The following is a 131,444-nucleotide window of genomic DNA, read 5'->3' on the forward strand; positions in this document are numbered from 1 at the left end:
ACTGTTTCCTAGGATAGAGTCCCCCATCCTGCAAGTATGGCTTACATTCTTTGTTCCTAGAGGTATACATTTACACTCAGTAAACTGAGTGCAAGCAAACAGTATGTATTTTAATGTAACTAAATGATCCAGATCACTCCGTATTAGTGACCAGTCCTCTTCATTATTTACCACTTCCCCCAATTTTTGTGTAATCTGCAAACTTGCTTAGTGATGATTTTGTTTTCTTCCAAGCCACTGAATGAAATGTTAAACAGCATAGGTGGGATCCTGCTAGAACTACACTGGCTTAATGGTGATTCCCTGTTTACAATTATATTTTCAGACATCGATGGGTGTTTTCTGCATCATAGCTATTTGTGCCCTCAGTAGAATTGAGGGCCTTGTTGGGAGGCGATTGGCTACAAACAGCTTGAGGGCAGGTGTCCTCAGTAGGCAGAGGATGTACAGTAAACTTGTAATATGAATATGCTAGCAGATCTTTAAAATGTCACATTTTTCAGAGACAGTAAAAGCTAGCAAAGAATTGAGGTCTAAATCTTTGGCTAGTGTATTTTTAATAATACAAACGTGAATTAATCTTCCAAATATGATTTCTGTACAACTTTTATGTGATAGGAAATGTCTTCTCATTCTAAATCTCAAAGCTAAGAAAATAGGACCTACTCAGCCATTCAACAATGTGGACTTAAAAAAAAAAAAAAAAAAAAAAAAAAAAGTGTCAATTTCCAGACTTTGGAATGGCCGCAGTAACAGAAATTCATCTGTTAGTGCTGTTACTGTCTTACAGCAAGTTTCCCTTCTGTCAGCTAGCTCTTCCTGTCAAGCATAATTGGCTTTGTTCTACAGCAATTGGCTGGGTAACCCTATTAAAACACCTAACTCAGATTAGACTATACAGAGGCAAGGAGATTAAAATTTAATGTGAAAAAATGGCTTTGTTTAGCTTGAGGGTTACGGTATTGTTTAATATTGGGTTCTATATTCTACTCAGCCTGTGACCACTTCCACAGCAGCTAGTTTTGCAACGAAGTCAAGCCCTCCTCCTCTTCAGAACAGAGTGGTCCTTTTGCCCACAGGTAATTTTCTCATGCCAGCCATTCTTCCACTGGAGGACTCAATACTATTGTATTATACAAAGAGGATACGGGGTAGCTGTACTGCGATCCAAACACCAATTTGCTTATGAAGCAGCAGTATTGCCAATCTCAACCATTCAAAGGTTATGAGTTAGATGTAATTTAAAAAAAAAAAAATCATAATTTTAAAAATAGGGGGGGGGTTACTTGCCTTCTGGTTCTGAGCCTGCAGCATACATTCCAGTTCACGTTTTCATGCTGTTCTCTGCAACCAAGAGGTCTAAAAACTTACTTAAAAATAAAAAGCTGATCCATATCACTTCTCTCCAGGAGATTGGGGGCAGGGGGAGGCAACACATAAGGAGGAAGGGTAGTGTAGATACCAGTCTAATAGGTGATACTGGCGGTAGAATGTCTGGGCCTAATCGGGTAAAGGATGTGAGTGAAGCCAAACAGCAAAAATTAAGATGTTTGTACACTAATGCAAGGAGCCTAGGTAACAAAATGGAGGAACTAGAGTTACTGATGCAGGAAGTGAAACCAGATATTAAAGGGATAACAGAAACATGGTGGAATAGTAGTCATGACTGGAGTACAGGTATTGAAGGGTATGTGTTGTTTAGGAAAGACAGATAAAGGCAAAGATGGTGGAGTAGCATTGTATATCAACGATGAGGTAGATTGTAAAGAAATAAGAAGTGATGGAATGGATAAGACCGAGTCTGTCTGGGCAAAAATCACATTGGGGAAGAAAGCTACTACAGCCTCCCCTGGGATAGTGCTTGGGGTGTGCTACAGACCACTGGGATCTGATTTGGATATGGATAGAGACCTCTTTAATGTTTTTAATGAAGTAAATACTAAGGGGAATTGTGTGATCATGGCAGACTTTAACTTCCCAGATATAGACTGGAGGACAAGTGCTAGTAATACTAATAGGGCTCAGATTTTCCTGGATGCGATAACTGATGGATTCCTTCACCAAGCAGTTGCTGAACCAACAAGAGGGGATGCCATTTTAGATTTGGTTTTGGTGAGTAGTGAAGACCTCATAGAAGAAATGGTTGTAGGGGACAACCTTGGTTTGCGTGATCATGAGCTAATTCAGTTCAAACTAAATGGAAAGCTAAACAAAAATACATCTGTGACTAGGGTTTTTGATTTCAAAAGGGCTAACTTTAAAAAACAATAAGAAAATTAGTCAAAGTTGCAGAAACTATCAGAAGCTTGCATCCCAAGAAAGGGGGGAAAAAATTCATAGGCAAGAGTTGTAGACCAAACTGGATGAGCAAGCACTTTAGCGAGGTGATTAAGAAAAAACAGAAAGCCTACAAGAAGTGGAAGATGGGAAGGATCAGCAAAGAAAGCTACCTTTTTGAGGTCAGAACATGTAGGGATAAAGTGAGAAAGGCCAAAAGCCATGTAGAGTTGGACCTTGCAAAGGGAATCAAAACCAATATTAAAAGGTTCTATAGCCATATAAATAAGAAGAAAACAAAGAAAGAAGTGGGACCGCTAAACACTGAGGATGGAGGGAGGTTAAGGATAATCTAGGCATGGCCAAATATCTAAACAAATACTTAGCCTCATTAAAGACTGAGGCAAATGAGGAGCTTCGGGATAATGGCAGAATGACAAATGGGAATGAGGATATGGAGGTAGATATTACCACAGCCACGGTAGAAGCCAAACTCGAACAGCTTAATGGGACTAAAGCGGGGAGCCCAGATAATTTTCATCCAAGAATATTAAAGGAACTGGCACATGAAATTGCAAGCCCATTATTAGCAAGAATTTTTAATGAATCTGTAAACTCGGGGGTTGTACTGTATGACTGGAGCATTGTTAACATAGTTCCTATTTTTAAGAAAGGGGGGGAAAAAAAAGTGATCCGGGTGATCCAGGCCTGTTAGTTTGACATCTGTAGTATGCAAGGTCTTGGAAAAAAAATTTGGAGAAAGTAGTTAAGGACAGTGAGGTCAATGGCAATTGGGACAAAATAAAACATGGTTTTACAAAAGGTAGATCATGCCAAACCAACCTGATCTCCTTCTTTGAGAAGGTAACAGATTTTTTTTAGACAAAGGAAATGCAGTGAATCTAATTTATCTTGATTTCAGTAAGGCATTTGATAGGGTTCCACATGGGGAATTATTAGTTACATTAGAAAAGATGGGGATCAATATGAAAACTGAAAGGTGGATAAGGAACTGGTTAAGGTGAGACTACAATGGGTCATACTGAAAGGTGAACTGTCAGGCTGGAATGAGGTTACTAGTGGAGTTCCTCGGGGATTGGTTTTGGGACCAATCTTATTTAATCTTTTTATTACTGACCTTGGCACAAAAAATGGGAGTGTGCTAATAGTTTGCGGATGAAACAAAGCTCGGAGGTATTGCCAATACAGAGAAGGACCGGGATATCATACAGGAAGATCTGGATGATCTTGTAAACTGGAGTAATAGTAATAGGATGAAATTTAATAGTGAAAAGTGCAAGGTCATGCATTTAGGGATTAATAAGAATTTTTGTTATAAGCCGGGGACTCATCAGTTGGAAGTAACAGAGGAGGAGAAGGACCTCGGAGTATTGGTTGATCACAGGATGTCTGAGCTGCCAATGTGATATGGCTGTGAAAAAAGCTAATGCGGTCTTGGGGTGCATCAGGCGAGATATTTCCAGTAGAGATAAGAAGGTGTTAGTACCGTTATACAAGGCACTGGTGAGACCTCATCTGGAATACTGTGTGCAGTTCTGGTCTCCCATATTTAAGGATGAATTCAAACTGGAACAGGTACAGAGAAGGGCTACTAGGATGATCTTAGGAATGGAAAACCTGTCTTATGAAAGGAGACTCAAGAGCTTGGCTTCTTTAGCCTAACCAAAAGAAGGCTGAGGGGAGATATGATTGCTCTCTATAAATATATCAGAGGGATAAACACCAGGGAGGGAGAGGAATTATTTAAGCTCTGTACCAATGTGGACACAAGAACAAATGGATATAAACTGGCCATCAGGAAGTTTAGACTTGAAATTAGACAAAGGTTTCTAACCATCAGAGGAGTGAAGTTCTGGAACAGTCTTTCAAGGGGAACAGTGGGGGCAAAAGACATATCTGGCTTCAAGACTAAGCTTGATAAATTTATGGAGGGAATGGTATGATGGGATAGCCTAGTTTTAGCAATTAATTGATCTTTGACTATTAGAGGTAAATATGCCCAATGGCCTGTGATGGGATGTTAGATGGGGTGGGATCTAAGTTACTACAGAGAATTCTTTCCTGGGTGTCTGGTTGGTTGGTGAATCTTGCCCACATGCTCAGGGTTTAGCTGATCGCCATATTTGGGAACCAGGAAGGAATTTTTCGCCTTCCTCTGCAGGCGTGGGGCACAGGTCACTTGCTGGAAGATTCTCTGCACCTTGAAGTCTTTAAACCATGATTTGAGGACTTCAATAGCTCAGACATAGGTTAGGGGTTTATTACAGGAGTGGGTGGGTAATATTCTGTGCCCTGCATTGTGCAGGAGATCAGACCAGACTATCATAATGGTCCCTTCTGACCTTAAAATGTGTGACCTTATAATACTGCAGTAGTAAATGGTATGCCTGCATGACCACCATCTTTTTAAGAAGGGTTTTAATAAAAAATGGGTTTATAGCTATTTACATTTTACCATGGAAACTCTGAGGATGCAGATTCTAGTTGGCTTCAGGTAGGAAAGGAGATGATCTAAAGCGGGGGTTCTCAAATAGGGGGTTGCAAGGTTATTAATGGGAGGTTGCGAGCCGTCTGCCTCCACTCCAAACACTGCTTTGCATCCAGCATTTCTAATGGTGTTAAATATATTAAAAAGTGTTTTTAATTTATAAGCACTCAGAGGCTTGCTATGTGAAAGGGGTCACAAGTAGAAAAGTTTGAAAACTACTGATCTAAAGTAATAAGTTTAGGCTATTCTTTGTGTGAACTGAAGGGCTGAATACTTAAAAGCCTTGGTTGTTCACCACAGGCAGGAATGGATTAAGACTATCAAATGCCATTGGCATGCCACAGCTTGCCCCCACCCTGTCCAGCATCTGAAGTGGCTGTGGGCCTACCTTCCTTCCCAGAGAGGTGGCAGCAGGTACCCTGATCTACTCCATGAGCAACAAAAGTCAGGGTCTACCATTTCTGGGTCCCATCTCCCTTGCAGGGATGACAGTATCTTCTTGGTTAAGTACTAGGGCCTTACTCCTATTTATCTTAAGAACTGATGCAGGGGAGCCTCTTTCACTCACCTCCTGCCACACAGTGAGGGCCATGTGAGGATGCTGGGGGTAGGGCCTGTTATCTGCTTTATAGCCAAGGCACCTCATATCTCAGCACTGCTGTTTCAGACTCTACAAACTCAGGCAGACTATACTATGCTCAGTTTACATTTTTTTTTTTTTTTTAAATGAAAGCTGAGATTGTGACCTCATCACAACTCCCAGAGTTGGTGCTTAGGCATGTGTCTACAGTACCTGTACCCAATTACAGGGAGTCAATAGCAAACCAAGCTGCAAGATTAAGTTTTAGACTAGTATGTGCTAGTCTATCAAAGATTTATTGGGCAGATATCTTCTGAGGGAAGTAGGGACAGCTGTAAAATCCACGGTTTGTTTTCCTGTAACTTTCTCTGTTCTCTCAAGCCCAGATCAAGTCTTATGTACAGCCCATTAAAGAGTTTTAAATCTTTCTTTGGTGTTCCTTATAGGGTGGGGGAGTATTTTTAAATAAAGTAATAAGATGGGGAATGGAATTTACCCACCTCTGATACAGGACTCACCTTAGCTAGGTTACAATCCTTAACTCACAGTAAATTTTATATATAGGTTGACTGGATAGCAGCGATGGATTTACTAAATCACATTTATATGACTGCAACTGCTTCTGCTTTATCCAAGCAGCGAAAGTGTCTTTCCCTACTGAAAGATAATTGACAGAGTTTGCGTTGCTTGGCCATACCAAATACAGAGGGACCACTGCCTCAAGTTGTGGTGCCTAATTTTAGGGTGGTGATAAATGCTTGGGAAATGCCAAAACAAATACATTTGACAATTTTTATGTATGTCAAATACTACTTCAGTAGTAGTATTAATAGTTTTGTGAACATAGGTATGGTGTAACAGAGTGTTTAGGACATACATGATTATTCCAGTGTATATTGGAAACAGCACTTGAATATTATCATGGAAATTAATGGTTTAAAATCCCCACTGTATTCATACTAAGGGCCACAAGAGTAGTTTTCTGAGCCACTAAGCAAGAAGCTGTAGATGTGTATTCAGCATGACAAAGCTACATTACAGTTCAATTACTATATAGAAATCATTCAGGTTTATATTTTAACATTTGAATTGAGATTACAATATTGCAAACAAATGATGGTAACAATTTTTAGCATCAAATTGAAATACATACTGGGTTCAAACTTTTTTTTTTATGGCAAACTGTCTTCATATACAATAGATATGTCTGAACTGACCACCATAACATTTACAAAGGAATTTGCAACTGAGCTGTAAGTTTAACATAAAACAATTCTCCTTAAGGCTCCACAGCAGAATTTTGCAACATGATCTCAGATAACCCTAGCTGATGTATTATATTTGTTTAGGGTTTCAGCCAAACCTGGCATTGGAGGACTAGAGTACATGGACTCTTTCAAACCTAGAGAAATTTGGTCTGATGGTTAGATTTTCCATAAGAAACTAACTCCCAATGTATTAACCCCCATAAATAATTCTTATAACATGACCATCTTCAGACTATCCCTTCAAAAGACAAGAACAATTCATTAACTCAAAAAGCACAAGACAGTTAAGCCCAGAGGTACAAAGGTATTTAAGCACCTAACAGCCATTGATTTCTATGGTACTTAGGGCCAAATCCTGAGAAGTATTTAGGTATCTTAGTGCTTCCCTTAGGGCTGGCCTACACTATTCTAACAATTGAGAAACAGCATGGTACAATTCCCTACGGTGAATGTAGTTATAGATCTAGAACTGTGTGTAGGCAAGCCGTTGGTGCTGGAAGTCCAAGGTGAAAGAATCATTCCATGATAAACTCACTTTCTTTCCACCTTTAAAGGTATAAAATATTATGTATTCTTAGCCTTTCTAAACTGCAAACTTGGATTTCCTGCCTGTTGGCACTAATGTTAAATGCATTTGTACGTGTCAGGTGGAAATTTCACAACTCTGGGTAAGGAGCTAAAAAAATAATCTCCATTTTCTAATTAATCCTTTTGATTCAGGGATCCAGGATTTAACAATAGCCATGAATATTTCACAATCCTGACTCTTAGCAGTTTCAGATTAGGAAGAAAAATATTTTAAAATGAAAAAGGGGAGGACTGGAGAAAAGAATCAAGATGCTTTAATAACAGAAAAAGTAATTCCACTGAACAGCTTCAGTTAAGATTAGTTGGCATATATAGTTGGTGTGCTTTGCTGTTACTTAAAATACACAAAGTACAGTGCAAAAGAGCATCAAGGTTTCTGAAGACATGTAGCCCTTCTATTACAAAAGACTTAATGCTGTACAGGACTAGTTGGAAGGTTTTCTATAAAGCTGGTTCAAAAAAAGGGACCTGACATTTCTATTTAACATTCAGTACAGCTGTAATCTACATGGGTTCTACATGCATTCTAGCTATAGCTACCTCTCCTAGGTACTGCTGTTCACTACTGTTGTCTTGAAGGTTTAATATTTTTGGTGTTAGAAATGTTAATATAATTTAGTTTATGTTGAAGCAACATCACAAACTGCATTTCAGCTTTCCAGGAACTTATCTGAACTTCCCTTCACACTAGTTCAAACTTAAATTAATTATTCATTAATGTTCTGCCAACCTAAACCTGAAATAGGCTGGAAGAAAAAAAAAAATCCTTTCAAAACAATCTACATATCCATTTCACTGCTATCTAGTCCCTCTCACAAAGAGAGCCTGAAAAAAAAAATCTACACAAAGTTTTATTGCAATCATACACGGGTTACGTCAAGGGTCAAATACAACAAATACTATGATGCAATTTTACATTTATTGAACTACAGTTCAAAGCACAAATTTACACACTAAATACACTGAACATCTCTAATGAAGTCACACTAGTCTCCCACTGACATTTGATATATCTGGGTGAAAGACAATAACTTTACAAGACTTTCTAACAGGAATCCTTAGTATAAAAACTGTGTACTTGTATGTAAACTGTTTAACTGAGAACCCAAGTGATGGGTTTCCATCTCGACTAAGTCATCCATTTTGTTGCATATTTTATTTAAACGCTCAGGGGTTGAACGAACTGGCAAGTTTAAATCTGGACATTATTATCTAACCCTCCCACCCCCAGTGAATTGTAGTTGTAGCTGGTTTTGCCTGGTCCCAATTGGCTATTACTAATTTTCAAGTTTTGAAGAGAACGAGTTGAATTCAAGATTGTTCCATTTTAATTCCACAGTGGAATGTTGACCAGACAAACTACAGGCTTGCAACTGCAAGTCTACATGAAGCGTTACTGCCTGTTTAAGCTGCAGTGGAAAAGCTGTCTTCTGGGCTCAGCTGAATGCAAGAAGGCACAAAGAAGAAGTTCTTCATCAATGTGTCTGAAGTAATTCCAGCATCTTGCATCTCATACCTATAGCAGAAAGTATAACAGAGGTATGTTCAGGAAGCATAGACCTGAGAGTTTAAAGTCCTCATGGCGGTTTAACATTGGAAACCAGCATTAAATTCAGTATTCAGTCTAACAAAAAAATTATTTGGCAGACTTAAGATTAAGTTCACCTTTTCCACTTTAGTAATACTCGCATTGAAGTATTTACTGGTGAATATATGTTACATAGGCTGTGCTTATCACAACACTTCCTTTTAACACACTGGACAGTTGGACAGACTCAGCCAGCAAAGCAATACCTACAACTGTATGCATTCTACTATTGTCGTAAATGAAAGACTCGTCTCCATCGCACCACAGGGTAGACTATGGGGCTGTGGACTGTAGAGCACTCCAAACCATTGTGCTCTAACTGCCCTGCCTGGACGCTGCTGGTGAGAATACCTAGTCCATGTTAATGTAGTCCAGTTTGAAAGGTGAAACAGTGTGATAGCATTTTAAAAAAGAAAAATGAAGTAAGTTGATTTTTGAAATAAATCTTCCTATATCAATACCATGCATCCAACTGTAGGATTATGTTTAAATGTTTTCGGGGGGGGGGGGGGGGGGGGGGGGGGGGGGGGGGGGGGGCTGAGTGCAACTACCACTGCAAATATTGAGAACATCATCTTACCAGTCATTGAAAGACATCATGTAGTAAACTGGTGGCCTCTGAAAATCATTAAAGGCAGACTGTTGACCCAAGGTACCAGAACCCATATTATCAAAGATCAGCCAGTCTCCGACACTCAACTCAGGAAGAAGACAGTTTTCCACAATTTGATCAAGCTCATCACAGGATGGACCCCAAAGGCTGCTGGCAAACAGAGGCTCATCTTCCTTGTATTTCTACAAAAACAATCCAGTCAAGTCAGGCTTTAGTTTAAGGCAAAAGAAAGTTTTACAGACACATTAAAAAAGTAATATAAATGTTCTTCTATCTGAAAAATTCCTCTCTTCTAGGGGAAAAGTCCACAGATCCATTACAATAGGTCTCATGCCTGCTTGCAGTTTCTTGGGGCAGAAAAGCCTTGTCAATCAGGCAGTCTGGGAGTGTCCATACCCCTAAAGACCTATCCAGTTCAAGAAACTTCCAAAGATGTTTTGTAGTGCAAAGTCCTCTAAAGCTTAATTCACAGGTTAACAAATAAGAATTCATAAACATTTTCTGCTGCAGAGCAACTTAAAATTCCACCCCAAATATATTATGCCCCCAACTTCAAATTCCACCCCCAGGAAATCTAGTGTCCCCCCCAAAAAATGGAGGCAAGTGTGATGGTTTAAGTATTCCTCAGACCACAATCCTTGTGCTGGGTTGGATCTGTGGACTTTTACTACTGGAAGAAAGGAAACTTTTGAAAAAAGATAAGGTAAGTTTTCGTATTTTTCACAGGGAAAGTCCACAGAGCCATTACAACAGGGTGTCTAAAAGGAGTGCATTTCCATGAAGGGAAAACAGAAACAATGAGAAGACAGGGAGATGAGTGACTCTGAATGAATGAGCACTAGTTATTGTTGGTTGGAGGCATGCTTTGCCTGTTCCATGCAGGCCAATAACGTAGCACGACACACAGACGAGGCCCTTGAAGATGCCCTGTTTGTAAAAATACTTTTTCAGGGCTAAAGAGGTAGTGTTAACACAGCTGCATATCCTATTTTAATTGATACCTCTCACATAATGTAGTTAAGATTTGATTTTCTGGGCTTGGGTACAGAATTTTGTCCTTGGGAGCAGATTCTTTTTGTAGAGGAGACATAGCTGAGTAGTGGTTGCCACCTGAATTATACATGAGACCCAGGATTTCCCATGACAGCATGGGGGTCACCATGGCTCACTTCTGCCTTGTTTGTTTGTCCTGGAGAATGTTGTGATCAGAAACAGAAAGTCAGGCTTTTGGCCTGGGAAGAAAGGGGCATAATCATGGCTGCAGTCTATTAATTTATTCATCAGAAAGGAGACTCATCTTTGCTAGGTTCTGGCTGCAGATATGTCCATTAACACACTGGTGACTCAGGGCTGACTCACTCAAAGACCTTAGGCTTTAGCCTCCACTCTGCTGGATTTTTCCTTTGCTTTAACCAGGTGCTTTATTTATTTATTCATTCTATATGTAGTGCTTGAATATACAGAAGATTTTTTTTTGCTTTTTTCAAAATATGCAGCCAGGAACAGCAAAGATTAGATGCTCATCCAGGCTGAGGATCTGGTACCTTTGTCCTTGTTTAAAGCTATTGCTGAAGTGTTGTAAGGGATCACCGCTACACCTTGGCTGATCAGGACCACTCTTAAGGCCCAATTATTTTGATCCACTTGATACTGTGTTGGAAGTCTGTTCTTGCATTAACTTTGGATGAAATTTGTTCCCTGAATGAGGTTTCCTGCTCTTAAAACTGATATAGGCTTCTCCACCAATCCCCTCATTGCAACATACCCTTTCTTCCAAGTACCCCGGCAATGGCACAAAAAGGACAGTCCTACATGCTCAAGAAATTTCTGGAGAAAAACCATGTGGAGTCTCTCAACAGTATGTTGTTCCTAGAGAGACCTCTGTTCTTATCCAAGACATCAGAGCCCTGATAGATGTGACTGGAGAATGAAGGACTCTGTGCTTTCTGACCACTGGCTTGGAATGGAGGTTGATAGCTATAACTATTCCGAGAAGTAATAGCACCATCATTTAGATGTTTGTAATATTGACAGGAAAGAATCTGGACTGTATGGTGACTCTTTTGTTTGGGCATTTTCCAGGAACAGTGCTCTGATGAACAGGTCATCTGAGCACGTGTATACAAGAACCTTTTTCTGCTTGAGCAGAAACAAATGTTAACTAGCACTTTGGAGGACAGCCTCAGAAAGGCAGGTAGGCCAAAGAATAAAGGGGTATATGGGTAATGTAGTCTGTTGCACATGATGCTAATCTCCTCCAGGAGGGTTGCATAATAATGTGTAGATAGGTGTTCTTCAGATCAATTAATGATGAAAAGCTGGTGCACTGGTAGAACTTAGGGTCTCCATCCTGACCTGTGACTTTGGAGAAAATCCATTCAAGAATTTCCACTCTCTTTGGAACTTGGTCCTAGAAGCAGATGTAGTAGAAGTCTAAGCCTTGTTGTTCTCTGGGAGCCCAATTACCCCATTCTGAAGCAGACAATATACTGCAGTCTTTATATTCTGGTGTTTGTCAGCTTAAAAAAAAAAAGGGGGTGGGGGGGTAGGAAGTTGGTAAGCTGGACTGGATCTATCTGCCTAAAGATTCATTCTTCTGATGTAGCATTGATCCACCACTTCAAATTTCTTTCTATATGCCCTCTATTTGGGAAACTACCTCATATATTATCACCTTGTAGTCATGTTTACTTGAAAAAGGCAGAGCGTTTTCTTGCTGTATCACCTCTGTCTCTTGTGCCACTCTGTGTATCAATCAGCTAGCTAGGCATCCCTCCTATAAGTCTTAGCTGGATCAAAGAGTGCCAAGATCTAAAGAAGAGTCTGTTTCTCCTGTTGAGTTATCATGGCTCCTTACATGATTAGTACGTTTTAAAAATTATTTTATGTAAGCAGGTTTCCATGGCAGCTTTGTTTATAGTCACAAAAAGTGTGTGCTCTCTGTGCTACTCAGCAGTAACCAGTACCTGACTGGACTTCCATAGCCTCAGGCAGAGCTGGTGGCGTGACTAAGTTTAGCTCATTGCTCTTACTGTAAATCTCAAGCTGTTTTGATGTGAGAGGGTTAAGGAAATCTCTCAACCAGGCTGCTGGTCTGAAGGATCTTCTGTTCTTAATGACACAATGGGCAATAGGTAGTCTGGCCATGTATGCTTGGTTCTAGTCCAAGATGTGGAGGCACAAAAGGGGTGGGGGTTGTTTTGTTTTTTAAATTATAGTGTTTATATAAACACTATCAATTTCTTTAACATGAGGACTGCATCAACATTGGGAGTACAAATTATCACAAATTTGCTTGTGGATGAACTAATTCCCCTTCCCTCACACTCCCCATGTTTCCTTTTGTAGGGACTTATCTGGAGGCATACAGAGTCCCCACCAAATACTCCTGAGAATGGTTTCTGATTACTCCTCAAAAGAAAAAAAAACTGAGTTCTTCCTGTATTGTGGTGACCTACAAATAGAAGGAAGTCCCTGCACCTTTTTCTCCTCCTTTTTACTAGGAAAAATCAAGCCTTAGAAATTTCCTCTGTGGAGGAGTGACACCTGTGGCCAGAGTCCATAGTGTGCCTTTTATGTTCTTCTCAGATTTATAGGGAAGAAAAAGCAAAAGAAATTAACTCTAAGGGGGGGCCAGCTGCTGCGTATTGCCTATCCCCTGCTCTATAGGACAAAAGACGAGTGGCCTCAACAGCCTATGGTTAAGATTTTGTCACGGTTACTCAGACTGCTCACAGGCAATCAACAGAAATTCACAGAAGCTCATGACCTGTCGCTGACTTTTACGAAAAGTAACTGACAAAATTGGGAGGGATGGGTCCAGCACTGAGAGCAGGTCCGTGGCCCCCAAGGTGCTCAGAGATGCGGGGGTCTGACCCCACCCCACAGCGGTTGGGAGCTGTGGGGGCCCTTGCCAGCTCCAGCCCCTGGCTGAAGCAGAAAATGTCACAGAGGTCTCTGGAAGTCACAGATTCCATGATCTCTGTGACGTAATCTTATTCTGTTACCATAGGTAAGGCTATCAACAAAGAGAGGATCAGGGGAAAGAACCGCACCTGCTGTGCTACAGAAATAACATTTTGAGATGAGCCCTTGAATGTTATAGAAGCTCCTTAAATCCCTGCCTGTGGAAGGAGCAAGGAAAATAATCACATGGCACAGCCCTTTGTCTCACTAAATCCCCTAGTGGGCCCTGTAGTGCTACACAACAGTTAACACCGATGTTGTCTCACTGAATCCTAGGATGGGCAAGGCAGGCTTCCATAAGGGATGACTCCCACCTTGTTAAAGAGGGTGAAGTAAATTAGAAACAAGTAAAAGGCCCTTTACTGCTGCTTGTTCCTCCACGTCTGGGCTGTTCTCTACCTAGCCCTCCAGGACTGGCAGTATGGGGCATAGCTGACCTGCAATGAGCAGGGTCCCATTAGTCAGGCAAGTAGTGCATGGCTGAGTGGCAAAACAAGCTGAGTTGAGCTGGCCAGGCAGTTCTGGCATAGCTGACCATGCTAAGGGGGGGGGGGGGGGGGGGGGGGGGGGGGTCCAGTTAGCCCAGACATTTTTGTGCCCTTTTCCTCCAACTTCTCTATTCCTCAAATTGCCTTGAAGCTGTTCCACCAGAGCGGCATGTCCAGAAAGGTTACAATGGAAACTTCTGCAGCCAGCAACCCTGGTATCAAAATGGGGCAGGGGAGAAAAGGTGTTTCAGCAAGCCTGCTGCAGAGCACAACTCCTCCCCCCACCTACACCCTTTCCAAGGCCAAATAAAAGCCCAGTAATGCTTAGAATCCTTTTTGTTTGGTTGGTTGTTGCTCTGAGCATGTCATCTGGTAAAGCCCTCCTGCAGCTGCTGGAGGCAGTTCAAACTGGCTAGAAGTGGCTGGGTCTTCAGGGTTGTGGCCACTTGCGCCTGTCTGATTGGGGCAGTAGTGCGCCAAAGAAGCTGCAAACAGAAGTAAGATCCATTGTAATGGATCTGCAGAATTTCCCTGCAAAAGAATAATGCTTTGTAAATTCTGTAAGAATATGATATAGACTCACCTTGTGAACCTCTGGGATGGTATTAAATTTCTCAGACAATTTACTTGCAAAAGAACCATAAACACCATCATTCATGTAGTACATAAAGATTGGCTCATCATCACTCCTGGTTTGCTCCACTGGAAGAAAAATGGTTACATATTTTTATAATAAACATTCAATTTGCAATCCTCTAACAGTTAATTCCCCCCCGGTCCCCAAGAGTATGTAAAACATGCATTGGGATAAGAAGTGTAATTAGAAGACTACAATATCAATTCAAGCCTACCCCTAAAGGCTATGCTTAAGGACACATTTTGCATACTTAATATTCTAGTCATTACTGAAAACATCCAAAAATTCCATTTTGGTAGAAGAGGGACAATAGCAGCTCCAATTCATGTTCTTCCATCTTCCCCTAATTCAGCTTTAATTATATGCTGATAGGATGCCTGGAGATCATAAATGAGTCACATCTATTTACTAGTGAGGAAACCAGCAATGCCAAACAAACCCAGAAAACAGAAAATGAACAGAGGTGCAGATTAACCAGGCTTGGAAGGGTTAGATTTTTATCAGTAAATGTCTTTTACTGTACACACACCAACTGATGAAAAAATATTTCCACCAATGATAAAGTGTACAGATAGGCAAAGAAAGAAAAGCGCTGCTTGAGAATTTATTAGAGTTTGATTAACGATATTCATTTCATATATTTTGACATGTGATGTTGATAATTTGTTTTAACAGTTATAAAAAATTTGGACTTTTTGAAACTCAACATCTAATATAACAAAGTAAGTATTGTCTGACCACGCCGCATAATATCCTACAAATGTGAAAATTTAAATATATAAATAAAAAAATATGCTTCAAAACAAACATCAGTATTATCAGTCAAAATTATTTTTAAAAAAATCAACACTTAATTCTGCCAAGCCTAAGATTAACATAGGGACAGAACCTTAAAAAACAGACTGAGACTCAAGTATGAGCCAGTTACTGAATAGAAAAAATATTAAAGCATATAATTCATGATCTACACATAAAATTGAGCTATGCTGACAAAAATGGAGACTTATTTGTACTGATTCACACATGTACAAAACAAATATATTGCTTACTTCCAGAGGGAAGAAATTTATCATATTCAACAGCTTTCTTTGCAATGATGTTAACTGCTAGAGTAAATGCAGATGAAACATAATAACATCCAGGCTCTGCAATCACATTAACACCGGATTCTTCAGGAAAGTAGACATCCAACAACGGACTGATGACATGATTAACCTAGGAAATTGAAGTCACAGCTAATGTTTAGATTGCTCATCTGATTTATTTTGAAGTTTATTTACAGTTCTTGTGAAAGGGGCTCGATTGATAAATCAGACACAGAAGTCCTCTGTCACAAATTCCCAACCAACAATTTACAGTGCTGGTGAGTTGACCACAAGCTGATTTTTACTATCCATATTGGGCCTTTGCTGAATCAAGTCTCAGACACCACAGTTAAGTTTTACAAAAATAAAATGGGTGTTACTTTTGGGATACTGATGCCATACCTAGGCACCTAATAATAATTGCTAGCTCTTAAATAGTGCTTTTCATCAGTAGATCTCAAAGCACTTTACAAAGGAGTTAAGTATCATTATTTTCAGTCTTCAGTTAAGTCCAAGTCATCCAAATGACCGAATCACCCATTTAAGTAATTTCAAAGTGGTTGTAGTACAACAGATGTAAAATTATTTATGAATCCATGAAGTGCATCAGGGTTGCATTTAACAAAAAAAAAAACAGAGCAATTTGGTCAACTACAGTTTTGCATCTTGACAAATAAAGAAACAGATGGTATTCACTGAATTTATCCAACATTAATCTGATTTTTAACTTCAATATTAATGCCATAGTCTTGCATGACTTGTCCACAACTACTTGATAAGGCAAACATGGACTAAGTAGGCAATTTTCAAAGTTCTATTAATGATTTTAGCTGTTTGAACCTATTCATTTCAGCAACCTAGGCTTTGGGAGTCTATCTTTAAGAGTACACAAAATACAGTGATCAGTCTAAATCGCCATTATTCACTAGTGACCAGGTCATGACACCAAACCAGAGATCAAATGAGGCTCTGTCTACACTTAAAATGCTTCAATGTAGACACTTACTACAGCAACAGGAGGGGTTCTGCCATAGCTGTAGGTAACCCACCTCCCTGAGAGGTGGAGCTAGGTCAATGGAAGAATTTCTCTGTTGATCTAGCACTGTCCTCACTAGGCTTTAGGCTGGCTTAACTGCGTCTCTCAGGGGCGTGGATTTTTAACATCCCTAAAAAAAAAAAAAAAAATGTAGCTATGCCACTGTAACTTTTCAGTGTAGATCTGCTCTAAGAGTAAAATCTTAAGGCTCATTAAAGCAAATGTCCAGCTGATGCATTATGTCTTCAGTTCTAAACCAAAATACTGAAAATTCCAGCTGCAGCAGCAGGTCAGTATTCATCCACTATGAACACAGTAAAAAGAACTGCCTCCAGAAGAAAGGGCTAAAATCTTCATGGTAAGACGCATGCAAATTTTAAAAATTACAAGGATAACTGAGGCTTTGGTTTGCTGTCAATTTAGAATGGTTACTGTTTCTCTCATCTGTAAATCCTTGGCACCTGAGGGACAATTTTGTGACTAATTTATGTAACATTAGTTGAATCAGAATTGAGAGACTAGCAGGACTTCATTGATCTGTACCAATTCTCTGCTAATGACTCCACAGTACAATTGTGGCATATAATCCAGTCCATCCCCATGGTTTTAAATCTACTGTCAATCCAGGTTTTAACTATCAATATTAGCTGGAAACTGACATGTCAAAAACTCCAAACTGACAAATGAAAGGCAAACTAGTTCTAACTTCCACTGAGTTGCATACCTCTTCCAGCTGAAGTTCTGAACCTGTGAAGCCCCCACCAATGTCCAACATGTTCATCTTAAAGCCAAATTCTTCCTAAAAGGAAGTATAGACAGGCCTTTAAGTATGCAGACAATAGAAATTAAAGTTTTTATTGATGAGCTCTCCAATCTCATTCAATATTGTATGCTCATGCTTTAAACGTGAAATACAGTAAATACAGTAAAGAGTATTCCAGTGAACAATTCACTCTGGTAATACCTAGTATTATTCTACATTAAACATTACTGCAATATTAGTAAAGAGAATAAATAAATCAAGCAATTCTAAAGTAAAGCAACTTTAATTTGGCCTCTGAGTATGCAGTAGAAGAGTCTTTTCTCACAAAACTTGACAGCGCAATACACAGTTCAGCAAATACTTTACTACAATCTAGTGGAAAAGAATTACACGTTTTTAACCTTAGAAGCACGTAATAGTATGTATAATATAAATGGCTGCATGGTGTGATAATGTAATGAAAGCCCCTCTTGTAATGCATATGCACAAGAAGGCAGAGTTAAAACTGCTGTGGGAACTTCAACTGTCTTCCTTGTGTAATTAATCACATCAATAATTTTGCAATAATCACAGTAAGGTCGTGATCTTGGATTTTTCTGAAGTCGAGCTCAAACTTTTCTTTCTCACTTAAAGTGAAGAGAAATATTTTCAATACAAAAACCTGTTTCCTTAACACAAGTAGTATACATTTATAGCCTAAAACAACAAATTAATTTACCAGTGTCAACAAGTCAGTTCCTTTTTGCCAAGAGGATAATTCAGAGTTCTGTTCCTCCCCAACGCAAAACCCAATGACAATTATATAAGGCAACATAAGGAAGGCAGCCACATGCACTGTTCAGTCGGTAGTGATTACATCTCATGCAGAGAAAACAAAACCTGTTCACTGGTCTTGGTAGATAAACATTTTAGTTTACTTTTAGGATGTATTCTTAACTTAGAAAGCTACAAATATATTCTGCTCGAGTTGAGATCTTGGACTTTAAAAAAAAAACCGACACCCATTGGCCCTTAATTAAAATTGTAAAATACAATCAAAGGATGTTTTAGTGGAAGATTTTATTTGTCTCACATTAAATATTCAGTAAGGTCTATAATTTACTATTCAGTTGTGTGTAATCATTCTGTTATTTGAAGGGTCCTCATCAGACTAGCAATACACATTTTAGGAAAGAATTTTTCTTATCTCCATTAGCGAGAATATAGTAGGATGACTCCTCTATTAAATCGTATGTTAGCATATTTACTTACAGCCATGTCAAACACACACCGAGCATCAGATATAGCATGAATGTACACTTGAGGTTCCTTGCAAGAGCTTGAAATGTGAAATCTAAAAGAAATGAAATATAATAAATACACAAACCTACAAACTGCATTAACAGAACATTGATATATCTAGACCAATAGGGACGTATAGCAGATCACTCAAGGGAATTTGACAAAGTAATGTTTTGACAGTACACACATTTATAGTAGTAGAAATGCATGTATATTCCATGCATAGGTGATTAAGGTTTTATTTGTTTACGAGAAATTTATGAAATAGGAAGAGACCTCAAAACAGCTTTGCTTTCCTTTTAGCCCATTTGCACACACAAGACAAATTTGTATAGCACAATTTAAGAATGTCTAACAATGGCTTTATTCTAATCTTTTAAAAAAAGGAAATTTGATTGTCAGTGTTTTCAAGATATGACAGTTAAAGTTGCTGAAGGGCAAGTCCATAGAAATAGTTTATTGAAATAGGTTTATAAAGAAAAACTGGCTCAGTAGTGAGATAGCATCTGAGAACCAGTTACAGAAAATACTCCAAAAACAGTCCTAGCACCTCCCTACTCACAATGTCCATATCAGTTTTGATTTTTTTAAAAACAGAATTTTAGGCTTTGGAGAATTAAAACTTTTGTAATGCATGTTTATAGAACTATTCAAATGACCAGAGGGACACAGTAAAACAATAGATATAACAATTGGGAACCGTTATTCCCAATTATCCTCTTTATGATTATTTTCGTTGTAGACCAGATTGTGGACTAGACTCTAGACAGACTGATGGCACAGATGAGATGGGGTAATTCAAAACAGGTGAACAGAAAACATTAGCTAGGAAACAAGAGTCTAAGAATAGATCAGACAAACCAGTCATTTTCTCATATCTAAAACTACAGACATAAAAGGAATAGAGCACAGTTTAAGCCAGAAGTCTGGTCTCGAAATCTAAGATCACTATCTTGTGATAACACGAGAAGACACAAGAAAATAAACATTTTCATCCTGGAAATTTAAAATATTGTGACACCATGTTTATTCAGAAAAATTGTTCCTTGTGCCCACTCACTAGCACAGGGCTTTTTAAAAGTGACCTAGTGCTTATGAACTTTGTTGTTCTGACACCCCAGAAGAATGATGATGTCTTATTTACGTACAAAACACAAAAATATAAATACAACTGTGAAGGTATACATTTCCTTTATAAAAATATATCCATATGGACACGAGATGAGAAGGTAATTCAGTTTCCATGGTTATACAGTCTAGACCACTCTGCTTAGGCTGCCTACAAAGTGCCAATTAAGAGGGTGACTCTTGTCCAAGGGAACTAGATGAAGACTACAATTCATTTTACATCTTGGATGTTTCACGCCCCTACAATATAAAGCTTCGGTGCTTGTGAAAAACACTAACTCTGCATCAGATAAAGGTCAGAAAAGCCATTGGTCGCTTCTGATCACTACTAACTTGGGTAAGAGCCAAAGCAGCAATCTAGAGGTGAAAGGCTCTGTATCCCATTATCAATCCACTTGAGTCATTCAACCTCTAACATGTGCATACTTCTTTGATATGCAACATGTATTCACTCAGTATTCTATAAGCTGTTTTGCATTTTGTACCATTTTTTATTTATAAAACAGATGACCCGTAGCTAGAAGAAAAAGCTCACCACAACCAAATGATGGGAAGGAGAAAGAGTAGAATGTAAGTTTGAACTAAAATGGATAGAGTATTTTAACATATTTTAGAGCCAAATCTTACACTGCCACAAGGATGGACTAAGCGTTCTTTTCCAGATTATTTGGACAAACATCTGAAAGAGGGAAGGAGATAATGAAGGCACAAACTCAGAGCCAGCTATATTTTCTGCCTCTTTTTGGACCCTTGTGAGCCATGTGGCCCCACTGATTTTCATTTCTAAAATTAAGTTAGAACAGTTTTAGACAAACTGATTTAACCCTGTGTGCTGACAATTTGTAGTCTCTTCTCATCCTTAGTGCTAAGTAAGCTCAGCCACAATATGCCTGTTACTGAAGTGACAAAAATTAGACAGATTAAGCTACTGATACCTCATCCAGAGTCTAAGTCTTCATTGTGACAGATATGACGGATCAATTTAAAACCATTTTCATCCTGTTTTGCATTTGTACATTTTAGTTACTTTTCTAAAGAAAGGGTGATTCTCATTGGTTGGTTAAATTTGGTACTTCTTTTTGCTAAACAGGATGATACATTATCTATAAACATTATTTCAAAGCAATTATATAGCTTACATATATTTATTCAGATTTTTGCATTTTATTATGTTAGAAAATGGTGAATGATGCAGTTCTAGATGATTTACTAGATTAATATTTTAACTTCTGATGTTTGTCAAACTACGTTTCAATGGAAATTGGAATTAAATTAAAAATGCACAAAACTTTTTAAAATTAGTTAATACCTTAAGTGTACTGTATACATAAAGTTTATCAAAACATATTTTGCATTTAAAACAGATTTATAAACAAAGGAAGTATCTGCAGTTAGTGAACTGAATTGTTTCTGGACATGTCCTTCAAGATTTAGAAGTAGTTCATCTCATCCTCAGACACCTAATTTTTGTATATTGGAAGAGCAGAAGCAGCTTCTCTACTTTTTCAGCTCCCAATTGGTTTCTCAAATTTGAATGAATTAGTCATTAAACTGAACTGAATAAATTGAAATGAAGAAAATATCTCTGTATTTGTAGAAGCAGCTAATGCTGTCAAAAGCTGGTTTCGCATTTCAACACACTGGTTCCAGGTGCTTAGCCAATGTCTCCATCAGTTCAGTGCTTTGACTTTCTTTAAAGCTATGGCAGCAAACATGACTGATAAAGGAATATTCCTCTTATTTTGACTGTTTCCTTAATCTATCAAACATGTTCATTAGTGTTCCACAAGTTTTTGCAGCAGTTGAAAGCATACAGACAATTTGTGCATCAATTTTTGATCAGTGTGATATGAGAATTTTTCATCTTTGTGTATCTAGTTTACTCTAGATTTAAGTACCACAGGTCACTCAGTTTAGGAAGACTAAAAACACTTCAAGAAGATCCTCTGCCATCTACAGGTCAAAAACTAAAATTACTAGAACTCTGAACTTGAAGTGATTACTATGGACATCATTAAAAACTTTTCATAGTTAAATCTTACAGCATTATCTCACCCAGTATCTGTACTGATTTTTCCACACTGACCTACTGCCTTTTATCAGTTCAACTGTTCGTTTTTCTATGCAGAGTTAGACAGATAAAAGCCAATCACTGGAAAGCACAAGAGCAAGAGTAGGGAAGTCAGTGGCTGAAACGCTCTAGTAGTTTTTCTGACTACAGCAAAAGGGATTTCACATATCCACTTTGGGTTGCCTTAACATCAGTGACACTTTTTGTAGCTCAAATGTAGTTACTTTTCTGTTTCATACTGATTTGAATGCATAAGTGTCACCAAAAATTCTCAAATGATGCAACTGGATTTTATATTGTTCACTATAAGGGAAGGAGAATAAACTGGCACAATAAAAAAATTTGAGTTAAATCTAAGTTTGAGTATTTAATATTATACATAAAGGGGGAAAAAAATGAAAAAGCTACTCACTTAACACCAACTATTTGGACTTCAAGCTCCTTAGCACATTCCATGAGGTGCCTACAGCTCTTCAGCATGGTGCCAAATTTCATGTTCATCTCCTCAGCTCCACTAATGTCTTCTGTGGCAATATGTAGTAAGAGCCTAAGAGAAGGGGAAGATGATTGGGGCACAGTTGGTTTACATCATCATCAGCACATGTGAAGCCTGAAGACTGTCAGAAGTATGTTGATTATGTTGTCAGTACTCCAGCTCCATCGATGGATGAGTCAAGTGAGCCTAATAAAAACAATCCTGTACAGAGAAAAAACTAGCAATTAGGGGCTAAAACATGGAGCCAACAAGGAAAAGGGATTTGGAAATGCAGCAACTAAGACTCTGTTGTAGCAGCAAGAGTCTGTTGGGTGCTGTAATAAAGAAAGGGTTACCTTCTCATAAGGAGTGCTTGCTCATAAACTGCTCCTTAGTGACAATGGGATTGCTTCTCTCCAGCCCTTTCCTCCTGGCTGGCAGGAGGAAGAGTGCCCTGGGATTCCCTTTGGAGCCTGCTGTGTTTATCTTTCTACATCAGCCTTGTCTGGTAGAAGTCTGATACATGTAGAGACCCCTCCCAACCCCCCTACTCCACTGGCAGTTGGACTGGGTGCAAGGGGTGTTCCATTCCCTCCCCCATTACTTCCTCGTTGCCTGCGAGAAGGAGGCTGCTGTCGGAGTGCCATTTCTCCTCCTCCAATGGGTCTCACATATCATAGCTAGAAGACCTATTAACTCAGTCTTTGGCTAGAGCAGGGGGTGGCTAATTTCTTGTGGCTTCGTGAGCTGAGTCTCATTAATTGATATTTAATCAGTCTTGTTATGCTTTAATTACTATGGAGTGGTAATTTGATAAGACATGCCTATCAAAACCAGAGTGTACAAACACAAGATTATATTAATACAAACTCACTCAACGTCAGCTAAAAGGGTCAATGACTCCATTTTCAATCCCAAGTGAGAAACACCATCAAACATAAAAAGCCGCATTTTGCACTAGCTGAAGGTTGGCTGGTGAAGTCCAAGCACCCCATGCAGAGTGAACTGCAGTAATCCAATCTGGAGATGAAAAAGGCATGGATAACTGGCAAGTTCTGCATCTGAAAGGAAAGATCACAGTCTCCTTGCCAAGCAAAGATAAGCACACTGTTGGCTACTACCAGTGATGTGATAATCTAGCAACTGCCAAAAATTTAACAGAATCCTTAAATTGCAAACATTTACGAAAGAGTTTAAAGGGGTATGCCTGAGGAGGGAAATCTAACTTCCATTTCTTCCATGTGTGCCCTTAAGCATCCTTGCTCGTCATTTATGCCATTTGTTACTGCTGGCATTTCACTCATTTTGGATAAAGTAAACTGGCCAGTTTCATTTCCTGGTTCTCTTTCACCAGCACAAACATGTAAATGATTTAAAAAAAAAATCTGATCAAAATTAAACAATTTTAGTTATACAATGTTCTGTAATAAGATTTGGACAAACCTATATATTGGGCCTAGTTATTTGACAAAATCAAATCCTTTGAATTTATCATATGAAAACACCAAAAATATATCTATTTCTGCACACTACAGCTTACGTAGCACCAAGGTTAGTCTGAAAACATTCGTTAACCAAGACTACATATGCCATACTGAACTGACAAGTTTTCATGAGAGCATTATAAAGCATCAGTAAAGATTTTCTAGCAAAAACAACTGTACAAGATAAAAGAAAAACTACTTTACCTTGTAATTTTGCTCTTCTCAAAATATCTTGCAGGATTCTCACACCTGGGTCTCAGCTGGCTAAAGTGAGGCTGGAGGAAGTCTAAGATCTTGGTGCTTTTTGGCCCTTAAAGACAATGGTAGTGGGTAGGAGCATGATCCATTCTTTCCCTACTGGAGGTCACATGACACCCTGAGCATAATTACTGCCCTTGGATTCTTTCAGCCAATTCCAGATTTCAGCAAAATGTGAAGGCTCCGCAAAGAAAAATTAGCCAATCACAAAACAAAAACTATTAGAAAAAAAGAATGCCTCAGAAGGCTGAATAGTAAAAGCATCAAAATCTGAGAAACCAACACTTCAAAAAGGTTCTCTCCAAACATCGATGGAGATGGATGAAAATCTTCAGAGAAGAATTACAATTTTCTGTGCAGGATTCTCTCCAGGAATGCAAGTAATTAGAGTCACATGACTGGAACAGGCAGCAAGTCAATGCAAAAAATATGGAATTATTTTTGAAGTACATAAAGCAGGTATAAGATACCTCCCAAAAGGAAAACCAGGCTTATCACTTCAGACTGTAGGACAAACACAAGGACTTTAAAAGTTTAGCCAACTCAGGTGAAATCCAGAAAGAAATAAAACTATGTAGTAAGAGAATTTGGACTCAATTTCTACAGGATTTATACTCCAAAATGGAATTTCTTCCTATAAGCTGAATCTAAGCAACTGCTTTGTAAATGCATGGAGCAAGTATCATGTAGCAGTCTTATAGACAGCTAGAAACATCCATGAGGAAGACAGCACAAGCCACTTTGACTCTGATTGAATGATTCTTTAACATGGCCTTTTAGTTTACAAAGGCTTTCACATACACATGCTAGCTACTATCACCCACATCAAAGGCTGTCCGCACCAGATGCCAGCCCAGGTCCATGACCTCCTGCACTAAGATTATTTATTTACCTTAAAGACTCCTAGGATTTTCTCATAAGAAATTGACTGAACCAGGGCAGAGGCCTTTTTCAAAAGTCAGTCTGTCCTTTGACTGTGAAGAACTGATATTTCATAATGCAAAAGGATCCAACTGTGGACTAGTAAACCTTTGTCCAAAAGAACCTTAGCACTGAAGCTCAGGATCACAATGAACAGTCTTTGCTCCAGCCATGGCCACCTCAACCACAAGCTCATGAGGGGATGGGGCAGGGCAGAGAGGGGAAACTTAGCTGAAATACACTTCTTGACTGTCTGACAGGGCATTCTGGGCAGCCTGTTGCTTCTTCACCAGCTGGACCCAAAGAGGGTGCAATGGCACCACAACCCTATTGGATGGAGGTGAAAGTCTTGATTATAGCCTTTGAAGATTCCTGAACTGGCACTAGCTCAAACTAGCCAACTTAGCCAGTTTTTCAAGAAACTGGAGGAAGCCAGATCCTCCCACAGTCTTGCTAATATGCTGCTGCTCTGCAATGGAGATGTTTTTGCAATTAGTTGGTGGTCAGCTTATCTGATTCCAAATAGAAGCCATGTCATCCTGATCACCACCCTGCTCCCACTACAGTGATCTATCTAACAAGCTAATGGAGCATAAACAGTGGCACAGAAGTCATCTACACTACTTTCATTAAGACCCTTCAATTGCATGAGGTACCTATGTCAAAGCCAATGCTTCATGCACCAACCAAACCAACTTAGTGTGGGTGTAGTCTCGGTGCAGATGGTGCTCTGATTTTGTGACGCACCACCAGGTCTCAATGCAGGGTGGGAGAGAAGCACTGAAGGTAGTACTGTAGCCTTTGAGACAGCCAGAGAGATAACCAGGAGGGACTTGGCAAGATCCCAAACAGTACCATCACAGAATCTCCCCAGATCCATCTCCAAGATGTGAACCTGAACAGAGTCAGGCGCTTTGGTAGTGATATGTCAGGGCACCTTGTTTCTTGGCGTTTCCTGTTGAAATGTACGTGGAAGCAACGCCCTGTTAACCAACATGAAGCACAGTACTATTCACTTCAAGTACTGACTCCCAGTGACTTGGGAGTGTTGGAGAAAAACTCTTCTTCCACAGGAGGCTCAGACCATAGTCAAGCCCCCAGCTATGAATGGGGATGATACAAGATGCTCTGAGGAAGCTCTCTCGCATTGGGTCTAGAGGGAAGTGGAATCTATACCAATGTGGGTGGCACTAACAGAACTCCAGCACTCAGCAGCGGAAGCAGACGCAGGTTTATGATTGAGTGATTTCTCTTTGGAAGTACTCTAAGCCATGGCTGGGGTATCTCAAGAAGGGACTGAAGGCAATACCCATTACTCTTAATCCGCTGGTGACATCTGCAGGTGTATCTGACACCACTACACAATACACCCAAATCCCAGGCTGAAGATTCAATGTATGTGCTCATTTGTTGACAATTGAAGCCATTGGGAGTCAAGTAAATGGATGACATCCTGAAATAAAACACTGAAGCCATGCAAAGTAAGACTACTGGTAGATGAAGAGGAGCTGAGGCCCCAAGGCAGGCGCCAATGTACTGAAATTAAACTGCCAGAATACTGATGTGAAAGTTCGGCCCCCAAAGCCAAAGTTCCCCTCAGGTTTTTCTGAGCATGGAGAGTTCCACCTGTTATGCTAGGAAGCTGAGACCCAGAAGAGAAAATCCTGCAACAAAATATCTTTAGAGAAACACTGCTACACCAGAGCCAAGGTTGGACAAAATACATGCAAGTAAACTGCATTAAAAAACGCACACGCTTCTCTTCCTTCCAGGTAAACAGACAACCCATACCACAGTCAAAGTTAAATTCCCACAGCAAAAAGAGAAACTAAGATTTCTCTCTCTTTTCAATGCAACACTTACTTAGCACTTGGATGGTTACGTGCAATTTTCTTTAATTCACTTTCATTGTCACAAGTCAGGATGTTTACCCCAGTTTTCGCTGCATATTTTATCTGAGAAGCTTGCTTGCAAGGATTTGTATATATAATGTTTTCAGGAGCAATGCCCAAGTCTTGTACCAGTGCCATTTCAGACTGAAAAACAAGACAGTATTAAAGTGTTAGATACATGTCAAATGAGTTTCAGTAGTGAATTTATCTTCAATTTATGTGGGGATTACAGACATCCCCCGGGTCATGCAAACCTAACGCAAATCCGCACTTATGGAAAATTCTGTAAGCTAGAAATAGGAAGGGGTGTTTTTTTTGGGGCGTAATGGTCGGGTATACATTTCCAACTTATGCAAAATTCGAGTTACGCAAGGCGTTCCAGAACAGAATGCTTGCGTAAGTCGGGGAGCGTCTATATAGCTCAAATAAGGTTTTCTTCTAGCTAAACTGTGTATTATAAGCTGCTTCAATAGTACAAAATGGAATTGCTATACTGAGTCATAATAAAGGGTTTACAGTTTAAGGCAAAGAATATGTCCGCATGGTAACTAACACCAAGAGCAGAAGTTTTACATAGGACAGATTTAACAGACTCCAGGATAGAGAGAGGGTAAGTGGACAGGCAAACAGGATATACAGAACAAACACTCACTTTACTAGAACATGCAAACCCAATTCCAAGAGCTGCCAGAATCTCAAGTACACCTGGAGTGGAATTGCATTTTACAGCGTAAAATGGTTTTACTGGTGCCATCACATTCTGCCATTGATTGTGTTTCTTCAGAAGCTTTCCAAGATCACCAACAAAAAATGCATTTTTTCCAGTCTATAAACAAAGGACAGTAGAAAAATAAAGATCATGTATCTATAATGGTGGACCTGAAGTCAAAGCAAAAATATCCTATGAAGCACAAATATCTCATGTTTATTAGGTCAAAGAATGACTGGGAATCATAGATTATATATTTTTTATTCTGCCATTGGCTTAATGTATGACCCTGGACAATTCATTTGACTTCTGTGCCAAAATTTACCCAATTTTAAAATGAAGACAATACCTACTCCTTCAAAGAAGTTGTTAAAATTATTTACAGAATACTTTAAAATTCTTTGGATGAAAGGCCCTACCTTAAATGCCTAGTATTATGGCTTTTGCAAGAACTATATTTAAGGTAAAAAAATATTTCCATTACAAGCACTTTTTTTTTTTTTTTTTTTTTAAGAAGTCCTTAACTTTCCTGAGCAGGGGCAGGGCCATAGCATCACAGAAATGTAGGACTGGAAGGCACATCGATGGATCATCTAGTCCAGTCCCCTGCACTGAGGCAGGATTAAGTATTTGTCATGACTAGGGCTCCATGTCTGTCATGGAGGTCGTGGAAGTCACAGATTCCGTGACTTTCGTGACTTCTGCGGGGACAGTGTGGCTGACCCCAGAGGCACCGAAGCAGCTGGCTCCGGGGACAACTACTCAGGTGGTCTCCAGGACAGCCACACCAGCCACTATGGTCGGCTGGCCCCAGGCAGCGGTCCCCGGCCGGCCAGAGCCGCAGGCCCCGGGTGCCCCACCTCAGCCACCACCTGGATGTTTCCCCCCCAGCAGCATCCCTCCCCTCCCCCCAGCCACCCACCCAGATGCCCCTCCCCCACACCTTCCAAGGTTTAATCACAGGTATTTTTAATAAAAGTCATGGACAGGTCATGGGCCATGAATTTTTGTTTATTGCCTGTGACCTGTCCATAACTTTTACTAAAAATACCCGAGACTAAATCGTAGCCTTAATCATGACCATCCCTGGCAGGTCTTTGTCTATCCTGATCGTAAAAACATCTAGTGATGGAGATTCCACAACTTTCCTAGGTAATTTGTTCCAGTGCTTAACTACCCTTACAATTAGAAAATGTTTCCTAAATGTCTAATATACGTCTGCCTTTCTGCAATGTAAACCTATTACTTCTTGACCTGCCTTCTGTGGATAAGGAGAACAATTTATCACCCTCTTCTTTGTAACAACCTTTTACATACTTGAAAGCTTTTATGTCCCCCCCGCCTCAGTCTTCTCTTGACTAAACAAACCCTATTTTTTCAACCTTTTCTTGTAGGTCAAGTTTTCTAGACCTTTAATCATTGGACTTTCTCCAATTTATCCACATCTTTCCTGTGGAGGCCTTTGCTGAGCAATTTAGTGCTGAGCAGTGTACTCCAACTGAGACCATAGTGCTGAGCAAAGTGGAAGAATTACTTCTCATGTCTTGCTTACAACACTCCTGCTACTATGTCCGAGAGTGATGTTCCCTTTTTTTTGTAACAGTATTACAATGTTGACTCATATTTAGTTTGTGATCTACTATAACCCCCAGATCTTATTCTGCAGTACTCCTTCCTAGGCAGTCATTTCCCATTTTGTATTTGTGCAATTGATTATTCCTTCCTAAGTGTAGTACTTTGCACTTGTCCTTACTGAATTTCATCCTATTTTTTCAGACCAGTCTTCAATTTGTCAAGATCATTTTGAATTCTAATCCTATCCTCCAAAGTGCTTGCAACCCCTCCCAGCTTGGTATCATCTGGGAACTTTGTAAGTGTACTCTCTATGCCACTAGGCAAATTTATGAAGATATTGACTAGAACTGAACCCAAGACAGATCCCTCCTGCACCCCCACTTGGTATGCCTTTCCAGCTTCAGTATGAACCATTGATAGCTACTCTGAGTATGATTTTCCAACCAGTTGTGCACCCAACTTATAGTAGGTTCGTCACTAGGCTATATTTCCCTAGTTTGCTTACGAAGAGATCATATGAGATAGTATCAAAAGTCTTACTGAAGTCGAGATAGGACATTTACTGCTTTCCCCCTCCACAAACCCTGTTACCCTGTCAGAGAAGGGTATTAGGTTGGTTTGACATGATTTGAGGGTTCTTTCCCCCATCTATCTGAGGCATCAAGATTATAATTACAATTCTATACAAGAGTCTATACTAAAAGTACATTAAGGTTCTAAAGTCAAGCACTCAAAAGTTAGGAAATGCCAGGTCACCTGTGCAACCTGGTTAACTCTTAGGTATGGCATATTAAAGAACAGGGGTTCTATTCTGAGCTCTGCCACAGATGGCCTTGTGCAACCCTTCCATTACCCCTTTATGCTGTTTGCCTGCTTCTTAAGATAGGGGTGAGAGACCTTGCTCAATAAAAAAAAAAGTCTGACATCACAGAATTAATAAAACCAGTCAGTAAAAGATCCAAGCCTAGAACTCATGGTCTTCTCCTGGCTCCCAGTGCAGCGTACCTTCCTCTAGGCTGAAAGAGTAGCTGCTGCTGTTCTCCCACCCCCTCTGTTCCTAGCATGTAGGAGGCTCGTTGGGAACTGGGAGCATAAACAGTGCACTTACCATATGCAGAGAAGAGCTCTGTGGAACTAGTGGGGGTACTCAGTGCAGATGGAATATAGAAATTTTTAACAGGAAGACCCAAACAATCTCTGCACATGTGCAAATGATTCCTTTCAGAGGAATATGAATCAGCCAACTCTGGGCAAATTTTCATGGGGGCAGTAAAAAGACACTTCTCTAACCCAGTACTACCTACTGGCCAAACTTCAGGTCGCTGCTCCAAATCCCATAGATGCTAAAGCTCTTCATAAGAGCAGCAGGATAATTTTATTTATTTAACATTGGCAAAGATATTTCCCCCACAACCTCATTTTTGGAAGTGGCTGACCAGTTTTTGCTCAAACATTGCCAACAAAATTCAGCAAGGCAGACAGCAAACATGGAAAAATTTCAGCCCAAATGGTTAAAATTTGGCAAAGTTAAGCAATTGGAAAGGGGTTTATAATTAAAAATGTTAGGCAACCTTAGCTGTATGTGTCATTGCCATCTTGCCTACAATACACTTGCTAGTCAGACTTAATTTGAGACTAGGAATTGAAGAATTTAAATACTAGCAAATTATAAATGCAAATTAATTCAGTTAAACTGGAAGGGCTTGGGTATCAAATACTTACAAGTGTATGTTCATAAACATAGTTGTCAATAACATCTCCAAGAGTTGCTCCTTCATCCAGCAGGCCAATGGAGTAGTTTGCATCCTCAAGAAATCCTTTCATCTCAGCCGTATTCCGCAAAGCCGACAGTCATAAACCAAGAAACACAAGGGACAGGCCGCCAAGCCTTAGATCCGGGTCCTTAAATTATGCAACAAACTGCACAACAGGAAAAAAAATGGTAAAATAAACCAGTTGATAAACAGCACACATCATTCCCCAACGGTTCTATTTAAATTTACAAAGGACCTTCCATTTTTGGTGTGCTGCAAATTATAAGACACTTGTTAAATGAAGCTTTCTGCTCTGCTCCCTTCACTTACCTTGGATCAAGAGATCGTGAGTCCTGCACCAAGATACACAATTTTACTAATTCTTGGAGTAAAATAGAATAAAACTGCCTTAAACTGATGCTAAACTTTGAGATGAGTCAACTGTCATTTTCTACTAGAAAGGCACTACCCTTACTGCTATTCAAATGGCTGAAATAGTTCATATGAAAGTCCTGTTCTTGGTAAGGGTCTCAGGCTGGACACATTTATTTGTGTTTTCCAACAGGGATTCAAAATGTACTGCTCTGGATTATACAAATGATTAAAAATACTCATAAATCATAAACCCAAAACATGGGTGGGTGAAAGCTTGTTTGCAGTATTGTTGTAGCCATGTTGGTCCCAGGATATTAGAGACAAGTTGGGTGAGGTAATCTCTTTTATTGGGCCAACTTCTGTTGGTGAAAAAGACAAGCTTTTGATCTGTGCAGAGCTGTGTGCGCCTTGAAAGTATGTCTCTTTCATCAACAGAAGTTGGTCCAATAAAATATATTACCTCATCCACCTTGTGTGTGGAAGCATAGTTCAACGTCCTGAGTGCCATCAGCACTGGATGTTCTTTATCGTCTTAATAGCTGCAACTTCTGTGTTATTCCTTATGTTTGGAGACAGATGTGTATACCAAGGCTTTCAACAGTATGCTTCTTGCTGAGGCCTGGTCTAAAGGAGAAAATTAGCTTGGTATAACTATGTTGCTCATGGGCATGAAAAATCCATAATCCTGAGCAATGCAGTTAAACCAACCTAACCACTGGCGTAGAAAACGCTAGGTCAATGGGAGAATCCTGGCAACTGCCTCTTGGGGAGGTGGAGTATCTACACTGACAGAAGAATCCCTCCCATCGGCATAGGTAGCATCCTCACTGAAGTGCTACAGCAGTGCTACTGCAGCGTTTTAAGTGTAGACAAGCCCTTATTTGTAGATGCCTTATCTGCAAGGAAGCCTTGAGTCTATTGGAAACATGCTACCATTGAGATTTGTTAGGCTGTTCTTATATTTTCAGTTCCCATTTTTGTTTTGAATTTATAAAATACAAATGCATACCCATTTTATGCATATATTAAATCCAGGATGGAAAAAATACTTGACTTTGTGCCAGTCTAACTTTATATACTGTCTTTCACATCTCTATTTCAGAAGAGATGAAGATAAATAGAATGGAGATAAGATCAGTGAAAAGCAGTTATTTAAGAAGCTTTGAAATTGTATAAGAGCTATAACTGCATGTTTTAAAACTCATTTGTTGTGTTTGCTATGTTGAGATTAATAGTGATAGACTTCAAAATAAATCGCTGATGTAAGAAACATGCAAATATATGTATTTCTAAATATATTCATAGCCAAGTTTCAATTCATTTGTCTTGTTTAATAATAAAGTCCGTATTGACCGTTAAAAGTTTTTTCTGAACAAGGTGCAACAATTTAATTCAACAGAGGGACAATTTGGCTCAAGGCGGCCCCTGAATAACTAAAACTTTTATTAGATATACGCAAAGTATTAATATGGGGATATGTGACATAAGGCCAAGTAATTTCACATAAAAATGTGCACATGGCTGAGAACTACCAGTTGCTGACTGGATCATTCCATCAGTTTTACTTGCTTAAATAGGCTGAACTCATTTAATCCTGCTTAAAACAAGTTCTGCTAGAACCCTTTGAGATTTTAAAGATTAACTGTCCAGATCCCAGACTGGAGCTTATAAAAATTGTCTAGCTACCATTTTTACATAAACATTGTGGATATTCCCCAAAATCTCTGGTTGAAGAGGTCACACTGATTAGGAAAAAGCTGTGAGCTTACTAGAAAGATATGCTACTTTGCTTTGAAATAAAAGCTTTGTAGATTTTAACAGTTCAGCGAACAATTGTACAGAAGTTGCAATAACCAAACGAAAAGAACCTATTGTTTCAAAGATCAGCATTTTCCTATATTTGGGGTCCTAAGTAAAGCACAAAAAGCTATATTTCTATCAATGGGTTAAAAATAACCCAAACCACCACAAAACATGGCTGTGTTTCCAAAAGTTAGTAAGATAACTAGGACTTCAGATGGCTTGAAGACCACTGTACTATTCCTGGGGGAATTCTGCACCACCACACATGCGCAGAATTCATGTCCCCGCAGATTTCTTTGCTTCCCTGATGAAAAATGACTCTGAGGGGGAAGCAACGGGAATCCGCAAAAGTCGTCATGTTCCACTTCCCCGCGCAGCGCGGGTGTGTTGTTCTGGGTGCCCAGAGCAGCCAGCTGAGAGGTAAATCTGGGGGCGGCCAGGCTGCTCCAGCCAGTGGCTCCTACCCTGTGCCAGGCTCAGCTGTTAATCCTGGCTTGGCAGGATGGGACTTCCTCTTCCCCTGCAAGGAGCAGCCAGGGCTGGGTCAGACCCACCCCCACACCTCCCACTTCCCCCGCTTCTCAGTCCAAGAGGGGAAGCATCACTGTATAGGGAGCTGCTCCCCCATCTGCCCAACCCCCATGCATCCAGGACACCTCCCCAATCCATTTCCCCCCCCAGAGCCCCCTGCACCCAACCCCCCACCCCAATGAGCCTCACATTCTGCAGCTGGAGCACCCCTGCACCCAAGCCCACTCAGCATCTGGACCCTCACCCCCTGCATCCAAACTGCCCCTACACTCAAAGCCCCACTCTGACAAACTCCACCCCAGATCTGCATCCAGATCCCCCGACACCTAGAACCCCCATAAAGACACCTACACCCAGAGTTCTCCACACCTGGATCCCCTCACACTTGCATCCAGCTGGGCCGAGTCTTCCTGCCTACCCCTAGCGCACCTGGCATGGAGGGGCAGGGACCCGGAGTGTTTCTGGGGCAGTGCAGCCTCACCACCAAGTCCATGTCCTAGTGAGGAGGGGACAGGGCTGCAGGGTGATCTCCCATCTCTGTGCTGTCAGTAGCCTGTGCTCCCCAATGCCATCTTGGAGCCTTCACATTTATTTATTGACAAATAAAATTTACAGCATTTTAAAATACTGTGTGCAGAATTTTTATTTTTTTGGCACAGAATTCTCTCAAGAGTACACTGTACTACAATGAAGCAGTTACAACTTCACCCTTTCCCCCAAAAGGATACTCAGAAATGAAATGTGAAACTAATTTAGTTAATCCTATTTAGTAAGGTTATGGAAAACAATACTGCTGGTATCTCAGGCCATCTTCGAGATGGACAACTAATATGCAATTCTGCATTTTAATCTGGTGTATGGAAACAAATCCTGGGGCCTTGATTCATGCAGGGGGGCTCCAGCTTGATTCATTTTAAAACTATATGGTCAGAAAAGTGCCTTTAAAAAAAACCTACCTTATCTGGCATACCTGCCCTTGTACATCTAGCTTATCTGAGAATTGTACTTTTGAGAGGCCTGCAGGGCTAAAACAACTACAGAAGAGGGAGATGGATCCCCTGATTAGCATCAACAGAATTATTTACAAAGTTCTTAGCTGTAGAAACCTCACTACAAGTGATGTGAACCAGAAAGACAGTGGAGATGTCTATCAGATCAGGTTGAGTTTGTATGTTTGGCAATTAAAAATTTACTTTTAATCTCGGCACATTTGCTTTGGAATCAGTGACACCAATACGGAACACCAGAGTACTGTTTACATAGCTACTATGCACAATGCAATAACGTTTTAAACACTCCAGGAATATCCTGGACTTGACAGCTAGCCGGTGGCCTAGGGAGAAGCCCATGAACCCAATCTTCAGACCGCAGGCAGCAGTTACAACAAAACAACACTGGGAAGACTAGCTCAAATCTTCGTTTTATTAAATTTGGTGTAGTTCTGGAATCTTTTCAGGGACTGATGGACAAAAGAGGACAAATTATAAAAGGAGTTAAAAAGATGGAAAATAAGAAATGACAGCAATGGAAGTGAGCCTAGCACACCTCTACCTCGATATAACGCTGTCCTTAGGAGCCAAAAAAAAAAAAAAAAAAAAAAAAAAAATCTTACTGCGTTTTAGGTGAAACCACCTTATATCGAACTTGCTTTGATCCGCCAGTATGCATAGCACCCCTCCCCCCCAGCCTCGAGCGCTGCTTTAATGCATTATATCTGAATTTGTGTTGCGTTATATCAAGGTAGAGGTGTACTACAATTTAAGGCAAAACTAGTGTTTGACTGTTCAAGAGGTGTCCCTCTATGTGTGTTCCACTGTAGGTGACTTCACAGCAGTATCTCCCATGGAGGGCTGGGACTTTGAAGTGGAGTCTGTTACTACAGAGTACTGTGGAGTCCAAGATGGCATCAAAGGCCAAATCTCCAGTGATTGCATACTGTTCTGTGAAAGTGTGGACAGAGGCCCAAGTCGCACTTCCACAGATTTCCAAAAAAGACGGTTACTCACCGTTGTAACTGTTGTTCTTCGAGATGTGTTGCTCATATCCATTCCACTAGGTGTGCGCGCGCCGCGTGCACGATCGTCGGAGAATTTTCTACCCTAGCAACACCGGCGGGTCGGCTGTGGAGCCCCCTAGAGTGGCGCCTTCATGGCGCTGAATATATACCCCAGCCGACCCGGCGCCCCCTCAGTTCCTTCTTGCCGGCTACTCCGACAGTGGGGAAGGGGGGCGGGTTTGGAATGGATATGAGCAACACATCTCGAAGAACAACAGTTACAACGGTGAGTAACCGTCTTTTCTTCTTCAAGTGCTTGCTCATATCCATTCCATTAGGTGACTCCCAAGCCCAACTTAGGTGGTGGGGTCGGAGTGAGACATTGCTGTGTGCAAAACCGCTGATCCGAATGCAGCATCGTCCCTGGACTGCTGCACTAGTGCATAGTGAGCTGTAAACGTGTGGACTGATGACCAAACCGCCGCTCTACAAATGTCCTGGATCGGAACTTGTGCCAGGAAAGCAGTCGAGGAAGCTTGGGCCCTCGTGGAGTGAGCGGTGAGGTGCGGTGCTGAGACACCTGCCAGGTCATAGCAAGTCCGGATGCAAGACGTAATCCAGGAGGATAGGCGTTGTGAGGAGACCGGTGAGCCTTTCATTCGGTCGGCCACTGCAACGAAGAGTTGCGTCGTCTTTCTAAAGTGCCTTGTGCGGTCAATATAGAAAGCCAGGGCCCTGCGTACGTCCAGAGAATGCAAACGTTGATCCTGGCGAGTAGCATGTGGTTTAGGATGAAAGACCGGGAGAAATATATCCTGGTTGATATGAAATGGAGAAACCACCTTAGGGAGAAAGGCAGGATGTGGACGAAGCTGCACTTTATCCTTATGGAAAACTGTATAAGGGGGCTCGGATGTAAGCGCCCTGAGTTCAGAAACGCGCCTTGCTGAGGTGATGGCTACGAGGAAGGCTGTCTTCCAGGATAGGTACAAAAGTGAACAGGTGGCCAGTGGCTCAAATGGAGGACCTGTGAGCTTGGAGAGAACCAGGTTAAGGTCCCACGTCAGGACGGGCTGACGTTGTTGTGGGTACATCCGGTCTAAGCCCTTGAGGAATCTAACGACCATCGGGTTAGAGAATACCGAGGACGCGAGTTCCCCTGGGTGAAAGGCTGATATAGCGGCCAGGTGAACTCTAATTGAAGATATCGCCAACCCCTGCTGTTTTAGGGAGAGGAGATATTCCAATATGAGAGGAATAGGTGCCTGTAACGGGGACGTGGCTCGTTGTTCGCACCAACAGGAGAACTGCTTCCACTTGGCCAAATACGTGGCTCGTGTTGAGGGCTTCCTACTGCTCAACAGAATCTGTTGGACCGATAGTGAGCATTGTTGTTCTGTCTGGGAGAACCATGGAGCAGCCACGCCGTGAGGTGAAGAGAATGCAGGTCGGGGTGACGCAGTTGGCCGTGGTCCTGAGAGATGAGATCCGGACATAACGGAAGCGGGATCGGTGTCCGAATCGAGAGTTCCAACAGTGTGGTGTACCAATGTTGTCTCGGACACGCTGGAGCGATCAGAATTACCTGTGCCTGGTCTCTGCGCAATTTGAGCAGTACCTTGTGGACCAGAGAAAACTGAGGGAAGGCATAAAACAGGTGGTCTTTCCAGGGAAGGAGAAACGCATCCGAGAGGGAGCCCGGAGCTCGACCTTGTAGGGAGCAGAACACGTGGCACTTCCTGTTGTCTCGAGATGCAAACAGGTCTATCTGGGGAAACCCCCACTTCTGGAAGATGGAATGTATGATGTCCCGACGGATGGACCACTCGTGCGTCTGAAAAGACCTGCTGAGTCGGTCCGCTAAAGTATTCTGGACTCCAGGGAGGAACGATGCCGTAAGATGGATTGAGTGGGCGATGCAGAAGTCCCACAGGTGAATGGCCTCTTGGCATAGAATTGACGAACGTGCTCCTCCTTGCTTGTTGATGTAAAACATGGCCGTGGTGTTGTCGATGAGAACTAACACACAACGGCCACGTAGGAGATTGAGAAATGCCTGGCACGCCAGACGCACCGCCATCAGTTCCCGAACATTGATGTGCAGGGCTAACTGAGATGCAGTCCACAGGCCCTGAGTATGGTGTTCGTTGAGGTGGGCGCCCCAACCCAGAGATGAAGCGTCTGTAACCAGTTGCAGAGAGGGTTGTGGTGCGTGAAATGGCATCCCCTCGCAAACCACATTGTGATCTAGCCACCAGGTGAGGGAGGTCAGGATCGAGTTCGGGATCGTGACCACCATGTTCAGGCTGTCCCGATGTGGGCGGTATATCGATGACACCCAGGTCTGGAGTGGGCGAAGCCGAAGTCTGGCATGCCTGGTTACGTACGTGCAGGAAGCCATGTGACCCAGTAGGGTGAGGCACGACCTCACCGTGGTAGTTGGGAAGGCCCTGAGCCCTTGAATGAGGCTCGTGATGGTACAAAAGCGGTTGTCTGGCAGGATGGCTTGTGCACGTCTGGAGTCTAGGACTGCGCCGATGAATTCTATTCTCTGGGTAGGTTCTAGAGTGGATTTGTCCTTGTTGAGAAGGATGCCCAACTTGTTGAATGTGTGCACTATTATGTGGACATGATCTCGAACTTGCTCTTTGGTGCGACCGCGTACCAGCCAGTCGTCTAGGTACGGGAACACCTGTATCCCTTGTCGACGAAGGTACGCTGCCACGACAGCCATACATTTCATGAACACTCTTGGGGCTGAGGATAGGCCGAAGGGAAGGACTGCAAATTGATAGTGCACTCTGCTTACCACGAATCGCAGGAAGCGTCTGTGAGGCGGGTAAATTGCAATATGAAAGTAAGCGTCTTTCATGTCGAGGGCGGCAAACCAGTCTCCAGGATCGAGGGAAGGGATAATGGCCCCCAAAGAGACCATGCGGAACTTCAACTTTACTACGAATTTGTTGAGTCCGCGCAAGTCCAAGATGGGCCGCAGACCTCCTTTGGACTTGGGGATCAGGAAGTAACGGGAATAAAATCCCCTGCCCCTTAACTCTATCGGAACCTCCTCTATGGCCCCCATGGCCAGGAGCGTAGAAACATCCTGTATAAGAAGTTGCTCGTGAGAAGGGTCCCTGAAGAGGGACGGGGAAGGGGGGTGGGAGAGGGGGATAGAAGAAAACTGGATAGCGTATCCCCTCTCCACCGTGCGGAGGACCCAACGGTCCGAAGTTATAAGGGACCAAGCACGGTGGAAGTCGGAGAGGCGATCCCGAAAGGAGGGGGCTGGATCCTGGGGGATGACTGGGGCGCCGTCCTCGACCGCACCTTCAAAAGTTCTGTCTAGGACCTGAAGGTGGTCTTGGTGGCCCCTGGTTCTGACCGGGTTGAGGGCCAGCCCATCTTCTCCTACCACCTCGCCCTCGCCTTCTGGCAGGGTCCTGTCTCTGACGAGGTGGAGGGGGGTAAAAACGTAGAGGCTGGGGCCTAAATGGTCTGCGCTGGGGACCCGCAACATGCATCCCCAGGGAGCGCATGATTGTCCTGGAGTCCTTGAGGCTCTGCAATCGAGAGTCCGTCTTCTCCGAGAACAACCCCTGTCCTTCAAAGGGCAAATCCTGTAGGGTTTGCTGCAATTCAGGGGGCAAACCCGAAACTTGGAGCCAGGAGGTCCTTCGCATAGCGATACCTGCGGCCAGGGTTCTCGCGGCCGAGTCCGCTATGTCCAGGGAGGCCTGTAAGGAGGTCCGAGCCACCTTCTTACCCTCCTCAATCAAGGCCCCAAACTCTTCCCTGAACTCTTGGGGAACCAATTCCTTGAACTTCCCCATAGAGTTCCAGGAATTAAAGTTGTAGCGGCTCAGGAGCGCCTGTTGGTTAGCCGCTCTAAGTTGCAGCCCTCCAGCTGAATAGACTTTACGGCCAAACAAATCGAGTCGCTTAGCCTCCTTTGATTTGGGCGCTGCGGCTTGTTGACCGTGGCGCTCCCTTGCATTCACTGATGACACCACCAGTGAACACGGCTGGGGATGGGTATACAAGTACTCGTAGTCTTTGGAAGGGACAAAGTACTTTCTTTCCACCCCTCTCGCTGTAGGTGGGATAGAGGCAGGGGTTTGCCATATCGTAGTTGCGTTCGCCTGGATCGTGCGGATCAGGGGCAACGCCACTCTTGATGGGACATCCGCCGCGAGGATATTTACAATGGGGTCCTGCACCTCCACTATCTCCTCCGTCTGTAGGTCCATGTTACGGGCCATCCTACGTAACAGGTCCTGATGAGCCCGAAGATCTATTGGGGGTGGACCTGTACACGACGTGCCTGCCACTGCCTCATCCGGAGAGGAAGAGGAAGATGTCTCTGGTGGTAAGGGATCCAAGGGAGGATCCTGGTCTCCCTGTTCCTGGGTCGGAGCATCACCTGCCCTTGGGTCCGGGACGTCAGGTGGTGCAGATACAGAGGCCTCCATGCCCCCTGGAGGAGGGCGAGAGATGGTGGACTCTGGGGCCCTTATATCAGAGTGACCCGAGCGAGAGGTTGTTGGAGCCCCTTGCGCCTGGTGGTATGCCCACGGGGTCCAGAACGACCAGTGGGATGGGCCATGGTCAGGGTCCTCTGCTCCCTCTTGCCAATGGCCTAAATCTTGCTCCCCGGTTTGCCCCTGAGGGGGGTATGCCGATCTTGACAAGTCCTCAGAGGAGCGAGACACCGATCTCGATGGCCATGGCGGTGCCGACTGCGCCGAGACGAATCCCGTGGGATACGGTGCCGGTCTAGAGATGTTCTATCTCTACGCGGTGCCGAGATCGCGATCGGTGCCGATGACCTCGCCGGTGCCGGGAGTCGGGCCTGGATCAAGACGATGACCTGGAGTAGGCCCGGTGCCGGGAGCGGCCTCTCGACGTCGAACGTCGATCGTACCGGTGCCGAGAGCTACGTCTCGACGTTGATCGGTGCCGACGATCATAACGGTGCCGAGATGTAGAGCGGTGCCGCGATGATCTTGGCCGCGAGTACGACCGGTGCCGAGGTGATATCCGGCGCCGGGACTGCGAGCGGCGTGGGGACCTGCTTTGGGACCTGGACCGGTGCCGTGGTTCCAGCCCTTGCGATGGAGGGCGCATCAAGGCAGGTTTTCCCCTAGATTGGACCGGGCGAGTCAACGGTGCCGACGGTGCCGGTGGTTGGGGCGGTGCCGGCTCCGTGAGGGCGATCAAGTCTCTCGCCGTCACGAAGGTCTCCGGTGTTGACGGGAGGCACTGTGTCACCGCTGGTCTCGGTGGTGATTCTGTCTGCACCGGACTCAACGGCCTCGGAGCCGGAGTCGACGGTGCTGGAGGCACCTGTTTTCGGTGCTCCACAGGTGGACGCGGCTCTACCCCCGGCACCGGGGGAGCCGGCGTCTTTGGCACTGAGGTCCCCGCCTTATGGGATTTTTTGTGTCCCGGGGATAATGAACGGCGCCGAGGCACTTGCTGTGAGTGCGGTGCCGATGAGGTCCGGTGCCGTGGAGGCTTGTCCGACGTGGTCGGCATGGTCGGTGCCGCCGGGGCACTGCGCACCGAGGTGCTAGGTGCCGGGGCCTGACGCGCCGATGGAGCGTCCGGGCTAAGTGCCGCCTCCATAAGGAGTTGTCGGAGTCGAAAGTCCCACTCCTTCTTGGTCTTCGGTCTGAAGGCCTTACAGATCTTGCACTTATCTGTTTGATGGGACTCTCCCAGGCACTTCAGACACGAGTCGTGCGGATCGCTTGTTGGCATAGGCTTAGCGCAGGAGGCGCACTGTTTGAAGCCGGGAGCCTTGGGCATGAGCCCGGCCATGCGGCCGGCGAAAAAAGGGGGAGACAACCCCCTTAATCCCCTTTAACTATATAATAACTATAAACAAGTGAATAAACAACTATATAACTATAAACAACTAGAACTATAACTGTGAATAACTGGATAAGCTAGGGAGAGTGGAGAACAGCTACGCCGCGCTCCACAGTTCCAACGACCGTCAGGGGCGGTAAGAAGGAACTGAGGGGGCGCCGGGTCGGCTGGGGTATATATTCAGCGCCATGAAGGCGCCACTCTAGGGGGCTCCACAGCTGACCCGCCGGTGTTGCTAGGGTAGAAAATTCTCCGACGATCGTGCACGCAGCGCGCGCACACCTAATGGAATGGATATGAGCAAGCACTCGAAGAAGAAGGAGCCATTTTTAAGGAATGCCACCACAGTAAAAATTGTGGAGTGCATAAGGATTCCGGACACAGGCAACAGTTTGCGCCCCTGATAACAGTGATTAATGCAACCCGAAACCCATTTGGATAGTCTGAGCTAATATGCACATTGGAAGACAATCCCAACCACACACAAAATGATGGGGTCTAAATTAGCTGTTACCACTCAGGAAAGATCTTGGAGTCATTGTGGATAGTTCTCTGAAAACATCCACTCAATGTACAGCAGCTGTCAAAAAAGTGAACAGAGTGTTGGGAATCATTAAGAAAGGGACAGGTAATAAGACAGAAAATATCATATTCCCTCTATACAAATCCAAGAAAGTTGGTGGCGATCGGACATTAAAATAGTGAATGCCAGTGAAAATGAGGTAGGATCAGTGTCTAAAATAGGGAAAGAACAAGTTAAAAATTACTTCGACAAGTTAGAGGTCTTCAAATCACCAGGGCCTGATGATATGCATCCTAGAATACTCAAGGAGCTGATGGAGGAGATATCTGAGCCATTAGCAATTATCTTTGAAGAGTCACGGAAGATGGGAGACATTCCAGAAGACTGGAAAAGGGCCCTATATTTGCCCATCTATAAAAAGGGAAATAAGGACAACCTAGGGAATTACAGACCAGTCATCTTAACTTCTGTACTCAGAAAGATAATGGAGCAAATAATTAAATCAATTTGCAAACACCTAGAAGGCAAAACTAAGGTGATAAGTAACAGCATGGATTTGTCAAAAACAAACTGTGTCAAACCAACCTGATAGCTTTCTTTACCAGGGTAACAAGCCTTGTGGATAGAGGGGAAAAATCGGTAGATGTGGTAGATCTTGACTTTAGTAAGGCTTTTGATACTGTCTCGCATGACCTTCTCAAACAAAATTAGGAAATACAACCTAGATGGAGCCTCTATGAAGGTGGGTGCATAACTGGTTGGAAAATCATTCCCAGAGAGTAGTTATCAGTGGTTCAGAGTCATGCTGGAAGGGCATAATGAGTGGGGTCCCGCCGAGATCAGTTCTGTTCAATATCTTCATCAAGGATTTAGATAATGGCATAGAGAGTACATTTATAAAGTTTGTGGACAATACCAAGCTGGGAGGGGTTGCAAGTGCTTTGGAGGATAGGATTAAAATTCAAAATGATCTGGACAAACTGGAGAAATGGTCTGAAGTAAACAGGATGAAATTTAATAAGGACAAATGCAAAGTACTCCATTTAGGAAGGAACAATCAGTTGCACACATACAAAATGGGAAATGACTGCCTAGGAAGGAGTACTGCAGAAAGATCTGGGTGTCATAGTGGATCACAAGCTAAATATGAGTCAACAGTGTAACACTGTTGCAAAAAAATAATTCTGGGATGTATTAACAGGAGTATTGTAAGCAAGGCACGATAAATAATTCTTCTGCTCTAATCCACACTCATTAGGCTCAGTATTTTGACCAGTACTGGGTGCCACATTTCAGGAAAGATGTGGACAAACTGGAGAAAGTCCAGAGAAGCGAAACAAAAACGATTAAAGGTCTAGAATACATGACCTATGAGGGAAGATAGTTTGGAGAAGAGAAGACAGAGGGGGAACATGATAGTTTTCAAGTACATAAAAAAGTTACAAAGAAGAGGGAGAAAAATTGTTGTTCTTAACCTCTGATGATAGGACAAGAAACAATGGGCTTAAATTGCAGCAAGGACGGTTTAGGTTGGACCTTAGGAAAAACGTCCTATCGGAATGGTTAAGCACTGGAATAAATTGCCTATGAAGGGTGGTGGAATCTCAATCATTGGGGATTTTTAAGAGCAGGTTGGACAAACACCTGTCAGAGTTGGTCTAGACAATACTTAGTCCTGCCTTGAGTGCAGGGGACTGGACTAGATGACCTCCCAAGGTCCCTTCCAGTTCTAGGATTTCTATGGTATGCCCACATCTTGAAATACTGCATGCAGATGTGGTCGCCTCATCTCAAAAAAAGATATATTGGAATTGGAATAGGAAAAGGTTCCAAAAATGGCAACAACAGTTAGGGGTATGGAACTGGGACTTTTCAGCTTGGAAGAGAGGCGGGGGGGGGGGGGGGGGAAATATGATTGAGGTCTATAAAATTATGATTGGTGTAGAGAAATACATAAGGAAGTGTTATTTACTCGTAACAGTGGGGTCACCAAATGAAATTAACAGGCATCAGGTTTAAAACAAACAAAAGGAAGTATTTTTTCATACAATGCAGTAAACCTGTGGAACTCCTTGCCAGAGGATGTTGTGAAGTCCAAGACTAGAACAGTGTTCAAAAAAGAACTAGATATGCAGCAGAGCTCACAGCAGAGGCACCCTGATGTTTTTGGGTACTGTGCTTCGGAGCTGCTGGTACCAAGATGGTCAATCACACTACAGAACCCCTCTGGCTGGCCAACTCAGTGTTGGGGTTTGGAGCCCCTTTTTCCACAAGCTTTTATGGGGGGAAAATCTGTTTTTCCACAATTCTACCCCCTTTGAAGTTGAAGGCTCTGGAGGTGATCCAGGGTCAGCACCAGAGCCCTCTGGAGGGTGAAGTGTCTTCTCCATAAGGAGGAGTTTTAACTTCAGCCCCTGGCTCTTGCAAGATGGCAGAGGGAGGCACCTCTTGAAGCTGGGGGATGGCAGGAGAGGGGAGGGGAGGGATCATACTCTAGCAGTAAGAAATGCAGAAGAAAGTTCTTTTCCTTTCTTTTCTCTTTTTTTAAACTGTTTTCCTACCTTCCTTAAAAAATTCCAACGGGGTAAAAAGGAAACACGCTAACTATTAAGGAAAACAAAAACAACCACTACTTATGCTAATAACAGATAAGAAAGGGACAACTGTTCGCTGAGGCCAAAGGCAGGCAAGAAGGAACTGGGGGGGGGGAGAGAGTGTGTTCATCTGAGCAGTGCTAGGGAGACTCGAGGCACACCATGAGGGATTGAGAGCACATATGGGGGCTGAACTGACACTGCAACCTAAAATTTCCGATCAGAGGTGCACATACACCGATATCGGAGCACCCACAAGGACACTACTTGAAAAAGAAGCTGCATGTTTAGACAACTGATGAAATTCAGCACAAATAGGAGCAAGAGGGCTTTTATTCATTCTCAGTTTAGTACATTAATTTTTAAATTGCTCAAATTTCCCAAAGTTTTTCTAAATTATCTGTCTAGTACTACAAAATGGGCTAGTTTTTAAAAATTGTATTGTATCATCTCTGCTTTGAGTTAAGCTTGAGTAAAACCACTGAATTCTGAAAATGAAAACTCACTAATTACTGTAAAGGCAGGAGGCAAAAATAAAGGGACTTTTAGGAATGAGCAGTTAATTAACATTTTATATACAATTAGGCATTCTACCTTTAAAGTGTATTTAAAGAAAAAATTAAATACAGCAAATCCATCCCTTCTCCTTCACAGGTGCAGAGGCTCCTCAGGCAGTAGAACAGATGTCGATTTGTTTGGAAAAGGGGCAAGTTTCCAGGAGCTGCTCACTCCTCATGTGGCACATAGCTTTGCAGCAGCCCTACACAGCGGGCAGGCAAGTGGATTCTCTGCTGCACTGATCCTTCTATGGAGGACGATTAGAGAGAACATTGCTTCAGCTGTTGGGTTTCAGTAGCCTTGGAGGTACACATCTGTCCAACACTCAAGCTGGCTCTTCATTTTAGGATTTAGAAAAAAAAAATCTGATTTTGTCAAGGGTTACTGTACATATGCATTTTCTAAAGCTCTCAGCCTTGGTCTAACTCTGCTCCCATTAAACTCTGCAACCATTGACTTCAGTGAGAGCAAAGTTAGGCCAACTGTTTCATATTCTGACAATACAGGCTAGGATTTTCAAATTTAATCAAGGTGTTGGTGATGTTTAGTATAAACCTAAATCTTTCCCTTTTATTACAGGTTAAGCTCAGTGGAGAGATTTCTTCAGATCTCTTCTCCTTCTGCCCCATAACTCAATTAGATGGAATCGAAGATGACAAGATATCTGGAGGGGGGGCAAAATGACAAACAGAGGGAGGAAATGGGTTTAGTACTTAATTTTAATCTTTTCCTGCACCTCACGCTGAACAACTTGGGCAGAAACCACCATTCCAAACTATGAAGTGCAAGTTTTGCTTGGAATGTTAAATTACCATAAGTCACACAAATGTAATGTGCTGGTAGTAACAATACCCTCCTTGCCCCACAAGTGTCACTTCATCAAGCTCCAGGCAATATCTTTTAAAGCAGACCCAACTACCATCAACTGAGTACTATGAAAGACAGCCACATAGCCATGTAATTGCTACCTTTGATGTACATGTTAAACCATGAAGAGCCTGGGGATGTAACAGTGGATCCCTAGATTAAAAACTTTCAATTAAAAATATATCTTAATTTAAAATACTTAAATACTGCTGTTAAAATACAAATATCTGAAAGCCAAAAAAGTTAAAATTCAGTTTTGCTTTGAAAAGCGATTCAAACCAAATATTGGTTTAGTGTAGCTGAGTGTCCATAACAAACGCCTTAGTTTACAGTGTATTTTTTAAACTGACAGCACTGGATATGCAGCCTATGTTCTAAAAAAAGCTAAGGTGGTTTCCTGCTTTGGTATACATCACCATAAAAGCTAGCTGGAAAATGAACCCCCCCCCCCCAAAAAATGTTTTTTCTAAGGGGGGGGGGGAGAATCATCCTGAACCACAACAAAATGGTCAAAAATGCAAAAAAAGTCACAGGAAGATGTTTCAAGAAAAAAAAATCCATTTTGGGATAACCAAACTGGAATTTCAGTTTCCGGTCTTCAGCTTCCTTACAAATGAAATTGACAAGCCTTACAGCTGGGCTGCCAGACAGGCAGAGAGCCAGGGCCCAGAGCCTCCCCTCTAGCTCCAGGGGCAGAGAAGCAAAATGATAGTCTCTGCCATAGCTGGGAGAGAGGGGGAAGTTTGAGAGACCAAGTCAGGGTGCTCAGCCTTGGCACCTGGCCTGGAAAGCTTTTATCAATTTCACTCAGAGAAATTTAAATTGGCAAAAGCCTTTGAGGCCTAAAAGCCAGGGAACTGTCATTTTGATTTTACCTAACAGAAAAACCAAAAGTTTTCAGCAAAGCTGAAACTTCCACAGAAAGTTTCAGTTTGGCAAACAGGACTTTTCTTGGTCAGAAAAGCATTCTGGTGTAAGTTTTCTGATGCACTGTAATCAGTATCAGGGGCTTTGCAGGCTAAGCTAGGTTCTCAGTAACAACTTTCAGCTCCATTGTCTTCAGGGGAATTACAAGGGTAAAAGATTGCAAATTTAGCAAACAAGTCTTCTGATGCACTAAGAGGAAGAGAATTGATCTTACATCACTAGCTGCATTAGTTCTGCAAGGCTAACAAGTAAAAAACCGTTAAAATATTGTCACTAAAGGCAGCACATATGACCGAATATCCGAGGAGCTATTCTGTTGAGTCAGTAAGTGCCATTAGACCAGGGCGCCATCCCAGCATCCATTAATTTTGCCAGTGTCATTTTCCAATTTGTCAGGCAGCTCAGATGAATCCCTGTGCCATGACAGTCAATACAAACAGGATGATACACATGCACTTGGAGCTGTGCCGACAGATGGATTCGGGTCTGCAGTTTCATAGGGCTTTTGATGATGCAGCAATACAGCTAAGAGAGAAGGAGGATTAAAATTAAGCAGTTTAGTTCTGCACAGCATTTATATAGAGCAGCTTTACTTGGTGGAGTGCTGCTTCTCATTTCAGCTAACTCCCAGTGACTACTGGTGGGATGAGATATTGATGGAGAATTGAGATGACCAGCAGTGGCTGCAGAACTTCACAGTGAGAAAGGCCACTTTCCTAAAGATCTGTACAGAGCTTGCCCCAGAGCTGCTGGAGCAGCAGAACACCAATATTAAGAGCTCCCCTCACTGTGGAGAAGCATGTGGCCATCACCTTCTGGAAGCTAACCCTCCCTGATTGCAAACAGGTCAGTAGTTAACCAGTTTGATGTTGGCAGTTCAACTGTTGGGGCTGTTCTGATGAAGTTTCCAATGCTAGGAGGGTGCTGCTGTGCCATGTAATGAATCTTGGCAAGGCACAGGAGTTTGATGACTTTGCATAGATGGGCTCCTGCATTGCATAGGGGCTATCAATGGGATCCACCTGCTTATTTTTTTGCCCCTCCCACACCAAAACAAAGATTATCAACAGGAAGGGGCATTTCTCCATGCTGCTGCAGGACCTGGTTGATAACCATGGAAGAACCATCTGTATTCATGTGCAGGGGGCTATAGGTCCATAAGTGCCAGGATATTTAGAAATTCAGGCCTCCTTGCAGGAATAGGCAATGCAATGTTTGTTCCACAACTACTACAGACATTCACGGAGTTATGGTTCCTCCTGTCATTCTGGGAGACAGAGATTATCCTCTGCTTCTGTGGCTCAAAGTCTTTTATTGTACACTTGGACATGAAAAAGGAGTAGTTTGATTTTAGCAGGAGTAGGTATAGAATGCCAGTGGAGTGTGTCTGGAAGGAAGGATAGGTGGGTGGTGCCTTATGAAAAGGCTGGATGTTTATCATTAAGTGCCTCATCATAAGCACCTGCTATATTTTGTACATCTGTAAGAACAAAGGAGAGCCTGGAGGATGGGTGGGAGCAGGATGTGGCGAGACTTTCAAACCAGGCAGAAAGGGTGCTGCTGAACATGCCCCAAGTGGTCAAGGAAACAAGGTGAGGCACGCACTGTGCTCTTACTTTGAGGCCAGAAGTTGTTAGGGGTAAGGAGTATACTGTAACCAAGAAACAAACCAAGGTGTGTTTCATTTTATTAAGAAGTGATGGGGAGGAATATTATGCCATTTATGGATTGTGCTGTGCCTCACTGAAATTTTTCAGCCAAGCTGTACCAAAATGAATGTACTAAATTAAAGCCATCACTCCTACATTGCTTCTTTAATGAAACCAAAAACAATTAATCAAAACTGTAATACGAACTTAAGATGAATGGCCTCGGGGAAAGGCCAACCTAAGGTGTGCTCAAACACTCCTGTAGGGGATTCACTCGCTAGGGAAGAACAGTGTGCAAATGTCCTGCAAGTGAAAGGGTAGGTCCAGTAAGGGGTTCTCTATTTTGCAGGACCATTGGAAGGGTAAGGTGCAGTATTTGACCTCTGTAAGAAAAGGGACTCGAGCAGCTGTTTGTCTCTACACCATGTCCCTTTCTAGGGCTATATGCTCCATTTTGATCATTGGTGGAGGGGTCGCTTTCGGAGCATTTTCCACTGCCTTCAAGGCACGCTGGTAGGATGATGGGACGATCTCGATCAGACAGAGAAACACACACAAGTACTTATTATTCCACACCTAATCTCCACCCCTAAAAATGTTTCTTTCCCCACACTTTGGAAATGGCATTCCCTTCTCTTCCCCCTTGGAAGTGCCCTTTGAGTTTTCCAAGTTCTTGCCTCATAGAAAGGGCATCCAGTGCAAAAGCTGGTATTGGGATGGCTGCTGGACTGTAAGATGGGTATGAGAGGCTGTGCGCTTTCTGGTGAGTAGGGGACAGATTAGAAATTACACATGCAGGCCGTCCTCTGTTGGAGGAGGTTACTCAGAGGCAAATCAAAAGAGACATAGAAGGATCTTATTCAAAAAGGCAATAGGGAAACTCTGAATGGATGTAGCACTGCTAATTGCCAGGACAATACCACCCTTCCACTCTACTGGTACAAAAGAAGAGGTGGTGGGGGAAGGGAGAGGAAAGAGAGAGAAAGAAGACATTAGCTAGATATGAAGTCCCAAGCAATCTGCTTATTTTGCCATGTTTTAGTGGCTGTTTGCTCTGTTGCCGGGGGGCTATTTGTGGAACTGCCTACCATATTCTCTGATTTGGTGGTAATCTCACTTGAAAAACATGCAGTCCAGTTCTTCATAGTATAGCCAGGCTCTGGCAGCATGATCCATGGTCTTATTCCTTGTCTTCAAGTACTTTGATCTTTGCTTTGATCAGTTACTGGTACCAGTTCAAGGAGCAGTCCCTTGCCTTCACTTGCTCTGACATTATCTTGTACATGTCTGCATTCTGGTGACTCTTCTCCAGCAGGAACTGAACATGAAGCTCTCCTATAGCAGTCAAATCCAAGATCGCTGAAGGGGTCCACATGGAAGTATGGTGGCAGTATGTCTACTATAATAGGTATGTAAACTCACTACTACCTTGTATCAAAAAAGGGGTACACACTCCTAGCTGTCTACTAGCATTTAAACAAAGAAGTGACATCCAGTCAAGATGACAAAGCAATGGAAAGCACACAAGTACAAATAAAAGACAGCTCAATCTATAAGTGAAGCAATCCACTCTGGGATAGTAGTTGGAATAGTCAGAATAGATAGAAGTGGAATAGTTAGGACTGAGTCCACAAGAAACTTCAAGCAAACTAACTCATGGTGAAGTTACACTTGTTTTAAGGAGAATTACTTACTGCAACTTAATCACCAAATTTGGTTTAGAAATCAGTTGTGTGGATGCAATGCACTTTAAGGCAAAGTAGTTATTCTGATTTAACATCCCCATGTAGATCAAACTTAGACTAAGTGGAATTCTTGCATTTTCCTAGTTGCCTTGTGATATACAATGCCACAGAGGAGATAGTGAGTGTGCTGATGTGCCAGGACACACCCAATTCCCCAGCAGCCCCAGAATATCTGGCTTATATCAGTTTCACGCTACTATTCTCACAAAAGCAATCCATAAACAGTGCTAAACTAGCCATGCTTGGATGAGTTCTCACTCCTGGGTTTCTATGGTACAACAGCAGTGGAGTAATTTTTGAGGATGAAGGAAGTAGGGAAAGGGAGAAGAGAAGAAACTCAGAACTAAACCCTTTCCCACATGAAGACTGGTGGTGCTAGGGAAGATTTCCTCTTACAGAGAAGTGCCGAAATTTTTACCCAAGGTATTTCAGTTTTAAATAACTTTAAAAAAATCCTTTCCACTTCCCTCAAGTTTGCCAGTTCATCTTGCTACAGGAGTCTATCACAGGAGGCAGCAAACAGACCTGAAAACATGAGTTTGAGGAAGGGCATGTGAGTTATTTTTTCCTTCTCCCTCTTAATAGGAGCTTAGGAGGGAAAGCTATGACAGCTACAGAAGCAGCAGAGGTAGTGACTCAAAAATGAGTGGATGTGGAAGCTGCAGAGAGAATACCTGAAAGATGCTTTGTTTGTATGTATGAAGTAGCACCTGAATGATCTGATGGAAGAGAAGATCACATCCCATCACAGGCCATTGGGCATATTTACTGCTAGTAGTCAAAGATCAATTAATTGCTAAAATTAGGCTATCCCATCATACCATCCCCTCCATAAACTTATCGAGCATAGACTTGAAGCCAGATATGTCTTTTGCCCCCACTGTTCCCCTTGGAAGGCTGTTCCAGAACTTCACTCCTCTGATGGTCAGACACCTTTGTCTAATTTCAAGTCTAAATTTCCTAATGGCCAGTTTACATTCATTTGTTCTTATGTTCACATTGGTATTGAGCTTAAATAATTCCTCTCCCTCCCTGGTATTTATCCCTGATATATTTATAGAGAGCAATCTTATCTCCCCTCAGCCTACTTTTGGTTAGGCTAAACAAGCTGAGCTCTTTGGGTCTCCTTTCATAAGACAGGTTTTCCATTCCTCGGATCATTCTAGTAGCTCTTCTCTGTACCTGTTCCAGTTTGAATTCATCCTTCTTAAATATGGGAGACCAGAACTGCACACAATATTCCAGATGAGGCTTCACCAGTGCCTTGTATAATGGTACAAACACCTTCTTATCTCTACTGGAAATACCTCGCCTGATGCATCCCAAGACCGTATTAGCTTTTTTCAGGGCCATATCACACTGGTGGCTCATAGTCATCCTGTGATCGACCAGTACTCCAAGGTCCTTCTCCTCGTCTGTTACTTCGAACTGATGAGTCCCTAGCTTATAACAAAAAATTCTTGTTATTAATCCCTAAATGCGTGACCTTGCACTTTTCACTATTAAGTTTCATCCTATTAGTCCAGTTTACAAGGTTATCCAGATCTTCCTGTATGATATCCCAGTCCTTCTCTGTATTGGCAATACCTCCCAGCTTTGTGTCATCCACAAACTTTATTAGCACACTCCCACTTTTTGTGCCAAGGTCAGTAATAAAAAGATTAAATAAGATTGGTCCCCAAACTGATCCCCAAAGAACTCCACTAGTAACCTCCCTCCAGCCTGACAGTTCACCTTTCAGTATGACCCGTTGTAGTCTCCCCTTTATCCAGTTCCTTATCCACCTTTCAATTTTCATATTGATCCCCATCTTTTCCAATTTAATAATTCCCCACGTGGAACCATATCAAATGCCTTACTGAAATCAAGGTAAATTAGATCCACTGCATTTCCTTTGTCTAAAAAAAAAAAAAAAAAAAAAAAAAAAAAAAGAAAGAAAGAAAGAAATCTGTTACCTTCTCAAAGAAGGAGATCAGGTTGGTTTGGCATGATCTACCTTTTGTAAAACCATGTTGTATTTTGTCCCAATTACCATTGACCTCAATGTCCTTAACTACTTTCTCCTTCAAAATTTTTTCCAAGACCTTGCATACTACAGATGTCAAACTAACAGGCCTGTAGTTACCCGGACCACTTTTCTTTCCCCTTTCTTAAAAATAGGAACTATTTTAACAATTCTCCAGTCATACAGTACAACCGCCGAGTTTACAGATTCATTAAAAATTCTTGCTAACGGGCTTGCAATTTCATGTGCCAGTTCCTTTAACGTTCTCGGATGAAGATTATCTGGGGCTCCCGATTTAGTCCCATTAAGCTATTAGAGTTTGGCTTCTACCACGGATGTGGTAATATCTACCTCCATATCCTCATTCCCATTTGTCATCCTACCATTATCCCTAAGCTCCTCATTAAAGACTGAGGCAAAGTATGTGTTTAGATATTGGGCCATGCCTAGATTATCCTGAACCTCCACTCCATCCTCAGGGATGTGGACTGAGGCTGAAGAGGGTCCTACCTAGTGGGAGCAGGAAAGAATCCACTGATTGTCCTTCCCACGGGAAGGAATGTGAGAGCAAGATTCTTGTTTGGACACATCAAGAGAGACTATGCCAGGCTGGGGAAGCTGCTTAAAGAAACAGTCTCAGGTGATCTTCATTGGGATTCTACATGTTGCTAGAGGAGGACAGAAAGGGAGAGAAGATTATGAAGATCAACTGTGGCTCAGGAAGTGGTGCTATAAGAAGGGATTGTGGATGTTAGACCAGAGGCATTCATGGACAGACTGTTCGCATGGGACACACTCCACCGGAGTAGGGCAGGAAATAGACTTCTCGGATGGAGGTTGACAACTGATTAAAAGAGCTTTAAACTAGGAACTCAGAGGAGACAATTGGAGACTGTGATGTAATTAAATTACTGAGTTAAAAATACAACAATTGAGAAAGGAGCAGAAGGTAGGAGAATGGACAACAAAATAAAAAGGTACTGGCACTAACAGTGAGGTAGGAGATGCTGGAAGTAAAATGACTACTAAATCAGGTTAGAAATATGGGTTAAACCAAACAGAAACAATCACGATGTCTGTACACCAATGCAAGGAGCCTGGGTAACAAAATGGAGGAGCTAGAACTACTGATGAAGTTATTATATGGCTATTATAGGGATAATAGAAACATGGTGGAATAATAGTCAAGACTCGATTACAGGTATGAAGCATAGGCACTGTTCAGGAAAGAAAAGTAAAGGTGGTGGAGTAGCATGGTATATATTAATGACGAGGTAGATTATAAAGAAATTAGAAGTGATGGAACAGAAAACAATCTGTTCAGGTCAAAGTCACTTTGGGGAAGAAATATAAGAGGTTCCACTGGGATAACACTTGAGGTTTGCTACAGACCCCATGATCTGATTTGGATATGGATAGACCTCTAATATTTTTAGCTGATATTCCTGGATGCGATAGCTGCCAGATTTTTTCCACTAAATAGTCACTGAACTAAGAAAAGGTGACGCTATTTTAGATTTAGTAAGCAGCAATGACCTCATAGAAGAGCTGGTTGCAGAGGACAACCTTCATTGGCAAATTTGACACCATCAGATCAGAATTAAACAAAGACTGTGAATGGCTATCCAACTACAGAAGCAGTTTCTCCTCCCTTGGTGTTCACACCTCAACTGCTAGCAGAGCACCGCACCCTCCCTGATTGAACTAACCTCATTATCTCCATACTGATTTATACCTGCCTCTCGAGCTTTCCATTACTTGCATCTGAAGAAGTGAGGTTCTTACCCACGAAACCTTATGCTCCCAATACTTCTGTTAGTCTCAAAGATGCCACAGGACCCTCTGTTGCTTTTTACGGATTCCGACTAATACGGCTACCCTTCTGATACTCAACCTTGGTTTGAGTGATTCCTGAGTCAATTCAGTTTAAACTAAAAGGAAGGATAAACAACAGGTCTGCAACTAGGGCCCCTGATTTCAAAACTTAAAAAAAAAAAAAATGAAGGCAATTAGTTAGGGAAGTGGACTGGACTGAAGAAATCAAGGATCTGAATGTGGAAGAGGCTTCGAATTACTTAGTCAAAGTTGAAGATAGTATCTGGAGCCTGCATCCCAAGCAAGGGGAAAAATTCATAAGGCAGGGTTGTGGACCAAACTGGATGAACAAGCACCAGATTATTGAGAGAAAGCAAGAAACCTACAAGGAATGGAAGGAGGGATGGATCAGCAAGGAAAGCTATTTCTTGGAGGTCAGAAAGCGTAGAGAAAAAGTGAGAACTGCCAAAAGCCAAGCAAAGTTGGACTTTGCAAAAGGAATTAAAACCAATAGTAAAATGTTATTTTAGCCATATAAAGAAAACAATGAAAAAAGTAGGACCACTAAACACAGAGATGGGGTGGAGATTAAAGGTAATGTAGATATGGTCTACCACTTAAATATTTTGCTTCAGTTTTTAATAAGAATAATGTGGCACTTGGGGACAGTGGCAGGGTGGCTAATGGGAATGAGGATATAGAAGTAGAAATTACCATAGATGGAAGCCAAACAGTTTAATGGGACCAAACTGGGCAGGCCAGATAATCTCCATCCAATGTTATTAGAAGTGGCAGCACATGAAATTGCAAGCCTAATAGCAAAGATCTTTAATGAATCCATAAACTTGTACCTATGACTGGAGGAACTGCAAATAGAATGCCTGCATTTAAGAAAGGGAAAAAAGTGATCTTGGAAACTGCATATAGTTGGGGGTCAAAGTAATAAGCCTGTAAGGTCTTAGAACAAATTTTGAAAGAGTAATTAAAGACAGAAACAAACAGTAATTGGGATGAAATATGTGTTTAAAAAGGTAAATCATGCCAGACAAACTTGCTCTCTTTAAAATAAGATTTCCTAGACAAAGGAAATGCAGTAGATCTTATCTACCTAGATTTCAGTAAAGGATTCGATCCAGTTCGACCTGGAAAATTAGTTATATTGAAGAAGATGGAGATTAATACGAGAATCAAAAGGTGGCTAAGGAATGGTTAAAGGGGAGACTAAAATAGATCATGCAGAAAGGTGAAATGTCAAGCTGGAGGGAGGTTACTAGTGGAATTCCTCAAGGAACTATCTTGGGACCAAATCCTATAAACATTTTAATTCATGTCCTTGCAACAAAAATTGGGCGTGTGCTAATAAAATTTGCGGATGAGACAGTTGGGAGGTATTGCCAATATAGAGGAAAACTGGAATATCATACAGGATGTTTTGGATAATCTTGAAAACTGGAGTAATAGAAATGGGGTGATATTTAATAGTGCAAAGTGAAAGGTCATGCACTTATGGCTAACAAGAATTTTTCTATAAGCTGGGGACATATTAGTCCGAAGAGACAGGAGGAGGAGGAGGAAGAGAAGGAGAAAGACCTGGGTGTATTGGTCAATCACAGGATGAGTACGAGCCACCAATGTGATGCAGTTGTGAAAAAAACTAATATGCTCCTAGGATTCCTCAGGATCGGTATTTCCAGAGGAGACAGGAAAGTTATTATACAAGGCACTGATGAGACCTAATCCAGAATATTGTGTGCAATTCTGGTCTCCCATGTTTAAGAAAGATTAATTCAAATTGGAACAGGTGCAGAAAAGGGCTACTAGGATGACCACGGGAATGAAGAACCTACTTCACAAGAGGAGACTTAGGCTAAACAAGTTATGCTCCTTAACAAAATGAAGGCTGAGAGGAGATATGATTGCTTTCTATAAATACATCAGAGGGATAAACATCAGCAAGGGAGAAGAGTTATTTAAGTTAAGGGCCAATGTTGGCACAAGAACAAACAGATATAAACTGGCCATCAACAAGTTTAGGACTGAAATTAGACAAAGGTTTCTAATGAGCAGAGGAGTGCAGCTCTAAAACAGCTTTCCAAGGGGAGCAGCAGGAGCAAAAAAACCTAACTTATTTCAATACTAAGCTTGCTAAGTTTATGAAGGGAATGGCAAGATGAAGTAGCCCTCAATGGCACTTGGCCCATCCAAGCCTGCTAGTAGCAAATATCGCCATTGGCCGGAGATGGGACATTAGATGGCAAAGGCTCTGAATTACGAGAGAATATTCTTTCCCGGGTATCTGGCTTGTGGGTCTCACATATGCTCAGGGTCTTATGATCATCATATTCAGGGACAGGAAGGAATTCCCCCTCCCCATCCCCATCCCTAGTCAGACTAGCAGAGACCTGGGGGGTGAGTATGTGTGATTTGGGGGGGGGTTCAACTTCCTCTGCAGCATGGGGCACAGGTCACTTCTTCGTTTGAACTAGATTAAATGGTTGATTCTCTGTAACTTGAAATCTTTAAATCAAGGTGTGACAATTTCTATAAAGCCCCATAACCTCTGGCTGAGTTACTGGAGTGGGTCGGTGAGGTTCTGTGGCCTGCGATGAGCAGGAGGTCAGGTTAGACAAGCATGATGGTCACTTCTGGCCTTAAAGTCTATAGGAATAGATCATTCTGGGATGTCACCAATATCAAAAAAATCAGAGGTTAATAGAAACCACTGGTCCCACAGGGTTTCTGGAAAGTTATAAAAGTCTGATTCCTCCTCTCCCCTCCTTCCCCCCCCGCCCCCTTCTTACAACATCTGCTGGCAAAGTTACTCCCTGATTACCCTTTCTTCAGTAGTCTAATCAGTGGGAACGCTGAGCTGATGTGTTTATGTTTAGCTCAGTTCGTTTTCTGGTTTTGCAGTTGAGCTGTAGCTCTGCAACTGGGCATGTGAGGAGTGAAGCCGAAAATAACCTTACTACAGATCAGTTCTTATGGACCATACATATAGTAAAACTTACAGTCGACTATCTAACAAATCATAAGTGACTACATCCATTATGCATCATTATAAGAAAAAAATCTGACTGCAAGAACTTAAAGGAATAAACTTAAGTGGTTTCAGCTCTGCTCACCGGACAAAACTACAATCAGGATTTAAAGTCAATACCTGAATAGGGATTTCTGAACAGTAACTGAAGAACCCAAGACTTTCAAATACCCAAAGCTTAGGTTAAATCAATTGTTTACGTTTTGCCCAAGTTTCTCCCATAATTCTCTGGCCACTAAAATTTACTAAAGATTGAGAGGTGCTCAGATACTACAGTAATGGGAACCATATAAATACATGAGACAGACCGTATAAATTTAACCAAGTGCACTCAGTCATTATGCATTATTACATGCGTTATTTAACTTAAGTAGTATCCATTGAAAGCCTTTAGTCTAGGGTTTAAAATCAATTCTAAGGTTGCATTTTTAAAAGATTATAAAAATGGCTTGGATGAAAGCTGCAGTCTGAGTGGGAGAAGAGACTTCATTGGAAGAAAATTACATGTTTCAATTCACATCAGGACTACAAAGTTTCTTCAAGAAGATCGCTGTAATAGCCAAGCACTTTTAAAAATTATTCATATGAAAATGTAAGATTTAAATTGAATAATCTTTAATTTTAAATTATCTTATTAAAAGTGGTTGATGGGATCAGAGAAGGCAAGAGCTGTAAAATTCAGACAGCTTTGAACCACTGTTTCTTTCACCTGACAGAGGTGGGTCTGGCTAAAAGTTAAATGGCTTCCCCACTGCCTACTAATTCCCTTCATCTCTCCATTCAGCTGGATCTGGCAGCAAACAAAGCAGATTTTCTAAAGTAGATCAAACCACATTTGCTAGCCCAGATATGCTGTTCAGCAGGAGCATGGCTTGAAAGACCAAGGCAAAGCTAAACAAGAGACTGGGATCATAGTAGTTTCAAAGGAAAACAACTCAAGCAGGTCCTCCTTTGCCACCATCAGCTGGGAGAGAAGGAAGAAAAACGGGAGCGAAGCAGGTTTAATGGGAACATAAACACACCCTCAGACATAAGCAGATTTTTATGTGTGTCTGTGTGACGGAGATTAATAATTATGCTTAAATGCTTAATTGACTTTTTCCTCAATAAACCATTTTATAAGTGGAACAAACTCCCAAGGTGCACATTAATCAGCTAATTTAAGCACATCTTGGCTGTGTTTGAGGGACTGCTGTGCTTCAGCATACCCAAGATGTGCGTATATTGGCTGATTAACACTTGTGTGCTGTTGCTTGCATCACTAGTAAATTAAGCTTTTATCTCCTTAAACTCGTATAATCATACTACTTGAAGAGTAACAGCTCCTACCACAAAACAGACATCACTATAAACAATACATCCAGGGACACATCTAGTTTGGTTTATCATAGAGCTTAAGAGGAACAATTTTCACTATTCCCTATGCCATGTCTGCTAATTCACCAGTAAAAAAAGAACTAGGAGGCTTAAACATTAAAACATTTTGGCTAGTAGCTTTTGTAACTGATCAACTTAAAGGGATATGTATCTATCCAGTTTTCAAAATGAATTTAAAATTCTATACTACACCCGCCCCCAAGTCCCTCTGACAATTCTTCTGATTCTGCAGTTACATTTTCCCATCATTTTAAATGTACTTCCTTTATCCCCTATTTCTGTGAAAGGCCCATCTGTCAAGGAGAACTGACCATGTACAAAGTGCAGTCAAACTCAAAGTGGGGAAAAAAACCCTGAAAAGAAACCTCTTTCATTACAGTAATCATAGGTGTTATCTGCAGAACAGCAAGCAAGAGAGTTCCAGGCAGTTTTCAATTTGAGAAGCAATCTCTCAGAAGGGGAGCATAAAAGTAAGCATATTTAGATTCATTCAAAACAATTTTCTTATAAGCTTGAAGAAAAATAACCCCAACAAAACGAAGCTATGAGTCATGATCAGCCAAGTTGTTCCCCAAACCTCTCCCACCAAAGTGTTTTTTAATATAGGATTCCATTTGTATTATAAATACCAGTCACTTTGGTATCTCATTTAACTCTAAGGGGTGATTTCAAAAGCACTTGAGTGTTCCTAACTCGCTTGGGTGCTTTTGGAAATCTCACCCTTAAGAGTTATACAGCAATTAGCAAATAAACCAATACAGCATATTGCTTTGAGCCAAACTGAGGGGAAAAAAAATAAAGGTACTGTGTATAGAATATCAAAGCATCTTAACTTTTAGGGTTACACTTATACAAACAGTAAGACTTATGAAAGCCATCTTAAGCAATTGTTTTACAATATTATACAAAAGGGGAATACACAAGTGCAAAATACAGAGCAAGATCTTGCAAGTTAAAGGCCGCCATTGGGGGAAAAAACAACACCACCACATTGATTCAAAAATGACTGGCATAAGTTCTAGATTTCCAAGAAATTAGGTTTTTCAACTTTAAGAAAGTTACTATAACTAAAACCTGAACATTTCGTCACTAATGCACTTCTGATGACTTAAGATTAAAGTGTAATGGAATTGGAAGATCTGGTATGGACATTCATTATCGGAGAGCAAAGTCTTTGCTTTCTTTCATAGCCTGCCACTGTAATTTTAAGTCTGTTTATAATTTGTACATAATGTCTGTCCAGCACAGAATTCAAGATTCTATTCTAACTGAACTATAACTATTTGTGGAAGTAGCAAGGTAATTAGCAAATAATGCAGACAGACTTTTGGGGAGGCACACCCTTCTAGAGCAGTATTCCATACTGACTGTTTATAATAGCAGATTCAACTATTTAAATATAAAACCTTAAAAACATAGTGCTGTGCCAAACATTATGATTTAACATTCTAAATAGCTATGATCTCCAACTTAGCACAATGGAACTACAATTGTCAAACAGATTGGAAATGAACATGGCATTTTATTTTAAAAATTTCCGTAGCATGTAGCTGTGATTCAGGAAAGCATTTAAGCATCTGACTTCAGTGGGACTTAAACACATGCTTAAGCATTCTTCCTGAATAGGGAGAGACTTCAGCGCAAATTTAAGTGCTTTCCTGATTCATAGCCCAAGATTCCATACATTTCTCCATGCATTAAAAACTCTTGTAACAAAGTAAATTAAATATTTATCAAGATATCTGGATCTATAAAAGAGAATAGATGTGTCCTACACATTTCTCTAAGTTGTTTCCTTGCTTACATAACTGTAAAAAGACTTACATGGACAAGTTAGGAGATGGAACCCTACTATCATCAGCTAGGTTCCCAAGGTGGCTCGGCGTTGAAGTCGAACTGTTCTCTATAAAGCACTTCTCCTAGGCCTTCTGGATAGTTGTAAACCTGATCAGAGAGTTTGCCCTGTAGGAAAAATACATAGATAAATAAAATTGATAACTTAGGAGTAAACACCGCTTAACTGTCAAACATGGAACTTCTGTTCTTAACTGCACTTTTAATATGGACTGCTGTCTCCTGTTATAGTAATCTACAACAATAATTTACAGAGCCTATTTTTCAAAGCTGAGTGCACACACAAATGAGCATAAGGAAGTCAAATTGTCAGTGACATGTTTAACTATCAATGGATGTTATCCACCTTATGGCCTCTTGACATTTATGCCTCCCCTAGAGCCTCCTCCCCTTACTGTTTCACTTAGGGTGACCAGATAGCAAGGATGAAAAATCAGGACAGTGGGTGGGGTTAATAGGCACCTATAAAAGAAAAAGCCCCAAATATCAGGACTACCCCTATAAAAATCGGGACATCTGGTCACCCTAGTCTCACTACAGTAGTGGTAGTCTGCCATATTCTTCAGGAGAGCCTCAATCCCCTCCCAAAGGGGCTCTGAGAAGCACAGGAGGTCAAAGCAATGTGTGATGATTGAAATTGGGACTACGGGCAGTGGATACAAGGACAAAACATAACAATCCATGGGTGAGGGAGATGGTGGAGAATTAAACTTTAGTATGGAGTGACATAAGGAGGTATGGGACTGTAATGGTCATAAGGTGGTACACATGGAATTGAATAGTCATTTTTGAGGGGATTAGCAGAGTCAGAAGTGGTGCAAAGAGCACCACTGTTCTGATGGCCCACCTATGATGAACTACAGGTTTGTTAGAACAGATACTCTTTGAAGAGCTTCCCATAGTTTGTGGGCCTGCAGTCTCTCTCTCAAAGACCACATTTAATTAATCTAAGTAGAGATGCTGAATGCACCACAAGTCCCCATAGAATCAAAAACATATTTTCCCAATTTCTACCCAGCTCTAATCAGTCCCTACCCCCAAGTGGGTACATAACTTCTAGGCCCTCCTACAGTGCTCTCACTTCCTCCCCACCCACCCCCATAACAGAGAGTGGTTGGGGATGTATTCTGGGGGCAAAGTTGGGGGCCTTGAGCTATGGGGAGGCCAGAGTCTGTGCATCAAGAAACTGGCAATTTAATTGGCCCTTAAAGGGCAAAGCTATTAAATTTAGATCCAAAAGTCAAACTAAAGTCTTATCTACAGAGGGACAGCAAAGAAAATTAATTCAAATTAAAGGTGTGAAAGTGGCATAGTTAAACTGCATTAAACCACTGCATAAACACATTCATTCTTAATTAAAGTGGCCTTAGTTTGGTTTATTTCAATTCACCTTGAAAGTGAATTTAATCCTGTTTAGTTTAATTCACTTCCAAAGTGAATTGAAATAAACCAAACTAAGGCCTCTTCCATTCTGAGTAACAGCAGCCACACAGGAATTTAATGCAGTTTTACTAATACACTTCAAATTCACACCTTTAATTTTCTTAGCTGTCCCTATGTAGACATCCCCTTAGGTGTTAAAATATGGGGTTTATATACCTGAGTTCAATTACAATAGTCATTTCAAAAAGTGCTGTAATGGGTAACAGTGAAGTTTAAACCAGCCCTGCTTACACAAACTGAATTCTTCACAGGTACAAACTAAGAGTGGCTGTCACATTTTAAAATAATTGAAATAACCAATGTAAGCAAACAGGTCATCTGGAAACCTGGGGCATGCAGAGACTTAAAAGTGTGTGGTAATCCATGGTATAAAATACAGAGTACTACTGATATTTAATAAAAGTAAATCTATATTAAACTGAAAAATTTGAATACATATGGGCTACAAGAAATGGCTATCCTTTATCACATAATGGTCTTTTCAACCATAGCAGTTGCTTATATATGTATTGGCCAGGATAAATGAGCAAACACAGGAGAAGTATGCTAGTTCACATTACATAATTTGCACTCCAAACGTATCATCTTTCTTTCCATCCCAGCAAAGGCATAACAGCAGTGCTGTAGTGGAATCTCATTAATAAAATGTCATTACTTTTACAATACAAACTATAGAACATTTACTAATACAGTTATGAATATTAAAACTGAACTACACTTGTTAAAAATGAATTGGGATTCCTTACTTCTAGCTGACTGAAAGTTACTTTTCATGTTCAGTTAACTTTTTTCCATTGCAATTCTTTAAATTAAAGCTAAGCCAATAAAATTAGCGCTCAAACTATTGGCATAAGAAATATTTGTTTTAAAATCAAGTGTTAATTTCACAAAAGCAAAATGTTTAAATATCTACACTATTTTTGGATGCTGTTCAAGAATGTGAACATCTGTATGCTGCTTTCAAACTGAGAACACTTGCAGCACAACAAGTCTTTTAAAAACAGGTGTTGCAAGCAGAAAAGATGACCTTTACTGCAGTACATAAAAGGCCACAATACAAGCAAATATGACCTGCAATACAGTCAAAATGAATTTTGCCACATGCCGCAAGGAGGGGGGGGGGGGGGAGAAGAGCAGGAGAGCCAGTTTCCTTGGAGCGAGAATAAAAATTGACAATATTCCCTAGCGATAACTTTGTGTTGTGTTTTAGAGGAATGCACTGGAATTTTACTTTAGCATTTTAAGTTCTAAACTCAGGATTTCCCCCACACACACCTAGTCAGTGATCTCAACTAATATATAGAAAGTACAATTTCACTTCTCATGCATGAGTATTTAACTGTATCAAATATCCATAATGCTGTTCTATCCTTTAATGAAGTCTGACTTTTGAAATAATTTTATTTTAAGAAGTAAAGAATTTAATGAAAATGTTTAGTTTTCCAGATCAAAATAGGACAGTGCTAAAATGTCAAGTACTACATGCTAACATTTCAAGCAGAGTTGCCACGTCCCTAATTCATCTGGGCAGCATAGATGAATTAAAGGAATTGCCTCATGTCCAGACTGAAATGCTTGATTCTTCCCTATTTTCACTGAAAGTCTCAAAGTGGCAATAAAAAAAATTGTTCTTTACCAAAACAACAAGTTTTCAGTCGAGGAATTTTTTTTGCAACTAAATGCCTAGTAGCTTGTACTTTGCCTTATAACACTTATAAAATCATCCATTGTCCGTATCATCTTATGAACAGGAAAAACTAAAAGGCACTGAACTAAAATATCCAGGGCCCAAACCCCTACAATCCAGAATCATATGACTCACAGCACTAGTTGGCACACTTAGCAGAGGCAGCATGAAGTGCATGGGTCATGGAAACAGAACTATCCCTGTTGTCCCTAGATCCTTTCAAGATCAGTGTTGAGGCATGCTGGTAGGACAGCGTGTGGGAAGTTTGCCTTCCTTGCTGCCCTGCAGATCAGGGTGGCTTCTGTTGCCAGAGCTATCCATCTGACCCCTTTCACCAACGCTAAATCTACAATTACTTTTAAACTGAAGTTTATGGCTTACGTAAATTAGCTCATTTATTTACATAAATAATGTAATGTCCCTAATCCCCCCGCCCCTCCAACGTGACACTCCTAATCCCCCTCTATGGTAAGAATGGTGCAATTTATTACACAGAATATTCACATCAGCATCAAGCCCACTAAGGAAAATATTTGAGACTCAAAACTAGCCAAGGTATGCAGTCCCCTTTTAATTTTACAGTGTAGGCTGGGGCAGCCAGAGGTACAGCTTATTGTAGCTCAGTTTCTCCAATACAGAAGGATTCCCCCGGAGGAGAAACATTTACATTACTATGTTACTACCAAATCCTGTCCTAGCCTCAGAAGCAGCCACAATCCCCTCCTCCCCACAGACTTGGAGTTCAGTGCTGCCTGTCTGACACCCTGCTGGGAAATAGAGAGAGATGGCGGGCAGAAGAGCTCGCCTGCTGGAGCTGCTTTAGGGAGAATTGCTGTTCTGTGTATATGAGGCAGAGCAGGGAGGGGGCATTCACTCTTGCACTCACTGCAGTCTGAGACACATGGGGGGGGGGGGAGGGGAGAATGCAATGTCGCAAGCAGCCGCGACGGCAGCAGCATTGTTCGCATGGTGACAGGAAGGAAAGAACCAGACTGGACCAGTCCAGACTGGAACAAACCCCTCCTCCCCTTCCACCACCATTATTCACGACAAAAACCGGCTGAAATGCTGTTGTGTCTCACATTCACCAAGGGAAGAACAGCAAGCAAGTGCATTATCTCTAGAGCTGGCAACCTTCACAAACTCGGGGGAGGGGAGAAGAATTGGGGCAACACTTCAGCCCACTCGCATATAAGCATGCAGTGTAAAAGAACAAGTCAGAGCTCTGGGTAGGGGCCCAGAGAAAGGAAAGCCAGAACTAATCCGTTTCATAATTGTTATACAGCCACTTCCCACAGCTACCGACACAATGCAGCTGTATTCCACTGGGGCTACCCAAACAAGCTATACTGAGCCACCAGAGACTGCTGTAGACAGGGTCTGAATTGCAGCAAGTGGGAAATCGCTGTAACAGTACTTTTGCTCCTGTGTACTGTCATTTCTTGGTTGTGCAGGATGTTGCACAGCAGAAGATGCATATCAAAAAGGATTGAAAGAGGTTTAGACTTGCTTTCCTCGGATACCCACAATTTGGATCCACCCTTATTGCAGTTACACATTTGTTCTGACTACTGAGTCAACCAAGCTTATATTTTGTATGGATGGCAGTGTGCTAACAGTGAGAACATGAGTCTTCCAAACCCAATCACCTCATACACATGTGTGCACACTTGCAAGCATAATACAGTCCCCACCATGTTGCCTCTGCATGTGTGTATAAAAAGCCCTACAGTTCCCTCACCCATCTCCCCTTTGCATGCTCACCGCCCACTTCACAATCTGGCTCTTCTCTCTGCTAGCACCCCCTTCCAATGAAGCAGGTGATGGGACCATGACACAAACACACCCAGCTGACACCACTGAGAATACACTGACAGCCAGACCCCCTTTGTACACATTCTAACAGGCGCTGAGCAGTGACTCAGTCCTCCTTCATACAATTTCCACAGGCCACCACTGTGACCAAGGACATAACCAATCAGACCAAAAGGACTCCCAAGGCAGCCAAAACAGCGAAAATGGGCTTAACCGAGACACTTACAAAAAAACTGGTGGGCAGCAGCAACCCGGTTACTGTTAGCCTGACAGACTGGTGGAGGGGAGGGGAGAATGTGTGTGTGTGTGTGTCCTTGAGGCAACAAGGGAAGGAGAGATTGTGTCTGAGGTTAAGCGTGATTGCTAAGCAGGATAGAGGGGGTACAGAAGAGCATTCTTTACCCACGAGCATATCAGCATTAAGTCAATGTGCCCAAGACATTAAGACCCCCAGGAGAGGGCTAGAGTAGGCCACTTGTGCAATATCCTCAACCTCTACTCCTCCCACTACTGCCACACGAGCTTCACACACACCCCTGTCACAAACCCCATTAACAAAGGCAGAGCATAAAGATCTCATTGGGGGTTACCAACTGCCAGCACCCACAACATGGCTCAAGTGGTGGGGATAGGAAAAGAGATGTGACACCACAACAGAACCCGGATGGATAGTCACAGTTACACAGACATACAACATGGCCTCTGAGAAGCAAGAGGAGAGTCTTTGCCATGCTACAAACACCCTCTTCTGCTCCCTTGCCCTCCTCTCCTGTCTAGTCAGGCCTTCTTTACCGATCAAAACATCTAGTTACAAACCTATTTCCCTATGCCCCCCAAAATGGCATTCTGAGTGTCAGTTTACTAACGAGAAAGAGAATCAGTGAAAACCCACATGGGAGGGAAACAACACTACTGAGCCAGGGCAGCTCTGACAAGGGGAAGTGATGATGAAACAGCTCCTGCTACAAGGACTGTTCCTGGGGGAAGATGGGGAGGGATCTTTTCACTGTTCTTAAGTAGCCAGGTCAAGAGACTCCCCTCTCCTCCCCCATCCCCAAAAAAAGGGCATCGAGCAACGCAGAAGCAGCTGGAGGAGGAGTCTGCTATTACTGCTAACTGACCCACTTCAGACTGAGACACATCACACACAGCCTCCCAACCCCCTCCACAGGAATCCGCCATGTTAGAGCAGCTGCTGAGCCCCCTTACATAGTCACATTTGGGTCTGTGGCTAGTCTCCTCTCCCCCCCCCTCCCCCCGAACAGATACATCAGCCACCGTAAAGCAGCCCCTAGATCCCCGCTCTCTCCCACACACACCCGGGTGTCCGCCATGTTCGAGGAGCAACTGCTGAGCACCCTCCACACACACACACACACACACACACACTCCCTTGCTAAATGTGCAACAGCACCTCACTCCTGCCCCGCTCTGCGAGGACACGCCAGCCCCGCAGTCAGCGGCAGAGAGCCGCAGCAATGCGTACCGGGGGAGGGGGACAAATCTGACTCATCCCCGTCTTCCCGACTACCGCTGCTGGAAAGGGGTGCTGCCCACGGCTCCCCCAGCCCGCTACTGCTGCCGAGAACCTGCAGCTCACGCCTCCCACAGCCGCTGCTCGGGGCGAGGGGTGGCCGGAGGTCCGCGGATCCCTCCTGAGGATAGACGCGGTGCTTGGATCCCCCGCCCCCTCCTCATGCGGGGAATGGGACAAGCCGCCTCCGCTGTTTCTGGGGGGCTGGAGCCTGCGAAGCCCTAGGAACTTCCCCTCCACCAGCCGGGAGGTCTGGGACCAAAAGCCCACGGAGCCCGGCTGGGCCCGTCCCACCCCCCACAAGTCCTAGGCTTGGGAGGGCGTCTGCTTCGCAGCTGCCAGTGTTGGAGGCGTGGGGGTCTCTGCGCGCCCCGGTCCCCGAGGGTTTGGGGCTCTCGCTTTCCACCCCCACCCCGTGGCCATCCTAAAAAGGGATGTACCAGCATTTGGGGGTGTCTCCCCCACCGGCCCCTGCGCGGCAATACGCAGTGCCGGAGGGCAGGGGGTCGGCCTGCACACCCCCCGCGCCGTATCCCCGGGGGTGGGGGGCTCTCCCTCCGCCCTGCCCCCAGCCCGGGTACTCACGTGCGACAACGGCCCGAAGGATTTGGTAAATCGTCTTCGCTTTTTAGGCGGAATTTTTAAAGAGGGATGTGGGAACCTACAGCAGAAATACAGGCGGCGGCAGCGGCGCCCTCCAGGGCCATAGACTGCGGGGTCGGCCGGCGGGGGGAGCGCAGGGCAGCGCTGGGACGGCGGGGCACGGGCGCGGAGAGACGGGCAGGCCGGGAGCGCGAAGGGAGCGAGCCGGGCAGAGCGGGGTGGTGGCGGCCAGCCAGGTAGGGACACGCGCAACAACGCCGAGTAGGCAGGAAAGAAGAAGAGGAGGGGGCGCCGCAGCCCGGCACTTATAGGAGGAGCGGGAGGCGGCGCCACGCGTCACAAGCATGGGGGAGAGGGCGGTGTCTGCCGCGGGCCAAGCCAATAACCCGCATCTCCCGCCTCCACTACCCAAGGCACAGCGCTCTGGGCGAGCCTGGGGCGCATGCGCCGGCAGAGAGCGAGAGCACGGTGGAGAGCCGGCCCCTGCCCCTGCCCCTGCCCTTTGCCCCTCAGCTGCCGGCTGGGTTTCCCTTTGCCCGGCGAGGCCGCGAGAGCGCCCAGCCAACAGGTGGGAAACTTGAGGTAACCCAGCCCCGGAGCTGCAGCCGGGCCTGGCCCCTACAGCCCGGGCAGCAGTGTTTTCCCCAGGAATTGTAATGGGAAGGGGGGATGGAATATTTAGGGGGAGGGTCAGGGCCGAGGAGGGTTGAGACCATCAGGGTAAAGGTGGGCTGTATGGCACTATCATAAAAACTGAAAAATGTTTCACGACCATTTTATTAGATTTAACTCATGTTTTAAAATCATCACACAAATTAAAGTTGGCTACTCAAGCCTACTATGAAGCACGACATCTTGGTTTCTTGTTGGAATTTTGCACAACTCTTTGGTGTCTTCCTGTGTGCCCGTTACTTCCAGTCCTTCATGATACGTTTGTGATCAGGCTGAAGGCAACTTCTTTCAGAACACAAAATTCTATTCAATGAGGAAAAAGAACGCTCAACTGTAGCTGTTGTGACTGGGAGCAGCAAGAGATGAATTTCTATTTCTTTCGTCCCAGGAAAAATAGCACAAAAATTAGGTTGAACTACTAGTGATGATAAAGAAGTTGAAGTTAAATCTTCATTTGTTTGTCATCTGATATTCCATTCTGTGTTCAAAATGTTCTATTCTGTCCTGATCACATCATAGCCCCACGGCTGTTAGTGCCTCACTCCACTCAACTGTAGGTGTTTTATAAGACAGGCATCTGTAAAAGCTATGTAGAGGTTGAGTAGAATCCAGAAATAGCTATTGTAGATTTGTAAGAATCAAGTCTGTGTACTTTTTCAGCTGGCTTAACAAACACTTCTTGTCCTCGTCACTTAAGGACCTTCATTAGTTTATTTCTGGACTGAAATCTTTGCTTCTTCTAGTACATTTTCAATGGATTTCTCTGATTGATCCAAGGGTAGTTTCTACTGCTTGACAAAGATCTACTACTGTTGTAGCAGATGCCTGGATGACATTGTTTAATGACCCAAGTGGTTTCAACAATAGACTTACAAGAGAGAGAATGGTGATAGTCTTCTCTGAACTTAGTAAAAAAAGTAGTCCACCATTCTCATTACTTAGATCTGTCCTATCTTGGTGGATACTTTCCAAAGCCAGTAATAATGATTGCAGTAATTTTAAGACAACAGCCAAGAATTGCTCATGAGAAAGCCAGCAGGTTTTCCAAGGTTTGAACTTCAGTCCCAGTGTATCTTCTATTTGTTTCCAAGACTTCAGTCTTTTAGGGGATGTATCACTCGATGATTCCCTATTCTGTTCATTCCCTCTGAAGCACCTGGAATAGTCACTGTCGGAAGACAGGATACTGGGATAGATGGACCATTGGTCTGACCCAATATGGCCGTTCTTACATAAAAAATAATAATAATAAAAAAGTTTAGTACAGAAACTCCCCAAGATAATGACCTCTTGAGATAGCAATGATGTGAGATAATGACCTTGGCAAATAATGCATTTTAAAAATCTTGGCCTACTAGGAAATGTATATTTATATAAGTTTACCAGTCACAAATCTAGCATTCTGGAGCGAAGTCACTAAAACATAGTCCAATGCTCTGACCGCTGTTGTTTGTCGTGCCACCGTTCACTCTACCGCTCTTTCCCCAATGTCCCTGCACTGTCACCTGCTGCCACCTGCCACTGTGACTTCTGTGAGTCGGTTTCTCGTGGTTCCATCCAGCTCTCAGTGATTTCAGCTCTCATTGGGGGAACCTCGCTGCTAGTTCAGGCTGGGCTGTCTCTTCCACAGAAACACTGTCCCACAGCAGGTCTAAGCACTTAGACCTGATTATCAGTAATTTCAGCTCTGGGGGTCACTTAACAAACCAAAAGACTCTATGGAGCCTAATCATCTCTCTCTCTAAACAGAAGAGAGGGGCAGGTCAAATAGTGCCTGTGACTCTTTGGCAGAGCCCACACCACCAAGCAAAACACCTGTGCCCTACCCTCTCTCTCTTCACTAGGATATGGCATCCAACTCTCCTGCTTAGCAAGTGCAGTGCAGTTCAGTTGAGGATGACCAGTGCTTAATTTGAAATGAAAGAGGTGCTAGGGGCTCAAGCAAGTTTGTTACTTTCATAACTGATGTGACAAGCCCAGAGGTCCCAGAACTATGAACTGTCAAGCCTAGGGGTGCTGAGGCTCTGCCCTGGCAAGCCCAAGCACAAATTAAGCACTGAGGGAGACCCCCTCATTCAGTCAGGCTAAGTTAAAAGAAAGACCTGAAAACATCTCTGTTCAAATTGTTTTCCAAATAATTTTTCTTAGCACAAAACATAAATTTGATGGTTAAACTACTTGACAAATGTACTTTGCTGCCCTTTACTCATGCAATAAGGATAACAACATTTCATGACTCACACATTTAATACTTAAGTGATTTGTAACCCAACCCCAGCCAAAATTGATCACTTGGGCAGCATAGCTCTGTCTCCTGGATACCTAGGCAGAGTAGGTGTGTTCATGTAAACACAGTCTGGTCCTGAAGCCTTTCCACCCACCACTGGCTCATCACTAGTTGTCAAGGGAGAGCTCATTCAGACCTTGCTTATAAATAATAATTTGAAGTTATTAGGTAGGCCAATATAGCCAAAACAAATGTGCCGACATTGTCATAAATAACAGCTGTATGACGAAGCTAGTCTTTGTTCATACTTTTCAAACCCATTATGCTTTCTCAGGTACAAGTATTTTCTCGTATACTGCATGTGCTTGTAAAGTGTGTATTAATGTTTCAATTTCAATTCAAATTTCCAACCAATGACTAAATTGGCAACACTGCATGTAACTGGGGGGTGTTTAAGGAAATCCTTGCCGGGCAGCCTCCCCCCAGCAGCGGCCAACAGGGATTTGCTCCGTTCCCCGAGGGGCTGCAGTAACATGAACCGGGGCCTCAGGCAGCAGGGGGAGGACCCAGCCCTGTTGCAGCTCGGACCTCAAATGCATGGAGGAGGCTGAGGATTGCAGTGTGATGGGGGTGGGGTAGAGGAAAGTAGGGCCGTAGCCAGTATCTACTTGGGGCCTCAGAGCACCTCAGCAACTCCCGGGCTCACCCTCTGGACCAGCAGGGTATCCCGGGGGGTGGGGGAGGACAGGCTGGCTACTGACACACCCACCCTGTAAGGGGGGAAAGGAGGAAACAACTCACTAGGATATCATAGAACTGGAAGGGACCTTGAGAAGTCATCGAGTCCAGTCCCTTGCACTCAAGGCAGGACTAAGTATTCTCTAGACCACCCCTGACAGGTGTTTGTCCAACCTGCTCTTAAAAATCCCCAATGATGGAGATTCCACAACCTCCCTAGGCAATTTATTCCAGTGCTTAACCACCCTGACAGTTAGGAAGTTTTTCCTAATGTCCAACCTAAACTGCCCTAGCTGCAGTTTAAGCCCATTGCGTCTTGTCCTATCCTCAGAGGTTAAGAACAATTTTTCTCCCTCCTTGTAACCATCTTTTATGTACTTGAAAACTATTGACTCATATTTAGCTTGTGATCCACTATGACACCCAGATCCCTTTCCGCAGTACTCCTTCCTAGGTAATCATTTCCCATTTTGTATGTGTGCAACTGATTGTTTCTTCTTAAGTGGAATACTTTGTATTTGTCCTTATTGAATTTCATCCTATTTACTTCATACCATTTCTCCAGTTTGTCCAGATCATTTTGAATTTTAATCCTATCCTCCAAAGCACTTGCAACCCCTCCCAGCTTAGTATCATCCACAAACTTTATAAATGTACTCTCTATGCCATTATCTAAATCACTGATGAAGATATTGAACAGAACTGGACCCAGAACCAATCCCTGCGGGACCCCACTCATTATGCCCTTCCAGCACGAATGTGAACCATTGATAACTACTCTCTAGGAACGATTTTCCAACCAGTTATGCACCCACCTTATAGTAGCTCCATCTAGGTTGTATTTCCCTAATTTGTTTATGAGAAGGTCATGTGAGACAGTATCAAAAGCCTTACTAAAGTCAAGATATACCACATCTACTGCTTTCTCCCTATCCACAAGGCTTGTTATCTGTCAAAGAAAGCTATCGGGTTGGTTTGACACAATTTGTTCTTGACAAATCCATGCTGACTGTTATTTATTACCTTATTATCTTCTAGGTGTTTACCCACTCCAACACCCAGCCAGCCATAGGGCCAAGGAGAAGGAAACAACTGAGCACTGCATCTGCCCATGGCAGCCCCGTAAAGGGACCAAGGAGAAGGAAACAACTTACCATCGTATCTTTCCAACCTCCAACCCACTTCAGCAAAGGCACTGAAAATGGAAGAAGCAACATATTACTAGAGCATCCTATTCACCTCTACTTCACAACAGAAGCATGGGGGAAAGGAAGCATGAAGTCTGATTGTCACTCACAAGGAGTGGGGTGGTACCTGTGTGTTAAGAAAATAAAGGACTGCTCCGTGAAAAATGTCAGGCAAAAGTAATTGTTAAAGGACACCAGGCCACAATATTTTTATTCATGGAACAAAAGTTTACACAGTACAAAATAATTAATTTATGTCAAAGGGTTTGATTGTTGGCATAATTATTGCTTGAAAACACATTTTATCTGATTCAATGTTTTGTGGTAGTTCCTTATTGGAAATGGGTCATGGACCATTAGGCATCAAATAAAAGGCATCTCTCAAAATACAGAACAGGTGGGCAGCCATGCATCACTTCCTTATGGCAGCTTGGAGCCCTGCTTTTGATTGGAGGTCCCCACAAAAATAATGTCGCTCTATCCATTTGGAAGCAGATGTCATGGCAGAAACTAGGTCTTTAAAGTCCATCAGCAGCCTCATTCAGTGAGCTAATGACAGCCTATTAACTGACTGACTTCACTAAGCATTAATAGGCTGTTATTAACTCTCACTGAAGAAGGCTTTAATCATGTTCACGTACCTGGCAAACTCAGGCTTTTTATGGATTTCTCAGGCCCTCAAGACTATTGCATAAGCAAATATGTGGACTAAAAAACTTAGGTAGCCCTGTATATTCCATAGAGTTTATCTGGGCACTTATGGTCTCCAACACTAGTATCTTTGCACATCACAAACAATTTGTCCTCACAAAACCCCCTGAGGAAAGGAAGTATTATCCTAGTTTTACAACTGAGGCACAGAGAGATTAACTAACCTGCCTAAGGTTACAAAAGAAGTGGTAGATCTGAGAATTGAACCCAGATCCACAGGCCTGATCCAGTAGTTCAACCACAATGACACATGTTTAGGATATTTTAAAAACTCACCTTGTTCAAACTGTCACAATTCTATTATACACACACAAGTATAGAATGAATTGTCCAGCTCAATTACACCCACCAAAAAGCCACATGAGGATGGGTGCTTCTGGCTTTCAAACCTATGGCTGAGCTGAAAATGCACCCAACACTAGAAAAATATTAAATTACCACTGTGGAGGGAAACTACTTGTTTTCCTTCAATGCAAGACTATGTATAGCGGTATTTTTATAATAATATACAGAGCGAATTGATAGTCTTAAGCAAAAGGTACAGACCTGTCAACTTTTCAGAATTTTTTTTTCTTGAAAGTATACAGCATCCAAGCATGGTAGGTCTGGGTGTCTTCGTCTTTGCTTCTCCCTGTTCCACCAGTCCAGCTTTCCCTTTTGTCAATCACTTCAGTGAGGACAAGGTAAACTGGCAAGTAATTCTGGATTCATTACAACCCAGAATTCTCCTGTAGGCATAGGTGGTTCCATGTGGATAAGTCAACAGGACCAGGATCAGCAGGCAGAAAGCAGGTATTTTGCAAGGTATTCTGCATCTGGGCACAAAAATTTAAAATCTCTGTAGTGCTACACCCCTATGCACATGCTTCTCATTTTCCACCGAGGCAGGCTTACAACCTGCTATTGGGAGCTCCGTCCCCAGGGTATACAAGCAGCAGGGAAGATGGAAAGAAAAAACCCTGTGGAGAGATGGGGGAAGCAACCAAGTAGATACTACATTTTGAAAGCCCTGGGGGAACCACAGTCAGAATTCAATTTTTGAGACAGATTGTATGAAAAGCAAATAAAATACACATTTATTATTAACTGTGAAACAACTGGTGAAAAGTGATGAGCGGCAGGCCAGTTGAAAGTCTCTGAGTAAAAATAAAAGGAAAAATTGGGGTGACATCATGGTAGGGGGTCTACCACAGACCACCAAATCAGGAAGAGGAGGTGAATGAGGCATTTCTAGAACAAACAACAGAAATATCCAACATGACCTGGTAGTAATGGGAGACTTTAACTACCCAGCCATCTGTTGGAAAAGTAATATAGCAAAATGCAAAATTTCCAATATTGGAAGGTATTGGGGACAACTGTTTGTTTCAAAAAGACAAGGACAGCCATTTTAGATTTGATTCTGACCAACAGGGAGGAATTGGTTGTGGATTTGAAGGTGGAGGGCAATTTGTGTGAAAGTGATCATAGAATGAGAGATTTCATTAGTCTAAGGAAAAGAAGGAGTGAGAGCATCAGAATAACATAAACATAAAACTGCGAGCAGGACACCCACCCCTGAGTGCATGGGGCAGAGTTTTCTGCCTCTTGTTCTTGAGTTCTACAACCAAAAGTTCCTTTACGGCGCTCCTCTCTGTTCCCCGACTCAAAGTGGTTGTCCTTGGTCAGTGAGGACCCAGGGTTCAGAAGTGCATCTGTGTGAGTTCACCTCCCACCCAGGGAAGAAGACACTTGACTTGTACTGCCATATGAGCACCTGTTCTGGCTGGCCACCCTGCCAGCTGCTGTTCCTTACTGCCTGGCTGCCCTGCCATCCTCTGTTCCTTGCTGCCTCCTTGCCACTTTTTGTGTCACCTACCTCTCTGCTGTGACTTCTGTAGGTCAGTCTCTTAGGGCTGGTCTACACTGCGGGGGGATCAATCTAAGATACACAACTTCAGCTACGAGAATAGCGTAGCTGTAGTTGAGGTATCTTAGATCGACTTACCTCCCGTCCTCACGGCACAGGACCGATGGCCGCGGCTCCCCCATCGACTCCGCTTCCGCCTCTCGCCCTGGTGGAGTTCTGGAGTCGATGGGGAGTGCGTTCGGGAATTGATTTATCACATCTAGATGAGATGCAATAAATCAATCCCCGATAGATTGATTGCTACCTGGCAATCCGGCAGGTAGTGAAGACATACCCTTAGTGATTTTTAGCTCTCAGTAGTCTGGGCAGAAACACTACCACACAAGTACTGAGTACATCACTGAGTACTTAATGTAACAAAAGGCTTATAATTAAGCCTATTTAGCTCTGTCTTTCAACAGTGGGGAGGAACAGGTTAAACCAGACCTAGGGAACAACCCTTAGGGAGAATCCACATCTCCTGGCTAGAACATCTACCTCCCACCCCTCTCACTTTCACTGGGGTCTGGCATTTGAGCCCCTGACTTAACGAGGTCCTTTCAGCTGAGGGTGACCTCCTCATTGGGGACAGATTAAGTACAGTTCTGCTCCCCTTTATTCATACAATAAAGACAACATGGATAACATAATTTCAGTACCCCTGCATTCAGTACTGAAATTATTTGTAACCCAACATGTGCCAAAGCTGATCATTTTGAGGAACACCACTTTATCTGCTGGATATCTAAGTAGATTAGGTGTGTTCATATAAATACAGTTTGCTCCTGAAGTCTTGCTACCTCCCAGCTAGCTGTCAGGGGAGATTTCATTCAGACCCTGCTTACAACAGGAAGAACTTTATAACTATCAGATAGTTAAGATCTGGATTAGGCTTCCAAGGGAGGTTGTGGAAACCCCATAATTGGAAGTTTTTAAGAACAGGTTGAACAAACACCTGTTGGTGATGGTCTAGGTTTACTCAGTTCTGCCTCAGTGCAGGAGACTGGACTTGCTGGCTTCTTGAGGCCTCTTCCAGCCCTACATTTCTATGACATTTTCAGGTATTGTACACGTATTTGAGAAAGAAAATAGCAAAATTTCTATCGTTTCCATCAATTTATACAAATTTTCCATCATTAATGATATTACTAGTATTTCCTTCAGCAGTGATATAAAACTGATGTCACAACTCAAATATTATTATTTTTAATGTTATTGTGCATAACAATGATGTTACTTTCTCAATAGCAAGCTATGATACAAGACAGCTGAAACAATGAGACTTCTCTCCCTCCTCATTTTAATCTCTCCTGATATCAAAACTAAACATCTCACAACATTTACATTGTAAGGCTCTGTATATGTATATTTCATAGGTGGCTGTGACATAAGCAAACACACCAGAAGTCAACCATCAGTCTTATGGGGCCCTAGTAGGTCAAAGTATTTTCAACCCTACGGCAAGGGTTGCACGCACACACACACACACACCCCACCCACTTTTTGAACAGGAGGTCCTATCCATTTGCTGTATCAGAAAGAAGGCCCCAACTCCAAGTCACTTTAAAAGCAGCATTTTTATGCCAGAAGCCTTTTCTTTGTCTATTGGCCTCTGGAAAACCCAGTTTGAACTAGTATATGTGAGCTTCCCCAGGGGAGGTATCTCTCTGGAGATGTTTACAACCTGAGTGATTCACCTTAATCATCCTGAGGATTTGGCCTGCAGAGTAAGGACAATTGATGAGTGTATTCAAATATACACTATTTTATTTGGTCAGAGTCAAGTTACACACTCAACAACACTGATATTAACCAGTAAGAACTGGAGGACTGAATGGCTTAGGGTTTCTGTAATCTACTACGGAGCTGCTTGCTGCTAAGTCACAGGCATGAATTCAGCCCAGGTCAGAAATGACCTAAAGCTATTACCATCTGATTGTTGCCCAGCAGCCTATGGGGAAATAGTTGATGGTCTCATTCCAGTTCCTAGTAGGCAAGTAACACAAATCACCAAAATCAGGAGCATCAGCCAAGAGGCTAGGAATTGCTGTGGTGGAGTTTATCCTTTTCCACTACAAATAGTACACCCAGATCAGAGAAGAGATTCTGGTGATGTGCGGAGCACCTTCTATGGCTAACTTGAAAAAATCAGTTTCCAGAGCAGTCAGCTGAGCACCACTAATAACCACTAAATTCACTATTTAAAAAAATACTAAAATTAGATACATTGGTTCATCTTTAAGAGCTAAATCAGGACTCATGACAAATGTTTTTAAAAATTAAAAAGACAACACATGCAAATTATTTATTGTTATTAATGCTTACTGAAGAATAATGCAATAGTATTTTATTACAGAGTATCTTGGTAATATCAACACTCTTTTCATAAATAATCAGTTATGATTATTTTATTTTTGTTACATAGCCCAGATTTTCTTTAATAGTTCTGTGGTTTTTCTGTAGAAAGTCCACCTGGAATTTGGTCCTATGACTACTTGGGACTAGTTCCAGGCATTGATTAAAAGTGTTTTCAATCTGCTTTGCTGCCTAATAATCCTCATCAGTTACCTTTCCTCCTGCCTCCCACCCACACAGAGGCTAGGTCTACACTACCCGCCTGAATCGGCGGGTAGAAATCGACCTCTTGGGGATCGATTTATCGCGTCCCATCGGGACGCGACAATCGATCCCCGAATTGACGCTCTTACTCCACCAGCGGAGGTGGGAGTAAGCGCCGTCGACAGGAAGCCGCAGAGGTCGATTTTGCCGCCGTCCCTACAGCGGGGTAAGTCGGCTGCGATACATCGAATTTAGCTACGCTATTCACGTAGCTGAATTTGCGTATCTTAAATCGACCCCCCCCCCTGTAGTGTAGATGTAGCCTTAGAAAGCACATGTAGTACGTGTCTCTGGCTACATCTACACTACAGGGGGGGGTCGATTTAAGATACGCAAATTCAGCTACGTGAATAGCGTAGCTGAATTCGATGTATCGCAGCCGACTTACCCCGCTGTAGGGACGGCGGCAAAATCGACCTCTGCGGCTTCCTGTCGACGGCGCTTACTCCCACCTCTGCTGGTGGAGTAAGAGCGTCGATTCGGGGATCGATTGTCGCGTCCCAACGGGACGCGATAAATCGATCCCCGAGAGGTCGATTTCTACCCGCCGATTCAGGCGGGTAGTGTAGACCTAGCCTAAGACTACACTTACAGAATCTTCCAGAGTCCATGATGGTTTCAGTTGAGCTTCCTCCAGCTGAGAGGACATTAATATGGCATCAAACTAATTAGTTCACCATCTTAAAAGAGGAAGTTTTCCAGCTGAAACTTGCAGGAGTGCTTTACACTTGTCAATTTCTCTCTTCTTGTTTTTCCACCTCTGATAGGGAGCAGTGATTTCCCTCTTGTGACTGGAAGGTGAGAGATAAAAGAGGATAAAGGAAGTGCTCTCTCTTGTGATTCAACTTCAGTGCATCCTTAGATATCAATGGACATGCATCTGCATTTTGTTTGATCAACAGCATTGCCTCATGCATTCTTGGGGGGAAAGAACCACAAATCAAGGCTGAGGTCTCTTCCCATAAGGATGAAAAGGGCAGGACTTTACAGACAGATAAAAAACACCAAACTGTTTCAATTTTTAAAAATAAATTGCACAACATTTGGAGAAATAGTTGAACCTGTTTAAGACAACAAGACCTATTTTCTCTACTTGCATGAGTAGACTCACTAATGTTAGGTGAGCAGGATTTGGCACAACAGTAGTAAAAACCATATGGACATGCATAATAATTAGACTCACATTAATGTAATATATTTGAAAATATTTTCTCTATATTTGAAATTCCTTCATTGCATGCATTTTTTTCCTGAAACCACTGATGACAGAACATCTGAAAAAGATCAAGAAACATTATATAACCTTTGTGGGTTTTCTAACACATTTTCACAAATAAAATATTAAAATGATGATAGGCCAGCACTTGGGCCTGATAGTAAGTAATATTTGCTTGAGTAAAATTAAGCATACATATAAGGGTTTACAGAACTGGCACCTATGTCACATATACAACATCATCCATAATTGTGGAAATTCTGTAGGTCTGCATTTTGCTGAGATAACTGTACAATTACTGTTTAGGATATTAGAGCCAGCTGAATTGCATGGCAAGTCAGAGGCTGACCTTGCAAGGTGATGAGGCCAACATTTTCAAACCCGAGTGCCTAAAAACAGGCACCTAAGCCCGTATTTATGCATGTAAGTGGCCTTACTTTCGAAAGTGCTGAGTGCCTGCAGCTCCCAATGGAAGCTACTTATTCTCAGTACCTTTGAATACCAAACCACAGGCCACTTATTTTTAGGTGCCTAAAAATAGGCTTTGATGCCTAACTTTAGTCACCGTTTGAAAATTTTGGCCAGAGTGCCTCTTCAAGGGAATGAGCACCCTCCTCTCCCATGCACTAAGCCAGTGTTTCTCAAACTGGGGTCGCCGCGTGTGTAGGGAAAGCCCCTGGCAGGCCGGGCCAGTTTGTTTACCTGCTCCGTCCACAGATCCGGTTGATTGCGGCTCCCACTGGCTGCGGTTTGCTGCTCCGGGCCAATGGGAGCTGCTGGAAGCGGCGCGGGCCGAGGGATGTACTGGCCGCCACTTCCAGCAGCTCCCATTGGCCTGCAGTGGCGAACCGGCCGCCGAGGCTTTCCCTACACAAGTAGTGACCCCAGTTTGAGAAACACTGCACTAAGCACTTTCCAGGATCAGGCGCTTAGTTCTATAGTGTATAGTTCATATTTTCTTTTCATAGATTAATTGTGTTAGTGGTCCTCGGAGATGAGTGTCAAAGGAAATTCCTATTACTTAATTCTCTGAGTCCAGAGAGCCATCCAAACAGATCTTGATTAGTTACTTTAGTTCCAGTTTATCCAAGATTGCATGAAGCAACATTGTTGATCAAATAAGAAAAATAAGAGGACAATGAAACATTAAATATAAATGTCGTAAACTAAAGATACTATGTTAAGATATAAACAAATAAAATAGAACTAGATAGCTAGTTTTGCTTAAAGAAAAGAAAACGTTGTAAGGGTGTTCCATACTAAAAAAGAAAATCAATTTAAATGAAATACTGCAAGTTCAACTGTTACCACTATGTCTCACCACCAGCAGTCACTGATGTCAAAGGCTCCTGTTCAATTTGTATTTTGTATTAGGATGGTTAGTAGATGGACATGGGCTGTGGAGTTTTCAGTATGCTCCTTTTCATCAGACCCAGCCAAAACGGTCAATGACCTCAACTTCTGAGTGAGTTTGGGGGTACAGATAAGAGCCAAGGGGCTGAGTCTTAACCAGACAAGGCTGAGGTGAAAATGCTTGTTTGGGAGCTGATCTTCTTCTTTTTCCACCTATTGCAAGCAGCAAGATAGTGTGCCTTCATAGAGCTCCAGAATGTACTGAGAAATACACCCAACTAACACACCAGCATACACACCACATCCACAAGGAAATATGATCTGTGGGGATACATCCACTCTCCCAACCAGCTGAAGTGTATCTGTTAGCAGCAAGCACTAGCTGAGGTACAGTGTATTCTTGCTCAAGGAACAGTAAACAGTGCCAATAAGAGTGTTGCAAAAGTTCCCCCCTACACAGACTGCCCTGCAATTGCAAGATGGCCTGTGCTGATGCAAGACACATAGCCAGGATCATTCAGTTACTATCAGCCATGCACGACTGCCTAAGTTAAGTGTAAACACACCCTAGGCCACCTAGGTGTTTTGGAAAATTTCACCCTCCATCTTGTTTAGTAGATAACCCCTGCTGTTTCCCTATATCTCCCTCATGTTGCCTTGGGCCAAGTTGCCAGCATCTTTCCTTTTATGTATCCACTTTCTCTCTGCATGCTTTTTTCTTCCTCACTATGTATTTTTTCTTTATATTTTTAAATTATTTCTCACTCCTCTTCATTACCCCACTCCCCAGAAGGTTATATGCTACTCATGGGGGTGACCCATTGCTGGGTCTATAGGACTGGGTACATTTTCTTGTAGCTGAACTGTGCCAGAGGGGAAGAGAAGATTGGATGAGCTGCTGTCTGAATCTGTTCCTCTGTACAGAAGCTGATACCATGTCTAGATTCATCTGTAGTACCACTGGAACAGATAGGGAAGGTGAGTTACTGTCAAGGAGCCATCCATCACTGGAATGGGAAGTACCAGGTGGGGTGAATTTGGGGTCATGCATTTTCCCCCCTGCACTCTTCCTCTCCTTTGCCCTGGATCTCCCACCCCATACTACTGATTAGACACATTACTTTGGGCCCAGTCTAGCTCCACCGAGTCAGCAGGAGTTTTATCATTTGCTCAAGTGGGAGCAGCAGCAGGACTCTGTGTGAAGACTTCAAAGTGTAACAGATTTTTCTGTGGAAAGCATTCAGTATCCTTAGGAAAACCCTATACTCGTAAAATGTCATGTAATCATTCCTTGTTTGCATCAGTTTCTGAGATATCATCATGTGTGCACAGTATCTTTTATTCATCAGCTTCAGTGACTTCTATTGAATTTTCATTACTTTTTTTTTTTTTAAATACCACATTGGGTTAGACATGGCCAAGGGTAAATTAAACATGATTAGTTCTACTATTTACTTGTATAACATGTGTCAAAGTTAGACTCAGAACTCATAGTTTGTCAGACAACTCTGTTTTATTAGCACAGCGCTCTGCTAATACATTCAGATAATGTGAGCCTCTGTGCAAGATTCAAACACTCTTATTTATACAGATAAAAGGCTGCGAACTAAACAAAGGGACAGAGAGCAAAATTGTAAATTATGCATGGAGCATAATATGCATATCCTGCTTCCTTGTTAACTCTTATCGATCTAAGACTAATGCTTCACCAATTGCCCTTAAGTGGCAAGTTAAGCAGTTAATGTCTGCTTTCCTGCCCCCCTGGCTTGCAGCATTTCTCATTTCTACTTAAAGGTACATACAGCATTCTTTAATTCATTCTACTTCTTTAATATAATTCATTTCACTTTCACAATCCCTCCTTTTGGTCAAGCTTACGCAAAGACCAACAATTACTGGGTTCCACATATTAATAGTTCTTTATCTCTTCGTTCATCAGTGATATTTAACATCATCATATTAGCACTCTGTTTTGGGGCAGTCACCTGAGTGGCATACCTTACACAATTCTGGATACAACAGGAGATTAACTGAAAACATACAAAAATCATTAGGATTCCACACAGGATAGTCAGGGCTCCCTGAAACAACCAGTTTCCTGTGCCAGAGAAATTGAATAGGTTACTGAGCCACTTCCATAAAGAACTTGGCTCTTCATGAGGAAGATATGCAATTTGTTCTAAGTGACTAGCGTGATCTATTACCTCATTGGTGTCGTCAGATATGAACACACAACATTCTTTTCCAATGAGAGCACAGGTCCCTCCTTTGGCCGCCAGCACTATGTCCAATGCCTGACGGTTTTGGAGGGCCATCTGTCGGATCGCCTCTGTTTCTTTGGCCAGGGTCTTAAACTTTCTCCGGTTTCATTTGCCATTATTTCAACTACTGCTTGTAACCTTAGGAGCCTTTTTGCATGGTGTATTACTCCCCCAAGTGGAATAAGGGAACCGCCAATGGCCTCTTCCCAGGTCAAGGGGCTTATATTATTTACATGGCATCTGATAAGTCCCTTCTTCGCCTGAAATTACGAAGGCGTTCTCGTGGGAAGGACCCTAGCACTCGGAATTGTGGGAAGAGTCGGGCGGGATAACAGATACCTGACCAGTTAGCTGGTAACACAGTATAAGCTTTGGTCCCACAAACCCAATGATGGCCTATTAAGGCTGGGAAGGGTCGGTTGCACTCATTTGTCACATAGGTAGGTGCCTACAAAGGAGGAGTAATATCCTCCGAAGGGCACAGGGTAATTCTCCTTACGAGGAGTGGTGTTATTTGCATGGCATTGAAAGATTGTATTGTTTTCACTAAGATTACTGTAGGGGGAACATGAGCTTGATTTTTCTGTTTGATCCCAGGTTGAGAAAAAATTAATATCCCCATACCCAGCCCGCCACTCTTTAGTTTTGTTTGAATAATCCCACACACCATTGGCCACAATATGCTGAAGGCAATGACTTTTTCCCAGATCCAGCCCTGTCCCATTACACACCCAACACCAATGACCTTTTCCCTCTACCACACTTATCCATTTAGATACATTTATTCCCACTGCTTCCCAAGTGTCATTATTGTTCCATGTTTTGTTAAACGGATGAAGTCCTCCAGTGAGGTCTGGGGAATTGGGTGGGATTGCCAGGACAGGAACACCAGCTTGAGAGTGGGCTGGGATGTGGCTGCAGACCCAGTAATTAGAAATATTAAGAGTCTGAGCTATCCACACTTGCTGCTGGATAAAAGAATTGTCATTGTGGACTCCCCAGACCTTAAGACACCAGCAGCCGAGGAACAGGCGCCACCAGAGGCTCATGTTGGAGACAAGGCCCTTCCGGGTCTGACAACCTCAACGGAGGGAACCGCAGTCACGGTTTTACATCCACCAGGCAGCAGGCGCTAGGCTCACTACTGCTTCTTTTTGGGCCTTGCTTTAGGTCCTCGTCTGCTTCTGGCAACCCTTACGAGAGCGTAGATGGTTCCTCTACATCTTCTTCTGGAGTCAAAATTGACTCTGCGTGGTCCTGAGGTGATTGGTTTGTGGGGGCTGCCTTCTTACACTGCGATGCCAGACAGTTTAACAGCCATCTGGATAGTAAGCAGTACCTGATGATTCTTTGATGTCCTTTAAGTCTCTTTACTTCTTCTTCCTTGACTCTGGCTATAACAATGGCCTTCACACCTTATCTTTTCCTGATGCATACATTCCTTATTCACACAGATTGAGAATACAAACAGTAGTATTTTATATGGAGCAAAAAAGCATTTCAAATTAAACCTTGCTACGTTTTACAGTCAATAACCAAGACAATTTACATTGAGACCCAGGCCTTCAATGTTCCTCTAATCTACTTAACATAGACACAATAGAGAATCCTGTTTCTTACTTACTAAACCTTAAAACAAAGAAATGTATATTTAACTAGAGGCCTACTTTGTAATACATATAGGAAACCATAGTAGACATTATAACTTATTCGAAAACAAAAGGGTGACCATAATCAGTCATAAGTATTGTTCTGGTCTGTCATTCCTTTCTGCTATTCAAAAAGGATGGCTGACAGGGATGAAATCAAATCATACATTAATTCTTATGGGAACATTATAAAATCCTGCTCCTACATATCCCCCTTTTGACACTAAGATTATTAATCTCCAGTGTCACTTCTTATTTAGTCCACGTAATAGAAAATACTGGGAGGTGATTTGGGCCTGTGGCTCTAGCTTTGCATACATTTGTTTTATCCAACAGCACATTTTAAACGTTACAATTAAACACATAAAATTTAAAATAAAAACCAATTAGGGTTAGTAACATTAGTACGCCAGTAGTTGTGGGAGACCATTCAGAAAATACATTATACCGATGGTAAGCTGTTATGTCTTTCTGCAGTGGCAATTCTTAACATGTTGCCATTTGCATGTATAATATGAATGGTTCGGTTTCCCACATTGCCCTTTTGTTTGTTTAGGAACTATGTTACCTTTTTACCTTTTGTAAACCCAGTACTTACATTACATTTACATTTGTCTATTGGAAGGTTGCTAACACTTCCATTCTTTAAAACACTTTTCCCCCCAAGAATAAACACATACACATAGCCCATTATACAGTACTTTGGTCTCATTATTCATTTTATCCCACATACAGGATCCTAGTGAGATGTCTTTACTACAGGGCTTTGGAGCAACAGGCATGGATAAGCCTACCCACCCTTATTTCTTTCTTATTAGGTTGTCCTGTAGCCGATATTAGCTTTTTCTGAAAAACAAAAATATTTTTTTTCTACCCGTTTTGGGGTTGCATTCATTATTGCTTAAAATATTCCTTTCTTTTACAAATACCCTTGCTGATTGCAGGCAAAATAAGAGGAATTACCTCCATATTTTCCTGAGTTTTTGTTCTATAGGCAGGCCAGGTTTTAATGGCTTCTATCTTTTAAGAGTTATGGGGAAATTATCCCACTGTTCAGTCATTAAATCCATGAGGTGGTGTACCTCAGTTTTCCCTTTACAGCAGACCAAGGTTACAATGTCTTTCCTGCTGTATTAAGCTTTAAGTTTGTTCACAGGTAACAGCTGAAAAGCATCATTACCATAAAGGATTTTTTTTCTTTCAAAAATCATACACACTATACATTGTTACAGGGGGTACTTATTAACATTAAATTTATTTTAATTAAAGGTATCTTGTTATACCGTGTCTTTTATTTAGATAATTTGTTTGCTGACCAGGTATGTTCTTTATCTGCAACTTCTTTGTACTGGCAGTTCTCTCACTTCCTTTATCAGTTAGATAATTTGCATCCACACAGGCTTGGCTTTTGGATTCAAAACCATTAGCAGAGCTCAGAGACTCTGTCTTAAAAGGAACACAATTAACTTTTACCAGAGTTTTGATTACTTTTAACTCTTGCTTCCAAAACACACACAGATCTGAAAAAGAAAACAGTCTATTGTGGCTCCTTTGGAGCCCTAATAGGATTTTAATTAAGTAGCATGTTTCGTTTGCATTTCTTTTACCCCCTCTATAATATACACTGCACACGTCTGCACATTCCTTCCATACTTTAACTTTTAAAACATTAGCCATATTAATTTTTACATAAGGTGTAACTGTTTCTTTTGTTCTTACAGAGTTTTATGTACCCTTATCAAAGTGACAGTCTGATTACACAGAGCCATTTTAAGGCACAGTGTTTCTAACATTGCTTCTTTTTGTTTTGTGCACCTCACCCCTGCTGTTGCTTCAGAGGGCCACTGTCTTTATTCTTTTCCTAAAGCTTTCATTTGCTATTTTGTTACAAAAACAAACAGAATCTCTCCCTATTTTTCTGATTTTGACTGTCCTGTTGCAGTCATGACTTGGTCTTTATTTGAAAACATTTAAATTTTGTAAAGAATCAAGTTACCCCTTAAGGGTTAAATACCAAATCTCAAAGTCAACGAACTCTGATTACCTGTGTCTGGCAAAAAGATCTGTCAATTTTGCAACTTTGAATTAAAGAGTCAAATGGATTTTTAGTGGCATTATAAACAAAACAAAACCAATTTATCTTAAACTTACAAAACAGGAGTTTTACAAACCTCACATATTCCCACAGACAGACAGATACATACACATTTTCTCTCCCTTAACATCCCTCTTACACTGCTTTGTTTTTACATAGCTGTACATAGATTACATTACCTTTATACATTTGGGGCAGTTAAGTTCCAATAGAACCCCCCCCATGTTCTTTTAGCAAATTTGACTCAATTGTCCATAGTCAAATGATTTTAATTAGATAGTCTCTTTACCTGGCTTATTTACAGACATTCCTCTCGAAAAGGGCCCATTTTTCCTTTAGAATGGCTGCTTCTCTGGGCCCAATCCCGCTTTTTCCAATGAACCATTTTTGTGAGTGATATTGTGGTCATTTCACAATTTTGAAAGAAATGTTTAAGGAAAGAGCCCAGGAAGGGTGGGGGCTAGTTGAGGAGCCCACCCTCCTTGCTGAATTGGTAATGGAACACTAAAGAATCAGTTTCTGAGGCAGACAACGAAGGGGAACAGAACAAGGGGCATTTTATCCTTTTTACAATGAGAGGGGAGTATGAAGGGAGTTGGGATCGATCCAGGGTTGTTGGTTTTTTTTTTGTCAGAGAACAGGATGAAGGGGAGCGCTCAGTCTGGTGGTGGGAAAAGAGGCTTTTAATAAGCTTTTAATTTATTATTTTAATATTTGAGAGAGGTGAGTTTTGATTTTGTCCACCTACAATTTGCCTCTTCCCACCACTGCATGAAACAATTAACCTCTCCTTTAGCCAATTTAGTTTTAGGCTGGCCGAGTTTGTTTTTTAAGATGTCCACTCGGTCCTTGTTCCAAGGTTTTAACAGTGGCCCCTGAGTTTTGGGATCTTTCTTAGTTAGCCTAGACCATTTTTCCAGAAATTTACAGGAGTCCGGACCCTTCTTAAAACTGAGCCGGCGTTCCTTTAAGGAACTGTCCCGACTTAGACGTCTGGTTACCAATACAGGAGGACTTTACACACACCAATCACACAAGAAGGAAATTCGGGTTCGTCAGCGCGATGCCCGATGCAACACACAAAAGGAGCCCACAGGCTACTGACTCAATCGCCCTTGCTTTCACACCAAGGGTTTTACCTAAGGTGCGGTGCGGCTGCGATTGTGCAGATTTCACTCACTCAGACCGCGGGGACAGGAACCCCTTGGTCGGCCGATCCCCGGACGGAGATGGCACCCAGACTCAAACACTCCACAGGAGGATGGATAGACACAGAGACAGGACAGTCCTCAGTCCGGACAAAACACAGAAATAATTACCTGACCAGATTCCTGATGTCAGATCCTGGGATCCCTACCAGAACAGAGTGGGAACCAACAGGTTCAATGGCGTAGACCTCACTGTGGTCGTGCACCCTTCCGTTCAGGAGGAGGACCGCTCGGGCCAAATGCCCAGGTGCCGGCTACCACGGTCCTCCTACAAAAACGGTCAGGAATCACACAGCCCCAGTGAAGACGGTTGCCATCTCCGTGGAACCTCCAAATTGTCAAAGTTAGACTCAGAACTCATAGTTTGTCAGACAACTCTGTTTTATTAGCACAGCGCTCTGCTAATACATTCAGATAATGTGAGCCTCTGTGCAAGATTCAAACACTCTTATTTATACAGATAAAAGGCTGCGAACTAAACAAAGGGACAGAGAGCAAAATTGTAAATTATGCATGGAGCATAATATGCATATCCTGCTTCCTTGTTAACTCTTATCGATCTAAGACTAATGCTTCACCAATTGCCCTTAAGTGGCAAGTTAAGCAGTTAATGTCTGCTTTCCTGCCCCCCTGGCTTGCAGCATTTCTCATTTCTACTTAAAGGTACATACAGCATTCTTTAATTCATTCTACTTCTTTAATATAATTCATTTCACTTTCACACATGCTAATTTATTTCCCACAACAGGGCCATTCATTGTACAAAGCTAACAGTTATTTTTAGTCTTTAGTCTAATGTGTTATAAGTCAAGATAAATTTATAATTGTTTCAAACTGGATTACAAAGTTTGTATTTTGTAGTAGATTTTGTTCAATAAAACCTAAAACATCTCTGTGAAATTGATCAGCTGTCCAAGTGATCTCATGCACAAGCAAGTTTAAAAATGTTAGACCTTTACATTTCTTTGTGACAAATGTATTCAAAACATTTATTAAGCTGGTTCTTAGTGGTGATCTTGATTTACATTCAATTCATTTATGAACTTATACTTTTAAACACAATGTATTTGAATTGAAACACTGAGGTCATGGCATTTTTTGCAGAGCACTGAGCATCATAGTGATGATCTTTCCCATGGCATATATGGGAGTTCTCTACTGTATGAATCAATTCCATCCAGCAAAAGCTGAGTACAAACTGAACAAAGCCATGAAAGTATCTCATGAAAAACTAACTTAGGTTACACTACAGCAGCCATGATGAAATGTGTAGAAGTCAAGCACAGCAAGGAGTACAGAGAAATCACTGAAAGGTTTAATGGGGGCACCCTGTTTTTTAAAATATCATTCTTTAATGTCCAGTTAATTATAGATTAATGTGGCACTACTTGGAGAGTGCAGGCCCTGGAGACCCAAAAGACCTAGCCTTCTGCGTGAGATGCTTTCCCTAGATGTGCAGCCTGGTGCTATTGCAATGGATGAGGAGTTTATCCAACTACTCAGGGCACTAGAACTGCATTATCAAATCCCACATGTACATTTTTTGCTCTGACAGCAGTTCCTGACATACAAAGGTGTCATACAGAGAGTTAATGTTTTAAAATTTTATTATTTTTTATAGCACCAGATATGTACATTGCTCTTACCAGACATAATATGGAAGACATTTTTGTGCTGAGGAAAAAATAGTCTAAATTAGACAAGAACATCAGGAAGGAAATAGGAGAAAGGGATGTATCATAAATTTGTGTAATTTTTATTAACTGGTTAGGTTGACTAGGTATTGTGTGTGTATATATAGATAGATATAGAAAAAATATATATATACAGATAATGACAATGATTTGATGATAATTTTGGGCTATGAGTGTGTGTGGAGATGGCTAATGTTGGGAGGTGAGCTGAAGGAACTGAGGGCCTGATTCTCATTCAAATTAAATTATTTTACACCACTCTGGAATTGTAAAGGGGTCTGAAAGTGGGTGTAAATTGCATTCAATATTCCAAGGAAAACACAGATCTTCTAAAATGGAGATGGCATTTATACCCACTTTAAGGACCCTTTATACTGTGAGAGTAGTGGAAAAGGTCTTAATGAAAGCAAAAAATCAGGTCCTGAGTTCTTTAGGAGAGATTTGAAGGTGTTGTGGCCTGTATCAGGGATGATGTTCCAGGTATAAGGGAAAAGGTGGAGAGATACCACTGGGATGAGGAGACAAAGAGTTCTAACTCATCCAGCAGTGATGTGATGATTAAGAGTGCATCAGAAGAGCTGTTTTTGATTCTCCCCCAAGTTAAATGTCACCTTGCCACCACTCTCACAATGGAATATTTCTGGCACTGACATAGAATATTGGAAAATGTCATCTTGGGAAGATCAACAATGATCAAGTTGCTCTCTATTGATCTCAGAGGATCAGCTTCTGCTATTCCAAGCACTCCAAATACAATACAACCTACTTGATCCAACTGCATGCTACAGCGTAGGCATCTTTTGAAGGACATATTTGGTTCTGGGATCACCAGAAACAGCAGAATTGTTGTTGATGTGGAGAGAGCTCCATAGGTTCACCCTACCAGCTTTAGCATGTTAAAAACTCCTGGCCCAGCAGACCCTCCCTAAGTTAGATTGCCTGGGCCAGGTCCTGAACAAGGATTTGTGTATATCCTTGAGCCCTAGCCAATGGGGAAGTGCCTTGCAAAACATTAAAAAATCTACTACTGATCTATAATTAAAGCCGATCCACCAGAAAATTATACTTTGTTCACACTGGTCTCCTCATAGGTCTTGCCAAAACAGAGCGCTGGTGGAGCCACACTGGTTCACATGTTTGGAACTGTCCCAGGATACAATCTTTTTGGCTAGAAGTAGAGGAGATTAAAATGATAATTGCTATCTCCTTAAAATTACCCCACAGAACTGTGTTTTGTGATATTTCCCATCAACTTGGAAACGCTTCAATTTGCAGAAAAACTAGTTCTCTAGAGCAGTGCTTGTAGCCAAATGAGTCATATTGTTTAGAGAAGAAGACTGCCTCCAGGGATAGAAACTTGGCACAGGAACTTGGCTGACCTGGCAGCTATAGAGTGGGTAACATTTTGGAGAAGAGGGCCCTCAGACAAATTTGAAGAGATTTTAGTTGGACTTTTTAAAAACTTTTGATTAATTCCTAGTGGATGGAAACTGGGATATTGCTTTCCTTTCCCCTTCCTGCCCTCCTTTCCTTCCCCCCCATTCCCATTTCTTTACATTTTGGTTTTTTTTTCCTGTTCTCCCCTTATTTTTGTTATATAATTTTTTAAAAATGATCACACATTTTTCCATCTTTATACTAGCAGCGCATGCTTTGAAACTGCACTTATACTCAGAAGTCTCAGAAAAAGGACTGATATGTTATGGCTAAGGTGGTGAAGAAGTGCACTATTGAAATGAATACTTGATATGAAACTCTCCATAAGAGTTAAACATGTGGGACTTAGCTATAGAACTCCATAATATATGAATAGATGTGAATAATGATCCATTTAAGACACTTGGATGGAGTAATTGACTGTGACAGTCAGGATCCACACATCCCGACAGGGGGTCTGAACTCCAAAGAGTAAGCAATTGGACCAAGTGGTTGTATACAATGTTGTGTATAAAAATATAGAGTAAGGTCTTTTATGAAAGCTTGTGATCTTCTGAACTTGATGATCATTATGAGATATGTATACAGACTGTGGTTATGACTATGCATTTATCTATATAGAGTATTATGCTCATGACCTGTACTTCAATTTCAAATACTGTACCTCACAGCAGGGAGGAGCTCCTCCCAATCCAGATGTTTACCAAAAACCAGATGCAAGTAACTATCTATCATACAACCCAGGAAAGGACAAATGATGGACCATTGCAGTTAATGGGAAGACACAGACATCCTGACTATCAAGTCGAGCGAGAATCTCCCCCACCATGAATGAATGAGAGAGAGAAACAAACTCTGCAAACCCTGTTAAAAGGGAAGGGGTTTGAAGTGAAAGACATCCAGAACCGAGGGACTGTCTCAAAGGCAAGGGGCTGTCTGTGAACACTGGATCCCACCTAGGGCTAAGGGGCACTGTGGAAAACTGTTCAGAGGCAATAAGTAACTTGTATTAAAAAAGGAGATTTATCTACCGGTAATATAGAAGCATAAAGCCTGGAATTGCACATTTATGTTTGTTTGCTGTGTAACTGGTATGCGTTTGCCCTTCCTTACTATTTCATCTTTGAATCTATCATTTTTCCAGTGCTTACTTTGTGCTGGGGCTTGCCAGGGCTGAGCCCCGGCACCTCTGGGCTTGGCAGTTCATAGCCCCAGCACCTCTGGGCTTGGCAGTTCATAGCCCCAGCACCTCTGGGCTTGGCAGTTCATAGCCCTAATACCTCTGGGCTTGGCAGTTCATAGCCCCAGCACCTCTGGGCTTGGCAGTTCATAGCCCCAGCACCTCTGGGCTTGCCACATTAGTTATGAAAGTAAAAAAATTGCTTGAGCCCTGATACCTCTTTCATTACAAATTAAAGTGCTGGATTTTTCTATTAAATAACCTTTTTGTTTATTTTTACCTCAAACAGGTCTCTGTTGTGCAAACTGCATGGCGCGCGCGTGTGTTTGTGTGTGCGTGTGCGTGCGCCAAAGTGAGCTGATCTAGTTTGCAAATTAATTCCAGTTCTGCAACTTCACGTTGGAGTCTGTTTTTGAAGTTTTTTTGTTGAAGAATATTAACAATATTGTTAATCTATCCAGCTATACTCTTAGCCCGACAGAAGAGTCTGTTCTATCTCGGGGTCTCTCCTTCTGCCCCACCACCCCCACAAACATGATACAGTCCTGCGGTGACCTAGAATCCTACTTTCAACGTCTCCGACTCAAGGAATATTTCCAACACACCACTGAACAGCACACTAACATACAGGAAGCTTCCTACCAATGCTACAAAAAGAAGGATTCTGCATGGACTCCTCCTGAAGGTCGAAACAACAGACTGGACTTCTACATAGACTGCATCACTTGCTCCATAACCTCAGCCATGCAGAACACAACGCCATCCACAGCCTCAGAAACAACTCTGACATCATAATAAAAAAGGCTGACAAAGGAGGTTCTGTAGTCATCATTAATAGGATGGAATATGAACAAGAGGCTGCTAGACAACTCTCTGACACCACATTCTACAGGCCATTACCCTCTGACCCCACTGAGGATTACCAAAAGAATCTACACCATCTGCTCAAGAAACTCCCTAAAGAAGCACAGGAACAGATCTACACTGACACACCCCTCAAGCCCCGACCAGGGGTATTCTACCTGCTACCCAAAATCCATAAACCTGGGAATCCTGGATGCCCCATCATCTCAGGCATTGGCACCCTGACAGCAGGATTATCTGGCTATGTAGACTCTCTCCTCAGACCCTTCGCTATCAACACTCCCAGCTATCTTCTAGACACCACTGACTTCCTGAGGAAACTACAACCCTTTGATGATCTTTCAGAAAACATCATCCTAGACACAATGGATGTAGAAGCTCTCTACACCAACATTCCACACAAAGATGGACTACAAGCCATCAGAAATAGCATCCCCAATACCATCACGGCAAACCTAGTGGCTGAACTTTGTGACTTTGTCCTCACCCTCAACTATTTCAGATTTGGGGACAATTTATACCTTCAAGTCAGTGGGACTGCTATGGGTACTCGCATGGCCCCTCAATATGCCAACATTTTTATGGCTGACTTAGAACAACACTTCCTCAGCTCTCGTCCCCTAACATCCCTACTCTACTTGCGCTACACTGATGACATCTTCATCATCTGGACCCATGGGAAGGAGGCCCTTGAGGAATTCCACCAAGATTTCAACAATTTCCACCCTACCATCAACCTCATCCTGGACCAGTCCACACAAGAGGTCCACTTCCTAGACACTACAGTGCTAATAAGCGATGGTCACATAAACACCACCCTAAACTGGAAACCTACTGACCGCTATACTTATCTACATGCCTCCAGCTTTTATCCAGATCACATCACATGATCCATTGTCTACAGCCAAGCTCTAAGATACAACCGCATTTGCTCCGATCCCTCAGACAGAGACAAACACCTACAGAATCTCTATCAAGCGTTCTTAAAACTGCAATACCCACTTGGTGAAGTGAAGAAACAGACTGACAGAGCCAGAAGGGTACCGAGAAGTCACCTACTACAAGACAGGCCCAACAAAGAAAGTAACAGAACGCCACTAGCTGTCACCTACAGCCCCCAACTAAAACCTCTCCAGCGCATCATCAAGGATCTACAAGCTATCCTGAAGGACGATCCCTCACTCTCACAGACCTTGGGAGACAGGCCAGTCCTTGCTTACAGACAGCCCCCCAACCTGAAGCAAATACTCACCAGCAACTACATACCACACAACAAAAACACCAACCCAGGAACCAAACCCTGCTACAAACCCTGGTGCCAACTCTGTCCACATATCTATTCAAGGGACACAACTCAGGACATAACCACATCAGCCACACCATCTGGGGCTCGTTCACCTGCACATCTACCAATGTGATATATGCCATCGTGTGCCAGCAATGCCCCTCTGCCATGTACATTGGCCAAACCAGACAGTCTCTACGCAAAAGAATAAATGGACACAAATCTGATATCAGGAATCATAACATTCAAAAACCAGTAGGGGAACACTTCAATCTCTCTGGTCACTCAATAACAGACCTAAAAATGGCAATTCTTCAACAAAAAATCTTCAAAAACAGACTCCAACGTGAAGCTGCAGAACTGGAATTAATTTGCAAACTGGATACCATCAGATTAGGCCTGAATAAAGACTGGGAGTGGTTGGGTCATTACAAAACCTAAACTTAATTTCCCCAATACTAATTTCACCCTACTGTTACTCACACCTTCTTGTCAACTGTCTGTAATGGGCCACTCTCTTACCACTTCAAAAGTTATTTTTCCTCCCTTGGTATCCTGCTGTTAATTGTTTTATCTCGTTAGACTGATCTAACACTTGGTAAAGCAACCCCCATCCTTTCATGTATTTATACCTGCTCCTACATCTTTTACTTCATACATCTGATGAAGCAGGTTCTAGCACACGAAAGCTTATGCCCAAATAAATTTGTTAGTCTCTAAGGTGCCACAAGGACTCCTCTTTTTTTTGTTTGCTGATACAGACTAACACAGCTACCACTGAAACCTGTGGTTTCAGTTTAGTTTTATACAGAGGCCCATTAGTGGTTCGCTACTCTGTGTCAGCACTTTTGTCAAGCCTGACACACTCACTACACCCAACACACTGATGTCATGATATATACCCAAAAGGTAGCACATAATAATATATCACTGGAAAATTAATACATCACTGATCACTAATATTCTTGCATGATGTATATATGGAATGTGTACAGAGTTATAAATACGTGCCGAAATTATGTTCTTAAAATGTGTGCCTGGTAGGACATAAGGTACCCCACCTTAGACAAAGGAATGTGGTACCATCTCCTTGAAGATAAATAAAGAGATATTGGAAATGCATTTACATAAAAGACAAACTAAGAAGGGGAGGAGGTAACCACTCAACTATCTGGGTCTGGGTAGAACCCCAGAATATCACACCCACTTTCACATTAGTGCTCTTCTATACTATTGTAGCTGCAATGTCCTGTGGGTAGCTGTCCCACAGTTCCTAGTACATCTCTCTAAAGCAGAAGCTGTTAGGAGATTTTGAGATCTTCTGGGAGTCTAGGGGAATTGTGAGAGAAGAGGTCAAACCCCGCATATCCTCAACATGAACATGAATCACCAAGTACTGGCACCATTTCCTAGTTATTAACTCAAAATGAAGGCCAGGATGAACTTGTAGCTCTTGTATATCATGAACACTTTCTGCTTAAGCACTGGTTCTCAACCTGGGGGTTCAAAATGAGATAAAGGAAATCATGGCTCTTAAAACAGTGAAAAATATTTCTGAGAAAAATTCTGGAAAGTGGCATACAGGTATGGCAGATGAAACAGCCGTCTTCTTCAGCAAATTTGTCTTGACTTTTTCAGCTGATACATAAGGATCCTCTTCTGCCTGCAAAAAAAAAAAAAAAAAAAAAAAAAGGCAGCTGAATAAAGTTGCAGTCAACTTCTCTACTTAAGGGCTTTGTGATCGTGTCCACCCCACACCATACCTGAAGGGCTTCAGGTGACTGGGTGGGCCAATGAACCACCCAGGCGGCACCAGGAGGAGGAGCCATGGAGCAAGGAGGACTAAGTAGAGATGAAGCTCAGCTGGAGAGGAACAGGAGGGGCCTGTAGAAAGCCTGCTAGCTGAGAGTAGAAGGGACTCCAGAGAGTGAGGCTGAAGTCACTCAGGATGAGAGAAGACAAAGCAGGAACTACCCAGGGATACAGCAGGAATAGTAAGGTTTAGGTTTAGGACTGTGCAGACTCTGACTTCTTGTTGTTGGGTCCCATGGCTGGAACCTAGTGTAAAGGGTGGGCCTGGGTTCCCCCACCAGCCACTGAGGAAGTGGTATTGTTAAGGGGCAGTGAATGGGAAGAATGGCTAGGACGGGGTTTCTGAGACTTTGATACACACACCCCGGAAGAGGAAAAATACTGTGACCTGGCCAGAGGGCCAAGCCATGACGCAGGAGCAGTCAAATCCTGGGAGAACAAGACTGAGAGACAGGTGGAATTAACAACTACAGAAAGGGGAATCATATTGACAGAGCTAATGCCCCAGTGCAGCCAAAAGAGGCACTTCAGTGGTGAGTAGAACACCCTGTGACAAGCATATTTTCAGTATAGTGGCCTTGCAATGCAAGTCCTTTTCTAGCAAGATAACATATGTTACTTAGTATTTTCAGTAAGCTCTTCCTGCTTTCATCTTTCTTCTGAGAGTACTGAAAACCTAGCATATCACCATGATGTCATCACTAATTAATAAGGCAGGCATAGTATTGGAGTAGCAACCAGACTGCAACAGGATGAACCATGAACTATATATACTCGTTGCTATGGGTTTGCCTTGAATTTGACATGCCAGGACACTATTCAAATTAACACTTTGCGAACAGGGCTGCTAACGGAGTTTCGCAAGGGAGTTTGAAAGGGGAATGGGAAGGGGGCAAGGTTCACTTGCTGTTCTTTAAAACCTGTAAACTAAACTATATTCAAAACTTCTTGATTTAAACAAAACCCTTTAATTAACTTAGGCAGCTGTAGGAGAGAATGCAGGCAGAAGCCCAGCAGCAGAGTGGGGGCTATCCAGTTTATTGCGCTGAGTGCAGCATGTATGATTACCTGCCCTGCGGGCGGGTGGCATACATGTGCATTTGGTGCAAACAGTCGCTCCGGGTCAGAGCTGCGAAAATGTCGCTTCTACGCCGAGCTGCATGCAATTCTAGGGGGCACCACTACCCCACCTCTGACCGTGGATTCCGAGGCGGGGGTAAGCTCATCAGCCACACCTGAGGATTCTGCGGACGGGGAAGAGGAGGAGGAGGAGGAGGACGAGCTTGCGGAGAGCACACAGCACTCCGTTCTCCCCAACAGCCAGGATCTTTTTCTCAGCCTGACTGAAGTACCCTCCCAAGCCAGTATCCAAGACCATGACCCCATGGAAGGGACCTCAGGTGAGTTTACCTTTTAAAATATAAAACTTGTTTTAAAAGCAAGTGTTTTTTAATTATTACTTTGCCCTGAGGACTTGAGATGCATTTGTGGCCAGTACAGCTACTGGAAAAGTCTGTTAACGTGTCTGGGGATGGAGCAGAAATCCTCCAGGGGACATCTCCATGAAGCTCTCCTGGAGGTACTCCAAAAGCCTTTCCACAAGGTTTCTGGGCAGTGCAGCCTTATTCCGTCCTCCATGGTAGGACACTTGACCACGCCATGCTAGTAGCAAGTAATCTGGTATCATTGCATGACAAAGCCTGGCAGCGTATGGTCCCAGTGTTTGCTGGCATTCAAGCAACATCCGTTCTTTATCTCGCTGTGTAATCCTCAGGAGAGAGATATCGCTCATGGTAACCTGGTTGAAATATGGGAATTTAATTAAGGGGACAGAGGTGGCCGTTCCTACTGGGCTGTTTGCCTGTGGCTGAAAAGAAATCCTTCCCTGCAGTTAGCCAAGCGCGGGGGGAGGGAGGAGGGAGGGAATTGGCCCTGAGCTTTTCGCGTTTGGCTAGCAGGGATCTTCCCTGATACCAGCCACGCGGTGGGGGGAGGGGTAAAGCGATCATCCCAGAGAAATCATGGCGGAGTGGGGGGGGGTGTTAGTTTGGTTCCTGCAGGGATCTTCCCTGATACCAGCCATGCGGTGGGGGGAGGGATAAAGCGATCATCGAGAGAATGGGGGGGGGGGGGGTTAGTTTGTTTTCTGCTGCTGAAGGTTAACAGGAAAACCGCAGCACTCAACGGGCTTTCCTGGGTATGTGGGAAAGGAGGGCGCAGAAGCCGAAAGACAATGGCTTACCATGGCCGCATGCAAGCTGAATTCTGTTGCCCGGACCTGCGTCTGTGATCTCTAGCAGCAAAGCCACAGGCACTCAATATTAAGAGGCAAAATGCGACCTTGCACAGAAATCACATGTGCTATGTAATGTGAATAGTGTTGGTCACTGTGAAAGAGTATAAGCATTGTTCTGTAAAATGTATCTTTTTAAAAAATTCTATCCTTTTTTCCCCTCCCTCCAGCAGCTGCAAATTTTTCAAGCCTCCCTCCTCCGTCCCGAAGGCTATCTCAGATAAGGCGTCAGAAAAAGAAGACGCGAGACGAGATGTTCGCGGAAATCATGGAATCCACCCGCAGTGAAAGAGCTAATCTGAATGAGTGGAAGGACACGGTTTCAAAGTATAGGAAAGATGCCAGTGAACGTGAGGACAGGAGGGACCAACGTGAGGACATGAGGGACCAACGTGAGGACAGGAGGGACCAACGTGAGGAGAGGAGAGACGCTCAAGATGAGAGGTGGCGACAGGAAGATCAGAGGAGGCAGGATGCAACGCTGGGGCTGCTGCGTGAGCAAACACACATGCTCCGGCATCTGGTGGAGCTTCAGGAACAGCAGCAGGATAACAGAGTGCCGCTACAGCCCCTGTATAACCCCCCTCACCATGTTCCATAGCCTCCTCACCCAGACGTGTAAGAAGGCGGGGGGGGGGGCAGGAGGCTCCGTGCACCCTCCCATTCCACCCCAGTGGACAGCCCAAGCAAAAGGCTGTCATTTTTTAACCTTTTTTTAGTGGCCTTTTCCTTCCCGCTGATCCTCCTCCCAAACCCCACCCGGGTTCTCTCCCTCTTTTTATAATCAATTAATAAAGAATAAATGATTTTTAAACAATAGTGACTTTATTTCCTTTGAAAGCAAGCTGGGGGATGGGGGAGGGTGGGTTCCTTACAGAGAATGAGTCAATAAAGGGGGCGGGTTTTCATCAAGGAGAAACAAACAGAAATTTCACACTGTAGCCTGGCCAGTCATGAAACTGGTTTTCAAAGCTTCTCTGATGTGCAGCGCTTCCTGGTGTGCTCTTCTAATCGCCCTGGTGTCTGGCTGCGCGTAATCAGCAGCCAGGCGATTTGCCTCAGCCTCCCACCCCACCATAAAGGTCTCCCCCTTACTTTCACAGAGATTGTGGAGCACACAGCAAGCAGCAATAACAATGGGGATATTGGTTTGGCTGAGGTCTGAGCGAGTCAGTAATGATCGCCAGCGACCTTTTAAACGTCCAAATGCACATTCTACCACCATTCTGCACTTGCTCAGCCTGTAGTTGAACAGTTCCTGACTCCTGTCCAGGCTGCCTGTGTATGGCTTCATGAGCCATGGCATTAAGGGGTAGTCTGGGTCCCCAAGAATAACTATTGGCATTTCAACATCCCCAACGGTTATTTTCTGGTCTGGGAAGTAAGTCCCTTGCTGCAGCTGTTTAAACAGAGTAGTGTTCCTGAAGACGCGAGCATCATGAACCCTTCCCGGCCAGCCCACGTTGACCTTGGTGAAACATCCCTTGTGATTCACCAGTGGTTGCAGCACCATTGAAAAGTACCCCTTGCGGTTTATGTACTGGGTACCCTGGTGCTCCGGTGCCAAGATAGGGATATGGGTTCCATCTATCACCCCACCAGAGTTAGGGAATCCCATTGCAGCAAAGACATCCATTATGACCTGCACATTTCCCAGAGTCACTACCTTTCGTAGCAGCCCCTCAGTGATTGCTTTGGCTACTTGCATCACAGCAGCCCCCACAGTAGATTTGCCCACTCCAAATTGATTCCCGACTGACCGGTAGCTGTCTGGCGTTGCAAGCTTCCACAGGGCTATCGCCACTCGCTTCTCAACTGTGAGGGCTGCTCTCATCTTGGTATTCTGGCGCTTCAGGGCAGGGGACAGCAAGTCACAAAGTTCCATGACAGTGCCCTTACGCATGTGAAAGTTTAGCAGCCACTGGGAATCGTCCCACACCTGCAACACTATGCAGTCCCACCAGTCTGTGCTTGTTTCCCGGGCCCAGAATCGGCGTTCCACGGATAGAACCTGCCCCATTAACAACATGATCTCCAAAGCACTGGGGCCCACAGTTTGAGTGAATTCTGTGTCCATGTCCATGTCCATGTCCTCATCACTCTTGTCGCTGCGCTGCCATCGCCGCCTCCTCCTTGCCTCATTTTTCTGGTCCTGGTTCAGCATAAACTGCACAAGAACGCGTGAGGTGTTTACAATGTTCATGACTGCTGTCTTGAGCTGAGCGGGCTCCATGCTTGCCATGGTATGGAGTTTGCAGTGTTCACCCAGGAAAAAAGGCGCAAAATGGTTGTCTGCGTTGCTTTCATGGAGGGAGGGGTGAGGCTGTATCCAGAACCATCTGCGACAATGTTTTTTGCCCCATCAGGCACTGGGATCTCAACCCAGAATTCCAATGGGCGGGAGAGACTGCGGGAACTATGGGATAGCTATGGGATAACTACCCACAGTGCAACGCTCCAGAAATCGACGCTAGCCCCGGTACATGGATGCACACCGCCGAATTAATGTGCTTAGTGTGGCTGCATACATTCGACTTTATACAATCTGTTTCCAAAATTCGAATTCTGTAAATTTGGATTAATCCCGTAGTGTAGACATACCCTAATAGAGGCCCAACTTAAATGTATACCCCAAATTAAAAAACACAGTAAAAGAACTAAAAAAGAGCCACTGTGGCTTAACAACCACGTAAAAGAAGCAGTGAGAGATAAAAAGGCATCTTTTAAAAAGTGGAAGTCAAATCCTAGTGAGGTAAATAGAAAGGAGCATAAACACTGTCAAATTAAGTGTAAAAATGTAATAAGAAAAGCCAAAGACGAGTTTGAAGAACGGCTAGCCAAAAACTCAAAAGGTAATAAAATGTTTTTTAAGTACATCAGAAGCAGGAAGCCTGCTAAACAACCAGTGGGGCCCCTGGACGATCGAGATACAAAAGGAGCGCTTAAAGACGATAAAGTCATTGCGGAGAAACTAAATGGATTCTTTGCTTCAGTCTTCACGGCTGAGGACGTTAGGGACATTCCCAAACCTGAGCCGGCTTTTGTAGGTGACAAATCTGAGGAATTGTCACAGACTGAGGTGTCACTAGAGGAGACTTTGGAATTAATTGATAAACTTAACAGTAACAAGTCACCGGGACCAGGTGGCATTCACCCAAGAGTTCTGAAAGAAATCAAATGTGAAATTGCAGAACTATTAACTATGGTTTGTAACCTGCCCTTTAAATCGGCTTCTGTACCCAATGACTGGAAAATAGCTAATGTAACGCCAATATTTAAAAATGGCTCTAGAGGTGATCCCGGCAATTATAGACCGGTAAGTCTAATGTCAGTACCGGGCAAATTAGTTGAAACAACAGTAAAGAATAAAATTGTCAGACACATAGAAGAACATCAATTGTTGGGCAAAAGTCAACATGGTTTCTGTAAAGGGAAATCGTGTCTTACTAATCTATTAGAGTTCTTTGAAGGGGTCAACAAACATGTGGACAAGGAGGATCCAGTGGACATACTGTACTTAGATTTCCAGAAAACCTTTGACAAGGTCCCTCACCAAAGACTCTTATGTAAATTAAGTTGTCATGGGATAAGAGGGAAGGTCCTTTCATGGATTGAGAACTGGTTAAAAGACAGGGAACAAAGGGTAGGAATAAATGGTAAATTCTCAGAATGGAGAGGGGTAACCAGTGGTGTTCCCCAAGGGCCAGTCCTAGGACCAATCCTATTCAACTTATTCATAAATGTTCTGGAGAAAGGGGTAAAAAGTGTGGTGGCAAAGTTTGCAGATGATACTAAACTGCTCAAGATAGTTAAGACCAAAGTAGACTGTGAAGAACTTCAAAAAGATCTCACAAAACTAAGTGATTGGGCAACAAAATGGCAAATGAAATTTAATGTGGATAAATGTAAAGTAATGCACATTGGAAAAAATAACCCCAACTATACATACAATATGATGGGGGCTAATTTAGCTACAACTAATCAGGAAAAAGATCTTGGAGTCATCGTGGACAGTTCTCTGAAGACATCCATGCAGTGTGCAGCGGCGGTCAAAAAAGCAAACAGGATGTTAGGAATCATTAAAAAGGGGATAGAGAATAAGACGGAGAGTATCTTATTGCCCTTATATAAATCCATGGTATGTCCACATCTTGAATACTGCATACAGATGTAGTTTCCTCACCTCAAAAAAGATATACTAGCATTAGAAAAGGTTCAGAGAAGGGCAACTAAAATGATTAGGGGTTTGGAACGGGTCCTATATGAGGAGAGATTAAAGAGGCTAGGACTTTTCAGCGTGGAAAAGAGGAGACTAAGGGGGGATATGATACAGGTATATAAAATCATGAGTGATGTGGAGAAAGTAAATAAGGAAAAGTTATTTACTTGTTCCCATAATACAAGAACTAGGGGCCACCAAATGAAATTAATGGGCAGCAGGTTTAAAGCAAAAAAAGGAAGTTCTTCTTCACACAGCGCACAGTCAACTTGTGGAACTCCTTGCCTGAGGAGGTTGTGAAGGCTAGGACTATAACAGAGTTTAAAAGAGAAATGGATAAATTCATGGAGGTTAAGTCCGTTAATGGCTATTAGTCAGGATGGGTAAGGAATGGTGTCCCTAGCCTCTGTTTGTCAGAGGGTAGAGATGGATGGCAGGAGAGAGATCACTTGATCATTACCTGTTAGGTTCACTCCCTCTGCGGCACCTGGCATTGGCCACTGTCGGTAGACAGGATACTGGGCTAGATGGACCTTTGGTGTGACCCAGTATGGCCGTTCTTATGTTCTTACATTCACTATCCTAAAAGATATTCTTGAAACTGTTTACAAAAATCACAAAAATAATTTGAAAAATCACCCAAATCAGATGCTATATTTCAGAACATAAAACAAGCTAGTGTTAAATACATCACCTGGCATCTGTGTCCTCTGTCCAACAAGATGTATTCTCCGTGCAGAGGCATTGGTTTCAATTTTGAAGAACTACCTTGAACTGTGTGCATCTTGGGAGGTTGTGAAAGATGCAGTGAAAGATTCTGAAATGAGAGCTCAAATTAGTGGCGTAGCAGCTCAAACAGAAAAGTTTCACTTCCTCTTTGGTACTGAACTCGTTCAAAAAGCGTTAAGCAAGCTAGACAATCTGTTCCAAATTCTTCAGTCTAACTCATTTAATTCACTTCAGTCCATCCAATTAGATGCATTCTACAGTTTATACTGAGAACAAATCCACCAGAAAAGTTTAAAATTGGAGATAGTTGACTGGCCTGAGCTTCCAAGAAAGAGAGAAATTCCCAGGAAAATGTTAATAGGGACAGCTAAAGCCAGCTATCCAAATTCAATAAAAGAATTTTATAAATACATCTACTATGAAGTAATTGATTTGAAAATGTCCAGTATTTAGTGAAATTTTCACAAGCTACAAAATTATTCAAAATCTTGAAACTCTCATCATAACTCCAGAACTAACAAACACAAGTTCAAGATGTGCTTCAAGTGTATAGTTCTAAATTCAACTATGATTGACTGATGACTCAGCTTCATCTGTTGCAAACCAGTTTACAGAAAGATCACTGAAGTCAGTACTGAAATATCTCAGTTCATTAAGCTAGCCTGAACATCAGCTGTTTTTCAAAGTGGTGAAGTTGATAAAAATTATTTTGTGGGTTCCAGCAACCAGTGCTGTGAGAGTAATTTTGGTGCTCTACGTTGTATTAAAAAGTGGCTTTCCTAAGTGAAGTACTTTGCACTTGTCTTTATTTAATGTAATTTTGTTGATTTCAAATCAATTCTCCAATTTGTCAAGATCATTTTGAATTTTAATCCTGTCCTCCAAGTGCTTGCAACCCCTTCCAGCTTAGTGTCACCTGCAAATTTTATATGCATCCTCTCCACTCCGTTATCCAAGACATCAATGAAAATGTTGAAGAATACCAGACCCAGGTCAGACAGCTGCAGGGCCTCACTAGATACATCCTCTGAGTTTGACAGTAAACCATTGACAACAACTCTCTGAATATGGTCTTTCAACCATTTATGCACCCACCTTATGGTAATTTCATTTAGACCATACTTCCCAAGTTTACTTATCAGACTGTCATGTGGGACTGTGTCAAAAGCCTTAATAAAAATCCAGATAAATCACGTCTACTGCTTCCCCCCCCCATCCACTAGGCCAGTAACTCTGTCAAAGAAGGAAATTAGGTTGCTTTGGCATGATTTGTTCTTGACATATCCATGTTGGCTGTTTTTTATAACCATATTGACCTCTAGGTGCTTACAAATGGATTGTTTAATTTGTTCCAGTATTTTTCTAGGTATTGAATTTAGGCTGACTGGTCTATAATTTCCCAGGTCTTAGAGTCATAGACTTTAAGGTCAGAAGGAACCATTATGATCGTCTAGTCTGACCTCCTGCACAATACAGGCCACAGAATCTCACCCACCCACTCCTGTAATAAACCCCTAACCTATGTCTGAGCTGTTGAAGTCCTCAAATCATGGTTTAAAGACTTCCAGGTGCAGAGAATCCTCCTGCAAATCCTCTTTGTTTCCCTTTTTAAAGATAGGTACTAGGTTTGCCCTTCTCCAGTCCTTTGGGACTTCATCTGTCCTTGTGATAAATGAAGGGGGTAGGGGGCAGTTCCTTTTATGGACACCCAGCCAGCCAGTTAGCTATAAAGTCCCTCTTGGTAGCTGTTCCCTACTTACTTAACCTGTAAAGGGTTGAAAAGGTCCAGGTAAAAGGAAGGGAGTTGGCACTTGACCAAAACAGCCAATGGGAAGGCTAGAACTTTTTAAAATTGGGAGAAAAAGCTTTCCCTTTGTGTGCTGTTTTTGTTCTCCAGGAAAGAGGGGAACAGGTAGCAGTTATGCTGTGGGAAGCTGAAGGCCAGATATGAAAATCATCAGATCATATCTAGAACTACTTATTTAACAACCCAAATATGTAAGTAGATCAGGAATGTTTAGAAAGATGCAATTAGGTTTATTTCTGTTTATTTCTTATTGGCTTGTGGACTCCTCTGTGCTAACTCCAAATGCTTTTTATTTTGCTTTTAACCTTTAAGCTGGACCTCAAGAAGGTTATTCTTGATGTTTAATTTTTGTAAGTGGGTTTTTTAAATCTAGCAAATGCCTAAGTTCAGATGTATTTTCTTTCATTTTGTTTTTAATAAAATTTACCTATTTTAAGAACAGGATTGGATTTTTGGTGTCCTAAGAAGTTTGTGCATATGTTGTTTAATTAGCTGTGGGTAACAGCTAATTTCCTTTGTTTTCTTTTCTCAGCTCTTCCCCGGAAGGGGAGTGAAAGGGCTTGAGGGGACCCCGCAGGAAGGAATTCCCAAGTGCGCCTTCCTGGGTTCCCAGGGGTTTTGCATTTGGGTGGTGACAGCATCTACCCATCCAAGGTCAGAGAGAAGCTGTGACCTTGGGGAATTAATACTAGCCTGGAGTGGCCAGTATTAATTTTTAGAATCCTTGCAGGCCCCAACCTTCTGCACTCAAAGTGCCAGCGTGGGGAATCAGCCTTGACAGCCCTCTAGAAGTTCTCAAAGATAATCATTAAGGGTTCCAGAATTCCTTCAGCTATTCCTTAAATGCCTGAGGGTGAATTTCATCAGGCTTTGCCAACTTGAATACGGCTAACTTACCTAAATATTTTTTAAGCTGTTCTTTCCCTATTCTGGCTTCTATTCCTTCCCCTTGTTGTTAATATTGTGTTAAGGCAATCTATGATGAGATAACTGGCTCTGTGGATGAGGGGAAAGCAGTGGATGTGTTATTCCTTGACTTTAGCAAAGCTTTTGATACGGTCTCCCACAGTATTCTTGCCGCCAAGTTAAAGAAGTATGGGCTGGATGAATGGACTGTAAGGTTTTGTTTAATATCTTTATTAATGATCTGGAGGATGGGTGTGGACTGCACTCTCAGCAAGTTTGCAGATGACACTAAACTGGGAGGCGTGGTAGATACACTAGAGGGTAGGGCTGACCCTAGAGGGTAGGGATCAGATACAGAGGGACCTAGACAAATTAGGGACCGAATGGCTAGGTAGCAGTTCTGCAGAAAAGGACTTAGGGGTCACAGTGGACGAGAAGCTGGATATGACTGTTCCAAGAACGGAAGAGACATTGGTGGATGAAAGAAAAAACATCCGCTATTAGCAGACTGTTTCATGATATGCTGCATAATGATTGTGACTGACCCTTGGGGAACACCACTAGTTACCCCTCTCCATTCTGAGAATATACCATTAATTCCTACCTTTGTTCCCAGTCTTTTAACCAGTTCTCAATCCATGAAAGGACCTTCCCTTTTATCCCATGACAACTTACTTTACATAAGAGCCTTTGGTGAGGGACCTTGTCAAAGGCTTTCTGGAAATCTAAGTACACTATGTCCAATCTCTTTTTCTTGTAAACTGAGCAAATGCCATGTGGAAGTTGCTGAGAGGCAGCATGGAACCCTCGAGGGCCACTTCTTGGCATTGCACTCTGAGTCCCTTGCACAGGGTATCATAACACAAGATCTTTGCAAATTAAATGACAGATTTCAATCTCTAGTGCAGGGGACTGAAATTTACTACAGCTTCTCATCACAACTGGGGCAAAGAAAGAACAAGAAACATCAAAAAGAAAAACAAACAAAAAACGGTGAACTCCTATGACCTTTACAACATGTCTAAAGATTTCTCAGTTTTCTTTTTTAAAGAAAAATCTGTTCAAAGAAATCTGCAGTTAATTAACCATCTTGCTGTGTGTGCATTTCTGTGTGAACAATTAGGTCAACCCACTGAGCAAAGCACTGTACATGTGTGAGACTCCCTTTAATCAACCATTCGCTTCAGATCGTATTTTAGGAATTAGCTAGGTAGAATAGAATGTCCTTCCAGGCATGTGCTACTTTGAAACCTTAGTCTGCATAAGTTATTTGAAACCTCTTTTGGCCACAGTTGAAAAAGGGAGCTAACTCCACTGCTGTGCTTTCTGCATTAACTTTCTCTAACCCCACTTGTTACAGCAAGATTGTAAGAATGGAATTTTCAGGGGGTTTATCTCCTCCCTCCCATTCTGCCTAACATCTTTTAATGTTGAATGATTAATTTCCTTTCCAACAACTAAGACTATATTGGTCTTTCTACTGTGTACAGACTGTTCCAGCTTTTGAGCTGTCAAGCATTATTTGGACTTCTGAGAGGGATAATTCTTGGGTAAGAAAGGAATGAGAGGGCACAGATCTAAAATACTTTTACTTTGGCTATTTTTATTTGCCAAATGCACATAGCTGCTATTATTGCCTTGAGCAAAAATGGACAAAACATAAAAAATGGCAGGCTACATGTGTGTAAGCTTTGCTGAGTTCAGGATTCTGGCCAAATCATAGAATCATAGAAGATTAGGGTTGGAAGAGACCTCAGGAGGTCATCTAGTCCAACCCCCTGCTTAAAGCAGGACCAACACCAACTAAATCATCCCAGCCAGGGCTTTGTCAAGCCTTAAAAACCTCTAAGGATGGAGATTCCACCACCTCCCTAGGTAACCCATTTCACCACCCTTCTAGTGAAATAGTGTTTCCTAATATCCAACCTAGACGTCCCCCACTGCAACTTGAGACCATTGCTCCTTGTTCTATCATCTGCCACCACTGAGAACAGCTGAGCTCCATCCTCTTTGGAACCCCTCTGAAGGTAGTTGAAGGCTGCTATCAAATCCCCCCCTCGCTCTTCTCTTCTGCAGACTAAACAAGCCCAGTTCCCTAAGCCTCTCCTCGTAAGTCATGTGCCCCAGCCCCCTGATCGTTTTAGTTGCCCTTCGCTGGACTCTCTCCAATTTGTCCACATCCTTTCTGTAGTGGGGGGCCCAAAACTGGATGCAATACTCCAGATGTAGCCTCACCAGTGCTGAATAGAGGGGAATAATCACTTCCCTCGATCTGCTGGCAATATTCCTACTAATGCAGCCCAATATGCTGTTAGCCTTCTTGGCAACAAGGGCACACTGCTGACTCATATCCAGCTTCTCATCCACTGTAATCCCCAGGTCCTCTTCTGCAGAACTGCTGCTTAGCCAGTCGGTCCCCAGCCTGTAGCGGTGCATGGGATTCTTTCATCCTAAGTGCAGGACTCTGCACTTGTCCTTGTTGAACCTCATCAGATTTCTTTTGGCCCAATCTTCCAATTTGTCTAGGTCACTCTGGACCTTATCCCTACCCTCAAGTGTATCTAAATCTCCCCCCAGTTTAGTGTCATCCACAAACTTTCTGAGGGTGCAATCCATTCCATCATCCAGATCATTAATAAAGATGTTGAACAAAACTGGCCCCAGTACAGACCCCTGGGGTACTCTGCTTGATACCGGCTGCCAACTAGATATCGAGCCGTTGATCACTACCCGTTGAGCCCGACAATCTAGACAGTAGTTATGCAGTTATGTATACCACTATTGCTAGCCAAACTGCTTCTGTCTTAATGCCATCAACCTGGAAAGTACCTTTGTAAGAACATGTTTTGGCTCTCACTCAGAAACTCACTGCAGCTAGCCCAATGCCAAATAGTTTGTGGAAACCTTTTACTCTGTGGGCTTATCTACATGGGGAAATTGACCAGAATAACTATTGTAGAATTAACTATTCTGCTCTAGCTATTTCAGAATAGTTCCCTATCTAGACACTCTATTCTGGAATAAAAGCCACAATTTATTTATTAATTAGTGTGTTTTGTGAACATAGTAGTTATTCTGTAATAAAGTGACTTTTATTCTAGAATAAAGTGGCCACATGGGTACACACAGGGAGCTATCCCAGAATAACTGTTGTGGTGCAATAGCTATTCTGGTCAGTTTCCCAATTTCCCTCATGTAGACAAGTATTACATTTCAGAGGAACTTCTACTTTTCAGACAAAAAGTGAAACAATATGTAATTCTACACATACCCTATTCAAGGGTGTCAGCATGTGATTATACAGCAAAAAGTGGCACTGGGGGTTCCATGTCTGCCTCTCTGTGACTTCCACATCACATGTGCTTAGCTTACAAGTTAAAAAAAACCCAAACAAAGCAAAACTAACTTTCATAATTTCCCCCCCTTTTTAACAATAGGAACAACCCCCGAGTTCACAGATTCATTAAAAATCCTTGCCATTGGACTTGCAATTTCTGTGCCAGTTCCTTTAATATTCCTGGATGGAGATTATCTGCCCCCTCCCCACCCAATTTATTCCTTTAAACTGTTTGAGTTTGACTTCACCTCGGATGTGGTAATTTCTACCTCCATATCCTGATTCCCATTAGTCACCCTGCCACTACCCCCTAAGCTCTGCATTAGCCTCATTAGAAACTGAGGCAAAGTATTTGTTTAGGTCAGTGGGTCTCAAACTTTTGTACTAGTGACCCCTTTCACATAGCAAGCCTCTGAGTACATCCCCCCACTTATAAACTTTTTAATGTATTTAACACCATTATAAATGCTGGATGCAAAGCAGGGTTTCGGGTGGAGGCTGACAGCTCGCGACCCCTCCACCCCATGTAATAACCTTGCAACCCCTTGAGGGGTCCTGATCCCCAGTTTGAGAACCCCTGGTTTAGGTGTTGGGCCAGGCCTAGATAATCTCTACTCTCCACCCCAGCATCAGTGCTTAGCGGTCCCACTTCTTCTTTCCTTGTTTTCTTTTTATTTATATGGCTATAGAATCTTTTACTACTGGTTTTAATTCCCTTTGCAAGGTCCAACTCTGCTTGGCTTTTGGCAGTTCTCACATTATCCCTACACTTTCTGACCTCCAAGAGGTAGTGTTCCTTGTTGATCCATCCCATCTTCCATTACTTGTAGGCTTTCTGCTTTCTTGTAATCACCTGTTTGAGATGCTTATTTATCCAGCTTGGTCTGCAACCCTGCCATACGAATTTTTTCCACTTCCTTGGGATGCAGGCTTCTGATAGCTTCTGCAACTTTGACTTAAAGCAAGTCCAAGTCTCCTCCACATTCAGATCCTTGAGTTTTTCAGTCCAGTCCACTTCCCTAAATAATTCCCTTAATTTTTTTAAGTTATTTCTTTTGAAATCAAGGACCCTCATTTTTTTCGTTTATTCTTCCATTTAGTTTAAACCGAATTAGCTCATGATCATTCAAACCAAGGTTGTCCTCAACAACCATTTCTTCTATGAGGTCCTCACTACTCACCAACACTAAATCTAAAATGGCATTACCTCATGTTGGTTCAGTGACTATTTGGTGAAGAAATCTGTCAGCTATCACATCCAGGAAAATCAGGGCCCTACAGTAGCATTTGTCCTCCAATCTATATCTGGGAAGTTACTTAGTCTCCAATTATCACAGAATTCCCAGTATTATTTATTTCATTAAAACATTAAAGTGGTCTCTGTCCATATCCAAACCGGATCCTGGTGGTCTGTAGCACACCCCAAGCACTATATCAGGAGAACCCTCTAGTAGCTTTCTTCCCCAAAATGATTTTGGCCCAAATAGACTCTGTCATATCCATTCTATCACTTCTAATTTCTTTACAGCCTACCTCATCATAAATATACAATGCTACTCCACCATTGGCTTTGTTTGTCTTTCCTAAACAGCACATACCCTTCAATCCCTGTACTCCAGTCATGACTACTATTCCACCATGTTTCTGTTATCCCTATAATATCTAGTTTCACTTCCTGCACCAGTTGTTCTAGCTCCTCCATTTTGTTACCCAGGCTCCTTGCATTGGTGTACAAACATCTTGATTGTTGCTGCTTGGCTTCGCCCACATTTCTCGCCCAATTGGGTATAGTCATTCTACTGGCAATATTACCCATCTTAGACCTAGTCTACACTGCCGCTTAAGTCGATGTAAGTTACATTGCTCAAGGGTGTGAAAAAATCACCCACCGACCTGAGCAACGTAGCTGACATCGAACTAACGCAGTGTCTACACCGTGCTATGTTGGTGGGAGATGCTCTTCCGACAACTTACCTTCCGCCTCTCTGGGAGGTGGAGTTCTGAAGTTGACGGGAGAGCGCTCTGCCATTGACTTATCACATCTTCACCAGCCCTGCTAAATCAATGCCGCTGTATCAATTGCAGCAGAGCCAATTTAGTGTGCAAGTGTAGACATGCCCTGACTGGTATCAGCACTATCCTTCCTCTTAATGTCCATTCTTCTACCCACTACCGTTACTATTTTCATTGCTGTATCCTTTCTTACTTGATTTTCTTCCCTCTCATTATTAAAATCAAGATTACATGAGCATCTCCAAACAGTTTCCAATGAGTTCCTAGTTTAAAGCTCTTTTAAGGAGTTGTGCCAACTTCCATCCCAGAATTCTATTTCCCGCCCTACTCAAGTCAAGCCATCCCATGAGAAAGTCCTCTGTCCATGAATGCCTTCCAGTGGTCAAAAATCCCAAAGCCCTCCTTCTAGTACCACTGCCTGAACCATCTGTTGAGCATCATAATCTTTTCTCACCTTCATTCTTCTCCTCTAGGGACAAATAGAATCCCACTAAAGATCACCTGAGCCTCCATTTCCTTAAGCATCTTCCCCAGCCTGGCATAGTCTCCCTTGATACATTCTAGGGAGAATCTAGCTGTATCATTTGTGAAGGACAATTAGTGGATTCTTTCCTGCTCCCATTAGGATCCTCTTCAGCCTCAGGTCCACATCCCATATCTTACCTCCCAACAGACAGCAGACCCTTCTGTTCTCCGGATCAGCTCTGGTGACATGCCTGTCTGTTCTTCTTAGTAGGGAGTCCCCAGCCATGTAAACCTACCTTTTCCTGGTGATGGTGTGATTCTCCAGCCTTCCTCCTGTGCTTTCTCGCTGCAAGTCCTTTTGTCTTTTATTCTCCCTTGCAATCTTCTGCAAGTCATCCTGTATCTTCCTGGGGCTCTGAACTCTGGTATCTCCATTGATTCTTCCCCTCTTCTTCCAGGAATAGCCATTCTTCTCTTCTTCCTTGCCCTCCCTCCTTCAGTTACAGCCTGCCATGCCACTACTTCATTTTCCAACTCAGCAAACCTGTTCCTGAACTCTATTTCTCCTTCACTAGCCGGTCTTTTCCTCTGCCTACTTCTTGTAGTCACTGACCACTTTCCTCACCCAGCAGTATCTCCTCCAAGTTCTTCAGTCCAGTTTGCATCTGCAAGTCTTGACTTTTCCCTTCAGCCTCCTCTTGCCTTTGCTCCGTCATCTGCTCGAACCCCCTCAAAATTCAACCATAGTTTCCACCTGCATCTCCGAGCCTCGGATCTTCTCTTTCATCAGCTCTATCAGGCGGCGCTTCATACAAACGAAGCTCTTTTCAAGTACCCACTCTAGGATCATGTACATCCCACAGCTTCCATATCCAGTTATCTTCATTGTCTCTTCCATTGGTTGGGTCACTACCACTGCTGCCTCTGTAACTATCATAGCCTTCTTGCCTAAACTTCTGTCAAGGAAAAAGAAACCAAAACAAAAAGAAACACCGCGAACAAACCCAAACAACTGCAAAACACCGCACACTCTCCCCGCCGCCCCCGCAAACTCTCACTCAAACTCCCGTTTATAAAGCTTTCAGAATGCTACAGCACACTGCCACACAAACACTATCATATCTCCCCTCTCCTATACACTAATTCACATCTTCAAAACCATTCCTGGCCAGGTCACCTCTCTCTCAGTAGCCCCAGTAATTCCCCATAATTGGCTTATTCTGGCCTCTTTTTACATTGCTCTCTTTTGCTGCTTCCCCAGCTATTTGAAACAGCTAGCACACCTTATCTGTTCTCTTTAAAAAATAACTTAAAACCTACCTCTGCTATAAGGTCTAGATCTTGTCAGCCAAATATCAACCCTTCACACCCTCCTCTGTTTATCCCTGTGCACTATCCCCAACCATTCTCACACCTTTTACGGTAAAACTTCCACTGTTTAATACTTGTGCAATTGCACAGTTAGAAGGGATCCAAAGAAGGGTGATAAAAATGACCAGGGGCATGAAAAAACACTCACATGACCAGGGTTTGAAAAGATTGGGATTACTTACCTTAGAAAGGAGATGAAAAGCGACATGCTAAACGGATATAAAAATGTTGGTATAGAGAAGGCAGATTGAGAACTTCTGTTCTCCCTGTCTCAGAACACATGAAAAAGGAGTCACTCACTGGAATTAAGAGGTGGCAAATTCAAAATTGATAAAAGGAAATATTCTCTCACACAATGCATAATTGAACAGTGGAATGCATTGCCACAGGATGTCATTGAGGTCAAAAATTTAGCAAGATTCAAAAAGGGATTGGACATTTAACAAAAATATCCAGAGCTGTAATAGTTAATGCTAATATCTTTGAAAGAGGTTTAAAACCTCATGATTCAGGATTTAATCCAACATCTAACTAATAGAGATTATGAGGTGGGGCAAAATCTCACTCTCTCTGGCCCAGTGTATTTGAGAATACATAGTGGAACAGCTCTACAGGAGAAACTGAGAGAGACTTGTGTCAGAACAGTCTGTAGCCCAGTGGTGAGGGCATTGAGGTGGGAGCCTATGTTCAAGTGCTTGCTTCACATCAGGCAGAGGGGAGATTTAAAGCTGGGTTGCCCACATTCTGGGTGAGTGCTCTAACCACAGGGCTAAAGGTTACAAATTCACCATCTTTGCTAATTTTTGTGTGGATTTAGGTATGCTCTTAACATGCTTATTGGCTTGGGCCCTGAAGGCAAGATGGATGGGAATGCCTAGTTGTGATTCCTGAGGAGGTTTAGGTGCAAGTTAGGGTCTGAGCTGTGGGGCAGTGTCAGGCCTTTGGTGTAACAAGCCACCAAAATATATGTGCCTTGGGGACTTAAGAGTGGCAACTTAGGTGCCAAGGGACTTTAGGGGCTGTTGATAAATTGCAGTCAATTGCTTGACCACACTTTGGTTCATTATGTTGTTATGAAATATATTTGAGACCAAATAACCTATGTCAGTCACGTTTCTTAAGATGGTACAGGAAAAAGGTTCTATGTAATACCAGTCTCCAAAGAGCAGTCCTGTGCAGTGATGGTATATTCACCTTACACGGAAGGTGTACTCCCCGAAGTTACACCTCTAAAGCCACCCTTTTATACTCTACTTGTTTACTAGAAAAAGTTACTATATGTGCCATTTGAAACTGGATTAATTAATCAGCTTTCTACCTTGTTTGTTTCTGGTATCGTGGTGCACCCCCTTTATCTTTTGTTCTGAACCGATGCATTCCAGGTTATGATGCACCTTTACTTTTGTTCTGAGCACATGCATTCCAGGTATTAAGGTTCATGAAGGCACCTCCTAGGTTTGTGTGAGTAACTCCTTTCCTGTTGTCATGAAGAAATAATCATATGTCCTGATACTGACAGTTTTCCTATCTACTCAAGCTAAGGATTACTTCAGCTAATGTAAGGTGCTATGGGATACTTAGTATAAGTGTATAGGACTATAAGTAAGGCTACATTTTAGTCACAGGTATTTTTAGTAAAAGTCATTGACAGGTCACAGGCCGTAAACAAAAATTAATGGACCGTGACCTGTCCAAGACTTTTACTTAAAACACCTGGGTGTTCTGTGGGGGGAGGCGGTCTGGGGTGCCACAGGTGCTGGGGGAGGGGGAGCATGGCCATGGCATGTGGCCTGGGACCCCTGCTGGTACTGGTGGAGACAGGGGCATGGCCACAGCGCACGGCTCGTGACCCCCACTGGTACTGGGGGAGGTGGGCTGGCAGGGGCTTCCTACCCAGCTCTGCATCCCTGCAGCTCCTAGGCAGTGGAGGAGGGGCTTTGCTGCTCCTGCCACAAGCACCGGATGCCACAGCTTCCATTGGCCGGGAACTGCAGCCAATGGGAGCTGCAGCCAATGGGAGCTGCGGGGACGGGGCCTGCGGGCAGCATGGAGACCCCCCACCCCTCTGCCACCTAGGGAAGCTGCAGGGGGGCCATGCCAGTGGGAGCCAGGAAGTCCCCCACTCCAAGGTAAGCATCCTCCCGCACTGCCTGGTTTGGGCAGCCCCTGAGCTGCAGAAGTCACAGAAAGTCATGGAATCTGTGACCTCCATGACAGACTTGCAGCCTTAATTATAAGAAAGGTACAGGCCAATCTAGGCTATGTAACTGCTATACTAATACTTAATATGTATACTTAAATGCTTAAATATATATATTGTGGGTAGTATTATTAGCATAGTATATATACACTGGCTAGCATACATATTAGTCAAAAGGGCCTACAGAGTTAGGCAGTAGGTGACCAAGGGTTTTGTAAATGCCAGTGGCACCTAAATGTTGGATTCTAGCTGCATAAAATGGCAGTTATGTACCTAAGTGCCCCTTGGCTATCCCACCCCTAATGTAAACAGGGCAAGGTGCAGTTCCACCTCAGTGAAGCTGGTTGAGGAGAATCCAAGGTAAAAGTATAGCTTGCCCTGTCTACACTAGGATTTTACAATGTCTTTATCTCATTGTAAAAACATGGTCACAGAGAACATCCTGCTAGTAACTTCCTCTCTTTTAAATGAAGCATTAACAGCTTGATCCAATGACCCACTGAGACTTCAATGTATGTATGTGGGATCACACCCTAAACTCTTTAAGAAGTTCCTGCCAGAGTATCTGTAGGGTCAGTTACCACTCATAATGACCAATTAGTGGATATTTTGTTATTTAAAAGACACTCCAATAGTGTTTGGAGTCTCCATGTATATAGTAAGCCAGATGCAGTGTTGCCAACTCTCACAATTTTATTGTGTGAATCTTGAGATATTTGATCTTTTGCTTAAAGCTGTAGTCCCTGTAGTGAAGTGATTACACGAGACTCTCTGCTTTCTTTAAATGAAAAGGTTTCTAGCCCTTTTGGTTGTGGAGAACAACCTGAAAGCATGAACCTAAAAAAATAGAAAGCAAATAAAAAGAACTTGGCTGATCAGGCCTAGACTGAGCTGCTTGGCTGCCTTTTGAACGCCTGCCCTCAGTCTGAGCATGCTCGGTAAGGGCTAAGGGACAGGCCATCCTTAGCCCATAACTGTTCCTTAACCCTTTCCTGACTAGTGAGTGGTTTTTACATTCTGTCACACTATCACGATTCTTTTTTTAAGGGGGACTGACTTATTGTTTTTGAAAGCTTGGGGATGACACTGCTGCAGCTGTAAGTGCATGAGAGAACTGTTAGTATTACAGTTCAAAATGCTGAGGAGCGGAAAGGCCCATTTTCAGGGTTTGGTCTGAGTAATGAGAGATCGGTCTTTACTCTCCCATCAGTCCTGTAGTCTTAACCTGGGTCTTCAGAATTACTTAATTGAAATAATAGCAAATATTTTATTTAGGGGAAAAAAAACCCACACTCATAAATGCAGGCCTATATATGCAGTACACCCATGAGACCATTTACACTGTTCTAGAGGTCCATGCTGGGTAAATTATAGACAGAACAGAGCTGGGGCACAACAGAACTGGATCACTCCAGAAGAAGGTCCAGAAGATATTGTGCCTCAAATAGAGCCTCATAATTCCTCTAGCGTGCGTAAGCTATCCCTTAGGATGATGCACTGGGCTTTCCTTTTTGTATATGACAGCCTCCCCCTCCTTATAATGTGCAGTCACTATCTGGATTTGAATTAGATGTCATCATCAGACCAGTCATTGTGACATCACCAGAAATCCTAAGAGTGTTACATGGTTGCCAGCAACTACAAAGTAGAAGACTTAGTAAATGACCACAGTATCCTGTGAATGCAGCAGCAAAAGGTATGGAAAAATTCAAAAAGGTAACCATAATTTCCTAGGTAGCTTGTATAAGACCACACTTGTAACCACAGCAATATCTATATTTTTATCCATAATGCCCAGAGTATTCGGCAAACAATAGTAATTTAAAAGTATCTAGAATAATTAGCATCCAAAAAGGGAAACACATATATAAACAAAAGGTTACAAATAAATATATATTGTTGCTGGTTCCTGGCTGCCAGTTTGATGGGCATGACTAGTGGTTCTAGCAGGGGATTGGAAGCTAGAACTCTTGGGTTCTATTCTCTCTGCCACTAGTTCACTATACCATGTACCATATACAGTTGGGCAAAATCCTTAGGCCAGATTTTCAGAAGTGCTAAACACTCGTAGTCCCAACTGAAATCAGTGGGTGCTACATAACTTTAAAAAATTAGGCCCTTAATCTCTCTGTGCCTTACCCTTGTCTATAACAGAAAAGTTCCAGCAATTTACGAGATCAATTTCAAAATGATTTAGCACTGGTCTACACTACAGAGTTAGGTCGAATTTAGCCGCGTTAGGTCGATTTTATAATGAATGCATCTACACAAGCAACCCTGTTCGTTGACCTAAAGGGCTCTTAAAATCGACTTCTGTACTCCTCCCCAGTGAGGGGAGTAGCGCTAAAATCGACCTTCCTGGGTCAAATTTGGGGTAGTGCGGACGCCAATTGACGGTATTGGCCTCCGGGAGCTATCCCAGAGTGCTCCAATGTGACCGCTCTGGACAGCACTTTCAACTCTGATGCACTAGCTAGGTACACAGGAAAAGCCCCGGGAACTTTTGAATTTCATTTCTTGTTTGGTCAGCATGGCGAGCTCAGCAGCACAGGTGATCATGCAGTCCCCCCAGAATGGCAAATGACCTCCAGCATGGAGCCAACAGGAGACACTGGATCTGATTGCTGTATGGGGAGAAGAATCTGTGCAGGCATTCCACTGTATCAACCAGCCCCACCGCTGTCCCAATTGCCACATCCCGTGCTTTCAGGAACATCTGTGTTCATGGTCTCCTCACAATTGTCCTTGTGCTGCCGTCTCTTAGCCAGGTTCTGCACATACTGCAGTATAATGCGTGAGGTGTTTACAATGCTTGCAACAGCAGCGGTGAGCTGAGCGGGCTCCATGCTTATCGTGCTATGGCGTCTGCACAGGTAACCCAGGAAAAAAGGTGCGAAATGATTGTCTGCAGTTGCTTTCACGGAGGGAGGGGAGACTGATGACATGTACCCAAAACCACCCGCGACAATGTTTTTGCCCCATCAGGTATTGGGAGCTTAACCCAGAATTCAAATGGGCAGTGGAGACTGTGGGAACTGTGGGATACAACGCTGGTGCAAGGATATTTTGCACCTTAGGCGAAACTTCCACCTTGCGCCCCTCCTCCCCCTGAGCATTGCTTATTATAAACTTTCCAAAATGAATACTGCATAATGTGGCATTGTTCATTAGAATTAATACAAGGGGGTCAGAGGAGATGATCACAACGGTCCTTTCTGGCCTGGGGGAACCTATGAGTAAGGAGGAGGCTGAGAATGCCCCCAGCTCGCAGGGTCTCTAAACATTCCCAGGCTCTGAGTACTTCGCCCTCCGGGGGGGACCCAGGGCAAGGAGGGCAGAGCCGGGCTCTCCCAGGGAGCAGGTGAGGATCTCCCTGGGGATCAGGGCCGGCTCCCCGCATTGGCACAGTGCCACTGGGGGGGACGACAGTGTTTGGAAGCAGCACCTGCACCAGCCCTTTCCCCTCCATTGTACTGCGAGGTTTAGTTTCACTTTCGCTTGCCCCAGGAGGCGGCTGCGCCCAACCCCAGACGAGTCGCGTTGGAGGGCGAAGCTCACCTGAGCTCAGGACGGCATCCTGCCTCCCCCAATGGCTCCATCCCTCAGCCGCACTGGTTGCTGCACCTGGCCGGCTGTCTCCTCCTTGCTCCGCCTCAGACTCCCACTGACCGTCCTGCATGGCGCCCCTCGCTGCGGGGATGGGTTTGTTATGGAGGCCTTGCTCCCTGCTCAGCTGACTCCCGTGACATTGGACACTGCTTTTTGGTGCCTCCAAAACTTGGCACCCTAGGCGGCCGCCTAGTTCGCCTAGTGGTTACACCGGCCCTGGTGGGATAGCTACCCACAGTGCACCGCTCCGTGAGTCGATGCTAGCCACAGTAGTGAGGACGCACTCCGCCAACTTAATGTGCTTAGTGGGGACATACACAATCGACTGTATAAAATTGATTTCTAAAAATCGACTTCTATAAAATCGACCTAATCTCATAGTGTAGACATACCCTTAGTAAAACTGGGTGCAATTTCTGCAGTGTAAACAAGGCCTTAGTTTATCCTAGGGTTGCTAACTTGGTAATATTTAAAAACCGGACACTCCAGCAGGAGTGTCGGAACCTCCCCTACCCCCCTTTTCCCCAAGTCCCCGCCCCTGCCCCAACTCTTCCCCTGAGGCCCTGCCCACACTTCATTCCTCTTCCCCCACCCTCCTCCTCGCTCGCTGCTTTTCCCCTCCCACCCTGTGCCACCCGGGTCAGGAGAGACTTGCCTGCAGAGCCAGGGCTGGGAGCTGCAGCTGTCTGATGAAGGATGAACAATTTTGCCCCCTGGCTGAGTGGGGACTGGAGCAGGTGATGACCCGGAGCCTCCCTGCCTATCTACCTCAGAGTAACTGGATTTTGGGTGTCTGGTCAGTAGATCAGGTCTCCTTTTTGACCAGATTTTCTGGTTGAAAACCGGGCACCTGGCCACCCTAGTTTACCCATGTGTAATATGGTAATTTACTAGATCCCTCATTTGGGTGGGGGACAATTTCTGCAGTGTAAACAAGGTCTTAATCTGCGATATGGGTATAAAACTCACTGTTCCTGCTGAACAGGGTTTCTGCAAGGCTTAATTGTGTGTAAAGCCCTTTCAGATTCCCAGATGAAAGGTATTAAGCGCCAAGACACTACTGTCTTGTCATATCTGTTAGGCCTACACTATAGCATATACTGTAGCAACAACAGGTGGAACTGCCCAGCACCTTCACACTTATTCCATGCATCTAAATCTGAACGCTCTTGGTTGACTTATTTAAAATTTAAACTTTGTAAGATCAAAAGCTAAAATTCACATTTCTACTCCCTGTTGCTTTTAGGGGTCTTCCTGTGCACTCTCTTCCTACTCAGGATGATCCTGCAGTACTGAAAGGACATTGTCAAGGCCACCTCTTTAAATGCAGTCCTAGCATGGTAGAGACTATTATTCGTACTGCAGCTGTGTTACAGAAAACTTATGGAGTTTTCTATACCAGTGTTGCATTTTAATTGAAAGGTTAACTTTTTGCATTGGGAGGCACAGGGGGGAGTGGAGGAGGAAGGAAGAGTGCCTTTCCTAAGTCTAGAACCCACTCTTTCTGGCAGTATTGTCTGTGGACAGGACATTGGACTCTCACTCAGGAATCCTGGGTTCAATTTCTTGCCCTGCCACTAGTATGTGGGTTACCTTGGGCAAATCACTTCACCTCTCTATGCTGCCGTGTCCCCTCCTGTAAAATAGGGATAAGGATACTGACCTCCTTTACAAAGCACAAGGACATGTATGGATATAAGAGCTAGGTATTATTATTAATAATAATGAGCTGGGATAGAAGAGCAGTCTAAGCATTTATTATCTGCATGCACACCAGGTAAAGTGTGTGTGGTCCATGTCAGGTGATGCTGCGCTGGCTGGTGGAGGCAGTAGTTAGCGTCTGCTTGGTAGAAGTATGTTTGTGAGATCTGTGGATTACTCTGAGGTGTCTGACAGAGCCGGCGTGGCTGTGATATGAGGAGATCTATGTTTTCTACCCCCTCGTGTGTGAGGAAAAGAAAGAGATGCATGTGTACCTTCAGGATACAATGTCCTGTAGGTTGTCAGTAGCAGGGCATAGGACTTTTATTACAAAGCATATTGTCAGCAGTGAGGTGGAATAAGAGGATTCTAATGCTTTAATGATGGTTAAGAGAAAGTGTATGCTGAGATGGTATCCTGTGAGTAAGTGTAAGTTTGCTGGTCCCTACTGTACTGAAAGGATGCAGTGTCTTGCCTAGATTTTTAGTAATCTTTTTTCAACTTATCTCCCATTGCCTGCATAACACACACACCTAAGAAGAGGGAAACAACTTTCCATGATCCCTCAGAGAATATTTTTGTGTGTCTGAATTCATTTTTAATGTGTCTGAGTTCATTGCCAGACAGGAAAATGAACAATTAAATAGGCAATGAGGTGGGAGCATCAGGCTGCCAATGAACTCTGCCTTGGAGGCAAGCTGGGGAAGGCTGAGATATTGCACAATATCAGAGCTTTTATGATAGTGTCTAAGTATATAGAAATGAAATACTTTGTAAAAGTATTTACGTTGGCAGAATAAGCTAGTGTATCATATGTGACAGAGATGGCAATTTCCTGTAATATCCTGGACAAAGCTTATTGAATTAAGTTAAAGTATTTTAGGAGCTCATTGTATTGTAGGAAATATTTGGGAGGAGGGGAATGCAAACGACCCATCTCCAGATCCATCCTTTTGGTGCCCCACCTTGAGGAGAAACCCATTGTCTAGGTGATTACCTATTCTGGATCTCTTCAAAGACCCTAACTAGATAAAGGCGCGACTCTCATTCTTGAGGGTGCTTATGCTGAGCTAATAGCTGTTAGGAATTTGTGACTACAGAAAAACCCTGGGTGGGGTTTGAAGGGCTATTCACAGGCCAGATCCTTTGTTGGAGTCAGGGGGTAATCACTAGTAAGCTTATTAGCGTGTGTGCAGGTTCTTTTATTGTTTTTAACATGTTTTCTCTGTAATGTTTTTACCTTAGGAATTAATGTGCTTGCTTAGAAAGAGTTGTGTAGTAACGTATACCTGTGGCAATAACACTGTGTACCATCTGAGGTGGAAAGTAAAGCAGGCCTGCTTAGATAATCAGACTTTGTTAGGGAATTCACAGTGTAGAGATACTATGCAGTCTGGAAATATCCTCCTCAAGAGGAAGAGACACATTGGTTTTTGCCCAAGAGAGGTGATGACTGAGTAGCTGGGAGTTTAGAGTAGGTGCCCTTGCTGGACCATAAGGGAGAAATACAAGTGCAGTTGTCCCTGAACTGTGACACCACATACATTACTATCTTTTAATCACCAAGGTCCATCTCTCATTCACTTTATTAATTATTAATTGCTTAAGTTTTTTCAGGAGGAACTCTGAATCTGTTCCCATTAAAGTCAATGGAAAAACTCCCATTTATTTCACTAGCATGAGGCCTTGTCTACACTTCAAAGTTTTGTCAGCAAAAGCTGCCTTTTGCGACAACAAAACAGGGGAGGTGTACACACTACAAAGCTACTTTTGGTGGCAAAACTCCGCTCTTTTGTCAACAAAATAAAACCTCAGCGAGAGGCATAAAGCCTTTTGCGGCAAAGTTAAAGTGACAAAGTGTCACTTTAGACACTGCTGTTTGTTCTGTCGACAGAACTGGCTTCTGCCAGTATCCCACAATGCCTGCCCTGACCGCTCTGCTGCTCAGTTTTGATCTCTGCTGCCCTCCAGGCATGTGCCCCTCCCCTTTCAAAGCTCAGGGAAATATCTGACAGCTCAGCATGCTGCTTCCTTTGGGGAACAAAGAGCAGATCATTGGAATGCTCCTGTTCTTCCTTGCACTAGGAACACAGAAGCAGGCAGACTGCTGCTGGGGGAAGGGGGGCGGGAGGGAATGACTGCTGTGCTGCTTTGAGCTCTCCGTGCTGAGGAATGTCAAAGGTATTGAGTGAGAATCTTGAACTTCTGGCAGGTCAGGGCACTCAGCACCTTGCAGGATTGGGCCCTGAGAGGCCCAAAATAAAGTACAAGTTTGGAGGGTTTCATTTTTGTTACTTTTTCTGTGACCCTATCCTTCTGTAATGTGTGTTTTTAATATGGCTAAATGTAAATGTATACACCTATGGACAAAGTATGTAGGTCATAGTTACATGATGGGGAACTCTATCCTGGGAAGCAGTGACTCTGAAAAAGATTTGGAGGTTGTTGCGGATAAGCAGCTGAACATGAGCTCCCACTGCAACCCTATGGCCAAAAGGGCTAATGTGATCCTTGGATGCATTCATGAGAATCGTGAGTAGTAGAGAGATTATTTTACCTCTGTATTTGGCACTGGTGTAATGGCTGCTGAAATACTGTGGCCAGTTCTGCTGTCTACAATTCAAAAGGATGTTGAAAAATTGGAGAGCATTCAGAGAAGAGCCACAAGAATGATTAAAGAATGCTTTATTTATAGTGATAGACTCAAAAGAGCTCGATCTATTCATTTTAACCCAGAGGAAGTTAGTGGGTTACTGGATTATAGTCTTTAGATACCTACATAGAGAACAAATATTAATGGGCTGTTCAATCTAGCAGCGAAAGGTATAACATGATCTAATGGCTGAAAGCTGAAGCTAGACAAATTCAGAATGGAAATAAGATGTAAATTTTTATCAGTGAGGGTAATGAATTTTGGAGCAATTTGCCAAAGATCATGGTGGATTCTCCATCACTGAGGATTTTTAATCAAGATTCAATATTTTTCAAAAAGATCTGCTCTAGGAATTATTTTGGGGAAGTTCTATGGTCTGCATTAGGCAGGAAGTCAGGCTAGCTGGTCACAGTGGTCCCTTCTGGCCTTGGAATCTAAGTCTATGAGGTGGAAAGGGTATTTGGTATGGCTTTAGGTGTGTGGGCTGAAAAAGAGGAATTTAAATGAGACAAGGATGGAAAAGTAGGACAGTAAGGTCAACTACTAAAAAGTTTTCTTTGAATAAAGGAAAATCTTTCTAGATTGGTTATACGGTATATAGCTTTGTTTGATCCAGAACCTCTTGTTATTAAAGATACATCTGTAAGCACACCCAACAGTAAGCTGTATTATTTCTATAGTATCTAGCAGCATCTAGGCACAGGTGCTGACTCTGTGGGTGCTCCGGGGCTGGAGCACCCACAGGGAAAAATTAGTGGGTGCTCTGCACCCACCAGTAGCCAAGCTCCCCTCACCCCCGACCCACCTGCTCCTCCTCCTCCCCTGAGCGTGCTGCATCCCCGCTCATCCACCTACCTCCCAGTGCTTCCCGCCCAGCCGGCACCAAACAGCTGTTTGGCAGCGTTAGCACTCTCAGGGGGTGGGTGGGAGGGAGAAGCGGGAACATGGCACGCTCAGGGGAAGAGGCGGGGATTTGGGGAAGGAGTTGGGGCGGGGACTTTGGGGAAGGGGATGGAATGGGAGTGGGACGGGGTAGGAAGGGGCGGGGCTTCATGGAAGGGGTGGAGTGTGGGCAGGGCTGGGGGGGGGGGGTCAAGCACCCATGGGAAAGAGGGGAAGTCAGTGCCTGTGGGTTCAAAGGTACCACTTGCAATGCAAAGAGATGAGGCACCTCATCCTTAGTCAAAGTGCTCACATCAGGTGTCCTGAATTAGAAGTTATAATACTTAACCCTTTATTATGCCTTTTATCCTCAGAATTGTTTGTAAACATTAGTAAATAAGTACATTAAACTCCTACCGTAGTATACCAATTCAATATCAAAAAACCAGGGTGGATAAAAATCAATGATTTAAAAAAAAATTTTTTTTATTTAAATCAGATTTTTTTTGATAAAATGCTTTTTGAGGAAAAGACCTATCTAGAGATGGTTTTAATTAAGATACATTATAGCTCAAAGATATCTCATCATGGAATAGGAATTATAAATTCTAATTCTATAGTATGAGATAATATAGTCATGTAATGTTTAAGAAAAGTTTTGTAAATGAGTTCTAATAGTTCATGGATTAGGGACCCAATCTTATGGGGTTCCAGGGGCTTCGGTATAGATTATTTAAATTAATCTTTCTTTCTATCTACTCAATGGGACTCAGTGCTCAGTCTAGAAGATACCATCAGAGATGCTTAGTTTTGCAGTTCTCAAACTGTGGATTTGTATCTCCAGAGATAACATGCTTGTTAACAGCAAAAATGTTTTAAATAAATAAATAATATATAGAGGTGAGAAATAATAGACCTCAACCCTATTGTCCCTGTGCAAATTTGTGTACACAGAGTCAATCCCTTACCTCTCTCTAAAAGTGCAAAGTTCCAAAAAGTTCAATGAATAGAAGATTGTTGGGGGCAGAATAAGAAGTCTGGAGATAAATGTGAGAAGGGAGGGACAGGCAGTAGAAACAAAAGTGAAACTGTCTGAGCAGCATATTCCAGAAGTCTTGAGGTCTTTCTGACTGTAGCCTTGAACAAAATGCAGGGAAATAGCTGTTCTTCTCGAGTGCTTGTTCATGTCCATTCCAATCAGGTGTGTGTGCATGCACGGTGGCTGGAAGATTTTTCCCCTAGCAGTATCCGTTGGGCCGGCCTGGGCGCCTCCTGGAGTCGTGTCTTCATGACGCTCAATATAGAGCCCTGCCAACCCGCCACCCCTTCAGTTCCTTCTTACCGCCAGTGACGGTTGGCTGGAACTTCCCTTAGCCCTTGCTTAGCAAGCGCGTTCTATAGTTACTGTACATAGTTACCGAAGTATCCGTTCTCAGTATTAGAGTTCTTAGTATAGAATTGTTGAGGGTTCCCCCCAATTCTGCCTCCCCAGAGCCATGGTATGCTGTGGTTTCCAGGGTTTAAAAGAGCAATCCACACTCTGTGTTTACGGTACCTAGGGGAGGGCCACCAAAATGACTGCTGTAAGATCTGCCACAAGTTCCGCTCTAGACCTCTTAAAGAAAGGGAACAACGGCTTAAGGTGATCCTCATGGAGGCAGCCCTGTGCCCTCACTCCGACCCAGGCTCAGGGGACCTGGCACCTAACGCTTCATCCTCGACATGGAGCGCCCTGGTACCGTCATCAAGCTCGGCGCCGAGAAAGAAGCTGTCCCAGGATACTCAGCACCTCACAAGGCCCGGCTGAGAGGAGGCACTGATCCCACTTGCCAGTGCCTCAGAAGAAAAAGAAGCTGGACAGCCGCTCACCTCCAGCTAAATCCAGAAAAGTGAGACCCCAAGCGGGCCACAGCTCCAGATCCCCTAGAGGGGCCGTGTTGATTCCTGCCCAGGCGAGGCAGTTGAGTCCGGGGGCTCCCGCTCAGTCACCGGTCCGGGTCCCTACACAGCAGCCATGGCTCCCTTCGATGCCAGAAGCTTACCAAGCCGCTCGGGACCTCCTGTACCTTATGGCGTCGTTCTAGCCCCCAAGGAAGGAAGAACCTCCAACACTGGCGGACCCACCCCGCCCCTCGGTGCAGTCAAGAGGGAAGCCGGCTATGATGTCCAGGTGCTCCCCCTCTCCATGTCCCTTGGCACCGGCCCTCTTGGACAGAGAACCTACCCGATCCCCGAACTCTGAATGCTCGAGGCACCTAGAGGCTTGGTTCCTCCGTGATCTTCAGTCTCAGAGACCTCTGAGTCAGAGTCTGACTCCTATCGCTCCAGAAGAAGCAGGAGCTGCGGATCGAGGTCCGGGAGAGACAGGAGGGAGCCCCAGGGTAGCCTCCGCAGTGCCAGAACCAACCACAGTGGCCCTTCTGGACCCCATGGGCCTTTCACCAAGGACAGGGAGGGACGCAAGGGCACCATTCCGCTGCATCTTCTGTGGCCTCAGCCACCTTTATCCTGCCATTGGCTACGTATCTTCCCTCAGCGCCTGCCCACACACCAACGCCTCTGAGAGCAGCACCATCGTTGACTCCGGCACCCAGCACCGCCCTTGGCAACATCCTGGGCATCACTGACGTGCCCGACTTCCATGCTGACACAGTTGTTGATGTCAACTATGGCACAGCGACGGGCCCGGTCTTCGTCAGCGCAGACAAGTAGATTGGCACCGGCTGCATCCCCGGTTTCTCCTGTCGTACTGATGACAATGCCAACACTTGGCCTGGCATCTGCAGCCCTGGCACTGTCGAGGGCACCACAGGCACCGATGCTTCCCTCAGAGTCTAGGGACCCTCTGGGGCCAGATGGCAGAGAGTATCTGCTCCTTATAAGCGCTTCCTCTTCTTCATCACCTGATGGAAGCATTGGCGGGTACAGCTGTAGCACCGGCGCTCGCGGATAACAGGATGCTGCAGCAGTTGCTGCGCAGGGCTGCTCAGGGTCTGGGCATTAAGGCCGAGGAGGTAGTCGAGGAGGCTGATCCCATGGTGGACATCCTTGTCTGCTCAGGACCTTCCTGTATTGCCCTTCCACTCATTAAAACCATTGTGGACATCACCAAGACCCTGTGGCAGACCCCAGCTTCCTTGCCGCCCACTGCCAATCATAATGAGAGGTGTTATTTCGTACCCTCCAGAGGGTTCAAACATTTATACTCTCACCCACCCCTTGACTCTCTTGTTATGGACGCTGCTAACCAGTGTGAGAGACAGGGTTTCTAAGGGCCCTCCCCAAAAACCAGGGAGGCCAAGCGTCTAGACCTTGTTGGGGGAAAGGTCTATTCCTCAGGGGGTCTGCAGCTCCGTATCTTGAACCAACAGGCCATCGTCAGCAGGTACTCATATAACACCTATGCGGCAATGGCCAAATTTATGGAGCTCCTCCTGTCGGACTCCTGAACCGAGTTCTCAGCCTTGGTGGAGGAGGGGAAGCTAATCTCCCAGGCTTCTCTCCAGGCCGCGTTGGATGCTGCAACTAGGATCATGGCGACTGGGGTAGCTATGAGGAGGGGATCCTGGCTCCAAGTCTCAGGGCTCCCTTACAAGGTCCAGCAGACTATTCAGGACCTCCCATCTGAGGGTGTGACTGTTTTCAGAAAAGACAGACAAGAGGCTGCATGGCCTGAAAGACTCACAAGCCACTCTCAAGTCGTTGGGCCTGCACACTCCCGCCACATAGTGGAGACACTTCCGACCGCAACCTCCTCCGAGATTCCAACAGCAGAATCGACAGGATGGGGTTCTTGGAGGAGGAACAGGAGTGTCAGGAGGAGGCAACACCCATCCTCAGGCCAGGGCTCTGGCCAGCCCAAGCTGCCTTCAGGCCCAAGCCAGCCTTTGGAAGGTGCGGTTGAGAAAGGCCCACCAGATCAGAGACTGGATCTACTCCGCCTTACCTTTTCCTGCCAACTACCCCCTTTCTACTGTGCATGGTCCCATATCACTTCGGACCGCTGGGTGCGCCGCACGGTAAAGAGGGAATACTCCATCCAATCCTGTGCCCTCCCCCTTCCACCCCCCTTCCTCATCCTTCTTCAGGGACCGTTCTCATGAGCAACTCCTCATCCAGGAGATGCAGTTGCTCCTATCGCTAGGGGCAGTGGAGGAGGTTCCTCAGCAGCACAGGTGTGAGGGCTTCTATTCCCGGTATTTCCTAATACTGAAAGCCAAAGGTGGCCTCAGGCCTATCCTGGACCTGCGAGAACTCAACAAGTTTGTAAAGAAACTCAAGTTCTGCATGGTCTCCTTGGCCTCCATCATCCCCTCGCTAGATCCAGCAGATTGGTATGCTGTCCTCGACTTGAAGGATGCGTATTTTCACACTGCAATCACTCAGTCCCACAGGAAGTACCTCAGGTTTGTGATGAATGGTACCCACTACCAATTTACTGTCCTCCCATTTGGCCTGTCAGCAGCACCTCGAGTATTCACCAAGTGCATTCTTGCGGAGGCACCAGGTACAGGTGTTTCCGTATCTCGATGACTGGCTGATCAAAGGCCGCTCCAGGACCCAAGTGGAAACTCAGGTCACATTTATCAGAGCCACTTTCGAGCATCTGGGTCTACTCCTAAACGAAGCAAAATCGACACCGTCTCCTGTCCAGAGGGAGTTCATAGGGTTGTCTCGCAGTTTCACATCAACCAGGACTCGACCCAAGCCAGGGCATACCTGCCACAGGCAAGGTTTCAGGCCCCCAATGACGTAATCTGAGGCCTCATGCAGTTCCCCACCAGTACAGTGAGAAACTGCTTAAAACTCCTCGGACACATGGCTACCTGTACCTATGTGGTGCAGCATGCCAGACTCAGGCTTCGACTGCTCCAGTCATGGCTCATGTCAGTGTATCGCCCAGCCCGGGACAGTTTGGACAGGCTCGTCACCCTGCCTCACCTGGTCCTCAACTCCCTCAGGTTGTGAATCGACACTCAGGGGTGTGCTCAGGGGTCCCCTTTGCTGCCCCACAGCCATCTCTATCATTGGTGATGGATGCATCAGACCTGGGCAGGGAGCTCATCTGGGAGATCGCAGAACTCAAGGCCTCTGTTTGCAATCAGATCTGCATCTCCACATCAATGTCAGAGAGCTGAAAGCAGCGCACCTACCATGTCAGACATTCTGTCCTTAACTAACTGGATAATGTGGATCAATCATGACGGACAATAAACAGCAATGTTCTATATCAGGGGTCAGCAACCTTTCAGAAGTGGTATGCCGAGTCTTCATTTATTCACTCTAATTTAAGGTTTTGCGTGCCAGTAATACATTTTAACGTTTCTAGGTCTCTTTCTATAAGTCTATAATCTATAATTAAACTATTGTTGTATGTAAAGTAAATAAGGTTTTAAAATTAAAACGCAGAGCGCCTCGGTCTGGTGGCCAGGACCCAGGCAGTGTAAGCGGCAGTGTGAGTGCCACTGAAAATCAGCTCGTGTGCCACCTTTGGCACGTGTGCCATAGGTTGCCTACCCGTTTTATATCAACAAACGGGGGAGGAGGGGTGCACGTTCCTCTCCCCTATGCCAAGAAGCCCTCATGCGGTGGGACTTCTGTGTAGAACATTCAATTCACCTGCAGGAGTCGTACCTCCCCGGGGTTCAGAACGAGCTGGTGGACCACTTCAGCAGGTCGTTCCACAGCCATAAGTGGTCCCGTCACCCAGACATCGCAATTTCAATCTTCCAGAGGTGAGGGTTTCCCCCGATAGACCTTCGCCACACGACGGAACAGGATGTGCCAGCAGTTCTGCTCCTTCCAAAATCACAGCCTGGGCTCCAGCGCGGATGCATTCCTCCTCCATTGGGGAGGTTCTCTCCTATTCGCCTTTCCACCCATACCGCTCGTTTACAAGGTGCTGCTCAAGATCCGCAGGGATCGAGCTCAGGTCATACTGACAGCACTGGCCTGGCCCCATCAACATCCCTCCTAGACAAGTCTGTGGGAGCCCCAATTACCTTGCCACTCTCCCTGGACCTTCTCACACAAGATCACGGATGTCTCCAGCACCCGAACCTTCAGTCACTCCATCTCACGGCGTGGAAGCTCCATGGTTAAATCCGTTGGAGCTTTCCTGTTCAGACCAGGTTAGACAGGTCCTCCTTAGCAGTAGGAAACCCTCTACAAGAGCCACGTACCTTGCCAAGTGGAAGAGATTTTCAATCTGGTCAGTGCAGCGCCATTCGCCCCCGACGCTACTTTCAGTGCCGCACATTCTGGACTACCTCCTCCATCTTGAAGCAGGAGGGTCTCTCATTGTCTTCTATATGAGTGCACTTAGCCGCCATCTTGGCCTTCCACCCAGGCGTGCAGGACCGCTTGGTATTTGCTAACCTCATGATCAACTGATTTCTAAAGGGGCTTGACAGGTTATACCTTCACATCCGTCAGCTGGTCCGTGCCTGGGACCTCAACTTGGTCCTTTCTAGGCTCATGGGGCCCCCTTTTGAGCCTGTAGCAACATGCTCCCTGCTCTACTTCTCCTACAAGGTCACATTCCTGATAGCAATAACCTCAGTCAGGAGGGTGTCTGAGCTCACGGCCTTGACATCAGACCCTCTCTACACCGTGTTCTGTAAGGACAAGGTTCAGTTCAGGCCTCACCCTGCTTTCCTCCTAAAGGTTGTCTCGCAGTTTCACATCAACCAGGACATCTCCCTCCCAGTTTTCTACCCTAAACTCATTTCCAGCGGCAGGGAGCAGAGACTCCAATCTCTGGATGTCTGCAGGGCACTGGCCTTTTACATCGAGAGAAAAAAAATCAGAAAATCGGTCCAGTTGTTCACAGCAGTGGTGGACAGGATGAACTGTCAGCCGGTTTCATCCCAACACATCTCGTCATGGATCATGTTCTGTATCCGTGAGTGCTACAATCTGGCAAGTATTCCCGCACCTCCCATCACTGCACACTCTACCAGGGCGCAGGCTTCATCTACAGTGTTTCTGGCTCAGGTTCCCATCCAGGAAATCTGCAGAGCAGCGATGTGGTCCTCCATACACACTTTCGCCACACATTATGCGATCACCTAGCAGGCCAGAGACGATGCGGCCTTCGGATGAGCAATATTCCAATCAGTAGACAGCTCTGACCCCACCTCCTGAACTTGGCTTGGGAGTCACCTGATTGGAATGGACATGAACAAGCACTCAAAGAAGAAAAAATGGTTACTCACTTCTCGTAACTGTTGTTCTTCAAGATGTGTTGTTCAGGTCCATTCCAATACTCACCCTCCTATCCCTCTGTCAGAGTAGCCGGCAAGAAGGAAATGAAGAGGTGGCGGGTCGGCAGGGCTTTATATTGAGCGCCATGAAGGCGTGACTCCAGGGGGTGCCCAGGCTGACCTGAGAGATGCTGCTTGGGGAAAAATCTTCCAGCCACCGTGCACGTGCGCGCGCACACACCTGATTGGAATGGACATGAACAACATGAAGAACAACAGTTACAAGAAGTGAGTAACCATTTTTTTCTATTGCTGATGTTGTTGAAATTTGGAAGGAACTGAGTGAGATCTTAAAAAGAGAAATATGCAATGACAGAGTTAAATTACAAGCATTTAAAAA

At 43.4% G+C, this 131,444-nt stretch overlaps 1 protein-coding gene and 1 long non-coding RNA gene across 7 annotated transcripts; both read right to left on the minus strand.

Moving 5' to 3' along the window:
- Positions 1 to 6,412: 6,412 nt before the first annotated feature.
- Positions 6,413 to 67,837, minus strand: AZIN1 (antizyme inhibitor 1). Of its 5 annotated transcripts, none has more exons than XM_034763418.1 (12): positions 67,621 to 67,837; positions 60,447 to 60,584; positions 30,915 to 31,112; positions 27,561 to 27,734; positions 26,880 to 27,052; positions 22,291 to 22,425; positions 18,650 to 18,731; positions 17,360 to 17,434; positions 15,564 to 15,729; positions 14,461 to 14,579; positions 9,391 to 9,605; positions 6,413 to 8,738 (listed from the first exon to the last, which is right to left on the minus strand). In XM_034763418.1, the coding sequence occupies exons 3-12, from the start codon at positions 31,014 to 31,016 to the stop codon at positions 8,627 to 8,629; spliced, it is 1,353 nt and encodes a 450-aa protein (XP_034619309.1). In that variant the 5' UTR covers positions 31,017 to 31,112; positions 60,447 to 60,584; positions 67,621 to 67,837; the 3' UTR covers positions 6,413 to 8,626. The 5 variants fall into 5 exon arrangements, with proteins under 5 accessions (XP_034619309.1, XP_034619308.1, XP_034619310.1 ...); XM_034763417.1 differs by having other exon boundaries at positions 67,541 to 67,837; XM_034763419.1 differs by lacking the exons at positions 27,561 to 27,734; positions 30,915 to 31,112; positions 60,447 to 60,584; positions 67,621 to 67,837 and adding an exon at positions 23,228 to 23,373 and having other exon boundaries at positions 26,880 to 27,013.
- Positions 67,838 to 78,180: 10,343 nt separating this feature from the next.
- On the minus strand, positions 78,181 to 112,006 carry LOC117873728. Of its 2 annotated transcripts, none has more exons than XR_004644793.1 (3): positions 102,861 to 104,102; positions 95,425 to 95,505; positions 78,181 to 78,874 (listed from the first exon to the last, which is right to left on the minus strand). It is a non-coding gene; the product is annotated as an uncharacterized LOC117873728 (long non-coding RNA). The 2 variants fall into 2 exon arrangements; XR_004644792.1 differs by lacking the exon at positions 78,181 to 78,874 and adding an exon at positions 111,720 to 112,006 and having other exon boundaries at positions 94,559 to 95,505; positions 102,861 to 102,983.
- Between the last annotated feature and the right edge of the window lie 19,438 nt (positions 112,007 to 131,444).

This window comes from Trachemys scripta, chromosome 2 (genome assembly GCF_013100865.1).
Source record: "Trachemys scripta elegans isolate TJP31775 chromosome 2, CAS_Tse_1.0, whole genome shotgun sequence".
NCBI classification, from domain to species: domain Eukaryota; kingdom Metazoa; phylum Chordata; order Testudines; family Emydidae; genus Trachemys; species Trachemys scripta.

Bases quoted from the DNA above. Each gene is read 5' to 3' on its own strand.
- AZIN1 (XM_034763418.1), bottom strand. From the start codon at position 31,016: ATGAAAGGATTTCTTGAGGATGCAAACTACTCCATTGGCCTGCTGGAT. The intron at 22,426-26,879 runs GTAAGTGTTGCA...CCCTTCTCTTAG, and splicing joins CGTAACCATCCAAGTGCTAA to GCTCTTACTACATATTGCCA. The intron at 14,580-15,563 runs GTAAGCAATATA...TTTTTCTTCCAG, and splicing joins TAAATTTCTTCCCTCTGGAA to TGGAGCAAACCAGGAGTGAT.